This window comes from Thunnus maccoyii, chromosome 7 (assembly GCF_910596095.1).
Source record: "Thunnus maccoyii chromosome 7, fThuMac1.1, whole genome shotgun sequence".
NCBI lineage: Eukaryota > Metazoa > Chordata > Actinopteri > Scombriformes > Scombridae > Thunnus > Thunnus maccoyii.
In genome coordinates this window covers 27677761-27821939 of record NC_056539.1, presented here as the reverse complement: position 1 = coordinate 27821939, position 144179 = coordinate 27677761, and the positions used below count along the sequence as shown (strand labels likewise).

Genomic DNA, 144179 nt, shown 5'->3' with positions numbered 1-144179 from the left:
GAGACAGGATGTCCGGAGGGTTTCCGCTCGAGGAAGAGTGAAGCATCTCCCTGGACATAGCTGCACAAATCTGGCAACAGTTCAGATGACCGGTGGCCGACCTCTTTGCACGCAAGGAGAACACCCAGTGCCCCCTCTGGTCCTCCCTGAGGACCAAACCGGATAACCGACTCCTGTTGGGGGTGGACACGTTAGCCCACCAGGTTCGGCCCCTGGCCTGCTCCACAGGGTTCTAATGCAGCACTTGTCTATGATAGTCATGGCACCAGAGAGTCTGGGTGCCAGGTGGTTCCCAGACTCGGTGTGACTAGTAGTGGTGGGTCCATGGCCAGTACCAGACCTGCCCATGGCTCTGTGTCAGGCAGGGGGCACCATCCTCTCACGTCCACTTCCTGCAGGGGGCCCACAGGCTGAGGCACCCTACTCAAAGCTTTGTTCCTCAATGGGACCTCAAAACGGTTCTGGACAACCTAGCCAGTCCACCTTTTGAGCCACTAGGTCAGGCAGACTTGGAGGTACTGTCATTTAAGAAAGGGGCTCCTCTCAGCCCTGACGTCGACCAAGAGGGCGGGGAACATGTGCATCTTATCTGTGCATCCCTCTTGAATGTATGTATGCGCTCTGCTGTTATGAGGAGCGCACAGTAGTTTTCAGGAAGTCCAAAGTTGGAAGTATTCATCTGCCACGGCAGTTGGACTCAGGGTGGCCCTCTGTCTGTGCAATGGCTTGCTCACTGGATTTGTGATGCGATCCACAGAAGTTATGAGTGAGCCTCAGGGCACACTCCACTAGTGGCATCATGTCCTCTATGGTGCTTTTCAGTGGTGTCTCAGTGGAGGACATCTGCTTGGCTGCCTTCTGGTCTTCCACTTCGACCTTTGTGCAGTCATATCTCAGGGATATGACTGCTGGTTTGGTGTCCCATTCAGTGCTTAGTGCACTGTCTAGGGGAGGTCTAGTGTCCAGCTTGTTCACTGTGTTTCTGCAGTGCGGTGCGAGACCCTGAGGCAGGCAGTGGCTGGTTCCAGGCTAGTGTTGGTCTGGGCACAGCTGGGAGTACATCTCATCCCTAACGGCCTTTGCTACATGGTTGCTATCTCCTGATTGGGCGGTGAGTGCAAAGATCTTTCTCAGGTGCAGAGGTGGAGTCTTGTAGGGTAAACCAATAACCAAGCCCGTCAGTGGGCTCTGCATGTACTCATAAAACTGAGGTTACAACCAGGTAACTACAATTTCAGCATTTGTGAAACATATAAATACTGCAATATATGTAACTTTGAACCCATAGCACATTTGATCTCACTTCTGTGAAATATTTAAATATATTTATGATTCAATTGCTGTTGCTCTTAACACTGTGACTAAAGTCGTCATTTAAAGCTCATGGTAGTACCATGAAAAACCCTCCAGTCACAAACCTGCTGCTCTAAACCTTAGGTTTAAAAATAATTGTTATATTTTGGTTGGAAAATGTTATACTAAGAGATGCATTGAAATTATAATTGAAAATGACTGCTATTTTAGCATCTTTATATTCTGTTTTCACTTTACCACAATGTCTTTATGTCTGGGCTGTGTCTTCTTCGCTATAGTAAAATAATAAGTCATAACAATAAACAGGTTTACACTGTGAACTTTACTTCTGGGTAGAATGTTGGATCAACTGCCGTTGTTTGCATGTTGTTTGTAGAGGGATTTACTGAAGGAATCATACGTTTTAACTTGTTATATTAAGATTTATCAATCTATTAAGCACTTTGAACTGCATTTGCATGAAATTGCACTCTTCAAATAAACTTTCAAATGCAAACTCGAACTTAAGGTGTTCCCCGGTATTCCTGAAAGTAAGTACACACTGATTATTTACACGTGGTTTCCAAAATGGGTTTAAGTAGGGGTTAAGTTTGCATACATTTCCATGACAATACAACTGTCACAATCTGTCCTCTTCCCTGAGTTTTGATCGGTATGATCATTTTGTTGTTTTTGAAGGCTATAAAGCAATAGTAGCAAACTTGATACTTATGAATCCTGAAAACATCAGCTTATCATGACAGATGTTCAAAAATCTCTCCAGCTGTTTTACCTTTGAGCTGCCTGGTCAACCAGTAGAAAATTCTAAGAGGTGTGTTTGTGTGTGTGGGCTGTAGGGCACATTGTGGTGTTGTGGATCTGGGCCTGTTCTACCTGAAGTGCTTTGTCATATGTCTCCAACATTTAAAAACTGTACCCAACTGTAAGAACCAGAAAACTTCACACCAGCCCCAATCAATCCAACATGATCACAGAGTGAAACGATACTAGATGTAATTCTGGAGGAAAGAGGACTCTGGAGGGACACATCACCAATCAATGCACATCACACATTTCATAAAAGTTTAAAGAAGCTTCTCTGAGTGAGTAAATAAAACAGACCCATCACATCTGAGAGCTGTGAAGTCAGTACTGCTGTGCAGGGTCACAGACCTGAAGAGCACTTCAAGTCTCAAAGTGAAATAGACTTAATCAAACCATGTATAAAATGATCATCAAAGCCTATAGAAACGTCTCCACACTCTATAACTGACTTTGAATGAAGAGTGAGGAAATCAGAGTTTTTCCCCCAGAAGGCCATCTAAAGTGTTGAAAATTGTCGTAAACCATCAAGGTCACTGACCTGCAAAACATTTCAAGAACTGAAATCAATTTTAGAGATTTATTGATCAATTCAGAGAAGCCATATAGTCATACAGGGTGGCAGTAAATCAGCACTCATTTCTAACCCACACACACACACAAGCAACACATACAGTATTCACAGTTACCTTTTCATGTGATATGCAATGTTCAGGTCTAGAAACAAGAATCTCTTTGGTAGCCACTCAATAAATCCTTTCCATGAATATAAGAACAGCAATCTGTGTTTGTGTGTAGGTGAAATGTAAGATTTCCATGTGATAAACAGGCCCACCACGGCAGCAAAAAAAAGGATACAACATATAGGATAGGGGAGCATTTAAATCGACTCTTATTTGCCCTCTTGCTGACGTGTGTGCCTCCATGAGCCCCTTTGGCTCCTCAGTCCCTTGTCTTTCCTTCCTCTTCCTCCTCATCCCTTTCATACCTCTCCTCTCCTCTCCTTTTCTTTCCATTCATCTCTTTTCTTCTCCTCTTCTGGTTTCTCCTTTCCTTTCCTTTCCTTTCCTTTCCTTTCCTTTCCTTTCCTTTCCTTTCCTTTCCTTTCCTCAGTCTTCAGTCACCCAACAAGACAAATACATCAAATGATGCCTTTTCATTGTTGCAGATGCAAATTTTGACCAGAATCAGAATGAAATAAACGTCTGTCTTTATACAATGTTACTGCCTTCATAAGTGACTCATTCACACACAATAGAGGAAATGTCTCATTTTATTGAGACACAATGGCTCTTTGGCAGCTTTTGTCCCCTTCCAGCCCCCCTGCCCCCCCTCTTTCCCCTCTTGGGAAAAAAATAAATAAAATAAAGTACATCCCAAAATTTTCAAGAACTCTTTTTTTATTACTAATCGTCATGTGGAGGCGACCCTTTACATGTGCATCATGGGAAATGAGGGAGGTGTCACGAGTAGCAATGCTGTCTTGTTCTCTGTGAGTGAGTGGATAAGTGCTACATGTCAGCGTCATGTTTAAAGACGCGCCGCATGATATCTTTGTCATCAGGGCCGACAGAAATCACGGTTGGAGACGAGCGGCGCGCCCGCTTGTCACAACAAACCCCTGCAAGAGGGGCGCGCAGCGCGATGGAAAGCTGTAATTTAGAATCAAATGAATTATCTATGACTTCAGTAAGTTTGTCAGAGAGACGAAGATGTGACGGCTCGGGACAGAAAATGTTAATGTTGTGTAGTAAATTACTGCAGCTCCAAAAATTATTTCAGCTGTTGAGGAAATGTAACAAGATGGAAAGAAGGCCCTAATTGAATTTGTAAAGTACATGCGGAGATAATAAGCTGGGAAGCAGATGATGTGTTAGCTGTAGCATTTATGAAACCAAAAATGCAGAAAAGTGCACAAAGGCCCTGTCAGATCGAGAAGAGTTAGTATCACAGAGGATTACAATTTCTCACCAGTGCAACCTCCTGAGACTGGGTCAGTTCAGTTCAGTTCACTACTTTACTGTCCCACTGGGGGAAATTCATCTTGCAGCGAAGCACAGATAAACAATGACAATACACACAAACAGTACAACAATAAAATCAATAAAAGACGGGTTTTGTATAGGATAGTACACACACAGCAGTACAACAATAAAAGATAAAGGAAAGATAAAGAAAGATAAAGTGCTGCGGTGCTAAGTGTGAACAAAAAGTGATTAGATGCAAGGCGACAATTACCTTTGGTGCAAGTTAAGCATGTGTATTGCACTAGGGACCATCTATTGCACTTTGCACTGGGAACCCTGTACCTCTGACCTGAAGGGAAAAGATCAAATGCATCAAAGAGAGGATGGTCTTGGCTCCCTAAAATCAATTCTTCCTTCCTTAAGACCTGGCAATAAAAGATGTTTGACCCTAATGGTGAGTTAAGAAATGAAATTTATCTCCAAAATAAACCTGCAAAGACACATTATGTATTTGGCCTGAGATGGTTCCTTTGTTATGAGCAACTTGATACACTTTGGTGTAAAAACATTTATAAACCAAATTTGTGAGAAAGGATTCGTTTTACAGTGTAGTAGCTGGGGAATTTACTGTATGGCTACACATACAGCATGTATCAGTATACTCCATGCAGAGTAAACTGCAGGCAAACATGTCACAATTTTTCATGTCATCTGTGGTGTTTACAGCACACAAGAGACTTTAGTTCTCTGACTTTGGCCTTTAAAGCAGAGCATCCTCCCAGGAAACACAAGTACCCCCACAAAAAAGCAGCAAGCCTGAAGAGAACTGCTGTCTCAGGCCAAACCTGAGGAACAAACATCCCCTGCAATCATTCCATAACCTGTGAGCTTCACAGCTACAGCTATGAACTAGAGGGAAAAGGAGACAATGAGTCAGACATGAAGTTCGATAGTGACCTTACATTGGCAGCTGTGGGATAGCGAGCAGGATAAGGGGGGGAAGTCTGTTGCTAAGGGTTGCAGAAGGTATTGAGACATCACTACACTACTGTGATGTCTCACAGTACTGCAATTTAGGCCTCATTTTTGTAGTTTTGCACGCTATCTCTATTGGTAATGTTAGCATCGTACTGAACAAAGTGATTGCTGAGATCGGGAGACACAACAACATCGCAAAATCTGCCCTCACCACTTCATTTGGACATAAAACCAAAAGTGAAAACACCCACAATGTTTGGAAATTGTTTTTAAACTATGATGAATGGTAACAACCGACAATTGGGGAAATCATTTTACCATTTGCTTTCATTGTGTCTCATAAATAGGTTTGGCTAACCTAAACGTTTGTTTAAGGTTGAAGGTTTGTCACTTTTTTTCCTCCCCATCTGACTTTTTTTTGCACAGTTTTCCAATGTTTTCCAATTCAGGAATTAACTTGGTGAGGAAAGTGTTATTATTACCAATAGCAATGATGGCCAAAACTATAAAAATGGCCAACCCAAAAAATGTAATAAAGCATAATTATCCTTTTAAAAAAAAGTCCAAGTATGGGTCCACCCACAGAGGTTGAAACTTTGTGACTTCATATTAATACACGTTACTGCAGCACGACCACGATTATAGCCAAAATATTTTATTTTTTACATCAGTGTTATTCCTGCTGTTTTCTTATTTATTAGCCTTGTCACCATAACCTACAAAACCACTTACAGTATGATGGTGTTATGCAGCTACTCTGAGGGAAACTAAAGACTCAAAACACATAATCTAACTCAGACACAGTCTTTGGATCTTTCTTGACACATTTTATCTGTCTTTATCTGTGATTTAGACAGTTTTCATGCCTTTTACACAGATTAAGTTCTTTCTTTTCACTGTGTTCTCTCGTTGAGAAGTCATCATTGTTTACATGCCGCTTTGCTGTTTAGCGGAGCTGTTGTCAGCCAAAAGGAAAATGAATGGAAAGGCATTCACCATTTCCTAGAGTGCTGAAAAAAGAACACAAAGGACACTGCTGCTACTCTGTGTTTCTTGCTTTCACTTTCACTCTGGCTCTTTATCAGCATCAAAATAATTACACTGGACAGGCCTGAAATAAATTAACATACTTATACATATATATATATATTATTTGCATTTTGCTGACACTTGAGTGGAAAACAATATTTATTGGACTTTGCCAATTCTTTTTATTTTCTATGTTGAAAATCATTCAATTCATTTCTATTCAGGTTCATGCAGGGCTGTACCTTTTCCCAGCATGTTTAAATGATGTTGAATCCAGATCAGATTCAAGTTTGATTCTTTAAACATTATACTACCTGGATGGTTGAGATGAAACTTTGTAGATATATCCCACAATGTACTAGAAAGAAAGACGGTAGCAAAGGAGGAAATCAGGTGACGTTTCTATGGAGTGACAAAGGTCGGAGTCGATGGATGGGTCAAATCACGATGGGTCCTTAACCTTAACAAAGTACTTATTTTAACCAAAACCAACCAACCACCCTCAAGCAGGTAATTATTGTGCTCAAGCCTAATAAAACCTTAATGATAGTGTTTATAGATTTATCTTTCAACAGTCATTTCTAACAATTTTGGAAGACACAGACAAACCACAGTATGTTGTCCTGCTGATGAGGGCATCAGATTGGAAAATGCTTCTACGTGTTGCTCTGGAGTGCATGGATGGTTTAATTTGGAGGACCTGTTGGTTATTTCTGTGCCATTCATGTGTGTGGGGGAGTCAGCTAGAAATCAGCTCATGTGCTATGGCACAAAAGTGTGAAGGCCTGATGAACTTTTTCAGCCATGCAAAGTAAAAGTCATTTATTGTAATGAATGGAGTAGTGCCATCTCAATACACTGTATCCAGTTGTCTTGGTACATCCATGATCAAAATGTACAGATTTCCGCTTTTGAGTTCAATTCCTGAAATCCCTCCTACTGTGGAATATTAAATGAGACGGAGTCTGTATGTGGATGATTCTTACTAAAAAACAAACATTTAACATTTAGTATTATTTGTAGATATCTGCTTGCAAAATAATAGATGGTAGTAGAAATAGTTCTGTTTTCCTCATGGTGAATATTAACACAGAGAGTAACACACACAACCGTCAGACTATGGTGTTTAGAATAAACCCCCTGCCCCTGTTGTCCACCCTATTCCAAACATCTCAGGTGGAAAATAGAATAAAAATAAAAACTTGTTTCCAATTCAGGGAGAAACTCAAGCTTGAGTGGAGATTGTCTGAAAAAGAGAGAGAGAGAGAGAGAGAGAGAAAGAGGGAAAGAGGGGGGGGGGGGGGGGGGGGGGGGATGGATGGAGAGATGAAGAGAGAGAGATAGAAGGACAAAGAGAGAAAGAAAGAGAAGGAGAGCAAGAGAGATTTGGAGGAGGTTTTAATTGTTTTCCCATGATGCTTTGAGGAGGGCTCGGGGCTCAAAGCGTCGGAGCAGAAAGCTGTTGGAGGGCCTATCGTCCTGGCAACCAAGCCTGACCCTTTAGCACACATGAACATGCACACACACACACACACACACACACACACACACACACACACACACACACACACACACACACACTGAGGTTCATTTAGAGTCTGACATCAGCAGGGTGGAATTTGGAGGGGAGGGAGGAGGTTGGGGGGAAGAGGGGGTTGATTGGGATCAGGAGGCGTTATGCGGTGAGGAGGTGAGGAAGGAGGTGGGACAGGAGGCGATGGGAGATGAGGGGGTGGCAAGGTCTTATGGGAGTCTGACAGAAGTTAGTAAACTCAAAAGGTTGTTAATATATTAATAAAACTCTATAACAGATCAAGTATTGGGTTTGTTATTCCAGTTACTCCCTGAAAGCAGTAATTTCATAAACTACTTGTCATGTTAATTCGGTGTAACAAGAGATCCTTTTCTCACCTTTACAAATTTGTAAAAAAGTTTCCTCTCTCGTGAGTGATTGACACCAAACAGCACTGATGTGTAATGCGCTGTGTCGTGTTGTTAAATTCAAAGTAGTGGGAATCAAAGTAGTGGGAAGTGAATTAAACTGTCTGTCATTTTGTCATTTAAGAAACAGCAGCTCAGCGTAGGAAGACAATGAGTAATTCTGTTCAAAATAAGACAGACTGACAGCGGTAGGATGCAATTTTTGGACAATTCAACTTCAGTCTGATGTTAAGAGGTGATGATATAACAAAGATACCAACTTACTTTTTGATTGGTAATAACTGTTATTAGTGACACTGAAGTAGTAATTTGTTATGTTTCTCATTATTGGGAAAATCAGTATTATTACTGCAACGTATTATCCTGAACCAATGCTAAATATAAAACTGAGCTATAACTACTGATTGTAGCTTGTACAGCAAATTAATAAATAATGTCACAAAACTGAAGGAAATGTGTTATATGGCCAAAAGTATGTGGACACCCCTGCCAACATAATTTTGTAGTATGGGGCTGTTTTTTGTGGTTTGGGTTAAGCTCCTTTGTTCTTATCTTGTCACTCTTCAAGTTATGCGCTTGTGGCTGAACCACCAGTGGTTTGGACCAATCAGTGTCCTAGAACCACTGGCAGCTACGGACGTGGTTCAGGTGTGATGACAGTGAGAAGCGTTATCCCGTGATAGACGGTGATAGACAGATGGTTCATCCAATCACCTGCCAAATGTTTTTTTTTGCCCTTTTCCAAAACAGTTTCCAAGGACAACTTCTCAAATGTTTCTGTGTAACAAACCATCTGGCACATCAGGTTACCTTTGTGCCAATTATGGGAAATATTAATGATACTGCATGCAATGCTACTTTGGACAGTGTGCTGCCAACTTTGTGGCAACAGTTTGGGGAGGGCCTGTTAAAACATGAATGTGCCATTGTGCAATAAGCAAGGTTTTCTAAGATTATTGTAGAGTTTGGTTTCTGAGTCAAACCTCAGAAGGTCAACACTCAGGTTGCCACTTGATAATTTCTCTGTACACACTACCACAACATACATCACTCATGTTTTCTCAATTTATTGTGGAGGAACTTTACTGGCCTGCACAGAGCCCTGACCTCAACCCCCTCCCTCATCTTTTGGATCAAGTGGAGGGCTGACTGTGAGCCAGGCCTTCACCCAAAAACAGTGGCCTACCTCACTAATACTCTTGTAGTTGATGGTAGCAAATCCCTGCAGCTAAAATCTTGTGGAAAAACTTCCCAGAAGAGTGAAGCCTGTTTTAGCAACAGATTAATGCCCATTGTTTTAAAAAGAGATGCTCAACTATCACATATGGGTGTAATGTTCAGGTGTACTTTTGCCACTACTTTACAGCAAATCAACAGGGGAATGTAATAGAGCCATAACTAAATCTGAAATAATCTGACTGAATTGAAAAGTGCAACAATACATTGAAGTGTTGTTCGAACCGCTCCACAGGGTAGGTGTACTTTTATTTGAAAGAGAATAAAAAGGGAAACCATCTGTACTGTATTCATTTGTATACTGTATTATTAAAGGCTTGTATTGGAAAGTACAGTTGTTCTGTAATTTGCTATTTTATGCTTTTTGGAGAACATATGTATCTTTGTTGACTTTTTTTATTTATTAAAAGTAAAGCTTATGTGAATTTATTGTTATTTTATTTTACATGATGGATAACAACACAAAATAACAACTATCAGGGCCGGCCCATGGCATAGGCCACATAGGCGGTCGCCTAAGGTACCAAATGAGGTAGGGGGCGCCAAATGAGTGGTAAGTGGGTTTTTTTTGGAAATACATAGCCTACAAGTTCCCCCTTCTTAACGTTTTTCCCGCCTTTTGCCCCATTAACTTGCATGGATTTTCATCAAATTTGATCTTCCAAAGCCTTACTGTTCAGTCGGTTTTCCCACGACAGCCACCAAACTGCCTTTTTGTCTGGGGGACTGGGGGGGATTTGTCTGGGCTGGAGGTACCGTTGTGGTAAATGATTTTAGTGTGAATTCATATCTGAAGTTCTTGGACTTAAAGTTTCACTTTTTGGGGGGCTCTGATCTATATTTTTTGGGGCTTCAATTTAAAATCTCACCAAGGCCACCAACATAGTCAGAGCTGACAACTATCACCATCATGTATTTGTCATTATTTCACTTTGCTATATAATAGAGTCACATTTAACCGCTGACAACTGAATTTGGCAATTTATCAGCTGGGACGCTTCCATCACACTCGATACAATGCAAATGTTAACAGAGCAGATTTCACTGATTTCAAGTGAACCTCCCCCCACCCCCCTCCGTGGTTGACGTTATACTCAAATGAACACAGAACTTTAGGTGCGGAAGTTAATATCGGTTATGTTTTCACACCTTAATGCTAAGACAAGCCAAAAACAAAACAAACCATGCATGCATTTTGCCTCCCCCCACCCCCCCCACCACTCACCCCTCACCCCTACCCTCTTCTCTCTGTCAGGCTGTTGAGGCATTGGACTCACTCTCTTCCTGTGAGAAGAGAAACTTGTGTTTGTCAGGGATGGAGGGATGGAGGAAGGAGAGAAGGGAGATTTCTTGGCTTCTTTGTTTCCAGGCCTTGATGTGTGACCAGCAGCTCTCCTTCCCTCCTCCTTCCCTCCTTTCTTCCCTTCATCGTTCATACAGCGTACGACTGTGACGGTCCAGCTCCTCTCCTTTTTTTTCTCCTTCCCTTCTTCCACTCTTTCCATTCGTCTAACCTTACTTTACCTCCCTTGCTCCTGCTTTCTCTCCTCTCCTCTCCTCTCCTCTTCTTTCCTCTCCTCTTCATCTTTTTCACCTCCTCCTCCACCTCTCCTCCTCTCTGCCCACCCATACTGTCTCCACAGGGAGCTGCTTCACACTGAGAATGAATCAAAAGGCGAAGGAGAGAAATATCCTTTCAACATGCACGCACACACACACACACACACCAACGCACACACACACACACACCGACACACAAACACACACATAGACCAGAGGACTGTGTGGGAATGAACCAAGGGGCCTCGCTCAAATCCCTGTCTCTAGGCAACCAGCAAGGATATGCTGGGGGAACAGCATTAAAGTTGGAGAAAACTAAGAAACACACACGCGCGCACACACACACACACACTAACACACACATATATAGACAGACACACACACTATCAGGCTCACTCTCTTTCTCTCTCTCGCTGTATTTGTAAAACCAATCAGAAATGTTGAGCAATAAAAAAAAGGAAAGGTGAGTGAGTGATGCATGTTGTGATAGTGTGTGTAGAGAAATGATTAAGTGTCACACTGAGTGTTGACCTTCAAAGGTTTGAGTCAGAACCAATAGTGATGCAGAGGTGAGCAAGAGCGCAAGAATGTGTGTGTCAGAAGTTGTGTGAGTACAGCGCTAAAACCGAATCGCAACAAATAGTCACTTGTGCTTATTTTGGATGTGTGTGTGTGTGCCTGTGTGTGCTCGATTTATGCACAAATGTGTCTGCGTGTGTGTGTGTGTGTGTGTGTGTGTGTCTGTGTGTGTGTGTGTGTGTGTGTGCCACCTCTGCAGCTGGCCCTCCATCAGCAGATTAATAAGCTTTGTTGCCACGCCGACCGGAACCTAGTGACAACCATCCAGACCCGAGGCATTATGGGTAACGGACTGACTGGCCGCAAGCTGGCCCTGTTTTTACAGCTCTGTTTTGTCTCACACCGTGCTTCTCTATGTGTGTGTTTGTGTGTTTGTGTGTGTGTGTGTGTGTGTGTGTGTGTGTGTGTGTGTGTGTGTGAGTGGGTGTGTGTGATGGTTAATTGCTCCTCTCTTGCCACTCTTCTCAATGACATCACTGCGGTCACAGATGTTTTTTTCCCACTTCTAGGACCCCTGGACACACACACATACACACACACACACACAAACACACACACACACACACACACACACACACACACACACACACACACACACACACATACAAGAGCTCAGGAAACACTTCCAGGCTTTTGACTCGCTCTCTCACTCTGTCTCTGTTCCTCTTTGTGTCTCTTTCTTCTTTCCTTCCTCCTTTTAGTCTTTCCTTCAACTCCTTACTTTTTTCTTGTTGTTTGTGCTGCAAAAAAACAGCTAAAAGAGGAAAAAAAGTTATTTTATTTCATATAAAGTTATTTTTATTGCTGTTGCATTGTAGTTTGGTTTAAGGATGTCTTACTTTCCAACAACAGAGCATCATGTGGACTCATTTAATCACCATTGTCTAAAAAAGGTTTTTAAAATAGTTTGCAGTATGTGTGTGTTGTCGCTACGTCGCCAACTGCCTTATGCCAGTTTTCTTTATTCAGCATTACATGACTTAAAGAGGCACTCCACCTGTTTAGTATTACATTAATATATATAGCATTGCATATTTCATGAAATTAGGGGACTCATAATAGACAGATTAAAATAAAAATGGTCAGAATCAAAGCAGCAGAGGCCAAGATATCCCGACTTTTACCTCCCAGTATGAGTCAAGCTCCAAAAATGCTGGATCCTACATTTCCCATAATGCAACTCAGTGTCTTTCATTAGAACCCCTTGCCACTTAAATGTAAACTCTTTTCAAAGCCCACAGGCTCAAGCCCAGACCGTTTTTCTATTATATACATTATATATATATATATATATTATATTCTAGAGCCACAGAAGACAGTAGTCTGTAGTAGTACTGCTCAATTAACCTTAACTTATCAGAATCCACTGTCTTGGAATTGATCAATAGTGTAGTTATAATGGCTTTATATTGTGCCATAAACCTTCCTATTTATGTTTACGCAACAGTGTAGTCAGACTCTGATTTCAGCCACAACCTGAACTCTCTTAAAGTGATGTCTTGTGTCCTTCGTCCTGTACTTTTTCCTTCTACTTGCTCTCAAAAAGCTCCTTTCTTACCTCTAACCTTCACTGCCTCTTCTTTACATTTCCAACTTTTTAGTCATATGTTTTTGTCCTGTACAGGAAAATGTCAACAGACATCTGTGCTTTGCAGCTCTGACCCTTGACCTCCCATACCATCGGTTGTAACGTTAGCGTTCGGGCTATTTCAGGTTATTATGCTGTTTCACCCATTGTAAGTCATTGTTGCTGCTGTGAGCAGTTTCAAGTGAAAGGTTTTAGTGAAAGTCAAGTCAGAGCTGCAGAGTGAAACTTAAGGGTCAAGTCCAAGTCAAAATTCGTACAAGCTGACTCCCATTTGTGACAAATGTAGTGGAAACGTTTTATGAGTCGAATCCTAATACAAAACAGGACTTTCTTGGTCTGAGACAAAACTCCATCTCAGATTGCAGAAATATATTGCCAGTGGAGTGATGTATGCTTAAAAAAGGGTCAGACTAAGATTAAGGTCAGAGCAGAAATGAAGCAGAAAGAGAGTAGAGGGACAGACGAGTGTCCCTCCCTGGAGCTGAGAGACTGGAGAAAGTGTTGTCTTTGTCCCGAACTCCTCTGATCAACTCAACAGACTCAGTGTTCACTCAGTAATTGCCCTCAACCTCCTCGCCGTCTACTCATCTATCTCCCTTTCTTTTTTCTGCCTCTCACTGTCCATTTCTGTCTATCACTCTCTGTCTTTATTTATTTCACTTTTCCCAACATTTCTCTCTTCCTTTCCACTTCTTGCAAATGTTTTTTTTCTCTCTCTGTCACCCTTTGTCGTAAACTCTCACTACACTCTTTCCATAGGCGGTCCTCTTTTGCTCCAGAGTGGCGCCATGAAGTTGCAGTGCCCCCTGGTGGCAGACTGCCATCACAGCAGGGTTTTGACAGAGCATGTCCTACAGCAATAGACGTTCCTTAATTTTTTTTTTCTTTTCTTTTTTTTTAGTAGATGAATAAGCAGTTGTGAACGACCATTATTGAAGCGGTGAGTAGCATAAATATCTGGTCACCTGGGCATCAAATTACTGCAAAAACCAGGATCAGGAGAGCCAGGGGATGTGATGAATTCTCATAAAAGGCAGAGAATAATATAACATTTTATAATTGGATAACTTTACATAAAGCAAAATGTGTTTAGCAGCTTTTATTCACATTTAGATGGTAGTTTTCAGCCCTAATGTTGAGGAAACATCATTCAAAACAAGTTTAAGGAAGGAATAATATCATACAAGGCAGAAAATATAAAATAATGAATAATAGCATGAGGACATGGAAGCATTCTCTAGAGCGCACTCTTATTTTATGCTGAGATCATGAAATTCATATTTTAAGATGACTCCACACCGCTTTCATCTCTGGTCTGCTTGTGAAACCACATTAAAGAAACCACACCAACATAAAATGCCAACTTCTGTCTCGTCACAAGGAGTATTTCTGTCAGATAATTTCCCCTCACTTTTAATTTCTGATGCTTTGCGAGCGGCTCTGAAGTTGAATCAGGCTCTCCTCGGGCGTAATAGAGACATGTGAAACCACTTGCAGAGCGGTTTTTGGCTCAGGTGTGATTTCCACAAACAGGCAAGATGATTGACATTGGCTGCCAGACAAGAGAACATTTCTCAGTCAGCACATTTGTATCATGACTGTAGAATAGAATAGAATAAAATAGAACAGAATAGAACAGAGTAGAACAGAATAGATAGAAGGAGGAAAAGAACGGACAAGTATCAAAGTAAAAGTTGAAAATCACTTGACATTTGGTCTGTGTTAAATTATCCATGACTGAATGCCGCAGACTGTGGGCCTTAGTGAAAGCTACTTTGTCTGACTGAGCTCTGTCTGTCTTAATGAAGCTAAAAGAGTCTTAAACAGCTTAACACAGTCTTCAGGTTTCTACCTGTGTAAGGCAATACAGTGAGTGTAATGATGCACAGAGCAACGCTGTGTGTATGTGTGTGTGTGCACGACAGACAGGGAGAAACTGAGTGTATGTACTGTACCGTACGCATGTGTGTGTGCGGGGAAAGCGGAGACGACATCAGAGTCCATATTAAAGGATAATTACAACTAAACAACAGGAGACTGTTCTCATGAAGAATCCTGAGGGATTATCACTGCTTATTGCTCCTTTACATTGTAAAGCTTTACTGCAAGAGAGTGTGTGTATGTGAGTATGTGTACGTATGTGTGTCCCATTCACTCCAACTAGCCTCAGATGTTCTCTCTATCCCCACCTCATTAGTTTGATTAGAGCGGCTCCATGTTTGTGTTCATGATCTAAAAAGTATCAAGTCTTTAAGAAATATTGCATTGACTTGAATGCACCTTGTGTAACATCATCAACATTAAACAGGCCGTGGGGAGATGGTTAGTAGCCTCTGTCTCACACTAGTACCGCTGCAAACCTGCAGATGAACTTTTCCTACTTTCAACTATACAACAGTGAAACTGCCTTTCAAGTCCTGGCTTCAACACCATTGACCTGGATTTGCATCCGGTCTTACCAATAGTTGACATTGATTTATTTGAACATAAATGTGATATTTTCCTAACCTGAACAAGGCTTTGTAATTATCTAAAATCATTAATTCATTAACCATAGAGACAGCAGATCTGAATATGCATGTGGAGTGTGTGTTTGTTTTTTGAATGCACTATTTTGTTGTTTTGATGTTGCACTACGTCAGATCACGATAACTTCCGGAGCAAACATCAGAATCTTAGGTGCAACCGACCAGAAAAGTGCAAAAAGTGAAGAAAAAAAAAACTGCATTGATATGCAGTCTACAGATTTTTTGAACATTTATCAGGCTTTAGAGGAACCGTTTTTACACACTTTCCCATGGGCTTTAGCATTTAATCACAGTGATTTTGCTGCATACACATCATCAAAAAAAAGGGGCATTCCGCTAATTTTACATATCTAGGTCAATTTATGCCATGGGAAGCACTACTCAGCCTGTGAAAACAGTTGTGTAATGTCTTCTGTGGCTTTGGAGGAGCTTTCTTAAGTGAGAAAATAACCCTGATGATGTCATATTGATGTCATCAGGGTTATCTCAAATTGGGCTGCAATTATAACAGAAAGAAGGGACAGGATATCTCGACTTCTGCTGCTTTGGTTTTGACCATTTTTTGTTTTAATCTGTTTATTGCAACCCAATATATCTTGTGGTCAGATAAATTGATCATTACTCTAAAAATAAATTAAATTTAAAAAAAATGTGGAAAAAAAACTGTTAAAGAAATTAATAATTCGAGGTTCACACTGCCCAAAACAAAAGGTTTTTTCGAATAATGTGTTTATGTAAGAAGCACTTTGCTCCAACTAACACTTTCTGGAATGCATCATTCTAGGTGCACATTAATATTTGATATATTTGTAGTTTAGTTGACCCTCCTGTTTCTTACTTTTGGTTAGCTGTAATGTCAGACTGGGAAGAACTCAAGCTTATACTGCTGCTTCACTCAGTATAAAGTAAGCCACTATATAGACCACTGTGTATATGTGTACCTCTGTGTATATGTGTAGTCAGTCATGTTGATTCGTGTGTTTCATTGCTGGTCTTACCCCCCTGCTGCGTTCTCCAATTGGTGATTATTTTCTTGTCAAGAAGGGATATTTCACTTTGGTTCAGCTTTCATAGATTCTGTTTTCACAGAACAAACATAAACAAGTTTTCCTTTAACAAATAATGTGCTGAATTTTTCTTAAGGAAATAACAAGCAAGCTGGAGAGAAAATCTTTAACGCAGTTATGAATTCACATTTCAATGGTTGGTATGTAAGTGACATCACATGTGGAAAAATGATTGTGCAATTATAAAACAGCATAACAAAGGTCTACACCCTAAACCAAGTCCCATGGTTGTTGAAGTAATTTGGGGTAGGTCAGGCACATACTTACATACAGATTCAGGCCTAAAATATAAACTAATTAAGTTTGGGCCCTGTGCTTTGGGTCTGGTGTGGTGTGAAAAACTTCTTAGTAGCAAAACTGGACCAGGTCAGGCTGAGATTGAAATTCAGGCCAATACAGGAGGGTAAATATGACTGACTGCAATATGTTGGTTTAATGTTACAAACTCATTAATTTAAGTCTGAATCAAATGTGAGTCAAAAAAACAACATGTTTTCTAATGAGCTTGTTGTGGAAATCAAGCATTTTGCAGACAGATCATGGTCAGATCATGGTTCCACACATCCTCCACGCATATCACATTAAAAATCATACAAACATACCGAAACACGGTGAGATTCGCTTTCGAAGCTAATTTTGCGGTCTCAAGGACGTGGAGTAAACACTGCAGGAAAGAATAACACAACAATGCTTTTTCTACTTTTAAGGTCTCCTCACGATATTGGAAAATTAACCCCTGTGTTGAATGAAATCATTCTTTAACCTTAAACACATCCACAGAGACACACTTCTTTTGTCCCATGTTGTCCTTCATTCTGCCATGAAGCTATAGATATCTTGGTTTTGGTGTGTAGACAAAATCAAGTCAATGTTTTTTTTTTTATTATCATACTTTGCTGTGATTTTGGTTTCACATTCGCTCCTTAACACAGTATTTTATCCTTATCTTTGACAGGAAGGGTGTGCGAGTGTTAAAACAGTTCTTACTTTGCATTTTGAAGTCTATTACACACCACTCTCAGTAGACCTAATCTAATAAACTGATCAACATATGAATCCCTGGATTTGATTATTTTTGTCAGTCACTGCAAGGCAATGGCTGCAAATCCAGACAATAACCATTAATCAAACATTTTGTAAGAAAATGTAGTCACCAAACTACCAACTGGATCACTGAGATCTCTAAAACAAAGTTCATCGATCCCTCGATATCACAGCTCTGTGTCTGGGCCCTCCCTGTGAGACAAAGCCAGAGTCCCAGTAGAAAATTAGCGCATTTAGCTGTCATCGCTCAGCTCGCTTTACAATCCTGACCAGCATTCACACAGAGAGCCCTGGCCTCTTTTCTCTCCCTCCATCCATCCATCCCCCCCCCCCCCCCACCCACCCACCTCCACCCCAAACCCCTCGCTTGGTTGCTTGCTTTCTTTCTTTGAGTAGGAAAGGCGATCCCCTGTATAGCTCAGAGATCAAGACAGGAAGGTGTAAACTGCAGATAAATGTGATCAAGTGTCTCTGCTATCACATCGGAGTGGCTGGCTGGCTGGTTGGTTGGCTGGCTGGCTGGCTGGCTTTACCTCCCCCCCTCCCTCCCTCCCTCTACACAAACATGGATTAGCTGCCCCCCTCTTTGTAGATATCAGTGGAAGCAGACAGGTAGAGATGTTCAGACCTTTCAGACCTGCTCTCACTAGTAAAATGACACAGGGCAGACCAGGAACAACTTATCGAGATGGATACAGATATATAAAGAATAAAATGAAACTTAATGCAACATTAAATGTAAAAATAGACTTTTAGAGCACCTCTATCACCATCTAATACGTGGTGTGTGTTTAAAAATCTACTTTAGGAGAAATTAAAAGTAAATGATTTAAAAGTACTTTGAGTAAAATACCAAGTTACATTCTACAAAAAATAAGTGTCGTTATGTTTATGACTTATAAATGCTCAGAGGACCAACTTCAAACTAGATAAAGTTTTCAGGAAGTGACATCATACCTTTTATGTCTCTGCAATACTACTCTACAAGGCACCTATTACTACAAACTCTTTGTCAAGTGAAAGTAAACATACTTATCTTAGAAATACTCAGTAACACCCGATTACACACAAAAATTACAATATCAAGATTAAATGTAATTCATATACTACTAAATAGTTTTCTCCATTACTTTGTGTTGGTAAACATAGAACTTGATCCTATGGGACTCACATCATGAGCATGTATTAAACCAAGACCACAGTCTTTTCCTAACCTTAAGCAAGTCTTGCCTAAATGTAATCATAAAAAGTTTAATGATGCTGTAGTTTCGACCAGCAGATGTTGTGCTTCAAGATCAGAGATTTTGGTGGAAAAACTATTACGTTGTCCCTGATCATTTCACTCATATGTTTACTATCAATATTTTTGCAACTTGCCAAATACATTAATTAATAATATTTCTCTTTTTTGTTGTTTTTAGGAAAACATATTTGCTGTTACAATTTAGTAGTATATGAATATAATTTCTTGGAGACGGTTGCTTGAAAACGACTAAACTCTTTCTTTGTGACATTTTTAGATAATGGTGACCTGCTTTCATTTCGTGTCATGTTGCTCACTGCAGGTCAGCAGTTTCAGGACTTCACAGCCAGGCTGCTGTCATATCTACAACTTTGGAAATTGTTGTTTATTTAGCAGGTACCTAATAGAAATGCTGCACTTTAGACACCTCTGTGCAGTAAAAGAGAAAGAAACATGATTTCTCCTCTGTCGGTCAGAGAGAGAAACATCACACTGGTTGAAAACAAATGTGCATCTAATAATCTTTAGACGTTATTTGCATGATAATGAACGCTAATTACATGAATCTAGGCACAGAGCACAAAGTGCAGTCAAGTCACAATTGAATGCAACCAATTGTCTTTTTTGACAAGTAGCAGAGTTTGAGGGAGGGAAGCCAGTGAGGGATCATGTCCTTGTCGCTGCAATAACTACTGGTTGGTCGTGGTCATGGAAAGACAGTGGGCGGAGCAAAACAAGTTCAATCTTAACACTGAAAATGCTGCTGAAAAGCAAGTTCTCATCCCAGTGTGGACTATGGAAAGTTAGAAAGCCAAACTTTTCCAAACCTGAGGTACCTCAGGAAAATGCTACTTTACTGGCACTGGTTTGCTAAAAATGCCACTTTGTTGTCATCATTTGATACAATGTAGCACCATGAGAGTAGAGCCCTTTGGAAATTAAATAGAAGTATAAGACGTGAGATCAAGATGGAGATTTTACTCACAGTGCAAAATAAAGTAAACATTTTAAGAAATTTAAAATAAAATGTGACTCTTTGACAGTGCAGTGCTTTAATTATGTATCGGCATTGACACCGTACTACTGGAATGAGCTTGAAGGCTTTGAGTTAGAGACATTCATTCCTCTGAGGGACTTTTTTCATAATGTGTGTCATTGTTTTAATCAGTGTGTCTGTGAGTGTGCATGATGATTGTTTGGTGATTGTGATTTGAATGAACCATCTTATTGTGATCCAACCTGTGATTAGGTCTATCTTGCAAAAGAGATCTAAATCTAATAAATAAAACTTAAAAAAACAACACATACTGTACGCTGTTTGATTATTCTGGACCACTATTAGATTAGTTATTAGATTAGATGATTTATTTCATTACTATTTCAAAAATGCACAGAAATGTCTAAACACACACACACACACACACACACATCGACATTCATATACTGTACCCTCGGTACAGGTAAATGTTTTTCTGTGCCTGCCACTGACAATTTGCCCAAAGAAAAGGACAGAACAGGTGAGGAGATACAACAATCACATGCCTTTGTTAACATTAACAAGCTCTACAAGCTTGAACTCACTTCATGCAACAAGTGAATGGTTTGCTGCGTTCTGTCTTTCCATCAATGTGTGAATTGCATTGCCATTAAATAAATGACAAGGTAAAGCTTTGTGGCCAAATAAGCTGTATGAAAGGCCAGGATCGTAAAGAACATATGGACTTTCAGAGGTATGAATATATGTCTGGATAGAAACTGCTCTATTGACACCTCTTTTCTCACTCTTTCCCTTTTTTTTCTCTCTCTCTCTCTCTCTCTCTCTCTCTCTCTCTCTCTCGACAGTTCACGTGTCTGATAAACCATTTATCCCTCCAAGGACGTTTTTCCCATCCGAGCGTCCATCCAGTGAAATTACGCACTCAACACATAATGGAGTCTGTTCCTATCGTCTCAGCACAGAGAGACCCAGAACCCACATCTGCTCCCGAATACCCCAGACAATAAACAATTCACTCCTCATGTCCAAATCTCATTTTTCGGACAAAGTCTTGACAATAAAAAGAAATAAATTACGCCGCTGCTGAAGGGGCCTTAGCCATTCTGGAGACGTAGGGAAAAGTTTTTCTCAGAGTTTTTTCGCGGCAAGCAGATTCCTCTGAGCTAGCCATTATCTCAGGGAGGAAGTTAATTAAAGTGGCCCAGTCTGAATCAATGGGGGAATTTGCTGCCGCGCGACGGACAGACCAACGGACTGACAGGGAAGAGCGGAGTGACGGCCATGACACCACTTCAGAAGAGAAGATTAGCCCAGAGACAAAACTCTCAGCTCTGATCAGCCCTACAGTGCGCCTCTCCTCCTGGATTACTCCTCTCCCACCCCTCCCTCTCCTCCTTTCTTTTTCTATCTCTCCCTTTCTATCCATCCATCCACGCCTCCCCCATCTTCCATCCCCAAAAGAACTCGGGGGGGGGGAAGCGCTTGTCTTCAAAGCTCGTCCCCTCCTTCCATCCCTGTAATTCCTCACATCATTACCAAGTTTCCAAAACTTAATTTTAGCAATTACACATGCAATTAATTAATAAATGTGCTGTCATTACAGCCCCTTGTGTGATCTGAGCCCCATGAATGGGAGGTTGAAATAAAGTGGTCAAATGAACTGGGAGGGCTTCAGAGAGAGACAGAGGGAGGGAGGGAGGGATAGAGGGAATGAGATTGTTATTAAGGGATTGCAGAGTTAATCGGTTGAGGGGCTGCTGCTCTATCAGAGGCAGAAGTCTGCAGGGAGCACGAACGAGAGACAGACTGAGAAAGAGAGGGGACAGACAGAAAGTGAAAGCGAGACAGCAAGAAAAAAGCAGGAGAGGCAGAGAGAGAGAAAGACAGGATGGTGAGGAAGACATAGAGCAGAAGAAACGGGAACAGAAGAGGAAAAGGCGGAAACAAAAGACGATAAGGGTAAAGGAAAGGAGTGGGGCTCTATGGAGCGCGCTCAGTTCAGTCAGCCGGATTATTAATGAGATCAGCAAGTTCTCATGTCACTACAGCAACATGAGCAGTAACGCAGCAGCACACACACACTCACTAAATGTCTCAGTCTTCCAGATGTAGGTTGAGTTTGAGCATAGTTTTATGAAGAAAAAGGTGAGGATTGAGAGACAAGGAAGGAAAGTAAGTAACATCATATTGATCAATTGTGAGGCTAGATTATATTAGCCTTTTCCTTTACCTTATGATGTAGTGTGACCATCAACAAAAAGCAATTTCTGCAGTAGAAAAAAAACAAAAATCAGAGAAGAAGTGCGTACAAATTTATAGAAATGCAAGACTGGGATGCACCTGTGGCTTCGCCCCAAGAAAGTACTTAAAGAAATGCAAAACTGAGGAACTGAAAGAGCCGATTATTTATTCTTTTTCAAAAGTGAAATGTAGTTATCAAAGCTCTAACACACTCCTTATTTATTGATATTAAACTATGACGTCAATTCTGTGCAAGAACAGTTTACTTTGTCGTCGCTGGATCTGAACGTTCAGTATGGAAACAGGTAGAGTGCTGACTCATTTATCACTTCAGTGTGTTAACGAGAATCACACTTGATATGAGGAACAGGATCATGTTACAGACGTACGTGTGTGTGTGTGTGTGTGTGTGTGTGTGTGTGTGTGTGTGTTTGTTTTGCTTGGATATCAGATGTACAGTATAAGAGCAAAGTCCATTAGCCGCTATTCGCCATCTAGCTTCACAGAGCAGAAGCAGTGATGTAGGATTGCATGGTCACATCAGGTGACGCGACCTCTGACCTTTGATGAAGGGTGTGACCAGATTTGCCCAAAGAAAGTTACAAGCAGATCTAAGAAATGAGCCTAAAATAAATACTTTTCTGTGGAAATATACTACTTCCACAAACTTAAAATGGATCTTCTTTATGTTGCATTTCTTAATAATGACCATATTCATTTTGTGACATTTGTATAATTAGTATAAACTATAGAGACCATTGCTAAGGAAGACTGGCAGCCCCCACTCACCATTGTTTATCACCTCCAGAATTGATTCTGCAGAAAATCCGTTCGGTTGTTTTGCAACTATCAGTGATCATTAAAGAAGTGAAAGACATAGTCTTAATTCTTTACAGCAAAGTCAAGAAGAAAAACTTGGACACAAATTTTGCACCAGCATTTGTTTAGTAGTAGTTGCGTAGTTAAAAGAGCAGCAATATTACTGTAACTGACATATTAATGCTCAAAGCCAGCCAGCAAATGTTCCCCTTGATAACACCTTGATGCAGCATCTAAATGTAAATTTAAACATACAGTAGGTGACATAATGATTTTAATTATTGTATGATCATTCTAAAAAGTTCAGAAGACAGAAGTTGTAAAACAATAAACGGTAAGAGCCGTGTAAAGTGTCCGGAGGCTTATTGAAACCTCTCATGTTGGATGAGGAAAGAGGAAAAACAAGATTATAAACAGAAGAGAAACCAAATGACTCTCTGTGTCGCCTCTCGGCTTCTCTAATCTGCTCTGAGTGCAGGCTGCTTGGTCGGGATGAATTAAAGATGAGGGTTAAAACAACACAGCTTCCAGGGTTAAGAGGAGAGGAGAGGAGAGGAGAGGAGAGGAGAGGAGAGGAGAGGAGAGGAGAGGAAGATCTAGTGGTTGTTGATTTTTTGTTTATTATATGTGTCTTTTTCAAGTGTTTGTAAAAGAAAATCTATCATAAATTAGGCCCTAGACTGTCATAAATCCTCACTCTCGGTGACTCTCTGTGTTAACCAGTTTTTATTTCGGATATTCATTTTAACTCGTTGTAATACAGTGTGTCTCTTTGCTTTACTCTGACAAAGTGTGTTTACCTCTGTCAAAACTGCCAGTATGTATGGGTATGGTCCGCACTCTGCCAATTCCATCCCAACACGCCCGCCTGTCAAAACAACAACTCTCCCTCTTTTTTAAAGAGAAAAAGGGTAATTCCATGAATTAAAATGCTTAAATGACAGTCAATCAGGCTTGTAATTCCGTCTGGTATAATTAGAGGCTGGGAAAACTAATTACAGCGGAGAAACCTAACTCTCCTCTCGCTCCCGCTACTCTCGCTACTACAGCAACCCTCATCACCGAGATCAGGTGACAGCTATCAAACTCGTTAGGCTGCCACGCACCACCACACACACACACACACACACACACACACAAACACACACACACACATACATGCACTATGTGGGTGAGCGAGCAGCTAGGCCAAAAAGAGATGGAGATGAGGAGGAGGAAGATGAAGGGATAAAAAAAAAAAAAAATAGCAGTAGGTAATCAAGAAAGAGTGGCGACAACAACAGGTTGTGTTCTTAATCAGCGGCACAGTGAGAGAGAGAGACGGAGCGAGGGAGAGACTTTGAAGATGTACAGGGATGAGGTAAAACAAGTGAAAAAGAGAGAAAGAGAGTAGGACTAGGGATGATAAAGAGAGATGCATAAAGAGAGAGGTAGGGAGAGCATATGCTGAAATGTAAACTACTTTAAATGCACCAGGTTGCTCTCAGCTTGATTACTGCTGGGAAAAGCTGTTTGCAATAAAAAAAATAAAAAAAACTGTTTCTGATTATGCCCACGACATGCTTATAATTTTACCCATCTGAATGACACAGCCAGCTGATAATTAGTTATGGCTATAATTAACTGCTTAAACTGCAGAATAACTTAATTTCACCTAAAGTACTGAAGGACAAAGTCCTGGAGCACCAAACACTGTGTACTATACTGTACAAAGTGTTCCACTGCTACAGTATCAGCTGCCAAGTACAGTAGCATGAAAAATGTACAACGAAATAATGTTGCAGCAAAATTGGCACCGGGTACTGAAGGAGCCCAGTATTCCCAGGAATATATTGGACGATTCCACACCTCATGATTTATGTTCAATGCAAATGTGCAGAGCCAATGCAGGAAGTGGCGTGCCCTTTATGTAGTGAGGCACACAGTGAGGGAGTGGAGGTTGAGGGGTGGTGGATGCATCATTGGAACTTTTAATTAGATATAGCAGACTGGAGTTTGTGTCCCATAAACTCTGCAATTAACGCTTGGTTTTTATTAACTTTAACCAAGTGTTGTTGGTGCATAACCATAACTTAACCATTGTTTATTTACCATAAAAGCCATGATCTTTTCTCTTACCTTAACCATACAGTAGTTACCGTGTGCAGATATCACAGAAAATGCATTTTCAAAACATCAGCATTAGTTTTGCAGAATTGTCCAATATCGACATTCTGTAACCCTAAGAACTAAGTACTGTGAACCAACCAGCATAAAGAGACAATCATGTTTGTGTTTGTCAAACAATGCTTCAGTGTGTGTATGAGAATCTATCCAAGGCGGTACCGATGTCCACTGAAAAATACCCAAAGATCTGATTTTCACGTTGATTTGTCTATACTACACGCCCAAAATTAGTTGTGTTTCCTGCTGAGGAAGTTTACCATAAACTAGGGCCCTTTATGAGCACAGCTCAGAAAAAGGTGGTCAGGGTTGGTGGTGGGTGTGACAACAGGGCGTGACACTTTTCAGTCCTTTTATTTGAGACCAAAGTCCTTAACAAAATCCTTTTATGCTAGTTAAAGAAAAGATTGTAGTTTCAGGTTACATGTCACTAAAGTAAAAGCTCCAAGTTACTCTTATTATTTGCATTGTAATTAACATTTCCTCACCATGTAAATAAAAAACCTAATCCATGCATTATGTTTATGTCAAAACATATTTGCTGTTGCAGATCAGTAGTAATTAAATGTAATTTGACATGGTTGGCAGGGGAGTGAAGGTGGTGGAGAGGTGTGTTCAGCTAGTGTCTGAGTTTCTGAGTTATTTAGGAGATATTCTATTTTTCATTCTTGAGTTTTAATTTAGAGTCGACAACACAATTTGGGGAAATTGGGTAAATAGACAGTTTAACCCTTTAACAGTACTTTCTGATTTAGGCAAATAAGATGAATGAATTTTAATTGCCTTGTGTAGTTTACAGAAAAAGATGTTTACTACACTTCCAGAGATGCTGACATGTCTTTAGCTTCACAGCTGCAGTAAACTGATACCTGCTTCTGGCTGGTCAGTTAGCAGAAGCCTGTTAAGTTAAACACTGTGTAACATTTAGCCCCTTTTACTTCCCTGCAATGACACAGTAATGACCAGGTATCACCGTGAAGACAAACTCATTACACCGAAACCAATTGTCCAAAGCCAGGTTTCTTAAAACCGCGGGTCAGGATCCAAAACGGGGCCCGGGGCCTGATTCTGGCCTGATTCCCTTGTGAACAGAGTAACAGAATACTTTGATGACCTTACAACTTAAGGCTAGGAAACTGTTTTTTCCATCTTGCTATCTGTGTAGTAAAACATTTTGTTTTACTTTGAATTTATTTATTGTGTCAATTTGCGTTTAAATCTAAACCAGGAGAGTAAAACACTTTTTGCTGTGGCATTTACATCCAAATGCTCACACAAATACACACACAAAAATACATAGAGACACATCTGGGGTCCAATATCCAGGCTGACATTATTACCGCTCTGACACATCCTACTCTCTCTGTTGAATCTTGTTTACTCTCTGTTTACCTGTTAACCCTCCATGTGTCATTGCGGTGAGAAACCAGCTAAATGTCACTGTATGCTCCCTCCAAACCATGTTGAGGAGGTGGGTGGGGGACCTGTTTCCAAGGTGACTGGGGTCTCATTTTTCGCCAGCGGCCCATTCCCAACCTGTTACCAAATGAGCCGGAGCAGCACTGCTGAAGCTTCAAAGAGCAGCAGCCTCCGAGCCGCCACGGGGGCCTCTAATGTCAGGAAACCCAATACTGCAGCCAGAGCTGGAAGATTTCAGCTAAAGCTACGCAGACAGATGGACAGACAGACAAGTTTCACTAAGAAAGAAAATAAATAAATTCTCTCCTATTCAAATCTTTCTCTTGTTTCTTTTTTCTATCTTCTATCTAACCGATTTATTCTCATCAACTTCAACTTCAGCTGATGGAAGCGTGCCTAATTCCCATTTTACTTTCTGGGACTTTTCAAAAGTTTGCGTAAAATTCACTTGATAGTTGGATGGAAACATTCGGTAACAAGTCTGTCTCTTTCTCACCCCCCTCCTCATCTACCCTGCATTTCTTGCTGTCTTTCCCCCTCTCTCTCATTTTCCTTCGTGCCTGGAGGTTGCAGAGCTTCAAAGTTTATTTCCCTCCATGTTAACTTCTGGATGGATGCTTGAAATAGAGGGAGGAGAGGAGAGGAGAGAAGGACATGGCACAGAGAAGTAAAAAAAAAAAAAAAAAAAAACAGAGAGGTGCATGTGGGTTATGGTATTCAATACCTGCAACGAGACATCAGTAGATGTGGAGTTTCTCAACCCGGCGTTCAGATTACGAGAGACCTTAATGCAATGTTAGTTCAAGTTTGGTTGAGGCCCCAAAAGGTGAATTCATTTTTATATGTTATTTATTTTTTAAATTAATAATAACATGTCAGTGGGTCATAAGAATGGTTCAATGTCTGGTGTAAAAGATATAAATGCAATCAAACCACCTATGCAACAAGACACAGAAGTCACCGCACTTTATAAGACATACAAAAGGCATGATTTGAATTTCTTTAGTGAGCATTTCTTTCTTTCTGATTTAGTCAGATGAGAACATTTTTCATCAGATTGCATGACAATTAGAGATAGATGTTAACACAACTGAATCTCCATCTACAACTGATGCTAGTATGTCAAGTAAAGCTTTCTGCGATGTAAAGTATAATGCATGTATTTGATTCAGATGTGTGGCAGGGTGTGTTTTAATATCTTGCAGATATATTAAATATATTATTCCAATGATATATCGGTTGCAGGGTGCATGCATTTTGTAATACAATGGGATCTGTTCTCTTGTGCTCAATTATTGTGTTTTTTTTGGTGTCAGATCAGATAGGCTGATCTGAAGTGACCTCATCTATGATCACGTATTGAATCTGCGGTGATGCTCTACATACTGAACATGAATGTGTGTCTTCATCATTGTAAGGCAGCAAAAATGACGCAATGATGCAGGGTATTGTACAGCTGCATGTAGATGTGGGTCTGTGCATCTAAAATAATTTGTCCTGCATTGATAATATGCACTTTTTACGGTTGTTGTGTCTGTTTAATAAAAAAATAAAAAGTGCATTGTATTGTGTGATATATCAGTGATATATATCGAACACTGTCAGGCTCAGGAGGAATCCTCACTTTTTTTGTTTTTATGAGGGATTTGATGCTTTCAACACACCTGTTAATGTAAAAAACTAGTAGTGACTTTCAAGCTGTGCTCCAACTGTAGTAACAGATCCCTGTGATGACGGCATTTTGTGTCAGTAACTCACCAAAATCTAGGGCATAAGATGATATTACAGTACACACACACACACACACACACACACACACACACACTTAACACAGGCTGCATTTCCTCATTCAAGCCCTAACGTTCTGTTGTTCTTAATTAATATGTAATAAATATAGAAACTTATTACATGGACACAATTTGTAAGCATGCACCTGTTTTTTTTTTAAACGCAGCATGGGCTCACATTTTAGTTGTGTGCGTGTGTGTGTGTGTGTTTGTGTGTGTGTTTGTGTGTGACGATCCTTCCCCATCTCCCATATGTGCTGTTTTGGAGAAGTTTACAGTAGGCTTGGTTTTTCCATGGAATTGCTCATGTTTGTGTGTGTAAGTGTGTGTGTGTGTGTGTGTGTGTGTGTGTGTGTCTGAAACAACAGCTGGTAAGTACAGGAAGCTCCTGTTCCACTCTCCCCTTCCCACAGCTCTGTTTCATAACAGATTTCATGTTTTTTGGTCAAAAACTAGATAGGGGCATCAGATTTGATCACATTTGGGAGAGCAGCAAAATTACCTCTACCCCCGCACAGAAAAATGACACACTTCCAGCTTCTATTCATCTCCACTTGTCCCTGTGGAGTTCTTCTTGTTATCTCAAACTGGCCTGGATGCGTCCGTTCATCTGCTCCCTATGTATCCACCTCACTGTCTGTCGATCCATCTATCTGTCTGTCCGTCGAGGCCTGTGCTCTCTCACCAGGGTTTGATTTCAGGCTGAATCGACGCCCTGTAAGACGAGTCGAAGCCAGCGGCTCCGTGGAGGCTCCAGGGAGGGGAGAGAGGGGGCGCGCGGCCAGGTTTCGTCCCAGGGAGGGTGCAGTGTTCTGGGATTAGGAGTGGCCGAGGGGCCCCTGGGCACGATGGAGGGACGGATGGGTGGATCCACTGACTGATGATTTTGTATCCCCTGAGGCAGAGAGACATAGATCACAGCAGGTAGAGAGAGAGAGAGAGCGATCTGGGTAGAGTTAACTATTTCATGCTTAACACACTGTTTACACCTTGACCCAGAACTGGTTGATCTGAGGCACTTTTTCCAGGGTTTTGGCAACAGTAGGTGTCTTTGTTTTAACTGAGAAAAATCCTCATGCTGCAGCATACAATGACACCTTTGACAATAGTGTGCTTCCAACTTTGTGACAAAAGTTTAGGGGAAGCCATTTCCTGTTGCAACGTGACAATGTCCCTGTACGCAAAATGACCAAAAAATTACCAGAAATGGCCGATGTAAATTCAAGTGACACTGGAGATCGCTGTTCACCTCCTGCTTTATACCAAAAGTCAGTAGTGGTTAAACAGTTCCCAACCTTTGGTCATTTTTGTATCTAAACATCATCAATGTGTGACAACGTTTTATTTTTCCAATGCTGATTTGTAACAGTTTGTTAAAGCACCTGACAAAAGATGTCACCATGTCGGAAAACCCTTGTATGTGTTGTTCTGGAGGGCATAAAAAGCCTTTCCGGAGGGCCGGAGCCTGGAGCATATATGTATGAATGCCAATGATTTTGAAATGAGATATTCAACATCATATCTGGGTGTCATGTTCGGGTGTCTACATACTTCTCTCAGGTGTCCACATACTTTTGGCCATGTAGAGTGTGTGCGTTTGGTTATGTAGCAGCTGTTTCCTCTCTCAGGTCCCTATAGGACTGCGTTGCTATGGATACCAGGGATCAATTAGCCTGGCATGTCTTTTAATCCGGGCTAAATCATAACAGCCATAGCTCCGGTTGGATTAACTCAATTACCACTAACTATTATTAAAGGACACTGTCACCACTTATTCTCTCTCTCTCTCTCTCTGTCACTGTCTCTCGTCCTATATAATAAGTGGCACTAACATACCACATAGCCCTTTTAAACACCAAATATAGATTCCTCTTTAAGAAGGCTGTTTCATTAAGAGGAGCGGTGGGAAGTACATTTCGGTGTAATCCTACTTGTAAAATTAACATCAAAGAATTGGCATGAACAGACCGAGAGGAAGAACAACTAAAGTGGGAGAGAAATATTTCCTGTAATTGACAGATGATCAAACAAAGTGGCAGAGCAATAAATTATAATGTTAATCTATGACTTCTGTGTTTTTGATGTTGTTGGCACAAACATGATGTGGTTATGTTTCTGTACTACTGCACTTCCAAGAGATCTATTGTCAGTCACACATTGTGTTCGGTACTGTGTCCTTTTATCTTGGATATTTTGTTGGAGCTGAGCATATAAAACAAAAAGGACACATAAAATTTATGATTTAATGTGAGCACATGAAAGGAGCTGCCAGTGGCTGAGTGTTTAAAAATGCAAATGTAAGATTTAACAAGCTTTCATGATATAACAACATCAGAAAAACATATGATTAACAAAAAATGTATTCATTTGAAAAAGTCTCAGATTACTATAATTACTGATATGAAAGGAATGGGTTTCTTATCGTTTATTATCCATTTACACTTGGCCACTTGATGGGTTTTGGGCAGATACAGATCGGTATTGAATATCAGAAAAATCCTACGTAAATGCAAAAAGAAGCTTTAGACACAGATAAAAAAAAACTTTGGGAGTCAGCTTTTGCAAATTCTGGCCAGAAGTTAAAAACAGAAACATGCATCCAGAGCAGCAGACGTAAGCTTTACTCCTTCCAACAGCAGTATATCAGTAAGTTATGTAGAGTAGACATTTAAAGGTCATAACCCTGTGATATAGCGTGCAATATTGACACTGAAATTATGTATAATATTAATGAGCTGCTTTAGTACTGGCATTCATGTAGAAGGTGTAATGTGTCATGTGAAGTGCAACCACTGAAATATCTGTATGTGTGATATATCAAAGCTAAATGTATTAAAGTGTATCAAATCTTATCTCATATTTTCCTGGAGACATGATATAATGACAAGTGCAACCTCTCCTGAGGTTCATATAAGCTGAGAGATTCTATGCATGTGTTTACTTGTGTTAATGCATAATGTTTAATGACAAGACAAGTATGAAAAAGCTTTTAACCGGGTTTCTCATATGAAATAACACCGGTTTCTCCTCCTAACACTGAGTGACAGTCGCACTTTGTCACTGAGCGAACAGTGGTACTAGCCTAAGGCCTCTGTGTGTATTTGTGTGTGTGTGTGTATGTGTGTATGTGTGTGTGGTGGGGTGGTGGGGTGGGGGGGGCCTGAGAGCGAAGGTTCACCTCAGCTTTGAAGCAGTTTCAGGTATCTGTGTGCCAGGCAGGTAGACAAGCAAACCCTCAGCCTATAGCCCATGGTACCCTACTTATATGTGTGTGTGTGTGTGTGTGTGTGTGTGTGTGTGTGTGTGTGTGTGTCTGGTATTAAATCTCAGGGGAGAACTCTGTCTGATACATGAAGGATGGTCTCCCTCTCTTTACTTTTTTCTACCTTCTACCACTCCATCTATTCTCTCTGTTTTTGTCTTTATGTCTTATATCGCTCTTTGCCCTTTTTCTCACTCTTTCCCTCTTCTCTTGCCAGTAGTCTCACATGTACCATGATTTTATAGACTAGACTACACAGTTGAAAATGCAGGTTTTTTTGCATTAATTACTCATAAACATAAAGCCTCTTTCTACTGTATTATCATTAAATTCACAATACAAACCATTATTTAAAAGATATCTGTAAAACTTTAAACTGTAAAAATAGTGAAAATCCTTTTTTTTCAATAAGAGAAACGGATCATAAATTATTTGTACATTAAAGAAAGTATATAAACATGATTGAAACGTTGATGAATATTTTGCCGCCTCTTTGGACTGGCCCTTTAAAAAAAAAAGAAAGAAAAAGTGCAGGTTCTTCATTTCTCCACTTGGACAAAACACACAGATATCACAAATCATGAGCTAAAAGAAAACTCATTTTTATGAAATCCTTCATGTTCCCTCTTCTGTTACTTTAGGTAAGAAGAATCTGTTTCTTCTCCTTTTGGATTGTTACATTGAGAGCTACTCTCCGTCGTGACAGATTCCTATTTGGCATCACAATAGCTTCAGATTGCTCTGTCTGACCCTACATATAGTATTATTTCTAGTTTTTTTGGTGAGATTGGCCTGTCGGTCATCGTAGCCTATAACGCCAACATCATCAGGTATAAATAAAACATCACTGCATCGACATGCATCAAATTGTTATTGGGAAACGGGTTCAGTCAGTTTGAAAAGTTTAACTTCAAGGTATTTCTTTTCATTGAATTACAACCTTTACATATTGCTGCTAGCTGAGAGGCTGACGTTTTGCCTTGAAAAGAAATCAGTTGTTGTAGTATTTTACTAAAAGGTTTAATTGTGTTTAAATAGATTCAGCCTAAGTTGCTTTTTTTCTTTTTAACTGACAAGTTGTCCAAATCTACCTGCCAGAAACCTGCTGTATTTCAGATCAAATACCCATAAACCTGTTTAATTGTCTTCTACACAAGAGCGTCATAAACTTTAACATGTATTTTATGAATTTGAACATACAGAATGTGTGTTCGTGGCAGATGGCCATGTAATACATGATCAAAGAGCATCACTGTGATAATATTACAGACAGCTATAGCTGACTAATGACGTGATACCTGGATGTTGATGTTCCTGATGACAGGACAGACCGTTACAGCTGAATTATGTAGAAGGGAGTTCTCTGGTGCTGGCCTGACAACTGTCGCCTCCTGCAGCTGTCTGTCTGTCTGTCTGCCTGCCTGTCTCTGATCATATAGATAGAGACAGTCATGCATAACACTAAACACCTGCATAAACTATGAGAAGACAACAAAAATGCGATAGTAACAGTATGACGACAATATTAAAACAAAATGTTTTGCTTGACATCAGTAAAATCAGAACAAATTCTAAGTCATTTCTGCCAGCAGTGACCTCACATTTAATTTAAATATATCTTTAAAAAATGAAAAGATCTTTACCCAATACACACATTTACAATTGATATAAGTGGGAGAGGCTGAATGAAGTTATTACACAGAAAAAGAAAAACTTCATGTTACTGCTATCAGAAAAAAAGCCTCATTTTTTATGAGAATCATGATCACACTATTTTTATGCAGGTCACCATTATCTCAGACTGTGTACATTAATTAAAATACATGTTTGAACAGATTTTGCACTAAATGTTGTAAAAAAGTTGCAAAAAAAATAGTGCAGCTAAATGTAGATTGTTTTCAGAGCAATTTTTTGTTATTTTTGATCGTGTTAACTAACTTATTATCTTGCTTTTCTTATTATTAGTATCATAACCTCTGTAGTTTTTTTCTTTTAGTATATCGTTTAATTTAAAATTTCACACAAACAAACGCGTCTGTTGTTGTTTTTGGCCTTCAGCTATGTCACACTTGCAAGCTGTGAGCAGATAAATGAGACAGGTAACAGGTCGTCCACATCAACACACACACACACACACACACACACACACACATATATACAGCGGCAGACACCCTGAGGCACGTTGGCTAGCGGAGCACAGCAGGACTGGTGTCGGGGGGGGGCTGGAGGGTTGTGATTACTACACCATATGGAGAATGATGGTTAAAGTCAGAACTGAGGTGTATCTCGTGATCTCTTCCTACTCCACCCTTCTTCCTCTTTTTTTTTTTTGTTTTTTTACCTCTAATCCCTCGTCAGTCCTTTCTTCAGCTCTGTTTTTTTACAGACATCTTGACTGCATGACCTATTGGTATCTCTCAGTCTGTAGTTTTGAGACTTCTAATAATGCATTAAAATATAAACAATAGAATAACTTTATTTAATTTTATGCATTAATCAACTAGAAACATCAAATTTAACTGGTATTTGTTATTTTCTAAGTGTAATAAAAGTCCTTACACCCATCGTCAATATCATTTTTATATTATCAGTAAAGTACCACTTTGGGGAGAAAGTCTCATCTTCCTCACTAAGACATTCAGCAGATTATTGGCTCTGGTGCTACAGACTGACATTTCACTCATGTAGCTGCCTTATTGGTAGTTAATCATCATTAATTATACTGTATACCCTGTATATTAAGTACTTCTAAGAACAATAGCTTGAGCACCTATTTATCCGGTGAGCAGTGATTAAAACCATGAATAGTTGCCTGTTACCTCACACTTTCACCGTCTACTGAAACAAGAAAAGTCCCCGGTGACTCAGTTTGGACTATGATTTATTTGCATCATATTTTATACAAGTTGTATCAACAGGCAGAAATACCTCTTTGAACTAGCCTCTAGCATCCATAACTCATTGGGTTGTACCATTTTTCTTGTTCCTGGGGGTTTTGTCTGAACTGTAAACTAAAATTTGGACATTTTAACCAAAAAAAAAAAAAAATTCGAAAAGAATATTTTATGTAGCTTCAGTTGTTTACCACCACAAAGTAAATCAAGGAATAGTAACCATACAAATACTGTGGCTACCCAAAATAATACAATAATATGAGCTAAAAGCTTGCAGAGTTTGGTGTTAATTATCAAGTGGAATCAGCAGTACAAACAAAGTTTTAGAGAGTCATTAAATAAATGTTAATATTAGAAGTATAATTCAAATGGAGCACAGTCTCCCTACTATATTACATCTATAACAAAACAGGTTAATTAAGTGAAATAAAGCAAAGTAAATCTAATAATGTGTTTGACAGATTTCGAAGGATATTTATTATCCAGCAGTTATCACAGTAACATTCGCTACAGGCCTTCTTCCTCTTCCTCTTCTTCTTCTGGTAAGACGGTGACAGCCAAATACATGTTATGGTAGATTCACAGTCTCCTCCCTCCTCCACCCGTATGTACAGTCTGTCATGTTGGTGTGTAATAAACCTCCTCTCTGCGCCTCCATCTCGCTCCTGCCGCTCTGTCAGTGTGTTTGTTGCCATGAATAGGATTTAGTGTCACACACAGAGAGCCAAGGCTTCTTAAAGCGTGTTCTCACACACCCCTGTCCCTCCCTAACCAAGCTGCGTCTGTGTTTGTGTGCGTGTGTGTGTGTCAGGTAGGTTAATGCAGCCCTGTCATCAAAAGCCTTATCACTGTTGGACAGGATACAGCGCTCCACCTCAGTGTCAACTTAACACACAAGCACGCGCACATACACAAACACACACACACACACACACACACTTGAAATGCCATGACTTATTTCTTGGCACCTCATTAAGGTTTCACTGGAAGTTTAAGTCAAAAACACCAACAAACTTTATTTGGTTTCTTGTCAGACATGTCTGTGTGTGTCAGTGCATAAGCGCTAGGATTGCATCAGCTTTGGAAAATTAATGCTCAAAATATTTCTGGAACCATGACTGAGTTCTGATCCTTCTACCTCCAAAACAAGCCTGCCTCTCAACACAGACGAGAGTGTAGTTTGTGATCATCTGCTGTGTTTCTGCACTCAACTGAATTAACAATATGGACTAATTATGTACAGTTTTTCTCTTCTCTTTTTTTGTCTTACTGGAATTATATTCTTAGATGTCATCATAAGTTTATTTGAATTGTGCTGAATAATATCCTCTTGCATCAGGAAGCAGTAAAAACATTTGTTTTTGGGGGGAATAAAAAGATGAGCTTTAATAACATACAATAGCAAATAACTGCCTACACACATCCAGCAGACTAAGAGCAACAGGAGCGTGCCACTAGAGTTGTGTTTTTGTCTGTGATGAATGTAAGTTCAATACTCTCTCTTCTTTGGTTCATTGCCATTTCCTGCCGGGCATGTAGGTAGTGTAATCAGGTTGTTTACTGCAGTACAGGAAACCATAATAATGCAAATAAAAGTGGCTAAATGAGAGTTTTGCCTGATGTTGTGTTATCTTGGAATTATGTTTGTTGTTTTGGTTGATAAAATGATCAGACTGATGAGCTGCATGCTTTTTGGACTTGCACAGAGATCCATATATAATGCATTGTGTTTATGCAGGTTTATAGCTTCGTTTTTCTTCACACATTGCAGTTACATCCTAGTACATCTCATTTATATCAACTGTTCTGCACATTTAGCCTGCAAAATTTCAATTTTTGTTCCGCTGTGCACTCCTGGTATGGTCTTGAATGACAATAAAGTTCACTTTGACTTTGACTAATGAAGTCTCATTATTTCAGAAATCCCCTGTTCATGTTGTGTTGAATACAGTACACGCAACACCAGATCTGCACCATTTTTGCAAAATCATCCTTCATCCGACAAGATGCATTCATGTGTTCAAATTTCAATTTTCATTCCTTTATAGGTTTTCTCTGCCACAGCAAAGAAAAAGCATTTCCTTTTAATACTGCAAGTCCTCCTGTGACTTTAGTTTTCCCCTCTTACCCTCCCACACACCTTTTCCCTTTTGATATGACAGGCCAATGTTTTCATACAGCACCAATCTGTTAACTGTTATCTGGAACATGAGGATTATTGTAGCCACTTATTTTACAAACAAAAAGTACTATCTGTTTTACCCCGTGCCTGCAGGGGTGCCCACTTAACAATATCCAACCTTAATGATAATATTAATGTGTACCAAGACGAGTCAAGCAGAACAATTAGAGTCAAGCAGCCGGAGAGTGTTTGGCAGCTTATCGCAGCACTGCTACAGTCAAAGACAATTGGTATTATCTATAAAACAACTTATTACACAGACTATCAACTAAAAGAGGAGGGGAGTCTGTGCACACAGATATACACAGTAAGACACTGACACAAATGCACACACAGGCTTATCTGTGAGGTCAAACTTATTATTAACCCCAGGGGTCTGAGTATTTAACTTAAACTCCTCCTGACGTACAAAAGATCTTCCTGTAGAATAATAATCACACAGCTACTGTAGAGGGAGCCTGATAGCTTTTTAAAAAGGAGAGAAAACCACATGAAAAAGATAAATAAACCGTGATTGCCTCCTCCTCCTCCTCCTCATCCTCATTCCTCCCTCCACCCACGCTCTCCATACACACACACACACCCTGAGGCTCATGGGTAAAGCCTTGGTATCAGGTGAAACCCGATTTTGGAGTTAGCACCTTTCCTATTGTCAGCAGCCTTTTATGTGTCATATTAGTTACAGAGAGACAAAAGTAGGATCGAACCAGCGGAAACCAGGTACAGAGAGAATGATAGAGAGAGGGAGGAAGAGAGAGAAAGACTGAGAGAAGGAGAGCCAGAGAGAGAGAATGCGGAAGCAGTCGTGTTAATATCAAGTTTTTTTACCATTGAGGTCAGTGGGGCAGGAGCCCCTTGTGGCACACTCACACACACAATGAACATGTCACCTGAAAGGAAGCTCTTGTCACAGGTAAAGCTGCTGTAACGTCTCAAAAACACACAAACGAGAGGAATGAGATACTTAAGAAAGATAAAGATTTACATTTGGATGATACTTAAAAGGTTATTCTGGTTTATTACAACATTGGTCTTATTTTTTTGTAGTCGTAGTCATAATAACATTGTATTCAAGTGAATAGCTGCGATCTCCAAAGAAATTAAAAGAGGCAAATAACACAAGCATCAGATAGGTTTTAAAACAGCCAACTATTTAATTATCTATATAATCTAAACCACTTTATTTGTCAGTAAAACCGAAAGTGAGCACAAACAAAATGTCAACAACAATCCCTCACTGGGACCTCACTGGTTTTACAATAAAGTTGGTCTTTATACTGGTGTTGGTAGAGTTTTGACCTCTTCAGACTATTTTCCTTCTCCGTGCATCTTGGAAGTGGAAGAGGTGGAGGAGAGGAGAGGAGAAGAGAGGAGAGGAGAGGAGAGGAGAGGAGAGGAGAGAGGAGAGTTCCTCCACCCAACCCCAGGGGAGTGAAATGGGAACAGGGCTGACCAGTGGAGGGACACAGGAATAAACAAGAAGAAAGAAGAGGTGAAATAACAAAAATGTTTTTGATAAGAGTTCCCTATCAATGATAGTCTAGTCTTGTTCCTGTCCCACTTTACTACCCTGATGGGACCAAATCAGATTACTGGACAGTGTGTGTATTTACTTGTACTAATCATGTTGTGACATGTGCCTCCCACCTGTGGACAAAACCCCTGGTCTCCCCAAAGTTAACCATTTAGTCTAGGATTAAGACTTTTTTAGAGATTTTGGTCAGAATTAGGGTTGGTTTAGGCATTTGGCTGTAATAATAACCCTCCAAAGAGTGAAAAATTCAATACAACATCCTCCCAAATGACAAAAAACTGTGTGAAACCATCCTATGCAAGTATTCAAGCTCTGTCATCTAAGCTGCAGGGATGCTTTCCAACAAGAATCTGAGTAGCAGACAAAAGCCTTGATTGACTGTTACTCTCTCTAGCTCTCTCTCTCTCTCTTACACAAGGACAGATCCAACAGCTCTAACAGCTAACCTTGGGCCCCCGGTGCTTCAAAGATGCAGATCTTCCATCTCGCTCTGCGGCTTCAGTGAGCATAGACGTGACAGGTACATTCAGCGCCATCCAGCTGCTTTGATAAACACCGGGGGACCTTGATCACTGGCATGTTTCTCTATCTCAGAGATTGAGGCTAAATTAGAAGTAGTGTTTAGCCAATTTAGGGAAGTGTTCTGACTTATAAGCAAAAGGAAAATTATTACAAGTGTGCATCTGTTTGTCCTCAACTTGTCCTGGCTCGGCACCAGACGGTCCTCATCAGCATACGGATGTGCTGGAGGAGTGTATAGTGCACATCTGGTCCTCTGGCTAAACCTGGACTCTTTCCTGGATTGGTCAGTTTTGAGATATTAAGATGATGTTATATTTAGAGATGTTCATTATGTGTGGAGTTTTGGAGGGTTGTGAGGGTGAATTTAAGACTCTAAAATAGTTTGAGTTTGGGACTAGTGACGTGTCCCTATCTTTAACCCAGTGCATGCTGGGATAGGCTCCATGCTGATCATCAGTGGAAATAACATGCCAAACTATATAAAGGAAAACTATTTTATTTATATTTGACAAGCTGCTCCCTGACTTGTGATTTTTATTTCTTGTGTGCATTAGTTTTTTGTTCTGTCTTATTACTGGCTTCCTGGTCATCTGTGGAGCACTTCGAATTGCACTAACCTGTATGAAAAATTTCTATACAAGTAAGTTTGATAGAAATAAGTTTGATTGATTGATAAACTTATTAATTTATATATGGCATCCATTCTCTCATCCAGTGGAAACATGCATGTGGATCAATATTGGGTTACTCACCTGTAGATGATGACAGAAACTTTAAATCAAATTCAAAACCCTGACACTGGCTTACAAAACAGCAACTAAAATGGCTCCTGCCTACCTGAACTCCCTCAATCAGGTCTACACTCCCTCCCTCACTATGCTCTGCCCATGAAAGGCGCCTGGTACCACCACCACCACAACAGGGCCCTAAATCACTTGCTAGACTCTTCTCCTCTGTAGTTCCCCAGTGGTGGAACAAGTTACCAAACTCTGTTCGAGCTGCAGAGTCCCTCTCAATCTTTAAGAAAAGACTAAAGACCCGACTCTTTCACGAACACCTTTGCACTTGATAGACTGTAGGTAGAGAAAAACCATTGCCTTGGTGCACCGCCTGTTGGCATCTACGTCCTATCGGACTCAAACTTAGCTTTATGGCACTTACTCGTGCTGTTGTCTCCTGACTAGATCCCTCAGTCTCAGTTGTACGTCACTTTGGATAAAAGCGCCTGCTAAATGAAAAATGTTGTGTAATGTGATATAATGTTTGGAAAATTTGATCTATAACTAATACACAGACAAATCACATCAAATATACCTGCTTTTCTTATGATAGCTGCTTACAACTTGAACTCCAGGATGACATAATTGTGACCAGTATTTCCTAAAACAGGTTGCAGTCATGTTTCTGTTGGGATCCCTTTTTATTTTAGCTAGAAGGCTTGTATATTTGAATGATCTCACCACTTTGATTTTATATCCAATTTCAGTTCTGAACTGAAAAAAAAAAAGTCTGATGCTGGCATGCTTCCTCTCCCCCATGGTGCTCTCTGGTTTCATGGCAGGTCAGGGTGGCATGAGAATGACCTGGCAGGTAGGGTCAGAGGTTACAGGGTCAGGGCTGGGCTCAGGTACAGGGGTCATGTTACACATAAGAAGACAGGAGAAGGGTCTTGTCATTCACTGTCAACAGATCACAGCACTGAACCATAACCTTCGCCTCTCTTGACAAATCTCTCAGCACTGCATCCTGCACCTCCAAGGAGCAGAGTCAGGCCAGGAAACATGCATGTGGATCAATATTGGGTTACTAACCTGTAGATGATGACAGAAACTTTAAATCAAACTTAAATTTGATTTAATTTTCTTGGTTGAGTCAGTGGTTGAGTTTTTGCAAAGAATTTTTACAACTACTTAAACAAAGCTATTGATGAAGTTAACATTAGTTGCCATATATCTTATGTTTTTTCATATGGTACATTATGACATTATGTCATGTCATGTGTTGTTTTATGTTTAATTACACCCTGTCTTATCATCATATATTGTTTTTATGGGATACATAATGACTCATCATCATGTTATGTCATGTCATGTCTTGTCTTGTGTGATGGTAGACCATGTCTGGTTATGTTATGTTGTTATAATGGGGTGCACTAGGTCATGACGTATATCATGTCATGTCATCATGATACACAATGGTATGTCATGTTTGCCACATCATATCATATCATTTTATGTTGTTATTATTTGTTATCTGCTCATATTTTTTTCCTTTGTGAAATTTTTTTCAAGTAGACATTTTCCCACATCTTAATCTCCATATAATATTAATGATATAATCAGATTAATATCTGCAGCTAGTTTACAAGCTTTGAAGCGTCTCTGTTCTTAATCTCATTCTCTGTCTCCCTCTAGTGCTAACCGGCCCCTGATAGTTTAAAACCTTTATTCTCACACCAACTTCACAAAACAAGTCAGACCACACTTTTTTATGCCAACTTTTACACTTTACTTCAACACTTTAAGATTTCTAACATGTCACTCCGGATGCTGCTACCCAGTTTAATGACTTCACCAGTTCAACTAGCCTAAATTCTTAGAGCATATCCCTATATGAATAAAGCAGTTGGACCCACAGTGCCCAAGCAACAGATTTATCAAATGCTTTTTTTACCAGTTGGCAAGGAGGATGAATCAGATGTTAAGTGTTTCTTGAAAATTTAAGGAAGGTGAAGATGATTCTGACTGTGAGCAGCTTTATTTTTACATTGCAATGTGGGAGATACACACTGTTGCAGCATATCGTGTATCAGCACACAGAAATACACTGTTATAAGTGGACTTGTCAGTATTTTCATTCGACATGTTCAGGAAAACAAGGGACAAACATCTGTTGTTGGTGGTTCCAACATGTCAAAGTGTTTAACCTGAGAACAGCAAACTGTTCCAGCTGTTGTTTCAGTGCACACACACACACACACACACACACACACACACAGATTCATCAGGCTTTGGGATCCAACAGCTTAGCATGAAAGCAAAGGTGAAACTGAATCTGTAAATTGCAGAGCAGGGAAAAGGAAAGAGAGAGAGAGAGAGAGGGCGAGAGGGATAGACAGAGAGCTGTTATCAGAGCAGGGGTATGTGTAACCTCATCCCCCTGCTAGGGTTTCCTGATCGGGTCACATGACTACGGCCTAAGGGTATGATTGGCTGATTGGCTCTTGCAGCCAGGTAATGATGTAAGGTGAGTGTGTGGGAACGGGAGAGGGTGATAAACCTGTATGTGTGTGTGTGTATGTGTGTGTGTGTGCATGCGTGTGTGGGAACAGGGTAGGTTGATAACAGCTTTTCCCACTGCTGCCATATGACCCTCTCACCTGCCAACCCAACACTGGTTATCACCAAATCCTACACAGCAGGAGGTCTGTGTGTTAGTGTGTGTGTGTATCTGTCTGTCTGCAAGTTTGTGTGTCTGCTTATGGAGGGTTTGTGTGTCTTTCTGTGTGTGTATGTGTTCATTGGTACATCTGAGTGTTTGAATAACCTGAGTGAACAGAAAGGAAGTGAGAGATTGAGAAGGAGAGTTTCACAACCAAGAAAGAGAAATAATGTGAATCAGGGTTCAACTAAAAAAATCAACCAAATACACATTAATGCAACTCTGCTACTGTATTTCACCATTAGAAGAGCAGAACAGAGTTATATCCTACCTGCTACAGTTTTTTTTAAAAAATATCACATTTGTATCCAATTGAGTTGTCATGTTTATGTTGTTTTATGACAGAATGAATTAAATCAAACAGCAAATTAGAGTGCCTGATATGAGCTTCAGCTAGAGTACATTTTTGAAAGCAATGTTAACTGTGGATTTTGTCCTCCAGCTGTTATAGTGAAGTTTCTTTAGGGTACAAACTAAAAGTAGGGTACAACTGAAAGTTAAGTTGAATAATTAAGTGAAATAATTTCCTTATTACCAGGTTCTGTTCTGTTTTCATTTTTTATCTTTACTTTGTTGTATTGTGTTTTCATGTGTTACAATTTATTTATCTGTTACATGTACTACCTGATTGTAAAGCACACTGAGACTTCTGTGATTTTACACATTAAATTAACGTACATACTTACTTATCACGATTTGAAACAAGACTAAGATGCTACATCCAAGCTAACAGCACTGTGAGACTGTAGTCCTTTGCTTATAATTCAGAAAACTTAAGCTAAATGCTAACATCAGCATGCTAACATGCTCACTGTGAGAACATTAACATTCTGATGGTTAGCTGGTGTCATTTTTACCATGTTAACCATCTTATTTCAGTGTGTTATGATGCAAATATTTTCTAATTAGAACTAAAACACAAATGCAGATGCCATTAATGTTCATTTTGCAATGCGATTTTTTGCGGCAATGAAAAGTTAAGGGATCACCAGAGTTATCACAATTTATCCTGAGGGGAGCATGAATGTCTTGACCAAATTTCATGGCAATCTATTTTTATAGTTTTTGTGAATTTCACTCAAAAGAGGAAAAGTCATAGGATCAACCAAAGTCGGTATGATTCAGCATCTGGAACCATGAACATCAGAACAAAACTGTGAATGCAGTAGATGTTTAGACATTTCACTGGATAAGTGAAAACTTTGACTTGTTGGTGGTACTAGAGGAAGTCCTCTGGGGACCATGAAAGTTTATATAAAATCTTATGGCAATCCATCCAGTACTTGATGAGATATATTAGTCCGGACAAATGTGGTGGGCTGACAGACAATCCATTGAAATAACCCCAACCTTTCCTTCAGGGTAACATTGAATACCACCCCCACCCTCCTCCCACCATCAACTTCCTTCCGTGGTTTATGCTCCTACCACACACACACACACACACACACACCAACACCAACAACAGCTTTCAGTCACCCCCCACCACCAACATCACCACCGTCCAACCCTGTTCCCATCCTACTTGCCCAAGACCTTAATTGATCTTGGCCTTTGGTGTGTGTGTGTGTGTGTATGTGTCCTTTCTGGACAGAGGGAAAGTGAGACAGGGAGAGAGGGAGTGACAGTCACTGGGAATAGATTTCTGGGAACTGGGAGCCCCCATGAACACCACACTACATTTAACACACACACACACACACACACACACACACACACACGCACATCCCCCCTCGGCCCCTCGCGCTGGAAGAAGCTGGCTGGTTCTCAGACACCTGGTCATTACCATTGCTAATTAGGTACCATTAATCAGGCCTGTGTGTGTGTGTGTGTGTGTGTGTGTGTGTGTGTGTGTGTGTGTGTGTGTGTGTGTACGTGTGCGCAGGTGTGTTTTTATGCATGTGAGCATGTGAGAACTAGACAGAAGAGAAAAAAAGAGGTATTGAAAGACAGAAAGTGATTTCTTGATAGTTTCAAATCATCATTATCATACAGATAAAAACATTTCCTTATCTACTTCTTTTGTATTATTTTCTTCTTCTACTATTTATCCAACTTAAAGTTAATACCTAGCCAAGCCTAGTGAAAAGTTGTGAATGTCAAAATTAGCATATTTACAGCATTTCAAAAAATTTATAGCATAGTCTAAAATAAAAAGAAGACACCATTGGAGACCTTTTCCATTTCCTGTATATATCCAAAAGGGCCTCATACATTGTAGAGTGGTGACTGAGATTTCTGGATTCTGATTGGCTGGCAGGTGTCTATTAACTTTATAGTGACAAACAGTATATCTGGACACTTTTTACAGAAGTGTTCAGTGTTCCAATATTCAGTTTTAGGAGACACTATCAAAATTAATGAGATTTTAGCACCTAATCTAACTAACTAACTTTCAGTAAGAAAGCTAAAACACATTTAAAAATGTATAATAAAAAGGCATTTTGGCATTAGTATAATAGAAATATTTAGACAACCTTTTCCTTAAAGTTTTTTTTCATGCCAAAAAAGGTTTGTATTTTGAAGAAAAGTAGAAAATCCTTTATGTTATATTTTGTTATTTTAGAGCAATTGGTTTTCTGACTTTTTATACAAATATTCATGGACACAAACAAATTTCTAATACCCAAAATATTAAAAAAGTTAACCACACTTATTCTAAGTAGCAGTAAGTGGAAAATTGCAAGCATCCTTGTTCCAATACATCATTTAAGCAATTTATGATGTATTTGATTATTTGTGTATGTTTTAATACCATTTCCTTTAATTCAGCCTAATTATTATTCATATTATTATCTTTAGAAACTGTGGGATCCACAATACAATTTAAAATATAGGGATTTTGGATTTGAGCAGTTTCTAGTGACTGACCCACTAGCTTGTCAGTGGGGTTGAAGAGGTTACACTGCAACACACAGAACCCCTTTCCTGAGCATTTCTCATGACAGACAGATTAACACACAGTGGCCGTTAGTGTGTGTGTGTGTGTGTGTGTGTGTGTGTGTGTGTGTGTATGTGTGTGTGTGTGTGTGTGTTAGTTTGTGTGTGTGTGATGATAATGAGCGAGATGCATCAGTGAGCTGTGTCATCCGAGGGCACTCAGGAGGGGGATGGTTTAAAATGAGCACACACACACCTCCCACTGTATCCAGCACATTCCTCCAGTGTTAGCAGAGGCAGCCCTCCCTTACCCCACACACTCAGACCAAAACAATAAAAATTAAAAAAAAAAAAAAACACTGAGCAGAACAACAAAAAGCTCGCCTGAATCATCTAATTGGAATTTAGTGAAGCAGAGAAATAATATGAGAATCACCTCAGAGATGACTGCTGTTTGGCTGCATTTAACACACTACTGATGATGCTGATTATGATGTTTATTAAACTGTTCTCTCCACTTCCTTTACAGAAGTGACAAGTGCATCCTTAAAAAACAGTACAGTCGTTTAACGCCCACTGTTAATTGTTTTCCCTGTACTCCATAAAATCATTATAGTGGCAATATGTCCTCATTGAAAAAGTTAGCTTAATGTGAGAAACACTGACAACAAGTGAAATCAGTAGATTTGGGTGAACTCAGTATTTACCCTTACATACCATTTGGGTCAAATTCGACCCATTTTTACATTTGAGAGCTCCATTAGCTCCCAACAAATTTAATTGAATGGAGCAAAATATCTAACTGGGGCATTTTTCATCATAAAACAGAACAAGCAGTATATACAATATAAACCACCAGGTGGTTGTGATCTGCATGAATGAGAGTCAATCTAAGACCAATCGGAGAGCAGAGCTGGATTACACTGTCTGACACTTATACTTTATACATCTTTATACAAATAGGGGACAAAATATGCCTCTATGGAAAGTGCAAAAATAAAAAAGTAAAAAAAACATTGAGAAAGATACTCTCCAAGAACATATTAAATCTAATAAATCCTGAAACATGCACTCTTGAATGAGAATAAACATACTTCTCTCTCTTTCACTCAATGTTTCCAGATTTTTATATGCATATCATTTGCACAAAAAGATGTGAGAAAAAATTTCATACACTTTCACAAACAACCACAAAGATAAAGAACAAAGGCTGCTGGCACTGTTTGGCTGCAAGCTGCTATTACAATTTACAATTTACAATTTCATTTAGCAGATGCTTTTATCCAAAGCGACATACATCTGAGAGCTGATACAACACAAGCAGGGATCTAGTCAGGAGAGAACAACACGAGTAAGAGCCATAAAGCTAAGTATGAGTCCGATAGGACGTAGATGCCAACAGGCGGTGCACCGAGACAATGTATAGAGTGCATAAAAGCTTTTATTTCTCTCTTCCTTCAGTCCATCAAGTGCAGAGGTGTTTGCAAAAGAGGTGGGTCTTTAGTTTTTTCTTAAAGATTGAGAGGGACTCTGTAGATTATTACAATTATTACTATTAATACAAAGGTTGCTGTTTACAAGTACAAAATTACTAGACAGGAACCCCCCCACCACCACCACCACCTCTTATACAACACACACACACACACACACAGATGCATGCATGCACACACACAAACACATACACACACACACACTGTGTTTGATGACCCCTGACCAAACCTCTCTTGTAAAGTAGAGGAAATTCCTGATGGGTGTAAACAGTTTTTTTTATTAGATTAACACACATGCACGCTATAAAGAATACTTCACAGACAGTTACTGCTCTGTGTGTGTGTGTGTGTGTGTGTGTGTGCTGTCACCTCGTTAGCAGCTTTGGTTATTACTTCACAGCCCTGCTGTATGGGACTAATGTGACCCCACACACATTTACATACACAGTTTTAGTCTGTGTGTGTGTGTGTGTGTTTGTTTGTGTTGTTAGTGTGTTTCTCAATATTTAATAGTGGCATCTATTATGAGATACTGTGCATTACACAGTACAGCTTTGTTATGTGCAGTGTCTGAATGGATACGTTTGACACAGATTTAAGTTGATTAGGATTTTTTCCTGGATTCCTTGTTTAATTACATCCAATCTGACACATTACAGGTCTATTTATTTATGCATTGGTATGCATTAATTGGTCTGACAAATGAGCTGAATTTATGACATATATTTAAATAGTAAGCATAATCACATGTTTGATTCTGAGTTTCTACTATATTGCATTTAATCTAATGTTTGTCTGTACATCCATTAAAAGCAACATACTTACACATACATATTTGTATAACAAATTGTAGTTGTGTTTTGATAATGTGCAGCTTGCTTTAATCAGAGATTGGATGATAGTTTTACATGGTTTTAACTCACCACGGATGTGTTTTTAGGTTAAGGTAGGTCAGTCATAAACCAATCAGAGGAGAATTAAGACAGACTTGGAGCCAATGGGAGAAGTGCAAATTGGTTTATATACAGAACAACAGGGAGAGGAACAGATCAGTGCTGAACAACAAGATACAAACTACCTCAGACAAAAGATTACATTTACACTGGGGAATGAGACAGAAGGTTATTCATCTGTTCTGGTTATTAATAGTATATTTCAATAGTAGCCTCACGACTGGCAATATTCATTATTGCTAACAGTGTCTGAATGAACTGAATAAATTAGACACTTTGTGTGAGGGCAAAAAAAGGCCAGGTGGAGCTCACAGGAAGTGCAGCCCATTAAGTCATTTATGTGAAACTGTAACCCAGTTAGCGATTCATCCATTGGTGACAAGAAAAAAGCCTATTCATTTTATTCACTCAAAGGTCGGTCAGTTCATTTAGGGAAAAAAAAAGAAATCCCAGGTTATGAAATCTGCATATTCTTTTTCCCTATTACTTCTCCTCCATGTTCCTTTTGTGATGTGAAATTAGTCATAAACTTTTAAACTGGACATATAATAAATGCTCGTTGAAGCACTGAAATAAAGCTCCAAATTAGTTACCTTCCATGTGTTGCAAAATCTGCATTTCTTATAATAATCGTGTTAGTTTTGCCATGTGCCATGTAAGTTTCTCCCTTCCAATTTTCCTCTCGTTCTGCCCTGTAAAGTTCAAGAATAACAGACATGCTGTAAAAATACCCCTTAAAAATGTTTCAGTACTTTTTACACAGAGTCAATTTGTACAGTCTATTTTCCTCCTAACCGCCTGTAGCTCAGTGTTTGAACCGTATTACAGCAGATAAAACCCATTCGGCAGATCCAAGGCATGTGGGAGCCAGATTACCAAATGTTCCACACCATATTAGTCCCATATTCCATTAAAATCACAGCACTTTGGGTTTCATTTCAAAACATACCCAGAAATTAAAGCATTAATTACTGTAATGATGGTAATCTGAGGGAATGTGACACCACGTTAGAGCATGACAGATTTAGAGTATTTCTAAACGGGGCTAATTTAAAAAATGGTTTAATTCTTGCAGAGGTTTGAAGCTGGTAGGAACCCTGGGGGATTGTTTGACATGCTACCATGTTGACTAAATGACACAAGGAGTTCTCCCAACTTCTTTTAAGTGTGGTTCAGTCCAGGAGGGGCGGGCAGGACAGACAGGTCATTGTAGACACAGCTTGATATTTAAAAGGTTTGTTTCTGGTGATGGAAACCAACTGACAACACTGCTGTGAGCAAGTGTGCTGTAGGGGAAGCATGAATGGTGATGATTGTTATAGGCTTTTAGGAAGCATGAAATCAGCAAGGGTTTTCAGATGGGTGTGACAGATTGTGCAGTCTGACAACCTATGACTGGAACAACACTGAATCATGAGAATAACTTTACTGGAACAAACCTGGAACTCACGCGAGACTCACATGCATGCAACACATTGTTTGTTGTGATCCCGATCTGTCTGTGATGCTCATACTGAAGAATAACAGAGCTAGATTAGCCAATGTTTGTTGAGTTTGCTCTTCTATTGTGATGTAGGTGACAAACTGCATTACTCTCTTAAGTTCTAATCTTTCACCTTCTCCAGAAAAACTAATCAATAATTTCAACAGGTGCCCAAAAACAACATTTTTGTGTGAGTTGTTGCAGCTCAAGCTTTTTTTTTGCCAAGATAGACAACAATTTAAGGAGCAAATAGAGTTAATTTAAAGAGTTATCAAAGAGGTGAAAAAAACAACAGTTAGCAAGCTCATTCACTCAGTCGCTAACAGGATAATACGTTTACACAGTTTATTCAAAAGGCATCAACTCCTGTCACATAATTGTTTGAAATCATTCATCTGCAGAGCATTTTATACTAATAACCCCCCTCTATACTGAGGGGGGTTAAATAAAGGTGGATGGTGCAACACAGCTGATAAGCTACGATAGCTTCCTCTTTTTTGGATCTCAAAGATCAGCATTATCAAGACAGCTTTCTATTGGTTAATGCTACAGATTTGTGTTTCACATTTTTAACTTCACATTGAACTAACACTTCGTCCTCCAAGAGCAAATCCATTGAAATAAATTGATTTTGCCATCGTAAATGCTGGTGTGACTGGGCATTTAGACTTTATGTCATTTATAGTGTAATATACTAAAAGACTCTTGTCAAAGCTATCAGCAACAAAAAGGCCTAATAAATGAAATATACTTGAAAAACCTGCCAGAGCTGTTGTCAAGTTAAGAACAGAATAACACAAGTGACAAAAGACAAACAGACCAGTCTCAACCTCACATTTATATCCCAATATTTTCAATTACTTTCTATTTTCTATCACTTCTATTCAGAAGTGTAAAGAAATAAGTGCTGGAGCTGCCTCCCTTCATAGCTGATTCAGTGATGGTCAGGAAAAGCCCCGGAGGGTATGATCTGACTTGACTTGGCGTGGACCCGGTTAGCTTGAAGGCCACATCAGCATGAGCCAGGGATCACACATGTTGGTTAAAAGGATTAATTGGAAAAGGTTCTTCATTTCATTCAGGCCATGTGAACAGTAACATACTGTAAAGCAGCAGAGTCAAGTCTTGGCTCACCCATGTGTCTGTGCGAATGTGTGTGTGTGTGTTGGTGTGTGTGTGTGTGATTCAGAACCAGAAGTAGCACCAATTCGCTAAGTAGTCCAGTTGGAGTGACAGAATGACTAAATGGTCCAAAACGGGCAAACAAAGATCCATATGCCCATGCTGTGCATATGCCAGCTCTCTCTCTCCCTCTCTCTCTCTCAGCGGGCCAAGTCAAATCTTGTTGCTAGGTTTTACATGCTGGCAAAGCTCCAAGCCACTCATGCATTGGAGTGGACTGTTGGACTCTTTCAGACACACACACACACACACACACACACAACCATCATATTTATCATGCAAAGCAAAGTGAAAGCTCCCATTGATAGTAGAGCCAGAGCAGGACAGGAGTAAGACAGGGAGAGAGAGAGAGAGAGAGAGACAGGCAGAGAGAGAGAGAGGGACGGAGACATTTCTCTCCCCTTAACAACCATCATCTTTAATCACCACTTCTAATTTCTACTCCTGTTGGCTGTCACAGGCTCCAGCTCTGACTCGCCATCCACGCTATTAGCATTTTGGAAAATGAAATGAAGTTTTGATGAACTAAACCACTCAGCAGGCTGATATTGGTACAGCACTTTAGAGGAAATAGTGCAGTTCATGTGAGTGTGTGAAGGTCCCACAAGATATCATGATTTAACCCAGTAAATCAACATTAACTGTGTGGCAGTAGAATACTTAGTGTGATTAACAGTTATGAAATCAATGTAAATAAACAAGGTCATATTTGAATAGACTCTCTATATCTTCTATCTTCTGTCTTTTAGCTAATTGTTTTAGCTAAAAATGCCCGTCATTCGTGGTTCATGGTTCATGGTTCATTCATGGATCATTTTGGTTCAGTCTCATCAGCTTTCTTTCAAGATGCAACAGGCGAAACTGCCCAGCAGCAAACAGCTACCAGACAAAGTTGTCAATTAGCTGGTGAAGAAAGGGGAGTATTTAGCAGCTTAAGAACCACATATTTCCCTCTGGAGTCGGTGGAGAGCAACATGCTAAATGCTAATGTTGCTCAATAGGCAAATGTTTGCTGACAGTGTTGTTGTTTTGTTTACAGCTTGTTACGCTGCCCCAAAGTGGCTAAAAATACATTAATACAGGTTTTAGATACTTATCAAAATTATTGCAATTGTGAAATCAATGTAAACTCATGTATTTATTTACAAACAATAAACAACTTACACACAATTATTCTATTTGCACTCCTGTACCATCTGAATTTCACTTGGTCTCTATATATTAAAAGATATCAAAGGCCTTTTATTGATCCCTCTTGTGACTATTTACCCAAGCGACATGGAGATGTGACACATATAGTAGTTATTTCCTCTTTATGCAGAGAACCAACCAGAGTTTAGAGGAACAGAAAAATTTCACATGTAACAAGTTTTGCCAGTTTTTGTCAGTGAAGTGAAAGAATTCCAGTTGTGTCCAATGTAGTTCCACTTGTGTTTGCAATTTCCATAAAATAACCACGAAACAAGGAAGATCACTTTACCAGATAGTTATGGACATTTTTAAAGCAGTAAGTTGAGTTTCTCTGGAAAAGCTCAGTGACATAATCTCACCAGGATCACAGGACTATTCTGTGTCCTATAAGAAAGATGCCATTTTAAAATTCAGCTGTAGACAATCCAAATTTACCTACTGCTCCTGCTAATGTTCAGGTACAGTAGATTGCAATTCTGCACGTATGTTTTCAGAATTTGTTACCCTGCTGCTTGGCTGTTGGCTCCAAACAAACACACTGGTCCCAATAAAACAAACTCACAAAGCGGTGGAACTTCTCCACTGTGAAGGAAGTCTAATCGCTCTGCTGTCAACGTCTAAATATCTATGAGGCACTGATGAAACTGATACTTGAGGGAATGAAGTAACAGGATGGATAATATTGACCAAAACCCCCAACCACCCAACCCAAAAAAGAAAGATCTGTGAATTCCTTTAAGCTCTGAGTCAACCAAAGAGATGGACACATGCACATACAAACCTAGGTGGAATTCAATGGCAAAAATGGTGTATAAGTAAAATCTCTACATCTAACTATAAAAGAGTCTCTGTCTGTCTGTCTGTCTGTCTGTCTGTCCTTCACTTTTCTCAGCAACCATTATTGCTGACGACTCAAAGAAGTGCAGTGTTGAGTGTTAAGTTGTTTGGATGAGCAATGTTAAAGATATCATTCAGGTATATATCATATATCTGAACAAGGTCATTGACAGAAACGTTGTACATATATTAAAATACCTTTATTGAGCAAGTGAAGACAGTGTGCAGGTGTCCTTTCCTCTTTTTAGTATGTGGCTACTCCACCCACCAATGCACCTGTCACAAAGACTACACAGGTGTGCAAAAGATTTTTGATGATCAAAGATATCATTGAAAAAAAAACATTTAGCAGCTCTTGCCCTCTCCAATATGGCAGCTGTAAATACTGGCGTAAATACTGGCACTGCATTTGTTTACTAATAGATCTTGACCTCTCCAATATGGCTGTCGTGCAGACGCATAGCTGCAACATACAGCAGCCAATCAGGTGTTGTTTCTGTATGTATACAGAAACAGCAACATCATAATGTTTTACATGTTATAATACTATGCTATGCTCTCTTTCTCTCTCTGCATTGTCTACCTCTCTACTTCAGCCAGCAGCCAATACTTGATTTTCTTGACAACCGTTCATCCAATTGACTTCACACTTTCCAGGTGTAAATCCGTCCATCCATCCATCCATCCATCCATCCATCCATCCATCCATTTTCCGCCGCTTATCCAGGACTGGGTCATGGTGGCATTAGACTGAGTAAGGAAATGCTGACACATTCTCCCCAGCAACACCCTCCAGCTCCCAAGGCATTCCCAGGCCAGAAGAGATATGTAGTCCCTCTAGCATGTTGTGGGTCTACCTCCAGAGGGAGGCATCCAGGAGGCATCCTAACCTTTCGATGCAAAGTAGCAGCGGCTCTACTCCGAGCTCCCCCCAGATATCCAAGCTTCTCATTCTATCTCGAAGGCTGAGCCTGATACTCTCCGCAGGAAGACTCATTTTGGTCGCCGCAATCTCAATTTTTCAGTCATTACCCCATAGGTGAGGGTTGGAACATAGACCGACTACTAAATTGAGAGCTTTGCCTTCTGGCTCAGCTCTTTCTATCCCACAGCGGTCCAGTACAACGCCTGCATTACTGCTGATGCTGCACCAATCCACCTGTCAACCTCACGCTCCATCTTACCCTCACTAATGAATAAGATCCTGAGATACTTGAACTCCTTCACTTGGGGTAGAGACTCACTCCCAACCCAGAGGGGGCAGTGCACCTTCTTCCAGCAGAGCACCATGGCCTCAGATTTGGAGGTGCTGACTCTCATCCCGGCTGCTTCACATTTGGCTGCAAACCGTCCCAGTGCCTGCTGGAGGTCACGGTGTGCGAGTGTTTCTGTTTTAAGCAGCACAGCTTTTCTAGCCTTTACAGTACTGGTTTACTGGTCCAGGAAGCTCTCAGGTACTCAGCCAATCAATCAAATCTGCGCATTCTGATAAGCATTGCAACTCAAGTTCGTGAGTAAGATAAACACACACAGGGGAGAGATGAGGCGAGAGATTACAGTCAGAGAAATAAGTGAGTCAGAGAAGTAATTTCACATAGCATGCTCTAAAAAGAGAAAAGTAGACAGTGAAAACAGAGCTTTTAATCAAGAATGGACAGACTCTTACATGTTCATTCTTCCCATGGGTAGTTAAAAACCAGTATGTCTCATATGTTCCAAGACCGTGGCAATTGTGAAGTGCCACTACAAGACAAAGCACAAATCTTTTGAGCAAACATACCCACTCGAATCTGAACTACTCACAGCAAATAAACGATCAAAGAGCCCAATATGATCAATCCACTTTAAGATGCACATTTTATCAAAAGCTGTCTGTTATGTATTTTATTTTTAAATGCAGTCCAGATTTTACTTGAAATGAGAAAAGAACATTTACTATAAGAGTACTTACTATATATAACATCCATGTATAATCAAATGTTAGTTTCTTTCATGTGGTTGGTGTATATACTCATTCACACCTCAGATCAACAGTATTAATTGTTCTATGCTTTGAAGCAGCAGCTGGAGGCCAAGCAGTTGGCCCATTCCGAACAGGCACGTTTTGAATGGGCACTGCACTAGTTCATCAAAATGTCTAAAACAGGACAATGACCACCCTCTGACAGCTCCTCACTCTTTGTCTCTGAAAACATGAGAGTAAACATGTTCCTCAGCACAAGTAACAATAGATGAAACAAAATATGCAGCAAACTTTGAAGCATGTTTAAGCTAATATTTACTCAATACGAAAAAGGTGAGGCAGGAAGGTCTCATTGATTCAGGTGCAGAACTGTGTGTGTGTGTGTGTGTGTGTGTGTGTGTGTGTGTGTGTGTATGTGTGTGTGTGTGTGTGTGTGTGTGTGTGTGTATGTTTCCATTTTAGGTTGGGATTAACGTCATTATAGACAGCAGCTGCTTCAGACAAACAGAATACAGAGTGTATTCCAGTGTATGTGCATGTGTGTGTGTGTGTATGTCAGGCCAATGTAAAGAGAGCAGCTACCTACAGGTGTACAGTAACAATTGGCAGGTTTAGGAGTGATGTAACCCCTGGGGTAACATGCATGCATACACACCAACATCCATGTGAGTCCTGTCATGGCAATTTACCTCTTGCACTTCACTTCAATGAGGAAAGAGACAACTCTTGATATAGTATTGTCACACTTTCTTTAATGCTCAGAGCATGTCACACTCACAATTGATACAGACATACGAGCTGCTGTAGAGGAGTGAGCCCTGAACAGTGGGGCGAATGCTTTGTTTCACACCAACCTCTAGGAGTTTTTGTGACTACTCTATGTATGAATCCCGCCAGTTCCTTCAATTCATGCATTAAAAAGAGTTTAAACAGAATAGGAATAGTAATAAACATATGTGGATGATTGGGTCTTAGGTAGTGACCTTATTTAGGATTCTAGTGACCTAAGGGTAGAAGCTCTTCCTGAGCTTTTCAGTGCTAGCCTGGTGTGTCCGGTACCTTTTTCACAGCTGCAGCAGGAAGAAAAGGCATGTGGTTTGGGTTTGGGTGGTTGGGATCCTTAGTGATTCTCTTAACCTTATTCTTGCAGCACCTGGTGTAAATATTCTTTGGCAGGATAAAGCACCGCCTATTGTATGTTCAGCCAAGCAAACCACTCTTTGCAAGGCCTTGTAGTCCTGTTCTGTACTGTTTCCCTACCAGGTAGTGATGTTCCCAATCAAGACACTCTTGATGGTGCAAGAGTAAAAATTCCCAAGTATTTGAGGGGATAACTCAAGCATCTGAGGTGAAACAGTCCCTGCCTGCCTTTTTCTCACTACTGAGTCAGTATGCAGTGACCAGGACAGGCTCTCGGTGATGTGGACACCATGGTGCTTGAAGCTGTCCACCCTCTCCACGACAATCTATTGATATTAAGGGGGCATAGTTCCTTCCCTGCTTCTTCCCAAAGTGCACTATCAGCTCCTTTTGCTTGCTGATGTTCATGAGTAGGTTGTTGTCGTGACACCAGCAGGTCAGGTCCTCTACTTCCTTCAGGTAGGCCTTTTCATTGTTATCTGTGATCAAGCCCACCAAGCTGTGTTGTCAGCAAACTTGATGATATATTAATTGGTTGGGATGGTAGGCAAACTGTAGTGGGTCCAGTGTGATGGGTATGATACTTTATAATTCACCATGTTTCCAGACTGCAGCCCTAAGTTGCAGGTTGCAGTGTGTGTGTTCATGGCATCCTGGATGGCTCTGGTAATCCATGGTTTCTGGTTGTGGAATGATTTAATTGTAGATTGGGTACAGTTGGTTCTGTTGTTTCACAAATTAAATCCACCACAGACTCAGTGAATCCATTGATATCATCGATGACATCCATTGATATCTGTGACATCAACAGTGGTGTCCTGGAACGTGCTCCAGACTGTGTCACGTCATGTAGTGCAGACTTTCAGACTTTCTGATTGGTCTGACCATTTCCTGACCTCTCGCGTTACTGGGGACATGCATCGTAATTTGTTTACATACTTTGACATCAGCAAGATGGCTGCATGGTTGCTCTTCCCGAATGCGGGTAGCGATTCCACTCTGTAGCCATTTATGAATGCCATGTAGCAGTGATCCAGGGTGTTTATTCCCCTTGTTGTGCAGTCAATATATTGACGGAAGTCAAGCATAACCTTCTTAAGTTTAGCCTGATTGACGTCTCCAGCTACACTGAGTGCAGCATCAGGATTACTGGCCTGTGAGCAGTTCAAGTCTTTGCAAAGATCCAGCAGGGCAGCCTCTGTATTCACCTGTGGTGAGATATAGACCGCTGTGATAATGACCCATGTAAATTCCCTTGGTAGAAAGTGCAGTCTGCATTTGATTAACAATAACCCCAGATCAGGTGAGCAGGAGTCCTCTGATCTGCCAGATCGGTATACAGAAAAAGAGTCACCTGGTTGAATGGCACTGTCTGGTATTCCAAGATCTAGCCAAGTTTCAGTGAAACAAAGGACATTATAGTTCCTGATATCCCATCGGAAACTGATGTGGGCAAAGAGGTCATCCAGTTTATTATCCAATGCTTGTACATTGGCTAGAAGGATATTGGATAGTAGGATAAATGTCATGTCTACATAACCAATATGTGTCTGCCAATACTCTGGAGCCTTTACTTACCGGTGGGGTGATGCCCGAACAATTTGCAGTGGAAGGTTTACCTGTAGACAGGGAGTTTGGATATGGAATACATCATGTTGCATTCTTTGCACATGCGTCCAGTCGTCGGTTGCAGTTGGGTGCACATGAGCTACTCTGTAAACATAGGACACACCATGTCTCATTCCTGTAGGGGCAATAACCATAGATTTGTTGGCACTGTACTTTGTCTAAAAATCCTAACTACCTAGGAAACAGATTGGGAAAGTCAGTGAGTGAGGTACTATCACTGGCATTGGGAATTTCATGAATACTTGTGGCCAGGCTAACAATTCCTTAAATAAGAACAGTTTGAGTGGATTATGGGTGAGCAGTTCATAGGAATGATGAAATTTGCCTTAGACTGAACTACTCCTAATCCAGGGTGTGTTGTGAGCCCTGCTAGGCAATTGGTTTTGATAACTGTTAATTTTCTTACTCTGCTCAAGGAAGTTCCTACAGCATGTAACGTGTGTGCAGACACGGCATGAGGTGTTTGGATGATACGATTTGGCAGTGAAGTTAGCATAATGCCACCAGTTGTAGGTTGCGTAGGCTGATGTTGGGGGTGCGTTCACCAGAAGTGTTGGCCTCCTCTGCCTCTGCCACCCGTCCTGTTGGGGAGGTCGTCCGCCTCAGTCTCTGAACCAGTGATCTAGGTTTCCACAAACCTCCTTGTTTCTGCCATGAGGCCCTCTAGACGGTGCATGGCCCCTGGAAGATCTGCTTCATCCTCGCCCTCTGCCCCGTCCCTGTTGTGTTGGGTGGATGACCTCTAACTGGGCCATTTGGAGTCTCTCAGTTAATCTTTCTTTGCTCCAACAGACTCTTGCTGTTGCTGATGTCTGGATTGTTTTCAGCATGGATAGCATGGTCTTGTATTGTGTTTAAGCAACCACTCTCCCATGCAATGCAGTATTTCCATACTTGATGGCTGATTACCTCATTCATGCCATCTAGGAAACAAGTCTTCAGTTGTTGTTTCCAGGTTGTATCCTGTTGTGGGTTATCTGATTTCTGCATGCCACTGTTGTCTGTGAAAACCTTAGTCAGTCAGTAATCAGCAACAGACTCTGATTGTTGTTGTTTGCATGCCTTCATAGCATCCCAGCGCAAGGTCGTTTGGAAAGTGTTTCATAGTCTCTCTCACAATCTATTAACAACTGTTCTGTATTTGGCACCGAGACTCATGTCATAACGATGATCGTCATCGGAGAAGCCTCCCTGAACTCTCCCCCGTTTCAGTTTCAAGTTCTGCCATAACATAGGCCCTGTTCACATTTAAATGCATCTCGGGTGATCCAATCACAAGTGGACAGCAAGAACTGGTGTGAATGCACATAAGACGCATTGAGGACGCAATGAGGTCTGATCACTCAGACCACATTCGGAGGTGGTCTGGGCTACATATGGCCGCATTCTTTTAGCAGTGTGTACACAAATGTGTCCTGGGCCACACTGAAGGACCGCCTTCTCAACTCACGTCCTCTGCTTACGCGTAAGTAGACCAACAGTGTCATACTAAAGTGCAAAACAATAAGAAAAAGCCACAACAACAAGCAAAATGGATTCTCGTGGATGGAGAACACATGAAACATGCTGTCTGATTCCCATTTGGGCTGAAGAGTTTTGATTTTGCCCATGTGCCAAGGTCTTTGCAAACTTTAATTAAACCTTAATTAACTTTAATTTCTGTTAGACTAGGCATGGGAAGTGCATTGCTACCTTCTGCCATTTAAAATCAACAACACATTTGGTCTTTGCAAACGGAAATGATGTACATGTTTATTTGCATATAGAGCAGGGAAGTGAGGTCTAATCACAAGTGGTCACTCAAGATGCATGTGGAGACATGTTTTATTGCCAGGTGGGAACTGACGTACTTAGAACTTGTGATCAGTTCACCCAAGATGCATGTTAATTCCAGGTGTGAACGGGGTCATAGATCTCGAGTGCATGCAGGGTGGGATTATATTGTTCGATGATTTGCCACAGGACAATTACATATTCCTGGCCCTCTTGATTGCATATGTCAGGGAGTTCACTTGCCATAGAGGCCATTTCTTCATATGTCCAAGGGCGGTAGACATACATTATTTCTCCACTGTCTTCTCTGGGGTTGGGGACCTATCATGGGCATTTAAGGATTTCTCCCCTTTCACTCCTCCTGGTGTGTTTGGAGGGGGGGCTTTAGATTGTGATTGTGCCCACTTTCGCTTGCTCTGATAGAGTTTCTGGGGCTGAGTCTGTAGAATATGAAGGAGGTGGTGATGAGGGCGAACTAGCTGAAGACTCTCCCATCAATATCTGGTTCAGCTCACTCCCATCATACGGGCCCGCACGTCTGTCTGGTTGGCTTGCCTCTCGTTGTGGTGGTGACTGGTCTGGAAGCGGACCTGGATGTTGGCATTGACTGATAGCTGGCATTGAGAGGAGGACCAAGTCTTTCTAAAGAGAACTGGGGACATTGATCAGTTACCCCCCCCCCCCCCCCCCCCCAACTTTTCCCCTGATTTTTGTGTTTGAGGCTGTCTTTCTTATTTTCGTCGCTTCATTTTTCTACAGCAAATATGCATTCCAATCCACCCTTGCTTTCTTTTTCCCTTTTTCCCATTCACATTCTTCAAGTCCTTTCTGTAATTTCCCTGTTTGACTCAAACCAAAACTGCCGTTTTCAGGGAACCCACAGTGTTTAATCCACAACTGTAACTGCCTACAAGTCTCTGGTCTATGTTTATCACTCATTATTTTTGCACCTCCTGAGAATTTACGAACTTCTTTACTTTGACCTTAACCCATTTTATCGTGCACTACCAAAGCAATGTCACCTTTTTATTTCAGTTTTGGTTCTTAATCACTGAATCAGATATTCAATTGACATTATTCATTCATTCCTTTGTCGATGGGTCATCACCCCTTTCAGATGTTTTTCGTGGTCTCTACTGTATCCTCATTTAATTTCAGATGCTATGTAATTCAAACCATTGCCCATAATCATCACAGCCAGTCTCTTCTCACCCTGGGAGTCACTTACAAGCCTTCCTCATGAGAATTTGACTTCCTGGGTCTTAGGTGACTAAGGGTCTCAGCTGCGCAGATTTGACCTTTTTGTTAGAATGGTCAAAGGAGTGAATGAGACTGGCATCCCGGATGAGCCCCCAAGTTGTCATGGCAATTTACCTCTTGCACTTCACTTCAATGCGGAAAGAGACAACTCTCGATATAGTATTGTCACACTTTCTTTAATGCTCAGAGCATGGCACACTCACACTCAAAACAGACATACAAGCTGCTGTAGAAGAATGAGCCCCAAACAGTGGGTGAATACTTCTTTATCTGTTCCACACCAACCTCTAAGAGTTGTTGTGACTGCTCTATACATGGACGTCCAAAACACACATGGCAGGATCTGTTTCAGAATAAACAGATGTTCTTTGTTTGTCTCTCACATAGGAACATGCAATTCAGACACAAAAACATGATTTCTATGACTATCACTAAGCATTTTAACCTTTCACGAGTTCACGTAAACATTTATACATATTCATACAATAATTTCCCTCACAGTCCATGTACATAGACACAAAGACTTATTGTAGCAGTACAAGGACAAACACAAGGTAAATGTGAGTGTCAGGAAGAAGCTCTTGATTGTTTTTGTCAGTAGCAGTGCCAACAGAACCAATACTATGTTTGTTTCGGGCAATGAAGTAAGTTCCCTAAAGACACAATATATATAGTGTCATTTTCTGCAGTGTCATTTGTCATAAAGTCAAAACTTGTAGTACATTTGTAGTCATGTTCACCTTCTTAAAGTCCATCAGATCCTTGCATTTTTAAAGATGATATCACCTACATGTGACAGTCAGAAGGTTTAGGATTCATGATGAACCAAACAGTGAGACAAATACCAATGCAGTTTTTGTCATGAATCTGCCCTGCTCACTGCTAATTGCTGAATATGTATCACCATCTAGTGGTTAGAAGGATAACTACCAGAGACATAGAAAATTACAGTTAGCTCTGAACCGAAAATAACTTTATGAAAGAGAATGCATTGATTACAATCAATGCATTAGGAAAATCACATGAAATTAGAGGCTTTTGCAGGGCTTTTGAGAAATTCAGCTGAGCAGCCTGAATCCACAGCATCAATCAAAGCCAAATGCAGTGCTCATTATGCTGTGTTTGGAGTACACAGTCATTTTAAACAACAATATTGTCATAATGTCATAACTGTTTACAAATTGCATAGCTCTTCATAAAAATCTAACTCTTAATGGAGGAAAAAATGAAAAAAAGAAAAAGAACAAACTAAATGATGACTTTCTAATATGCAAAACTAATGTTTTCACTTTTTATACTTCGGTTATTTTGTAAAAATTAGAATTTTTATTGCGTCACTAATTCAGAGATATATTACACACCTGATAATGCAATAAATGACAATGCAATAATTGTTGTTACAGGTACAACACATTACACAGATAATGTGCATAAATCAAATATTATTGAATTATGTAAGAAGTGTAACTTATCATTTGATTAAAAAAAATACTTGTTTCCTATTTGATGTTCCTAAATATGAAAGATGTGGAGAATCCCTGAAATGCTTCCATCATGAATATGTAATTGAGAAACTACAGGAAGTTTTAGCTAAATATGAACAATAATACAACATTAATGTCACAAAAAATACAGTATATAACTTATATACTGAATTTAGAATGGCACTAAACAGTAGTAAAGATGTAGCAAAAATGTTGCACAGAGAACGACACTGACACAAGCACAATATGCCTTTTGATGGCAATAGCACACTAATGGTTACCACTTGACATAAATATACCCTCAAGAGATAAGTAACAAGCATTTTAAGGTGGACATAGAGCAGTGTAATCCAATATAATCTGATGTTGAGACTTCAAATGTCACTTTAAAATGATTATAAAATGTACTTATAGCTCTATGTGCATGTCAAGATTCATTCTAACATCTCTTCATCAGCAATATTCCAGTCAACATATCCTTTCAACAAGACGCACATACATTGAAGTCATCAGTGTCAACAGCTTGAAGATAATATGGTATTTACATAAAGAAATGAGACCACTGAAAGACCTCTCTGAAGCAGGCCTCACACACACTCATGTATAAACAGACACTTCTCAAAAGCCCCTGCTCTGTTCTACTCGCTTTGCTGCTTTGTCTTTGACAACTGTGGGTGTTAAGCGGCATGCTGCCTCTTCAGAGAAAAAGATATAGGGGTAGAGAGAGAAACACAGAGAGAAAAAAGATGGACAGAGGGAGAAGCAGGTAAGACAAATGTTTGGTCTGTGCCTGATAGAGGCTTCAGATAAACATGCTGGTCTGTCTGCCTCCAAACACACACCTGACTCCGTTTGTAACAGAGAGACAAGAGCGGGCAATTGACAGTTTTATATTTCCTTCACTTCCACCTTTCATCTAAATATCTTGCAAGGTCATTCATGTTAATAATATTGTCTAAAGTCTAAGCCAAGCACTTAGTGTGCAGGGACACGTTTGTAAATGGAAGACATAATTGTGATCATAAAATATGTTTTCAGGATATCAGGAGAAATCATGTCCTCAGATTTGAGTAAACAGCTGGTCTTCTTTAGCTCTCTATCCTTGCTGAGGTTCTGTAGGCCTTGCATGCAAACTCAACAACTGGATTTGACCTTAAAGTGTCAATAAGTTTGACCTTGCCATCCAAATATGGCCAGGTTACTTCCCAATGTTACTTTGAAATACTTCTGACACCAACAAACTGGATTTGGGTGCATCTGTTTCAGCTATGTGTCCACAGTTGTTTTCCCCCCTAAAAATCTAGGTGCAAAAATTCTGCACTTGCAAACCTGAGATCTTGTTTTATGTTCATAAAATCATTGCAATGAATGAAGTTCTATATAATATAGAACAGCAGTATCACGATATGTTCTCCTTTAATCCTATGCATTCTCTCTATAAATATCATGCATGCACACAATGTTTTGCTCCCTTTTTGTGCACACACAAACACACACACACACACACAGACGCACACACACAGTAGCAGTAGTAATGGTGGTATCAGGCATTACTTCAGTCAGCGCAGATAAGAGAAGTTGTGAAACGAACTGTGTAAATCTTTCCACTTCAGCTCAAACTCAGTCTCATATCAAAGCTGTGGAGCGATAACGTCTCTCTCGCACACACACACAAAGTTTTAGATAGACTTGGTACTATGTTGGTGGTCTCTCCCCCTCTTGTCTCCCTCTTTCTTAGATTAGCCTACTGACTGACTGGTATGTATGTCTCAATTCCCAGACACTAGAGTCAGACTTTAACAGCACTGAGAGTCGCTGTATCAGGCCGAAAGCACAGAATGCATCGCAGCAACACAGGGGCAACAGTTTTTGGCCAAATCTTTTTTTTTTTTTAATGTTTTCTTAACAGTGACCATCAGCTGTATTTTTATGTTGATATTAGTCACAAACATCTGCTTCCATGACAGTTGCACACATACACATACACACACAAACACATATGTGATATAATCAGAGGTGAAAGAGGTACACAGGAAAATAATCTGTTTTGTTGTGGCTGAAATTCCATACAGTGAAAAGTTACACTGAAACAAAAAAAAAAGATAAATTTATTTTTTTCATGTTTCCACAAGCTATGTAAATAAATATTTTAGTAAGTATACATGACAATAAAAACATACCTTTGATTCTTAAAAAGTGTACAATTTCAGTGGCCCAAAGAATCCAAAAGTACATAAAAAGTGTAATTTACACATCTTTACGCACATCTTAAGTACAACTTTTGCAACAAAATAGTTTCAGTTTCATACAAATTAGCATACTACATATATATATATTGCAGTGTATTACAAATATACTTCTTTATATAGTAGTACTGCATTATTACACAGTGCAGTGTGAGGGCACAGACCCCCCCACACACAATGATCTCGCTTGAAGATCACAATCAATGCTTCTGATGATAAAATAAGTACTTCTGCACAGACAGGATGTATTAACTACTTTTCTACGCACCGTGAATATAGAGGAACAACCCTGTCGAGTTCAGTGTGTGTGTGTGTGTCTGTGTGTGTGTGTGTGTGTGTGTGTGTGTGTGTGTGTGAGGCTTGCAGGTGTGCTGTATGTGTGTGTGTGGGACATTCTCTCCTGGTGCTGGAGCAGAACAAACATGGATTAGAGCCACACCACCATGCAGGTACCAACAACTCCCTGTTCATCTACAGCCACACACACACACACACACACACACACGCACACAAACAGCCAGCTGCTGCGGCTTACATGATGTCAGGGCCATTAAAGTCATGTAGCAGGAGAGGGCAGACAGACAGATGAAAGGCCTGTCATTTAAACAGAGTGAACTATTAGAAGGCTTATAATCGCTGATGGACAGACAGGTTTACTGCCTCAGGCATGGAGGCTTCAAGGTAGAGGGGGTGTTTGATATGCAGTATGAGTCTTCGCGAGGAATACTGTAGCATTGATTTTAGGCTACACCATGACAAAGTATGTATTTTCTTCATTTTTTCAATCGCTATTTAATCATAAAAGCCATACTGTGATAAAGATAGAGACAGAAAATGCTGCAAGTCTCGCTCAACAGGCATGATTGATGATGACTGATGTTGGCTAAGTCCTTTACACAAACACATGCACTCATATACCCACCTGCTGTCTCAGTTAGGATCTGCGCAATCCACCGTGAGTTCAACCAGAGGTTTTCCTGATAACATTCACATAAATATGTACAGTTGTGCATGCACACCTGTGACCTGGCTGGCCATTCTATCATGCACACACAGGTTTTACTCTTAGTTGACACTCGTAACAAGGACAAAAGTGTACCAAAGTTGTTCCAGCAGTTTCTGCAGTCAGAGAGTACATCTGCAGCTCTCCTCATACTGGGAAACATTAAAAAGATCATCACAGTGCTATAGGAAAACTGCTGCATTTTGCTTATAATACTTCTGTAGTTTTTGTAATATTTGGTAATATTCTAAATGTAGGATTTTTTTCTTGTGATGGAGTATTTTTACAGTGTGTTCTTGCTGCTTTTGTTTCAGTAAAAGTTCTGAAAAGTTCTTCCACCACCTGCTAAGCAAAAAATAACTTAGTGCTAAGCTAGCCATCTGCTAAAACAAACCAGTTGTCACTGAACATGTCTGAACTCATAGAGACACACCAGTCCAAACCAGCTGCCGTTCAGGCAGTCATGAGCTGAGAGGAAGAGAGAAAGAGAGAAAGAGAGGATAGGGGCCTGAAAGGCCAAGGTCAGCAGGGGCCAGCATTACTATGGTAACGTCAAACACACACGTACATGCATTCACACAGGCAGACGCATGTTGTTAACCACAGGGTTACTGCAGTTACTTCATACAAACACACAACTCATCAATAAGAGGGTGAATGTGGTCTTTAAACATTTGGCTTTGTCATAGTTAATTATAGACACCTTGTATGTATGTCGGTTCCTTCTAAACCCATCAAACCCCATGCATGTCCTCCAAGTTTAACTGTGTATTTTTGAATTGGAAAAAACTATGCTTTTACTGGCATATCTAAAAAAAAAGATGATGAGTTGAGAGTTCAGTGACCAAAACACCAGAGGGCAAAAAGTACACAGTACAGTTTTCTCACCTTAGACCATAGAAATGACCGGAGCAAATGTCATTCAAAAAACAGCCCAGCAACATAAGTGCCCTTCCCTTTGTCACTGGAAAACTGTTCCTCTGAAAAACCCAAAGGTAGAATATGTGCTCTCAAGCCAAGAAATCAATGTTTTCTTTTTAAGCAACACACTGAACATAATACTGATTTTAAGTATTAATACATGCAGTTATAGGACAGTTAATAGCAAGTTGTTGTTTTTTTTTAACATGTACAAATTAAATCACATCAAGCTCTTAACTTCTGAATGTGTCCAATATAAACATATGAATTAATTCAATTTTCAGTTTTTCTCATTACAACTATTCTATCTGTATCTGTGAGATAAAGGAATGAACTAACTCCATAGGCAAGATTTCATCCATACCCTCCTTAACCAAACCTCTCAAAAAAAAACGTGTATGTTTGTGTGTGTCAGAATGATGAAGGGGCAAGAGTTTGCATTTTCAAGCAGCTGCTTGTCCCGGTTGAAATGAAGCAAATCGGAAAGGCAGAAAATCACAGACAGCCCCTTCCCACACAGACATACCTTCACCATCTTACTCAAGAGGAAACCTGACGTGAGATACAGAACAGTTTAGGTGCTCCGTGGGTGGCTGAACTGCAGCAGCTGCCGCATGGCGGTGTATCTACAGACCGTAATTCCAATGAGTCATTTCTTGTATTCAGTATCTATTTGATGAACAATAAATTGTATCACTGATGAATCTTAAGAACTTGAGAATGAGAGCTGTGATTGAAGAAGCAAAGGTGATGACTAAACTGCTGTAAAATTACCAACATCTTATCAGATATGAACCACTAACATGGGTTGTTTGCAAAAAAAAAAAATGCACCATTAAGATTCTACAGGTTCACCCAAACAATTTCTTTTTTGCTTTTTCAAACACTTGCCAGCATGTAGAGAAAGCTGGACTCACCAATGATGGCTGAAGCTCATCACCACCTCCACCCCAACACACCTCAGGAAGAAAATAGACAAGTGTGCAGTTTAGTCATCTAACGCCACATGGCTTCTAGGTATTGCAACACTGAAAGAAGTAAGGAAGAGGAGATGAGCATAGGTATCTCAAATAAGCTTCACAATGTAGCTTTAATTGCAACATGAACCAACAGACTTAGCAAACCAGAAGGTCATTGGCTAATAATTCTCTGGGTGCCTTTTAACTAAATTGAGACACAACCTTCCCATTTCCTTTTTAAGGCAATACCCCGCCAATGCTATCAATTTTGTAAAGTGTACTTTCGTTGTTGAGTTGAAAGGAAAACTCTTTCCCTCTAATTCACTTCTCCATCTCTCTTCCCCACTTATTAGCCTTCTCTGGTTTCTCATGGTTGAACAGATAAATTTAAGGAAAGACACAGTACTTTTCTTACAGCATTTTAGTTTCAGAGAAAATACTTTGCTGCCTTTCTTCTGTTGCTACCTCTTAGTGAAAGGAAGAACCTTCTGCACTGTATGTGAATTATTTATAAAGATTCAGGTTCAAACACACACACACACACACACACACGTAGACGCACAATTTGTCATCCATGACCGGGTCCAGTGAAGTGGATGAAGAGCTGCCTTTCCACTGTCTCTCCGGGTCACAGACTAAGGAGGTCAGGGTGTTAGGTGAAGAATTAGTAGCTCCCTCGGAAACCCAATACCACCCACCTGGCTACACACACACACACACACACACACACACACACACACGTGCAATTTCATACACACACACACACATATACCTAGAAAACATGCACACAAAATAGTTGAGCTGCAGTGATTCACCCAGTTGTGACCAACTGCCTTCAGGAATCTTAAGTAGCCGATTAGAAGCTAGAGTCTTACACACACACACACACACACACACACACACACACACACACACACATACACACTTTGGCACACATATTGGCACACATGTCTCAGATGCATTTTAGTTTTCAAATGCGATGTCATGCTTTTAATGCCTTATATGTTGCATTTTACAAATTTCATCTCTGTAAATTGCCTCTCATAGTTGTAACACCTCAGTTTGTCCTCAAGAGGGAGACTCACACCGCACATCAGATCTCCAACACCTATTTGAAAACAGACCAATGATTTTACAACGATTGATATTGCTGTGATACAATATCAAGAATGAACTTTTTCTTGAAGGCAGTTAGCACCCATTTTAAAAGTTTATAGTTTAACATATAAAAAGTACAACCACTTCCTCCTGAATTTAAAGGAAGTATTCATTTACTTATTTATTTATTGCAGAGACTAATGGCCACTTGCTATCGATTCCATCATCCAAATTAAAAGCCAATCCATTTATGTTCTATTTCAGTAAGAGGCAGGACGACAGCTCTGCTCTGGTCCTCACAGAGAGAGATAGATAATCACGCTAATGCAACAAGACAGGCACTAATGTACACACATACAAAGTAGTAGCTGAAGCCTGAGCAAGCAACCGTTACACAGACAGACGGAGTCTAGGCAGAGAGGCAGAGAACTTGTCCTAAGCCTATTAGTACTATTAGGGATACTTGGTGGTAATGATTGAAAGCCACTTAGCACGGGTGTATTTACCAAGAGGATCAGCCACGGCATAGTTAAACAGGCCTGATGGATTAACTCAGTCCAATACTGACGCATACACACTGACCAGGAGAGGAGAGTAGAGGAGAGGAGAGATGAGAGTTATACTTTATATTTTTCCTCCAGGACAGCCTCTACTTTCCTCTAATTGCATGCCATCATCTATATTGAAAAAAGCAAACTGATGGACATAATTTTTTAGTGTGTCAAGAACCAAACGCTTGCCTCACATGTGAGCTAGTGGAAGAAGCATGTGGGTTATATTATATTGAAAGCAGAACTAATTAAATTGATTAAAATTGACATGCATAATTTCAAAATCACATCAAAGGACCACAGTTCCTGTGGTGGTTGCACCTGTGTAAGATTCAGCAAAATGATTCAGAGGTAAGGATGTTTTGTCAGTTGTTGCTCCTCTTGTCCCAGAACTAATACAGGTTTGGAAATTTGATTTTGTAGATGCAGGGGCTTTACCAGTAAGTTGATGCATAATAATCATTTTGTTAATGAAAAGTAGGTCAAAATAAGTGCTCTGCAATACATCCATATACTACTATAATATAATACAGTATGAGCCTAGATATCTTAATATATGTGTAGCATAAAAAGTTTTTCCTGGTCTGAAAGGTTGGATTACAGTTAAATTTCATCATTTTCTGAGCTTGCTTGACTTGTTCTAGATAAATGAAATTATCAATGAAGGCCTCTACCTTTAGCTGTAAAAAATATGAATCAATATCATCCTGCCAAAGTCCAAATGGTGCAAAATCTTATATTTTACATGACACATACAAAATTATGTGTCGTCTCATGTGTAGCACACATGCAGTATGAATGATTTATACTTTCAACCCGTTAGCTTGCAGCACTTAATATGACAAGCAATTGTAAGCTCACAGTGTAACTGAAATTAAATTCAATAAAAAGCAGGAAAGGCAGCCAGACATTATCTGGTACCTTGCCATCCATTTCCATGACAGACATCAAGGGCATTATGGATCACTGGCCAGCTCTCTCCTGTCTGAAGCACAAAGATGTGCATTAAGCATACAGCATTTCAATTGTGCACGGCCACAGAACGTGATTAGATTTTTGCTTCATGGAGCCTAAACTAATGAAATGAAATGACTTCTGCTTTAAACAAAACATCACTTCTTCCCTATGCAAACCTTCTTGATTCCCAAGGTAATTAGCCAGAAGGATTTTCTCCTCAGTGCCTAAAAAAGTTTACATTTAACACCGACAACTTGCATCACCTTGGTGACTTTCACATGAAAGGCTTACATACTGTATCCTATCCAGCTGTTGGGTGGGATCTCCCAGATGTTGCTGCTGCGTCGACGTTATGTAAGTCAGTGTAACCTAGAGATTACCCTGACGGTCACATGGGTAGAACCGCTGGGCTCAGGGCTCACATACAAACACAGACAGATAGCGGATTACCCACAGGATTTGCAGAGTAAAGCTGTCTTTTTAAGATGAGTTTCTGACATTTCTGCTTTTACTGGATATACAGAAAAGAAAACCAGAAAAAGTCATGTGACACTGACCATTGTATGTGATATACGAGTGGGACTTGAACCCAAGATGTTGCAAGTACTGTGGCACAGTCAGTTCTTTACTCTGCTGACTCACAGAGTGGCCTAAAGCTCACTTAATCCTGGAGATAAATGCATGTTGGTGGCTTTTGGCTAAGCTTCACTGTATTTTTCCCCTGTTTTTTTGTTGTTGTTTTTTTTTTTTTTTTAAAAAAGGCTGTCATGATGAAGAGACCAGTAGGAGGGTTGTTGCAAAAGAAAGTTGAGACACATAAGCACCTTAAGGAGCAAACATGAGAGTATTGGGCAAAATGCATAAACATGCAAATACATTCATATGTTTCATTTTTTTTCATTTAGGAGGGCAAGAAGAGAGAGAGAGAAAACACTTCACTGCTGGTCAGCTGCAGTTATGCAGCTCCAAATATAGCTACTGGAATACATTGATTACATCGGATCATTATGATTTTCCATTTGCTTCTTGCCATTGATCGGAGCAACTCTTCAGTATTTCCAATCCTATACAGCATATTGAATTAATTTAGCACACAATACCACCAAATGTTCCCAATACTAACATTATCAAAAGTCTAGGCATTTCTCATTTTACTGTGTGGTATCTTGCATTGTCTATACGTTATTGACTGACTGCTATACTGCAGCCGAGTCTCCAAGGAGGGGACAGGAATGGATTCATCACTGGGACAGAGCCGCTAATACTAGGATGACCTCACTTTATGTGAGATGCCTTACAAGAGAAATCCTGGAACAAAAAGGGGACTGAGAGAATTAGAGGGCAGGATAAAAGCCAAACATATGGTGTATCCACCTAAAAGATTTTCTTTTGTGCAACTGCTATGCATGTCTTGTTCTATGTGGCTATGTTTGTAATGATACATTCAAAAAGGAACCACACAATCAATCAAGGAAAATGAGAGGACTTATAAGCAAGGGTCATGAATAAATACGAAAAAGGACTAGTTTTTCCAGCTCATGTCCAGTTAGGACTTGCCCCAGGGGAGCACAAACAAATTCTCTCTGGCTTAAGATGTCTAAAATATACTTGGAGTAAGCAAATCTACTTTAAGTCTCCACTCTGTTGGCTCCATGTCAAAGAGTATTCACTAGTTTAAAAAGTGCCTTGTATGCAGTCTAGATATAACTCAGGGCCCTGCATTATCACTATTTGGTGTATGCTGTATTATAGGCCTAAGTTAGCAATGCAGTCAACTCTGCAATTTAATAGCACCACTGCAATATATTATATTGTGTAAATTCATGGCTATTCAGTGCACTATGAGGAAGAAAAATATACATATTTAAATATTGTTACATATTGTAAGTTTTAATGGTCACTGACTCTGCAGATATACTTAGACATGCCCGGATTAACTTGCCAAGAGGCCCTTTGCAGGATAGATATGAGCTGCTGGGCCTCTATTAGGAATATGCAGTGGTGGAAGAAGTGTTGTGATAGCAATACCATTCTGTATGACTACTTTATTATAAGTACAAGTCTTGCATTCTAAATGTTTACTGAAGTACAGACTTAGCCTGAAAGGATGTTGTACTTTTAAAGTATGAAAAGTAAGTTCATTCAGTCTATGATTGTTAGTTATGTGTACAGTATATTATTTGTCATTTCAGTTAAAGGATAGGTTCACAAATTTTCAAGTCTGTCTTAAAACAACAGTCAGATGCCCATATGAACATAAGTGTAAATGATGGGGACCAAAGTCATTTTGTGCAAAAAATGTATTTAAAAGGCTTCAGCAGTCTGAGTTAGTCATATCAAGTGAATATCTGCCATATTTGCAGTCTTTTTAGCATAAAATCCTGCCTTTGTGAGGTCCTGTTAAGCTGCAGTGGAAGTATAGTAGCCTAACAAAAAGAGGGACTTTGGCATTAAAAAGAGTTCAACTTCAACTAAAAAGACTGTAATGGTGAAAGATATCTACTTGGTTTGACTAATTTGGACAACTGAAGCCCCATATTAGCTTCAGATTAACTTTTACGCATTTAAATTTTTGAGAGAGAAGGACTGTGGATTTTGGCCCAAATCACTTATGTTGTAAGTGCATTATAAGGGATCTTCTAATGGTCAGTATGAACAAGAGGAATGATTACAGCAAGAAAAGCATGTTTCAATGTTCACTTGGACCGTTATTTTAAGATGAACTTTAAAAACAATAATAAATAGTCTAACGCTATCTATCTATCTATCTATCTATCTATCTATCTATCTAATGACCACGGACAGGCAGGCAGGGGGCGTTGACAGGCCGCTAGAGAGCAGCCCATGTCCGTACTGAGCTGTGTGCTGGCAGGGGAAAACCGATCGTGGCAGAGCAGAGATGTAGTGTAGCTCGCTGGGACTTCTTGGCCAGCCGTCTGTCACTTTTACCGTGGATCATTTCTCTGACATTACCGCGGAATGGGAACAGCTGGATTTATTTTTTTGCACAACTACATTGCATGAATGTGTCGCGTAATGCGACCGAGAAGAGCTGCCTTCGGGGGGAAATATTTATGGTTCGGGACGGTTTTGTTAGAGTAGCTAGTTGCTAGCGCTGGCTAGCGACTGTTCTGGCTACTTGGATCGCATTTTGCAAGGATGCTACGGTGGATACGACAGCAGCTGGTAAAATTTCTCGAACTACCTTTCTCATAACGCTAGCCCACATTATCTCACAACAGCAGCCACATAATAAAAGGCTTTCGCTAGACCACGGAAAGGTGTACGAACTTTAACGGGATAACATTCCGCTAGCTAACGTTGGCAATTAGTTAGCTGTTGCCGATGTGTCCAAAACATTGTTGTGTGTGTGTTACTGTGATGACAGCCAGGTGGAGGTTAACGCGTTAGCTACCTTCCCAGCTAACTTATCGTTAATTAACGATATTAAGTAAGTTGATAAATCAACAACAACCCGGGGGTTGAGTTTAAAAATGATTTGTAAGTTGAGATGAAGTTTGTTAGCATTTTAATCACAGCTGAATCGTTTTTTAACTGCAGAAATATAACTGAGTCTTAACTAACGTTAGCTTACTGGCTAACATCGTAACATTAGTTGAACTTGGCAAAGTTAAACTGCAGTTAAGCTGTGCGAACTCCACTTCACCTGACCTAACGGCTACATCCTAACCACCATACTTTACACAGTTGTTGTTTTTTTTATATACAGACTCATTCATGTCAAGAGTTGTCTCAACTCTGCAGCATATAACTTTCACGGTGCCTTTGCATTGGCTCAGTATTGTTTTGATTCACGTCTTATTGAAAATATGTATGTTTTGGCTAAAGTTTTGCGTTAACTGTTTTCGGTTGATTAAATATGCTTTAGAGAGCATCCTGTATTTGCCGTCATCACCTGTTGTTTGTCTACAAACATGGCAGTGTGATGACGCACTGATAGACAGAGGCATCAGTACAGAAAGGTTAAAATGGCAATAATCGTCCAGTGTATCTCAGTTATCTCTCGCAGAAGAGTCTGATTCTGATTTTAACTAGTGTTGCCAAGTGCAGAGAGTGAGTCGACGGTGCATAGCAGAAGCATTGAGTTTTTAACTATCCATGTGATTGCTGAATTGAAGCATGATTTCTTTGTTTCAGTCATGCAGCAGTGACACAACGGTAAAGGCATTTTGTCGTTATTTTTTTATTGTCAAAGTAGAGTTCACAGTTTGGATAAGAACCTGCTCTGACATACAGTAAAATGAAAGAGAGGGTGTGTGAGCATGTGAGCAGGGCCTGCCCATATGAATGAACTAATTCATGCTATGAGATAAGTCAGACATTGGTTAAGTCGTTGATGTCACCACAGCCTGGGAGTTTATGAATTGTATGGTGTTTCTGAACACCCATGGGTTGAGTTAGACTTCGCCTCTTGCTCAGCTTCATATTTGCCAGTTTATACAAAATAGTACTTTCTTTGCTCCTAGAGATTCATTTTGGACCTCACTTTTTCAAAGGGCATCATAGTTTGTGTCAATAAAACGGTAGCTCCTAATTTGAGATAGCTCTCTTAATTAGATCCATCCCATATAGCTGACCTGCCTGGCTAATTAAAAGTGTGATTAAAGTGCCTCTTAATTCAAATGGCCTAATGAAAAAGTTTGTTGGGGGCATTTGTGTGACCTTGGTATCAACTGGCAGGTAACACAGTGCCGCCTATTCACTCGCATACTGCTTATCAGTTCACTTCTGGTGACATTGGTCCGCTTTGAGAAAGAGAAAGGAGGAGGGTAAGGTGGGTGAGCCTCAACTGGCATGTTTAAATTAATAGAGATGGACAGGTGCAGTGTGACAGGCTTTTAATGTCAGTCCTCTTCCATCACCAGTACTGATATCATGCTAGTCATGCGCATTTACATCACAAAAGACTAATCACAGGACATGCTGCAGTACCAACTAGGAAAACCCTTTTACATCTTGTCCTGCAAGTACGACATGGACATTTTTTATGTATGCTCCAGTATTTCTATTGGGAATCACAGACTGCAGTGTATACATTCTTGCTGACAACTCCAAAGTATATCATATGTTTTTATATTGATTTTCTGCCTTCCATGCAGCCATTGGCCCTCGTCCATATGGTATGAAAGTCAGCTCGCATGTTCAGGACATCTGGGACTTGAGATGTGGTTGCTGAAAGGCAGCTGTTTTAATGCAAGAAAATACCAAGTTCATGCTGCCCTTTTCATAATGTTCATGGTATTATTGTCATTATTATTATTGTTTGTGTTTTGAGTTTAATTTCCCGAAGGCATACATAGCAAATGTAAAACTTATCTGCAGTAAAAAATTGATATGGGTGATGTGGGGTTTTGGAAATTGCTTGAATGCACTAAGAGAGAAGAGTTTTCATAGTCATCGCCTGCAACTCTATAACCAAGCAATGATAATGAATATGTAATTTAAAAATAGAGGTTATTAAATGCTTACTTTGATGCATTACTTGTATCTCAAGTAGGATTCAGTCTCTGCAAGCTGACCAGAAACCCACAGCTGCCTGGAGGAAAGCAAATCAGTACAAAATCCTCTGGTACTCTTAGGTAGAGAAGATGTTGTTAATGAATTACCGCTGCTGTAGTACTTAAAGGCATTATGTGTTCATGATGGAAGAAGGGGGAGATAAAGAGTGTTCTGTGAATGAATGGTGTCTGTTATTAATAATGGTATAAATAGTACACATCTCGCCTGTTCAACCAACACGATGTCTTACACTTTTACAGTCTCATTCAGAACATTGCTGCAGCAACCCTACTAATCCACTACAATAAAGTAGTAAAATGTAAATAACCAGCCTATCCCACCCTTAATAAAATAGTTATTTTCCTTATCACCTGTAGCTCTGCTACCGGATATTCATTTTATGACACATGTTGTCAGATATGTATTTGACACGCCTGTGGTCATGTTAGTATTGCTGTTGTCATCAGTTGTACTGCCAAAAACAGCACCCTCAGCATCTGACTAGAGAATAGTTTATTGCTCTCTCTCTCTCTCTCTCCCTCTCTTTGTGTTGCAGTCTTTCTGTCTTTACTGCTTACTCTTTATGCTACCCCTCCATTCCTTCCATCTCTGATTAGTTCATCCCATTTTATTAAATGCCTCTCAGTCTGTAATGCGACTCAGTGGGTTACCTTGGTTGTGATGCATTAGTCTATTGCCAAGCCATTGTTGAAGGCAATGATTCCCCCAAGGTACTGTGGGACTTGTAGGCTTTTTGCAGGGAGTAATTACCTGTCGGCCTACAGATTGATGTGCTAAGAGAGTGTGGGGACAAAATGAAAAGTCTGATTTCAGTGGTGCTGAGTGTTTACAAGAAAGCCACATTGTCAGTAGGACCGAACAATTAATTGAAATTTTATCGAAATCACAATATGACGTCCTGCAATTTTCAAATCGCGGCGCGCGCATGTTAGTGCATGTGAGTCCCTCCGGGTCCTCTGCGTCCATTCCCAAGATGGCGGCCACGTCACAAACTTTCCCAAATTACAGCCAAACAGTGCACTGAAATATGTTTCTGAAAACATTTGAGGCAAGGAAAAGGCAATGCCGTAACAGAATTTCGATCCATATTTGATCAGCACTGCCCCCAACTTTATTGAGTAAACAACACGCACGTTTGTTTTGGTGTGAGATGTTGGTGTTATAGTGCGACATTTAGTGGCAGAATATTGTGTATTGCAACTTTAAGAAAACATCTTTGTTTGGTAAAGATACCTGCCCAAATCACACCATAATCATTTTAAAATGTTTTTCGATGAAAATGAGAATAATGACGTAAAAATGATCATTCCCTCTAATATTGCTAATCATATCGCAGTTGCAATGTTAGTCAAAATAATCACAGGTAGATATTTTTTTCAAAATTGTTCAGCCCTAATTGTCAGTATTATTTATTTTTATTTCCATTGCTATACATGAGAAGAAATATGGCCTGTTATTTTCTTTCAGGTTATGGACGATGTGGACACTCCGACTCTACATTAAAAATTCGTAACATTTCCTGATATTCACTATCAGCCTCTTTGAACAATCTTAATGTTCCATCTTCCGCTCTTTATAGCCATTTCCTGTTTTGTGATTGGTATAAATATAATAAGAGAAATCAAAAATGAAAAATGGCTTCTAGTCGAAGGTTAAGTGGCCTTAATGTGTGCCTCTCTTTCCTGCTTGTCAGCCAAGTATGACATCAGCGATTTGCAGTTTTCTGACTTTTCTGTTCAATCTTTTATTTCCAACAGGTGGTCTCAAATAATTGAATCAGGTTAGGTCCTTGGCTCTTTATCACCGCTGGTCCTTGAACATAATAAGCTGTTCAAGAATATCTGAATGTTAAAAAAGTCATAAATCACGCCTATCACATGAACGCTACGTGTGTGTGTTACCTACCAAGCAAACATTAAAGTCACAGCATGCTTTACTTTTGAGATTGTAATCAAAAGTTGTTTTAATATTTGGACATGTTGGTTGCTGCAGATATGTACACAGTAGGAGATCTGGCTCAGGGGACTGATTTCTGGTCTCCTGTAAGTACAGTATAATGAGTGATGTATTTATCAGTCTTGTGTAAGGTTTAGTGATAAGACGCAAGCATTGGGAATCTCAATCCATCGCCTGTGGGTGTGTGGGTTTTTGTTTTTTTCACAATTTTTAAAGTAATTTATCTCGTTTTTTAAAAACTTTTTTCTCTCCATCCTTTACCCCCCTTCACCAGTAACAAAATAGTTTTACGAGTCGTTTTGTATTTGTCTGGGTATAAGAAGTTATATGCTGCCTGAAGAGGACCACAAACAGTGCCAGTTCATACTATATGGACCATAGCACAGAGACAATAAATGGTCCTTACTTTTTATCTGTTTTAAAAATAAATAGATAAATAAAGAGCCATGGCATAACTCACCCTAATGGAAAGTGACATTTAACACTTCAGATAATCCTGGTGAGATAATGCTGCACAGTTCTATGATTATTTAATGTCTTTCATGGAATTTGATTATTGGTGTTTTTGTGACAGAGAGATTGATGTCAGTTGTACATAGTGTTGTATATATAGTGTTTCTGGATTGTTAAGTGTGTGTAACTATTCAAAGCATTCTTGATTGAACAACAGGACACTGCGTGACATTTACCTTAATCTTATCCCATTAGAGTATTTGCCGGCCTGTGGCAGTTGTCCAGCACTGGGAGTCGGGGGTCATCGGTGACCAGACTGTCTAAACAAATATATTCAAGATGAAGTTTCAAAATAAATACATAAAAAAGTTTATTAATTTAATTCTAGTTCAAAATTATGCTAATTCTTGGTTAGCTCAGTGTTTTAGAGGCTCTACACCTGTATTAAATGGGCTTTTATGCTCAACATAAATGATGCAAACTAAATGCACATGTTTATTTACTGTTCACTGTTCTTGTCAGATAACATCTTTGCTGCCTGGTATCCACGGACTGTTAGCTGGTTGGTAACTGATTGTTGAGAGTCACTGTTCTACTGGATATACTAGTTTTATCCTTCATTAGTAGTTTTCTTGTTGGCTCAACAAGATGGACCAGTAAACGGTTCGGTCTTCACAGTGTGAGCAAGTGTCTCTATACAAACGTAACCACGGATTAGAACTGCAACAATGACTATCACAGACTTTCACAGAAGCTTTGGGTGAGGTTCCTCAATTAATTTCACAAGGCTACAGCTTTGTCACAATAACACTAAGCTGTTTTTGTATGTATTCACTCAGCATTTAAGCAAGCTTAGTCTACTGTGTGCAAAGATATCAATGATTAAGCAATTTAACTGGTAGCTGTTGCTGATTGATGTAGTGAGAGCTAGAATCTCTAAATCCCCCCGACTGTCTGAAAAACTAGGCGGAGAAATGTTCTTCTTCAGCAACCACCATCAAGGTTTGTTGGAGTAATCACATAAAGGTGCATTAAGTAAGATGTTTACAGTCCTTAAGTACAAAATTACCATAATCTATCTGCAGGGATGTAATAGCTCATTGGTCAATGCCAGTGTCTCAACAATTACTTTGCTGGATAGGGGTTTTTTCTGGCTTACAAATTCACTTCTTGTCCGGTCAGTGTCTACAGTTGCTGGTTCATATTGGTTAATTTAAAAGCTTGAATTGCTTAATGTCTGTAACTGCCTCATGGGACCAGTTCAGAAGCCAGTGTTTTAAAACAGTGGTAGCATTGTGCAGGTTCCTGTTTCCTAGAGCTGGTTGTATAGAGCAACACTAAGGTATAAATACAGCACAGTGCTGTACGTGCAAGGGTGTGATTGTGATGCAAGAAATTGCTTTAAAAGAAACACCATTGCATGTATTACGGTAGGACTGCAAGACAGCTTTTATTTGTTCTGAGTACATAGAATCAGGGCATTTAGGCGTTAAAGGTAAACTATGGAGGATTTGTCGGTTGGTGTTTGTGAACACACAGCATTCAAAGTTGGCCCCTCCTCCCCAGGTCAACGAGCATGTGCGCAAGAGACGCAGCAGCGGTGGTTTAGCGAGCTAGAGAGCGAATGAAGAGACCGAGCGGCGCTGGTGAAAACAAAGCTGTGAATCAGATAAATAAAACATTATTTTCTCATCGTTTCATGGCAGTTACCTTCTAAAGCACAAATAAACACGCTCACATCCCCACACAGCCCTGTGGGAAGGTGCCACATTGCCAGATTCTGTGTGAAGGCAGAGCTTCATCTTGTCCGCTCTGCGTGTGTGTAACTCAGCCACACCCTCAGTCAAGCAGACACACGCAGACCTGCAGCTCTTTATACATCCATGACACAGAGACAGAGAGCAGAGCGGAGCAGAGGAGAGAGACGGAGAAAGCGATGGTTGCTGCGCTACGAGTCCCGCCCTCACACACTGCGTGCTGTTATTGGCTGGGGGCTACACACCTGTTGCCCACAGGTTGACGCCCAGAAGCATCCCGAACACAGCAAAATAATAGGAAAATAAGAACATACAGGCAGAGGGCAGAGTCTCTGTAGATAAACACACCACCTTTAAGCATGTTATCCATACTGATACTGTTTGGGTAAAGACATAATTGTTTTTTGTGAGGCTGCACCAAATACTAAATATAGATAGTTGCATATCATGAATTTACAGTGAGAATATCAGAGGTTAGAAGTTGGTCTAGAAATAGTCACTAAAATTAATCTAATGCAAAGAGACAAACGAAAAATGTCCCATGGACAGTTTTTAAAAAGCTTTGAGCAAAGTGAAAGACAAAGGATCAGCTGTAATGGAAAATCCTGAACTTTATATTTTCATTCATAAAAGTGAATCATTGTCTGATTTTATGCCAGATAATGACTAAAAGGGCGCAGTTTGAGCAAAGTTTGACTTAGGTAAAAAAAAAAAAAAAGTATACATGGTGACAAAGTTATATCAGTTTGTAAAAATTGCAATAGGTTAAAAAAATGTCATTATTCAGTCTTAGTGTAGGTGCGGTGTATTTAGGCGGAGAGCGTGAGACGGTGTAACAGAAAGACAGTAATTGCTCCCATGTGTCCTACACAGAGTTGAATCTGTGTGGAGAGTGAGTGACGTGGCCAGGATGCATTCCTCTGTGTTTGTGTATGGGCGTGTGTGTGTGTGTGTGTGTGTGTGTGTGTGTGTCAGACCTACGTCATATAACGTTTGCAAGTGACTGTAAGCACTCGTTTTAACCTTCCTAGTAGAGCAGTTGGGTGGGGTGTGACACACAGAACACTTCCAGAAAAAAAATGTTAGAACTATGAAAGAAATCATAGAGATTTATATGAAAGAAATGTATTTTAACTCATGAAAAGTGCTTCTCTTTGTTTTGGTCTCCAGATGAATGGATGAAAATGACTAACCTTAGCTGATACTATTTACAATATGGCTAATATTAAGCAATGCTTATTACATTTAGAAATGTGGTTTAACCGTGCCGATATAACACCACCTGACTTCCATTTCAGTTTACAACACATGTCAAGTGTTTGCATAAAATTCACAGCTGTCACGGTTCCTCTAAATGTCACATGATTTACGTGGTTAAGGGCAAGAGAGTATGACAAGGCTGGTGACTAAACTGTGATGAACATGATGTTGATGTGTGCCAGATATTCTGATCTATACAGAAGTGTAGATTATTTGTCATACTTTGACCCCTTTTTTTTTTTATTGTAGACGTCTTGCATGTTTTGGAGTAGGGCTTCTGTATTCTTATATCTTGCTTTCATAAACACATATTTAAGCTTTATTCACTAATTGATTGCATTGATTACATGCTTTAACCAGCTACATATCACATCCTGGCCAGTTACTCAGTGGAAACATGCAGGAACATACAGTAATGGTAGTAATTGTAGTAGTAGAGTAAGAACTGTTTACTATGTTCTCCCACATGCACTGTAACTATATGCCTTCATCTGTGTTTTCATGATGTAATACTAGTGTAGTGTCCTGTATTATTTCTCTTTCTGTTTGTCGCTGTTGGACCCCTCAAGTCCCAAACTAGCTTCTACACTCAACAAAATAATGACCCATAGAAAAATGGCTTTACACCCCCAACTATACTGTAACTGAAACCATATTGCCTAGAAGCGCAGAATGTTTCCCCCAGGTGGATTTTAGCGTGGTGTAGAGTGTCAGGGAGTTAGTCGAACTTCTCTCCGACGCCAACTACATAAAATGATTTGGCTTCAGAATATTGTGGTAATGTTACATCCCCTCAGTAGCCAACTCTTCATTTCATTTGATTGCCTATAATTCTGAGAGCTTAATATATGATAATTTCAAATGTGAGTAATCTTTTAGCAAAACGCATTTGTGTTTTTAACTAAATTGAACTCCATATATTTTGAATAGTTTGTTTTATCTTCTGACAGTGACCAGGTGTGTCTGTGTTATGTGTTATTTATGATAATTACGATATGAATATTTCTCCTATTACTATGACTGAATAACTGTGATAGTTGTCTTTATAACTTCACTATGTTGTGCACTTTTCCGTCACACCGCTGTACATTAAAGGAAGTCAAAATCTTTCAGCCAGTTAACCTTTATCAACACTTTATTACTGTGCAGTAGCGCTGCCCCACTTATTGAAATAATTTAGATGAATTAACTCGCACAGAAAAAAAAAAGTGTGATGTCTGCGAGCTATAAGGGATGTTCTAAGAGTTGTTATGTAAGTAACCTGCTGTCTCTCTTTTCCTTTCTTTCCCTTCTTTTCCCCTACTTTTGCCTTTTGTCCCCGTTTTTCTGCCCCACTTTCTCCATCACTCCACATCCTCCCTGTTTCTCATATATCCTCCCTTTCTACAGGGCTTTGACCCCCCACATCAGAGCGAGACCAGGACGATTTATGTAGCAAACCGTTTCCCCCAGCATGGCCACTACGTACCACCACGCTTTGCTGACAACAGAATCATCTCATCCAAGGTACCAAATGATGTTTAACTACTGGAATTGTATCCCCTGATATCTTTTTCATCATGGTGTTTTATCTGCAAGATTTGATGTGAGTCATCCAGATATCACAATTTACTATACTTGATATAAATGTATCACTTATGGAGAGGTGCCAACTATATAAGATGAGATAATAGTTATGTCCTTGTGTCTTAACATTGCAACCATGGCTGAAAAAAAAGTGTATAGAAACTCATTAACTGATTACTGGCACCAGTGTGACTAATTCTACAAAGTTAGTCTGGAGCCGTGTTGCAGCGGGAAAGATATATACGGAAGGTGATGCACGGTCTGTTGATAACAAGATCACCTCAGTCGAAAATCATTTACCTTGGTGAGTGGATTAGCAGGCCGGTTGGTAGATTGATTGCACAAAAGGATGATGTAATCCCAAGAGGCTGCTGTCTGCCACCGGCTGAGGTGACTGTCAATAATTAGGCAGTTGTTGATGAAATGACAGTAGGGTTGAATCACCTGGCTTAGTATTAGATTGATTTCAAGTCATGCTCGTGTTAGAGACAGAACAGCTCATATGAAAACAAGGTTATTCTTGACGGAGCTGTGCGCTAATTTGATGACTTTTACCTTTAATGAGGTAAAAGCAGATTGTTTTAACTCCAGAAAACTGCATCAGTGCAGCCACATTTTTTTTATTTCCATCAGCTTTTCTGTCTAGATCACCCTGCACAGGAAGTGATGAATTGAAATTTAAGAGTGAAAGAAAAAAACACTAGTAAAGAACAGCGAATAAGCAGTTTGTCAAGAGAACGCTGTACTCACCTCTGCAGGGTGAACATTTTCACCATTTATCAGAACAGACTTTTATGTTTCAATCACAATTTACTGATGCCGAGCTACATGCAGTTGTTTTATTCCAAGTTATCATTGTTTGATGTTTGCAAAAACAGCTTAGAGTATTTATTTGTGCCTTATTTTCTTCTGCCATGCAATGATAAGTTTTATATTCTTATATTTTATATGTATTATATTTAATTCATTTAACTTTGTCGGTTTCTCTTTCAGTACACAATTTGGAATTTTGTCCCTAAGAATCTGTTCGAGCAGTTCAGGAGAATAGCCAACTTCTATTTTCTCATTATCTTCCTTGTACAGGTAATAAAAAACACACACACACACACACACACACACACACACACAGGATGCACACATCGCAGGTACATGCCCTCCTCAGTCAGATGGGGACGCGTCAAGCGTGACCTCAGTTCCTCCTGCTCTAGACACAAATATGTGTGTTTCTGTTTGTGCAGGAGTGAGTGACTCATCAACTTCTAGAGACTAGTAGAGCGACAGGTCTGCCTGAGTATTAAAACATTACACCCACACATTAAGAAATACGTGTGTCTTTACAGCCAGCCCTAAGCGTCAGGCCTTCACTACGCATCAGTCAGCCCCGTACCGAAGTAGAATTTGGCTTTCAAATTTTCTGGCGTCTCCTGATTTATTTGGGCCTGTGTAGTGAAGCCAAAGCAATCGACTTGACTCTGTCTAAAAAGGCTATGTTTTCACCCACTCATCTTGTCAGTGAAGCTGAAGTCAGCTTAGTCTCAAATCACTGAGAGAGGGGTCTCTTTTCATCTCGACATTGTGGACATGATGTTTTCCTAAAAGGCCAATTTGACCATTTTTAAAAGATGGATTCTGAGATACCTGCGGTGAACAGCTGTTCCCCCCATCCAATCAAGTAAAGACATTACTCGGTCTCGTTATAGTTTATGGAAATTCTTACTTGAGCCTGGTGGATACAGGATTTTTAAGGCTAATGCGGATTTTGATACATGAGGCTTTGAAAAAATGTGATAATGATACATTGGCTGCTATTCATTTTTTTAACAGAAACACTTAAATTAACAAATACATTCAGAGGTTTTACCAAGATATGTACTGAGCAGGACATCATGCAAATGAAAAACAAAACTCTTAATAGCAACTTCAACAGTAAGCCTCACTGGAGTTATTATTACCATCATTGTCGTTAATTATAATTGGCTGGTAAGCAATGATTCTCCTTTATAGACTGATTATACAGCAGGTATTGAGCTAAATGAATTTTTGACAACAGCCTGTCACCAATGAGTTTTTACAAGTACTTCTTTATTTGTTATCTATGTGATGAAAGCTACAGGAAAGTATTACCCAACCGCTGTTTATATCAAGAGATTGAAGTTGTTTTTTTTTTTAAAAAAAAACACGCTGTCTTAATTGATGCAGTAAACTGATACAGTGACGGAGAGTCAACGCCACCGCAGAAACAAGACGATAAGGGTGGAGTGAGGCTCGAATTCTTACGCAAGAGTTTAATGTTTGTTGTTACTGTTTGTCAAAATGTACAAATATATCTGTAGTGTGTCTGGTTTAACGGTACACAAAGTTTCAGTTCAGATTAAGTGTAAAATATTTGCAAAGCCAATTTAAACAACATGTTTACTGGCTAGGAGGTATATTCTTCCTTTGCCTTTGCTGCATTTTTGTAGCAAATTAACACCACCTGTAGATCTGTACTATCACCTCTCCAATAAAGATTCAAATGTTCCCTCCAAAAAGTTTCCATACAAATGAATGATTCAAGAGTAGAATAGTACTTAAAATGAAAGTGAAACTGAGAGTTTTTGAATGAGGGGGAAAAGCTGAGACATGTCTGGATCAATAAATGCTGTTTGAAGATTTTAACATCCATTTGCATCGTGCATGTGTGTGTGTGTGTGCAAAGTTGTGAACTGAAGTTAGTTCAAGGGAAGTTATAGATGTTTCCTGTTTGACACATCAGCCACTACTTCTCTTTGTTGTCTCTCTGTTGTCTCTCTGGTGTGTATGTGTGTTTGTGTGATCTACCACAGAAACACACCCGTTCTGATCAAGTTGCTCTTAAATGCCCCTTTTTTTTTTTCTCTGCACTTCAGTTTTGCTGACATCCGTGCATCCCCTCCTCTATATTTGTCTTTTCAGTTAATGATAGACACCCCGACATCCCCCGTCACCAGCGGTCTTCCTCTCTTCTTTGTGATCACAGTAACTGCCATAAAACAGGTGAGAACACAAGCACATAACTTCCTCCTCATGGGCACAAAAATGAAATGGGGAACTAAGATACATACAGTGTGACCTGGATAGATGAATTGTTGTCAACTAACTTGCAATATCCAGCTTGTTTTCTCATTGTTCTGGTTTATTTAGTTGAATTCATGCTGGGTAAAAAAACTGGAACCATTCCTGTAAATTTCAACAATCAGTCTTAAGGTTGAACATATGAAAATCAATCATATATTCATCATGATTTATTCTCCAGTTAGTGACATTGACATGACTTTGCATTTACATAAATGTGTGTCTGGAATCACTGGAGAAGCTGTCAATCACTTCAGCTGATCAGCGGTTGGTTACGCCTGCAGTTCATCAGCAATTAGTGCCGATCAATAATGGTATATTTCATTAAAGTTAACCAGCTGTCAGATGTTTTGTTTGATCGGTTATTAATGGAATTGTCTCGCAGGGCTACGAGGATTGGCTGAGACACAAGGCTGACAACGAGGTGAACGGGGCTCCAGTGTTTGTGGTCCGCAGTGGAAGTCTGGTCCAGACAAGATCCAAGAACATCAGGGTAAGACGGCAACAGCCGCACCCTAAAGACATTTCATGATACCTGTTAGTCCAGCTCAAAGGTTTTCTGTCCGATCAAGAGCAGGATAATATCTCATTTCAGTGAAGAAGCGTTATGAACCTTTACCCCATAATATCTAAAAATAGCTTTTCACAGCTCATAGCCACCAGACACAACTAGCTATAGCCTGGCTGTTAAATTCTTAGTGCTGCTGGTTTCTGTAGAACTGGAAGGTATAGAATGATACTGTAAGATAACATATAAAAGCAACATTTCATATTTATAAATTACAAGAAACTGAGACATTTATAGTGTTCAACACTGATGCAATAATATAGATGCTATGTAATGTTCAAATTCTTTGATTTGTTGATTGGTGCTGCAGTTGTTTCACAGACTTTATTGCTTATGTAGTTGTCCCGTTGTGGCAGTTTTGTGATAATTAGGCCGTATTCAGACCAAATCAGGTGATAACGCCAGTCCTCCCGTTCATGTGAAGGGGGGTAATGTGTTTGGGCTGTGGGGGTTTTGGCCTGCAGCGGGACAGTTGATCCAGAGTCAACTTTTGGAGAAACACAACATGTTTGAAGGCTGCAATGGCCAATCAGAGATTAAACTGATCAGAGCTGTGAAACCCTGCCATGAGGGAGAACAAAGACATTACTAGGAGGAGGGGAGGACATTTCTCTTTGTTTGATAACGTTAAAAGTAAAGTTAGACTTTGCTGACAGCTTCCCAACTCATTTAAAAAAAATGAGAGAGAAGAGTGAGTGAGAGAGAGAGAGAGCAGCTGTGGTCGAGTGAGCTAAAGAGTGAAGGAAGAGAGGAAGTGCTGGTGGGGAGAACAAGGGTGATTCAAATCAATAAAACATTATGTTCGGATTGTTTCACAGCGGTTATGTTCTAGAGCACAAACAGCCCCCGCACACTTCCACTCAACCCCGTGGTGGTGCGCCACAACACCTGATTTGGTCTCAATACAGCCTTATAGGTTTGTCTGTCTATCAGATAGCAGTAAAACCTGCATGTTTGTTGCTGCAGCCTGCCCGGTTTAAAATTTGAAGTTAACTGTGATTTAACAATAAATTAAATAATCGATTTGTCAGTGTATTGTTAATGAATCAAGCAAAAATGACAAACATTTGCTTCTCAAATATGAGGATTTGCTCTTTTCCTTTCTTTTATATTATAGTAAATTCAATATTTCGGGGATTTAGAATGATCTGATAAAACAAGCAATTTCACAATTTTTGAAAAAGTGATTACTTGATTAATAAAACAAATAATACACAAATGATTTGATACTGAGAGCTTTTATTGTAGCCCAGGTTTAAAGAATGTTCTTCTGAATCCCCTTGTTGTACAGAAGTGACCAATTTTTGAGCTGTTTGCATCCTTCAGCCCTGCTAGTCCAGTCTCGCTGTTCTCTCTCCTCTTATTAATAAGGTATCTTAGCCGCCTGGATATCTCTGGAACACTGTAACTAGTGTGTCTGCAGCCAACTCAGCACCATTTAAATTTCCTGTGTCTTCAAATATTTAGTCAAACAGTTAACAAACCTCTCAGGCTCGTCAAGCATGCTTGATATCGTTTACCCAGTAACAGCCACGAGACACGTCGTCAACAAGAGTGAACTATTTTATTCAATATAAAGACACATTGCTCAAATTACAAATTACAAATTGCTCAGCATCAGTGGACTTTTAAGAGGTGAATACTGGTAGAGCAAGTCACAGTGTTGAAATAGCAAGCTTGTCACCCACCCTTCCTAGGAAGTGTCGGTGATAAGAAAGCACTGATGGTGTGTTATTAGTCAAATAGAGTGCTTTAGAGTGCGTGAAGAGCTGAAATACAAATGTCAAAAGGATTTTCTTGTAGGCGGGCACATTGTTTAGCTGGGGTACTGTTATATGCATTTAAATGTCTGTTCAATGCAAATACAGGTACAGCATATATCAAGTCTTACTTGCAAGAACATTTGTGAGAACAAGGAAAAAATGCTGAATACATGAAATGTCTAATAGCTTGTTGATATGCAGCCTTTATCTTTCAACCCAATCAAACTGCACAGTGTAAGTATGAATAAGGTCATTTCCTAAACATGAAGTTGACAATCCAGACAAACTTTGTTTCCAGTTTGTCCCTGTACTAAAGGAACATTACAAAAAAACAAAAATGCCAGAATGTTTTTATTGGGAACTGAAAACAATCACATCTTGGTGTAAAATACAATACAATGCAAACCACTTAATTAATCCCACTAGGGGCAGTTTGTTTGGAGCAACTTGTTGTATATTCAACACAATAACATACAAACAAATAAATAATACAATATAAAGCACACGAAAGGAATATAAAAAAACACCAGGGAGCTGTATGTAGAATAAAAAAATCCTTTAAAAACGAGCTGCTCCTGGGCTGCACAGGTAGCGTGATGTCGGTGTAAAAACAGTATTAACCTGCATGTGTGTGTGTTTCCTCATATGTCTGTCCAGGTGGGGGACATTGTACGTGTGGCAAAAGATGAGACGTTCCCGGTCGACCTGGTGTTGCTGTCGTCAGACCGTGCAGATGGCACCTGTCACATCACCACAGCCAGCCTCGATGGGGAGACTAACCTGAAGGTCGGTCTGCGTGCGTGCGTGCGTGTGCGTGCGTGTGTGTGTGTGTGTGTGAGTGTGCTAAGTATGAGTATATGTGGTATGAAAAAATGTGTGTGCTATGAGGCACTGCAACAAGTAGAGATGTGTTTGATAAATGCTAATTTTTTTTTTTCCACTTCAGTCAATTATTCAGTAGCAATTACTAACTAGTGTGTTTCCAATAAGCAGCTTCTTAAACTGATTAAACTAAAGTGATTGTAGCAAATAAATAGTTGCAAGCAAACACAATAATGAATGAATTTTTCCAGTTAGTACATTAACGTTAAATGTTATTATTAATTTGATTGATTGTGATTATGTACATCATGTATCTCACACTTTTCATCACTTTTTCAAAAGAATAGATTTTCCCCTGTTTTTACAAACAATAGATTTGCTGCTGAATTCATGAATGTTAGAAGGTGTTTGACAGAGAAAGAGACTAGAAGACGAGCTGCTACTCCTGGAACATAAGACTAATAAAACTTATCTATGGAAAAAAGCCTCATTGAGACTCATTTATTAGCTGTTAAGTGGAAATAGTTTGCATATATAGAGAATGAGTCATAAATCGGTCAGAAAATAGACTCTTCAGACAGAGCTCTGTGTGTCTGTCACATTACTAACGCCAGCTCCTCTCCTCTCCTCCACACTCCTCCCCCCCTCCCTTCCTGTTTTGCCAGAAGCTAAGTTGCTTAATTGTCTTGCTAACGACATGCTGCTGCTTCTATTACAGTTTATTTATACAGCACGGTGGGTTTTTACTATTGGCCTAGAAATGTGTACGTACAGTCTCTGCACCTGATGTCTTAATAAATCGGTGTCATCTGCAGCTGTTTATATACTGTAGTACTGCAGTAGACATTTGAGCTTTAGATATTGTTACTGTGTACATTTTTCTGTAGGAGTGCCAAATCCAGACTGCCAAAAATATTGTAGCTACAGTATCATTGCTGTGTGTTTAAAAAAAAAAAAAAAAAAAAAAAGAAAAAGGTCAGAAGATTAGAGAGGTAACAATGGTCGTAAACAGAGTCAACTCTGGCATGCATTCAAAGATGTTTCCCTTGATAGTAGTGAAGGCAACGATGATACCCAGTCAAGACAGCTGATGATATCTTGATGCATCTCACCGCTGCATTGTGGTTCTTTTCATAGTGATGCAGATTTTGCACTGTTTGCTCATCTGTGTGTTACACAGAAGAACTTTCAGTAATTTCCCTGCCTGACGTTCTCCTTCCTTCCTATAGCCTGGTTAACGGATGACATGCAACCTCCTGCCTGGCAGAGAAATGGCAGCTGGCTGAACCAGTCGTATTATAAATAGAGAGCCTTTTGTTCTAACTGTAAATCTGTTTACTATAGATTTGTTTAGGGAGAACCCTGTCTTTTTATCTAATTTCTAAACTAAGAGGTGTCTCCCATCGTAAACAACGCCTCCCTTTTTATCTTTTAACTGTATTTGTGTTTTGTGAATGTATGTTTGTAGACCCACTACTCTGTGGCGGAGACATCAGTGTGTCAGTCAGTGTCCCGACTGGAGGCCCTGCAGGCTGTGGTGGAGTGTCAACAACCGGAAGCTGACTTGTACAGGTAATCTGCGCCTGTGTATGTGTGTATATACACCCACAGAGTGAGAGCACAAAAAGTCTTGTGGTTAACATGCCGCATAACAAGGATACTCCCATCTAAACACCATTATTCTGCCCTCATATAGGAATTTTGTTGTGTTTTATTTTTGGTTGTTATTTTTAATAGTATAATTGTCAATACCCCTGAAGAACCCCTGGAACTCTTTGGACCTCACTTTAAAAAAACCCCTGTGACTTATACAAGGTAGAGATATTCTGCTAGAGATGTCTTCTTAAATGGGTGATGGACTAGATCACCTCTTCAACAACCCTTCCTCCTCTGGTTGGTCCCAGCTGGCTACTTCAGGATCGATCAGTGTATTTTTAGATCAGGCAGTTTGTTTCAATGGCAGTTTTCCTCCCATCCCCCCACTCTCATTTTCTGTCTCTTTCTGTTTACACCACCCAGTGCGTTTACATGCACTTAAGTAACAGGGTTACAGTGGGCTTTCTTCAGGAAGCTTATTTCTTAAATGTGAACACGGAACCTTGTTTCCGTAATCGGGGTAGGGGCATTGGGAAACCTGATTACCCCGGGTAGATTTGTCCTGGAGAACGGCGATTTCTTGGCCATGCATATGGGTAACCAGGTTTCTGATTGGCTTTATGCATGTGTGTGACAAAGGCTTCAGACAACAGGGCAGCTGGATGAAAGGAAAGATTATTTCACATAGTGATTCATAGTTGAGATACCTTCGTCCACAGTCTGATAAAAATGGAAACTAACACAAAATAACTTCTGGAATTTTAAACAAGTTGGTCTCCATCTATGTCCTCTGCTCCACCCCCCACTCCCCCCACATCCCCCACAAAAAAACAGCAGCATCTTCTATCACTAATACAGTTAATGTAAGCCAAAGGAAGTAATACATCAGGTTCCACTGCTGAATATTTAACTGTTAAAGTCAGACACATTTGAGCTATGAGGTAACGCTCCGCTCTGCTCTGTCTGTCTACATGTTTTCTTTTCACTGCGCTGTCAGTCAAGTCAGAATAAGGAAAAAAAATAAGAAAGCAATGCTTCCAAAAAAGTTTGAGGGTAGGGGAGAAATGTTATTATTGGTCTGCTGTATGTGTACATGACTTTACAGTAATCAGGTGATTATTACAGCGCATGTAACCTGAGTAACCTGGTTTCTCTGAGTAACTCTTGTTACGTAAGTACACGTAAACGTACTGTATTTACATGCACTTTAAAGGACTCTCCCCATAATCAAACAAAAGTTAAGATTATAGTAATTGTTACTCAGCATCCATGTTTACTATCTCGAGTCTAAATTAGAACAGTAATAGTGTGAATTTGACGGGAGGATGTAAATCACGCCACTCGTGTGTGTCAATGTGCTTTCTGCAGTAATTAGAATTTTTTTAAACATCACGAAAACAAGAAACCTGATTTAAACTTAGAATTAAGATTAATCTGGTTAGATTTCTACTGAAGAAACCTGATTATATACACTCAACTTGGTTTCTAATGAGGTTATTACATGTGTGCATATGCATGACAAAGACTTCAACCTTTAAAGAAGTCAGTTTCCACTGCTGAAAGTAGACTTATTTGTATCTGTTATCTTACTACAGAGTCTGTTCTCTTAGTACTCTAGTTGTCTGAATGCTCCAAAAAAAACCTCCTCAGGCAGATGTATAAAAATATAATACACTTAAAATATGCCACCCTTGGTTAAAAATATGTCAGGGGATCTGTGAGAATTCTGATACTGGCCAGTGTCACACTAAAAATAAAAAATAAAAATAAAAAACAGTTAAAAAAAAAAAAAGTTCAAAAACAGTTTTTTAAAGTATGGCAAGTTGAAATGATGTCCATTAGTGGGATGATGTATTTATTGTGCTCCAAAAGAAAAAGGTGATTTGTTCACTTGTTAAAAGATTATTTACTATATTTACAAGACATCAGAAAACTGGACCTACTTTTACCAGCAGTGTGCTCAGCACCACTTCAACACAGAATGCCCCCCAACTCTGCCTGGAGTCCTTTTATATACAGGGTTGTCTCCTCCCATTGGATCATACCAGCAAACTTAAACAGTTAACACTGTAACCACTGTTATCCAGCACATATAATAAACATATTTACACATGTTCAACACATATATGCCATGTTAAGCATTAATCAAAGAAAATACCATAAACATTTCAGAAAACTCTTAATTAGAACTTCCTCTCACTTGGTTGCCTCACTGTGGCACATAAATAGTGCTTTTAATATATTGCACTAACGTTAAAGTACGGAAAATAATTCAAGAAAATAAATCAATTTCTCCAACTTAAATGTTTGTGACTTTTATTTGCTGATGGGAACAAAAAAGTATAATATATAGCTCAGGATATTGCTGTATGTGAAATATTAAGCGTGTGCACCCACTACACTAGGCTTAGTATACTTCCTGGCTACTCTCACTGTTTCTAGTCACTGCCAACAACAGAGAGTCTGTCACACCAGCTGCAGCAGCCGGGTTATTGAAGTGCGTGTAAAGGGCTTTCTCGGATTTCCTGCCTTTGCCTTATGTCTTCCAGTAGCCCGGTTTTCTGCATGAATGCATAAACCTTGTTGACTGTCTCTATCACTCCAATGCCTCTGATGTTTTACAGGTTTGTGGGTCGGATTACAGTGACTCAGCAAGGAGAGGAGATAGTCAGGTGAGACCAGCTTTACCCAGCCGTAATGGCTAATTGTAAAGCGTTGAACATGGAAGCATGTCATATGTGAATTTAGTTGTTCATGCACTTTGCAAGTTTTTAGCAGAGCATCAAGTGTTTTATCCCTATTTTAAAACATTTTAAAAACTATTTTTAAATCACCAAACACTGATTCTGAAGAGACTAAGGTGTTTTTGACTGTTTTAGTTTGGATCGAACCTTGCAGCAACATCCATCTTTACTATGTATTCATGTTGTGTGTGTTTGCTTTTATGTCAGACCGCTGGGTCCAGAAAACTTGCTTCTGAGAGGAGCCAGGCTGAAAAATACCAAAGAGATTTTCGGTGAGTCAATACAGTCAGACTCAAAAGAAATAGTCCTGCAAACCAAACATCCACAAGAGAGGAAGCATCCAGGGGGTAAATGATTTCTTAGAGAAAGAAAGATGAAAGATAGCTGCTAAAAAGAGTCACATTGCACCTGTGACACAAACAAGCCGAGTTCAATGGATGTTATGGGCTGTACAAGCTACTCATCATCACATCGCTGAGGTCTGAAAACCAAAGATTGAGCAAAGATTGAATTTCATCTGCAGGTTTTATAGCTTACAGGAAATGTCCTGATGTTTGATTAATGTATAGACTGGTATAAGTGGTTGGCGTGTAGATCTACCATGGACACATGGATGGTTTTGTTGTCTAAATTCTCATGACTTCATGCATAAGTTTACCAGTAAGGTAATGTGCTAATCCTCCACAAGCCTCGTGTAATACTTTAACCAGTTGTGCTGTTGCAGGTGTGGCGGTTTACACAGGGATGGAGTCCAAGATGGCCCTCAACTATAAGTGCAAGTCCCAGAAACGCTCTGCAGTAGAGAAGTGAGCATTTTCTGTTGCCAGTGAGAACATGCAAAATATGTTGCTTTTAAGATACGCTTTTAATATACATTCTCTTCTAAAGGTCCATGAACACCTTCCTAATCATCTACCTGGTCATCTTGCTGTTCGAGGCCATCCTCAGCACCATCCTGAAGTATGCCTGGCAGGCTGAGGAAAAATGGGACGAGCCTTTCTACAACCAAAAGACTGAACAAGAGAGAAACAGCAGTCCGGTTAGTCCGCTTCACGTCTAGCCTCCAAAGAATGCATTCTTACTGGTTTGCTTTTGTGTACGTAATGCAGGCTGTCAGTCCTGCAGATAAGATGAGGTGAGATTTTAGCCAACATTCCACTTCTGTCTTTCTTTTTTACCTTTATGCAACATGCACTTCCTTCCACTTTCATATCCTCACCGAAGAATAATGGCCTTTTCCTCTCTACTTCGGATATAAATTAATGGAGAGAGTTAATGAAGATGTAAAGATGAGGTCATGCTTGAATCCATATCCACACACATAGTCCTAGAAGGGTACAGGTAGGGCGCTTTTAGCGTCTCTTTTGTGACAAGGCATTAGAGAGGAAGTGCCTTTTATTGGGCCAGTCTGCCGGCCTATCAACCTACCTGCCAACACTAATCAGTCAGAGAGAACAGCACCCTCTATGTATTGAGACAGAGAGGAAGAAAAATTGGAATTGTACACTAGCTGCTCTTCTCCCTCGAGACAGTGAGAGGAATACCTGCAACAGATAAATGGGTTTATTTTTCGATTTAGAATAACAGGTGCTCCAGAAAAACCCCTCCTGGCATCGCTACAGTGTGTTACTTCGACCAATGATTGCATGTCTCCACATCCCAGCTCATGTCATGCTCCCTCCTGTGTCCTGGTCATCTACCATTTCTTTAATAGTCTGAAAATGTTCTAAATTTAAGGCCTAAAAGTCCAAAAAAGATACCCACTTTAAATTTATACCTTTCATGACAGGTCTTTTGTTCTAGGTTTGTTGTGTTGTATATGCTAATGTCACTAGCTTTATTTCTTGATTGTGTTTATTCAATTTAGCAAAGCTCAATTCTAGGTCAAAATGGTCGTAAATTTGGCTCTTGTAAAAGCTGCGTCTCAGTCTGTGGTCCTCTCTCCCTCTCCTTTCCTGTCACAGAAACTAATTAACTGCTTAATGGGAATGAATTACCCTGTCTACTTGGATTTAAAACAATGTGTGCTTGAAGCATCAGCATTTGGTGCGTGGCTTCGATTTGTATTAGGCAAATGTCTTGACAGGCAACCTTGTCAGTCTTTTTTCCTGTTTTTTTTTTTCCTAAACTATACAGTGTGACCAAAATTTTGTCATTAGTGAAAAAACTGAACGTTTTGATGAAAAGATGGAAAATAAAAACACTTTTTCAAACAAAAATGTCATTTTACAAACATTGGACGTGCCATTTCTTCAAATTCAGGCGCATACAATTGTTGTTTTATCTTCACATTGCTAAGTGCCTTTTTTAATTTCAGAAATGGACAGACACTAAATAACAAAAATAAAGATTTTCAGAATCCATTCTGATGAAAACTGGCCTAATTCATGTAATTCATTTTGGCTTTTGAAAAGTCCATTTTGGAATTGGTGGAAAGTCAGATGAAAATATTTTTACTTTTACATATATTGAGGCGTTACTACTTCTGTGAACTTACTTTTCTTGCCTTGTACCCATCATCATCTCCTCAGTTGTTTTTCTCTTTTCTTTTCCTCACTCTCCATCTGTCTTTTTGTTCTCCCTCCAGCTTTTGCACTGTTCGCATTTGTTACCCTGAAGAAGTTCAAATTGGTTTGTCCTCATCGTATTACCTTCCTCTTGTCCTTCATTCTAATGAAATTCCCTCTGATCTACCTCCCTTCAGATCTTGAAGTTCATCTCAGACTTCTTGGCATTTATGGTCCTCTATAACTTCATCATCCCCATCTCGCTCTACGTTACCGTGGAGATGCAGAAGTTCCTGGGCTCCTTTTTCATTGGCTGGGATTTGGACCTTTACCACGAAGAGAGTGACCAGAAAGCTCAGGTCAACACTTCTGACCTTAATGAGGAGCTGGGGCAGGTATGGAATAGAAGTGCAGCGTACATATTAAACACATAAAATGTTATCATAGTACTACTACTAGTAAAACACAACGTATGTGAGTCTGTGTGTGCTCCTCTTTCCTAGGTGGAGTATGTGTTTACTGATAAGACGGGTACGCTGACGGAAAACGAGATGCAGTTCCGCGAGTGTTCAATTAACGGAATCAAGTACCGTGAAGTTAACGGCAAACTTGTACCAGAGGGACTGACCGACAACTCACCTGATGGTTCTACACCTCACCTGGTAACTGGCATATAAAATAAATATCTAAATGTAAAAATTATGAAAAAATATTTGTACTTGTTACCTTTTTCACCTCTCATTCTTCCCTCTCGTCGCTTCTCCATCCAGACTGGTGAGGAATTGTTATTTCTCAAGGCGGTATCATTGTGTCACACGGTTCAGATCAGCTACGATCAGCCAGACTGCCTGGTCGGAGGAGGAGACCCGTTCTCCCACGCTAACGGTTTCTCCTCCAACCACATGGAATACTACGCCTCTTCACCCGATGAGAAAGCATTGGTAGAGGCAGCAAAGAGGTAACGTTTATGGAATGAATATCAGGTCATATTTAAGACCTGAAAAAAAAAGCTTCAAGAGGTAGAAACTTAGCGTTTGAAAGCTTAAAATCTTATAAAAAAGGTTTTGCAAGATTGAAACTAAGTTTTGAAGGCTTGCATAATGTTTTGATAGGCTGAAAAAGTGAGTTTTCATTCTTCACAACTGCAATTTTGTATTTGTCAGTGTACTCCCGGTGTAATAGTTTGTATTCCAGGTTTGAATCCTCCTAAACGGTGATCTGAAAACTGTTGCGCGTATGTTGGGAAAAAGGTTTGGAAACATTGAAACTTGAGTTTTGAAAGGGCGAATCTTTATTTTGCAACTTTTGCAGATGTACGTTCGCACCGGTATTGCAGGCTGTTCTTTCAGAGCTGAGTTTACAACACCTGCTTTTCAGAGATTTGCCCACACAGTCGCGAGCGTGCGAGTCACGTGATCTCTGGCAGCGTTGTCTCGCAGCTCCGGTTTGAAACTCAGCCTGTGAAACAAAAAAAAGCCAGGATCCTGGAGGCGGTGGCATTACTGTGCTGAATACGGCTCTAATGGGGTTAAGACACTCCTCCAGTTTGAACAGAGGTAGCTAAAGAATCTGATGCTGAAAAGCTGTCTGGTCGAACAAAAAAACATCGGAGAATAAAGGATCCACAAGGCTGTGAAGAAAATTATGAAGAGACGCGGGTGTCTGAGTGTTCAATAGATTGCTCAGGAGCACACCTCTAAAATGTCAGATAGCGTTTGAAAACTTTAAGGATCCGTGGCGCATGAAGAGATCCTGGCTTCATGCACCATGTAGTTTTCAAACCATCAAATTTAATTTCGTCAAGCTCCAAAGGTTTGCACTCATGACCCAGTGCCTCCATGCTCCATTGAGCCACAGATAGTGTAACTGTTGATATAAACTGAAAGGACAGACAGTTGGAACTCTAACTTCAGTAATGGCTGTTTAAATAAAACACAAAGTTAATGTTCAAGCGTCAACGTAAAACTTCAACCATCATTGTACAGTGAGTAGAATAAAGTAGCATATCAGACACCTCTGGTCAGATGACATAAACATGTAGTAGGGATTAGGAAGATGAATAACTGTGTGAAATAAATGAATGATTGAATGGCCTTAGAGAGCACTGTAGCTAAAAGTTAAAACTTTTTTTTATCTTTTAAAGACTCTGTTACCTTCAGAAACTTTTAAACTTCAAATTGGATTCTCACCCGGTATTTTAAAGGTCAAAATTTTTCATTCTCTAAAATCTAACTGTAACAACTGTTTTGTTTTTTTTTTCCCCTCTCAGAATTGGAGTGGCCTTCACATGCTGCAGCGGAGATACCATGGAAATCAAAACATTCGGCAAGTCAGAGAAGTATGTCTCATTCTGTGTATCTCTCCATTCACACAACTATTTTTGACCGCTTCATAAAGTTACTCATGAAGGATCGTAGAAATGTAATAACCAACCGTCAACTTGTGTTTATTAGTTGCACAGATCCATTTAGCATTAACATTTGTCTCTCTGCGCTCTCTCAGGTACAAACTGCTCCATGTGTTAGAATTTGATGCTGATCGCAGGAGGATGAGCGTCATACTACAGAATCCCTCAGGTAGTACTACTTTGAACTGTATTTTTAGCTTTACTGACCAAATAATCATTATGGTCAAACAAAAAAACATGAAAGGCGACTCATAAAAAGTAATTTAATAAGAAATAATCGCAATTAAAACACAATAAAGGTGGTTTGAATCAGATTTTGCATGTATTTCATTTTACCTGTAGCATTTTTCACAAGGTATATTTAATATTTTTGTATATGTTAACATACTAACTGCTTTCTTTTTGCATTTTTGTCTCGACCTTCAAGGGGGCAAAGTGCTGTTCACCAAGGGAGCAGAGTCAGCCATCTTGCCTTTCACTACCAGCGGTGAGATTGAAAAGACGAGACTGCACGTAGACGAGTTCGCCTTGGTGAGAACGTTTTTTTTTTTGTTTGTTTTTACAAAGCTTTTTGAAATGTGTATGTTGCACATGTTTTATTTCGTTAAGAGACACAGAAACTCATAACGCCACACTTGCCTCTTCAGATAATTTATTCACATAAAAATTCCACTTAAACTTTATAGTGAAACCTTCAAATATCTGTCTCTAAAATGCCTTTTGGTCCATATGTTGATAATTGTGTGTTTCTGCGTGCGTAGGCCTGGCATTTGGCAGCATTGTAGTGATTACTTTTGGCTCTGTCACTCTCTGTTTGCATTAGACTGTAAATTCTTCACCAAAACAGCCACGTACACATACACACACATACATACACGCACACACACATCCGGCTCCCACATCATGTTATTGGACGTCAGTACCCAGGAGTCGGTGCTCTGGACTGGGTTGATTTGTGGTCGTCTGCCCCTCAGGCTGGTTCTGTGATTTAAAGCCATGCTTTCATAATTTGTTTTTCTGTTCTTTCTCTCTCTCTGCTTCTGTTCGTCTCCCTTCTCCTCCTCCTCTCGTTCAACCTACATCTTCCCCAACCGACCATCCTCTTGACATCTACCTCACCTTATCACGAAAACTTCCTTTTCTTTTTCCTTCTCTTGTGTTCTTCATTTAATATCTTTATATTCTCACTTGTTTTTTCCTGTTTTTCTCTACCCATCACCCACCCTCCTCATTCCCCGCTGCAGAAAGGTTTGCGGACCCTGGTGGTAGCATGTCGCCACTTCAGCCCAGAGGAGTACATTGATGTGGACAGGCGTCTGAACAGTGCCCGCACCGCGCTGCAGCAGAGAGAGGAGAAACTGCAGGAGGCCTTCAGCTACATAGAGAGAGACCTGCAGCTTTTGGGAGCAACGGGGGTGGAGGACAAGTATGGACACTTAAAAATAAATCGGAGTGTACTATTGTTGTCCTTCCCGAAAACCAGCTGTCATCACATTCATACCTCATCATTGATGCATTAGTCCATAATTTCCAAACAGATTTGCTTTTATTTAACCTCTGTGCTAGCCCCTAATACAGCTGAGTACTGCATGTATGATGTATGTAAATTGATGCATATATATATATATGAACAGGTGGATCCCGAAATACGCTTTCAAAACACGCTTATTCGCTTCCTTGCCCAGAGTTATAATGCTTGTGTCTGTATGCTAAATATGAACGTAATCCAGGTGATTAGCTTAGCGTAGCATAGCATAAACACTGGAAACAGGGAGAAACTGTTAGCCTGGCTCTGTCCAAAAGTATAAAAGATCCACCTAGCATGTAACTTGTGATGTAACATGTTATTTAGTGTGCGTTACATGTGCTCGTAGGCATATTTTCTGTTATGCTGAGCTTTCGTCTGCTCGCTCTAGCTTCATATTCAGCATACAGGCAAGAGATTGATCTTCTCATCTAACTCTCATCAAGAAAGAGTATTGTGAACTATTCCATTAAAGTAAAGTTAGAGGTGAATGATCATCTGTACGCTGCTTCAACTGTCCAATCACAATGCCATCCAACATACAGTATGATATAAAATTATGTATGTTGATTTTTTTTTTTTTTTTTTTACTGCGTTGCCACTGGCAATGAGTAAATAACATATAGTTACTCTTGGGATAGTCAAGTCAAGTCAAAGTCTATTTATATTATGCCCAAGCCCATGGGGTTTAACAATCTGTACCCTTCACATGGTTAGCTTCAACAACAATTTATGTAATTTTATACCAGGTTGACAATTTGCTTTGTATGGTTCCTTTGCATTTTTTTTATGTTCTGTTAATAGAAAATATAGAAATTGGCTTTTTTAAGTCATATACTCCATAAAAAACAGCTGCTTAGAGATACAGAAGTACAGTAAAGCATAGAAAACTGAACTAATATATTAAATGTTGTAAAAGTGTTAAAACTATGCAAATTAAAAATAGTTTGACATAAAAGAAAAACTGGGGCATTACAGAGCACAAGGAAACACGTGGCCAAAAACGGATAAATCGGGATGGGGGGGGGATCTTCAGCAAATGGATAGTCAGTAGGGAGATGGAGACGTCACCTCACAGAGCCTCGCTGGAAATGAATGTTGATATGTGTTTGCATCCGCTCACCATCTGCTCCTCACATAAGCCTCTCGCTTCTCCCACTTCATTTATCTCTCTGTGCTCTCCTTCTCTCTCTCTCTCTCTCTCTCTCTCTCTCTCTCTCTCTCCTCCTCCTCCTCCTCCTCTTCCTCTCTGCTCTGTTTCTGTATCTGGAATGAATTCCTCCTCAGGCACACATGGTCACAATCAGATGATCTCTATTACAGAAGAGAAGACTAAACCATTTCTTCTTTTTGCTTTAGTCTAATAACGTAAATCCGATAGCCGTGATAATATTAATTATATTCAGTGTCTATTAACCTTTTTATAGGAATATTAACTGTGGTCAGACAGAAATTGGATAATTACTGTATTCTCATAAAATCAGTGTTTTTCTGCCATTTTTTTTACCCTCTTCTTCTCAGCAAATGGAAATAGGATGGGCACCCTTAGGAGGCAAAGAAACTCTGACTCAAAGTTCAAACAAAGTTCATTTAAACTCTGCCTTTACTGAATATCTAACCATGAGGCTCTTTTTTTACAAGGTTTATGGGTGAAAAGAAAATTAAACATGAACTAGTTACATCAGTTTTGCAAGTTCCATGCAGGAGCAGTTGTGTATTTCTCTATAGAATTTCTCACTATCATATAAGGTGCAGTTCAAACACTTGGGTATTGAGATATTGCCAGTATAATGTACTGAGTTGGTGCTTTGATTAATGGCTCACTAATGATCTTTTAGGGTTTGACAACATTAAGCCTACAGCAATAAAAAAAAGTCTGAATGCTGATTGGTTGCACCCATAATAAACCTAAATGCAGTTTGACTGTACATAAGAAACAATGAACACCTTGAGCGGAAAGGGTCGTATATTTATTCTGTTTGTCTCTCCCTTGTCTCCTCAGACTCCAAGACAAAGTCCAGGAAACCATTGAAGCTCTGCGGCTGGCAGGAATTAAAGTATGGGTGCTGACGGGGGACAAACATGAGACGGCGGTCAGCGTCAGCCTGTCCTGTGGTCACTTCCACAGAACCATGAACATCCTGGAGCTCCTGCAGCAGCGTTCTGACAATGAGTGTGCCGAGCAACTCCGCAGACTGGCCAGGAGGTGAGTGTGTGTGAGAACTAGTGTGTAACTGTGGGATCTATATGTTTACTTCAACGTTTTTGTTGACAGTCTGGACTTAAACTTGCCTATAATTGGGGGAAAAAAGTAAATATACTGTATTTCAAGAGGGCAGGGCCTGTAGCGTATGTTTCTGTAGAAAAACTTAGTCAATGCTGTAGTTTAATAATCTGGAAGCATGAAAATCAAGAATGGCTTATTGTGAAAAGAGTTTGTCACATAAGCGCCTGCTTTTAACATGCTTTTAAGCACTGTGGACAAAGTTTGATTACTTGTTATATGCTGAATGTAGATTACTCTCATAAAGGCCATTGATAAGCCTTTGCTATAATGACAAAAAGTATGTTTGTGTTACTTTGTGGGATGGTGTTTTGGTGGTTTTGTGGTTTTCCCGCCACAAACTTTGCATTAACTGAGGAACCTGAGAAAGAACGTGTCAGAGTTTTTAACATGCTCTATATTGATGAATCTATAAAATATGAAGAGTCTGTGTCAAATAATAATAAACAAAAAAATCTACTTATAAAGATGGCTGTAGACAGTAATTTATAATAGTTGTCTTCATTACTCTTTTTACCCCTCTCCTCTCTTATTCCTGTTCTTTTCATCTCTCTTTCTCGCCATGTGTTCCTAGGATAAAGGAGGACCATGTCATACAGCATGGGTTGGTTGTGGATGGGGCCAGTTTGTCTTTGGCGTTGAGGGAACATGAGAAGCTTTTTATGGAAGTGTGTAAAAATTGTTCAGCTGTGCTGTGCTGCCGCATGGCCCCACTGCAGAAAGCGAAGGTACCGACCTCCGCAACACACACACCACCCACCCCCCGAACTAATGTTTTTAATTCATGTTAGACTTTTTGGACAGTACTCTCTGCAGTTAACGTCGCCACTCATGTTGCGTTGATGTGATGGAACGTCAGAAAACTGTGTTCTTTCCAGGTGGTGCGTCTTTTAAAAACATCTCCAGAGAAACCCATCACCTTAGCTATCGGGGATGGAGCCAACGATGTCAGTATGATACAAGAAGCCCACGTGGGCATAGGTAAACACTCTCCACACAACCACACAATATGGTCTCAGACTCTATTCCTGCAGTGTTTTTTTCTCCAACATGTGTGTGTGCATATGTCTCCAGGTATCATGGGGAAGGAGGGTCGTCAGGCCGTGAGGAACAGTGACTATGCAATTGCCAGATTTAAGTTCCTGGCTAAACTACTGCTGGTCCACGGTCACTTCTACTACATTCGAATATCTACGCTTGTACAGTACTTTTTCTACAAGGTAAGAATTTGCTATGGGTACGAAATGTTCTTATACTTTATATGCACAAGCTTTAATAATGATAGCTATAATAATTTGTATTCATATAGCATTATTTGAAAATACTGGACCCACTCATCTTAATTTCTTTTTTAGGAATTTAAATGCATTCTTAGGACAGAATGATTTATTAGGAGCTCACAGCTCAGCAGCTTTTCAGTGATATACTATTTTCAGCTTTTGGGTTTTGGAATCACCTTGTCACATATTCATTCATGTAATACATTCTCAATTACAGAAATGGGTTTTTGCATCAGCTGTTAACAAGATTGTGTAGACATGCTTTACACCCCAAATTTCAATAGTCTTCTTTCACTGCAATGTTTTTAATGTTTCTTTCCTTCACTCTTTGTTTTTTGTAGAATGTGTGTTTTATCACGCCCCAGTTTTTATACCAGTTCTTCTGTCTGTTTTCACAACAAGTAAGTTTCACTCTTCGTCTCTTCCACTGTCTCATAGGGGTGGGAATCTTTGGTGTCCGATTCAATTCAGAATTGATTCTCTTTGAATAAATAGAAAAGGAGGCACAATTTTCAATCTCTTGCTCCAGTTTAGTGTGTGCTGCACCATTCAATGCAGTATGAAACATAACTGTCAGTTAAGATAAATGGTCCGCAGCCTTTTTATTTTAAAAAGTTAACTGCAATAATCAGTGAATTAATCCATTTGAAAGCATCTTACGGCCTCCTGCCTGTATGAGAATAACAAACTGAGAGGGAGGCAGGGTGCTCCGCTGTGTTGTTATTAGCGTCATGTCTCCAGCAGCAGAGAGCAGCCTCTCTGTTGCACCGTTAGCTCCGGGGAAGACATCGCTGTCCAAGACGCTGAGCGGGCTCAGGGTGTTTGAGGTGAAACAGACTGAGCACCGAGTTATGTTCTTCACCTCAGAGTTTGTTAAAGTTGTTTAAGTGCTACAGTGTGTGTTCTCGGTCTCGTTTGTTACTGCTGGAGTTCGCTGCTCCGCTCCGCTAACGCTAATGCTAACGTTAGTCTCTGAGTGACGGCATAGAAAGTATTCACAATATACTTCGCATTCGTCTCTTAAAGGTAATTATTTAATCATCAAATTAAAACATGTTTGCAACCGCTGCCTTTTGTTAAGATGAGTTACAAGACAACTCTAGCGTTTGATCGCTGTAGACTGTTCAGGTGTTGCACTGCCCTCGCAGTTCACTTCCGCCTTTTTCGTTCCGTCACATCACGTTATTTACTAACATTTAGAAAATCTATTCTTGACATTTGTGAATTGATGCAGAATCGTCTGCGTTGCATCTAAGAATCGATTGTTCTTCCCCACCCCTACTGTCTCATATGTCATTGTAGCTCTGTTTGTGGTTTTAATGTTGCACAGTGTCTCACTGTTTGGCCATTTTGAAGTTGCTTCATAAACTGTATTCTTAAATGTACACGTTTCTTTCCAAAAGTAATCCTGGGATGAGCCAGTTTGATTTTAATTAAAAGGCTCGAGAAGCAAGAATTTTGTTTTGATTTAGTCATGACTTGTACTTAATGGTAGGAGTTGTTTAGAGTTGCTTTAATATTCAAATGTTGAATCCTCTACTTTGCATTTTAACTCATCATATATTTATGTGAAATAGTGGTTGCTGTTACTCTTTTTTACCCTGCATATTTATATACTTGATCTCTGCCCGTTTTGTTTAACTGAGGTCAGCCAATAAGTAGGTGCTGAGTGAAACTCTGTCTCCGTCCTTCCTAGACTCTGTATGACAGTGTTTATCTGACGCTGTACAACATCTGCTTCACCTCGCTGCCCATCCTGGTGTACAGTCTCTTTGAACAGCTGGTCCATCCACACGTTCTGCAGAATAAACCAGGCCTGTACAGGTAAGATACATGGATTCATGTTGACTGATTATAGGATATTTAAATCATTTGTATGTCTAACTGCCGATAATAAACAACAAAAAAACAGAAATGCCATTTAATTTGGTTTTATGCTATATCTACATGCGCAATTTTGACCTGCTGCTTTACAGCAAATGGCTAATAAGATATTTATGTAACATTTGAAATAAGATCAAGCAGAAAAACAAAGTTTGAGTTTGTTGATATATGCATAATATTTGATCCATAATTCATTAAAACATTTTTTTCGAACTAACTCTGTAAATAACCAACTATTGAGCTACAGTAAAACATGAAGGTGAAAAACAAAAAAACAACATGTTTATATCTCACAGAGACATCAGCAAGAACTCTCTGCTGTCTTTCTGGACGTTCCTGTACTGGACTCTGTTGGGCTTCTGTCACGCCTTTGTCTTCTTCTTCGGATCCTACATACTGATGGGAGAAGACACCACGCTTATGGGCAACGGGCAGGTGTGTGTTAGTGCGATTTACTGTATGTTTATGTTTTCTCTGTTGTAGAATCCCTAGAAATGCTGAAAGGATTTTTTTTCCAGTGTTGAGTGTTATGTAGAAACAAATGCAGGACAGCCATGTGTGTGCGTGTGTTATTATGAGTAACTGTTATTGATGAGGTCGGTTGCCTGCTCGTGTTTCTGCATTCACTCCTTCCCTTTAACTCTCTTTTTGTCTCACCTTCATCCTCTCTTTTTGTTTGCCAACCTTTTATAAAAATCCGTTTGTCTCTTATTACTAATTACTAGCATGAATGTCATTCACTTGTTAACAAGTAAGTTCTAATAATTTTGCCTTTTCTTCTTAAAACTTTGTGTCTCTGATCCTCCATGAAATCTGTTTCCTTCTGTTTCCTCTCCTGCATATCTTTCACTGTCTTTCGCTTTGTCTGAGATTTGGTATTTCAGAAAGAACTTTGCTCTCTCTCTCTCTCTCTCTTTCTCTCTCTCTTTCTCTCTTTCTCATCTTTTTCTTCTATCTTTTGTTGATCACTCTTTTTCCTTCTGCCTTCATGCTGTGCATGTCTTCAGATCTTGCGAGCTAACAGGCAGCTGGTAAGAGTCTGCTCTACAGTCGAACACATGTCTCCGTAGGGGGTTAATGAGAGGACTATCATGATTCCTCTACATGTTTTTCTATTGGCAACAATTCTGTAGAATAATACAATCTTTTACAATTCTGAATGCCACACAGGTTTTGTTTTCCTCTTTCCAAACACCGAAATGAGCTGTGTGTCGGCAGTTATAAAACATTCAGTGGCTCATTGATCCCCAATGTTTCTGGAAAACTATCATTTTTGATTCCATCATTTTCTTTCGATGTTAATTTAGTGTTCAGTTCTCACTTCCATGTCTCCTATTCCTCCTATTGCAGTATTATTAATCTTCTGTTGAAAATTTTAAGAAATGCTGTATTAATTTACTATGTCAAGCACACACAACAGACCTCAGAAAAAGTAAATAGCCATATAGTATATAATAGATTTGTCTCATATGCCATTTTTAAAAGTTAAGAGCATATAATTTGGACCTTCCTGTGCCAACTAACTTGATTTTGAATTGACATATTTACAACTAGTTAGATTAACACGGGTCAGCTCATACTTTCAAAGAAAGTAAATCATAAAATGCAAATAATATTTATTAATACGAAGCAGAGTTTGTAAAGCACTTTGGCACAATGTTGATTTGTGATATAAATGAACTAGAACTTCAATATTGTTCCTTTAACAGACCCAGAATTATCGTCTATTTCCTTTAGTGTCTCAAGTACATCTTATACTCCGCTCGCTGTTAGTTTTCAGTGCTCAGCCTCCAGCAGGGTCCTAAATTGGCTGGCAAGAAAACAACGCCCCCCCACAGCTCTCAACCTATAAGTGGAGCGATTCTCATAGCAAGCGGTGGAGCTACCAGAAGTAGGCTCGCAGTCGGAGGGCAAGGCCTCATTATAGACACCGCCATAATACCGCACAAATTGTTAACTGAGGCCGATGCCTGCTGGAGGTTTTCTCTCCACACTACATCTGTAAACTCCACCATAACTTCCAACTTTTATCCATATCTGTGGTTTGACTTGATTAATGATAATATATTATCCAAGCAAGATAATTTATAGTATCAAAGACAGCAACTTTGGCTGGCACTTTTGGTATCCACTATTCATTGTAGTGAATTGCCAACAAAGTGTCTTAGATTTCTATTTGAATGATTTGCAACCTGTTAGTAACCAAATAGTGCTGAGTCAAAGAGGCAGGGGTAACATCATGATTATCAGTTTATTCTTGACAACAGGAAGAGGAAATTGCAAGTTATATAAACAAGTCAACTACACAATGATCTTACCATATCATTATATTGCTATTGAGTGAGTCCCTGCATGTATAAATAGACACTATTTCACTGTTTTGTTGCCCCAGTGTAATACTGTTGACCGTTTTACTAACACTTGTATATCTGTTTTATAGATGTTTGGGAACTGGACCTTTGGAACGCTGGTCTTTACTGTCATGGTCATCACTGTCACATTAAAGGTAAATTACACCTATATATTATATACTTATATACTGTTGTTGTAATATTAGTGTATGTAGTTTTTCTGTAATAGCAGTAATTTATGGCAAATTGAATTTATGATACCTGCTCACCACAAAACAGCTGCAGTGTTTCCCCTATAATAGTGCAGGCCTGGCGGGCTGCCTGGCCAACAAAAACCCTAAATGCCAAAAATAACGCCAAATATCCATTAAATCGGAAATCAATAGCGTTTTGGAGCCTCTGAGCAGGGCTGTTTCGAAATGCGAATCAACGTCTGTGTTGTTGCCAGAGAAACTGCAGGTTGTGTAGCTAGCTAGGAATAGTAAGTAAGCGAGAGAGCGACTGTCAGAAAAGTGACGGTGAACGTGAGCAGAGCCAAACTTCTCCTCAACCTAGGAGAAACACTGAGCTGAGATCCACATCAGCCAAAGTAAACATGTCACTGCATCGAGCATGTAGCAAACTGAAAACCCAGCTATTTTTGTCAGGTGTCAACCAAATAAAAGGAATATTGGACTTAGATCATCAGATGGCCAGAAACACATTTCGATAGGATGCTCATGTCGCTCTGTCTTTGCTGAAAGTAGGCAGTTGTTTTCAAACTTCTAAACTATAATCCTTTGATAAACTGACCATATGTCAGCATTCTGGTTTTGCAAGTTAGGTTTTTAAAATTTCTGCCCATTTGAAGTCGAGAGCTTTAAGCTGCTTTAAGATGACGGTTACTGTGTGCACCAGCAGAAAGCTGGGTAACACTTTTTGGTTCACAGGGACACACTAGCATCGCTACTGTTGTAATATGAAATACAGTGCGTTGTGAAGTATTAGGATGATGTCAGTGGCCATTAACTGGAGATTACTTGTCACAGGTTGGGGTCATGGTCTTTTTTACAGCACTAAGGTAGATTGCTGTAGTTTATTGATGGCTAACCTGTCCCTGTATCAATGTTTTACACCTAGCTTTTTTTCCTCCCCCTCCACTGTGCGTGCGTGTGTGTGTGTGTGTGTCTGTGTCTGTGTGTTACTGTGTGTGTGTAATGGCAGCTTGCGTTAGAGACTCATTTCTGGACATGGATGAACCATTTTGTGACGTGGGGCTCGATCGCTTTCTACTTCATCTTCTCTCTCTTCTATGGAGGCATCATCTGGTAAGAACAGCGTCTCAGTTCAGTTTCCTTCTCTTTTCTTTCTTTCTTTTTAAACTGAAAGAAAAAGCTTTGCCGTGGTATACTACGGTCCCCTCGCTCAATCTATAGACCGCAGCACAGAGCCTTTTCAACAAATTTAAAATGAGTTCTTTACATTTGTTAAAACATAATCTGAATAGCCATGGAGTAGGATTACATGTAGAATGAACAGCATGAAGGAAGTAGTTGTCTTCAATAACACACTTGCATTAAAAGTTTTAATTAAAACATGCACATTGCTCAATATACAACTATGCTAGTAATCAGTTACTACTTTGATAGAAAATAATAGTAAATAGACTGTATATAATGGGACTTAAGTCTGCCACAAGCTTTTCTGAGCTAATATTTGTCAGCATGGAGTTGCATATGAAATGCCTAAAGAAGAAGACAAACAAATGCATTAAGGATAATAGGACCATTAGACACACACTGTTTTGTCTGGCTCTCTGACAACCTCACTTTAACATACTGTGATAGAGGGATTTGTTGCTCACAGTATTAAAATATTTTTCTCAAGTTAATGTAGTGTTCATTTAAATTTTTAGTAAAGTCTCATTTAAGATTAGCTGCTTGAAAAAAAATTAAACAAACACACATTCTTACACGTACTTTCAATTGAGCGTTGTTAGGCGGATTTACACCAGATTTACCGACATTGTCGCTTGGCAGAGAAATCCCTAAGGCTTCGTTGGCAGTCAGCAGTGATTATCTGGAAGCGTGTTGGATTGATCAGATCAATCTTAACCACTTAACCCAGTCCAGACAACTCACAGACTGGTAGGAGCCATTCTGATAATATTGGACCATATTTAATATTTGTGGTCTGACATCTGCGCAGGTCCTTAAGTTCTGTAGTGTCTGGAGGCAGCGCAATAATTCCAAAAAGTGAAGCCAGTGAGATCTGAATTTACAGTTAAGAGGGCAAAGTGAGCCACCCACCTCCATAAATATTTTGAAAGGCTTCAGCTGCGCCCCCATCCTAAGGCCTCCTACAGTCAGTCCTCACACATGCACTGATTTAACCAAAATGTTACTGTTACTTACAGACAAATCAACTTTTTCCACCAATGAAAAGAAGCATACAAAATTATCTTTCCCATTCACTATCAAATAATTGCTTCCCTTCTCCTAGGCCGTTCCTCCACACCCAGGACATGTACTTCGTCTTCGTGCAGCTGCTGTCAAGCGGCTCGGCCTGGTTCGCCATCATCATCATCGTCATAACTTGCCTGTTTCCCGACATGGTGAAGAAGGTCTTCTACCGACATCTGCAGCCCACCAGCACACAGAAGAGTCAGGTAGGATGGGGCGGAGGGAGACGAGGAGTTAAAAACAAGTGGGAAGTGAGAATGTGGTAAGAAGAAACACTTTAACAGGTTAACTGGGAACCTCTGTAAAGAATCCTGGCCCAGTTGTCACTCTACAGTGGAGGAGGATTAGCTTTTCTATGGTAAATTATACCTGGTTGTAATCCAAATAGGATAGGATTTAAAGCAGTTTTCCCAGCATCTATCTGTCTAACTTCCAGAGGTTTTCCTGCTTTTCACATACCCTGCACCCTGTTCATCTGACTCCAAGGTGCAGCGTACTAACTCTTGGTCACAGCAGTTCTTAAATCACTGTGTAGATGAGAACCTCTTTGTACTATTGTGCTGTCAGCCTGGACATACACTCCACATTAGCTACTCTGCGATTGGCAGATGCCCAAGTAAAAGTATTTCCCATCATAGGTTTTGCTATTTTCTGTAAGGTCTGCAAGTCTCAAAAGTAAAACTCATTCAAACTAATGTATTGTCACCTTGAAGGCCGAGCACACTCCGGTACTTAAACTGTCTTCTGTGTGCAGTGATAGATTTAATATTTATTCCCTACATGTATCACAAAAATGTGGAAATGATGTGTCCAGTAATGTTACAAGAGGCTGGAGGGGGAAAAAAAAAAAAAAGTAAAATGTCAAGGTAACTCAAATTCTAGGCAGGGAGAAGAAACGGTCTGGGATTTCAGATTGTTTAAGGTCATGAGTAACCCACTTCTTCACAGGAACAGCATGGTGTTCACTCACACACACACACAGTGCATGACTTCCTTTTGATCCGACACATATACGCACATAGCCACACACGACGAGCATGATCACCTCTCAGCAGACCCACGCTGTTAGTTTACTGATTTGTCCAGCCGGAGACTGTTTATGTGTAAACTTCCTCCTTTTAAAAGTTAACTGCCTTCAGTCCATTGTGGTGTTTGTTGTTTCTGCTCTAACCTTTATCCCGTTTTGTCTTTGCGTGTGTGTGTCTGTGTGTGTGAAGAAAGGGTTCAGTGTGCTTGATTTCTAACCTGTCTGTGTGTGTGCTCTTCCTCCTATCCTTTGTCTGTATTCTCCCGGTGTAGATGTATTCCAACCGTGTGGCAATAGGTGATGACTTCATCGCTCTGCAGCCTCTGTCCAGAGCCAAGAGCCAGCTGGGCAAAATTAGGTAGAGGAGATAAAAACTGATTCAGCCCTGGGCTTAAAAATACAACTGAAAATCAATTCAAATAACACAAGTCTCCCAGGAGTGCTTCATTGAAAAGCAATATTTCTATACCAGTAGTTTTTGTCATGCATCTGTATATTATTGTGAATAATGAGCCGTCAATGCAGGCTTGTCCTGTTCACCTGCATTGATGCTGCTCTCTCTAAATTCAATTTCACTTCCATTAGTTTTGAAATATCTATTTAGCATGTTTTAACTCAGGCAAACAATGCCTGTTTTTATATCTTTATGATATTTCACCTTTTTCAGGAATTCATAACAAAGTAAGTGGTTCAGTGCAGTCATTAGAGGACTTTATTCATGCTAAAAATAGCAGAGAATATGAAAAAAGGATTTTAATTACCACAACTGGTTTGTATAAAAAAAGTACAACCGGTACATGATGTCCCTCGACAATAAATTGGTGCACTTTTCTTATGGGAATTTCAGACCTATCATTTACTGTGTTGGGTCAAAAATACAAATGCTTTGAAATGTTTATTGTTAGATAAAAGGTTTAAAATTTGCTGAAACCAGTAGATTATTGAGGCTTTTTCCAATCTGGATTAAATACTCTGGACAGCCTCTAAAAAGTAGAAACATTGCTTTATGTAACAAGCGCTCCTGTTTATTAATATTTCATCAATGCTGAAATGTTGTTTCCCAGGTCTGGACTTGATTTAGCCTTACTGAGGCCCGTTTCCAACACTGGCAGTATGCTGACTGCTGAGATGTGCTGTTAGTGTTGGAGCAGGGCTTTTTGTTTGATTTCTGTAACTGCATGCTTAGACAAGCCAATCAGCATTCTCCGTGATTGGGATAGGGAAAAAAATAGAAATGCAGAAGAATGTGACATCAAGCATTTCACCCACTTGCATGTCTCGCACTTTAGTGAGCGGCTGGTGTAAAGAATGTGTTCTGAGACCTCCACCACTCCTACGTGTTACAGCATGATACAGTCATTACTCTCCCACTGCATGAACAAACTGATGAATGAATGAGTGGATGAATGAATCACCTCTGAGTCCCTTTTTACTTCATTTTGATTCCCTCGCGGTCCTGAGTCGTAATTTAAAAAGCACCGTTCTGACTGTGATGTTCTGCATCTGCATCAGTGCTAAAAATCAGAACAACTGGCCAGACCTGCCTGCTTACCATCAGCTAGCAGTCTTGTCATACAACCACAGTCTGGCATGCCACACCCATGAAGTGACACATCAGATAGTCGCATGGTGCAGCCCATCAAACCACCCTCTTTATCTCTAGCATGGTCCATCCTCTTGACGTATACCCAACCGAATACCGTCAAACTGGTTTCACCACTTGAGAACACCTTCCTCATGTGCAAGTCGTCCACTTGCATGGAGAGAACATGACTGATACCCCACTACAGCTGCATGACTCTTAGACTGGTCCGGGCTGCCTTGTACAGCAGCATGATGCTGTCCTTTTAGAAGCATGACAAGACAGCTGTGTTATTATCACAGCTATTTCAGACTAATGAGTCGAAGATCTTGTGCTGTCTTAGCGAATATCAATATAAACATGCTGCAAGGGAAATGCTAACCTTAGCATGAGCTCTCTTCAGTTCAGAACAAATCAAAGCCAAAAGAAAAACACCTTGACTTGGACAGCTTTGTCGAAGACATATTTTGCTTATATGTAACTGTCCAAGATCATGTGAATAACATATACTGTATATTTTCTTGTTATTTGTGTTAGGTTAATTTCTTTACAAGGATAATGTTTTCTGCATTCATACCTTTATCGTTACTGCTACGTATATTGCATACTAATTCTGATAGTTCTTAAGCACTTGCTGGGAAATGTTATCATTATAATCTAAAAAATAATAGCCTGTGTTTTATGTTTATAGTGATTTACATAACACTTAGTTGCCAGTGTGTACACATAGCTGAAACTAATGCAATCTAATACAACAGCCCTCCGATAAATCTTACTGTACCAAAGATTTTAATGCTTAGTTTTTGTTGAAACTGTTTTAGAGGTGTTGATTCAACTTAATGGTCGTTATGGAGGCTGTAGTTTGTGGTGCGGTTGTATTAAATGGCATCATACTGAGAGGGGTTTCTAGTCTACCCTCAACAAAGTACAGCTTCCAGATGACAATAAAGTTGAACACCTGTCTGAAAAAGTTTCAACAAAAAAACCTTTGACGTTTTGAGAACTTTTTTGGATTTTGAAGGTAGGATTTGTTGCAGAGCTTTTGCATTAGTTTTAACTAACTACATAATAAACTGGCAACTGAGTGTATATTCCAAGTTTCCAATAATATGGACAGAACAGGTCCCATCCCACAAACTTGATGAGCAGAAGCAAACTGTAGACTTACTGATCGTCAGTGTTTTGTGCATTACGATAAGAGAGGGAGCAAGGATTATGCAAGAGAGATTATATTTCCTCAGTTGGAGTAATTTGTTTTTTGAAACGGTGGAACTACACAAAGATGCTCTTACCAGGTTCAAAATCGAAGGATGTATTCATATTCATGTGCTGAATAATGCAATTTATTCAGTTGTGTTGAAAAAAATTCCAGTATCTTTCAGTGCCTTTTTTTTGGTAATTAGATTAGAGGGAGGTAATCACAAAAGAACCCAGAGGGCTCTCCTGGGTTTCCCGTTGTTTGCCTACTCTGTCGCTCTGATAGATTCAGCAGCAGGTTAATTGGTTTGGATACTAATAGATTTGCTTTTATCTGTGCTAGAAGGATCATTTTCCCTTGAGACATAATTTTTTCATGCCTGCAGCTTCTTTCTGCTCATTCGTCATTCAGTTTTACAGCTATTTCTGAGCTTCTTGCTAATGTTCAATTGTCTCTGCTTTTGTGAGAAATTAAAGCCCTCACCCAGTGACCTCATCACCCCACTCAGATTTTCTCAAAAGACCTCTTCTCATGAAGTGATTTATTATCTCACAGTCCCAATTAAAATGAGGTTTAGATCTGCAGCAGAGGAATAAGGCCAGAGATGCACATCATTGGTATCTTGTTACAAAAAGCAGGAAGCAACCGTTCTTATATGCATCGTAAGCCAAAATTCACTCAGCTCTGTTGCCTTTTTTCAAAGATAGCTGTTGAGGTCACTTGTGAAGGACTTTAAATATGGGACAAATGTTGATTTGGTCTCAATATACTGTATGTATAAGTGTATTAGAGCACACTGTAGACTGAGGGTCAGACATTTAATTGACTGCCCCCTACAGTGCAGCCTGGACTGACTCACTGACTGACCACTTGCTTACTAACTAACTAATTAATTCACTGGTTGGTAAATAAGCAACAGTGAAAAAACATATCCACCTTAATTTTTAGTTGTTTAGTCTCGTATTGAGTCTTAATATCATAGATCAAATGTAAAATAATACCAATATTAGATGATTTCAAAATAAGGGTACTTCAAATGTCCTTTCTTGAAACAAAGCCTCTCTTCAACAGAAGCACTAGTTTTGAGAAAATTCGTAAAACGAGTAAATACAAGTAATGGTCTCATCCCATCATCAGGATCATTGGCTTGTTTCAACAAAGATTTAAAGGTTGAATATGAGACTAAATGGCTTAGATGGCTATTTTTGCAATGTCACCGGTTAGTTAGCTGGCTTCACTTGTTCCATTGCTATTTGGGTGTCTGACCTACCAACAGTCTACACAGCTGACTGATGAGCTGTTTGACTAGCCAGCAGGGCTCACTGTAAGCATCTTGTGTCCTTCAGATGGAAGAGGGTGAGGGTTCAGTCGGCCCAGAATATGACCCTGTTAAAGCCCAGCGAAGCCCAGGGGAGGACAATTGGCACCTGCTAGCTGCTTATCCTCCCCCCGCTGCCCCCGGCCCAGACCCCTGCTCCCCTAGGTAGTAGCCTACCATTCTTCACTCCCATTGTCCCCCCTGTACTGTCACTGCCCCCCAGCATTATGGCTTTACCTGAGGACCAACCAACCCTACGCACCCCCTAACAGCTGCAGTCGACAGCACACACCATTATATTTGGTTTAAATATCCTGCATCTTCAGTCATGCTCCCATGGCTGTCTGTTACAGCTGCCCCTACACTTTCCTTTTATTTCATGTGTACTATGCTCCCTGTATGTCTGTCCGTCTGTCTGTCTGTCCAACACGAATGACTCATCCTCTCACCCAGTCATGCTCGACCCCTTCCCTCCCTTCCCTCCATGAATAATCTCATCCTTGCCTACCGACCCCGTCCTCCTCTACCCAACCACGGTCGACACTGTCTTTCCCAACCTGGTCTCAGTTCACCCCTCACTATTATTGAACAGATCTGTGTTCAGGGTTGAGAGAAAGAGAGAATGCTGTTGGCATGCCGAGTTCATTGTCTCCGTCGTGTTTTTTTCGTTCAACTGTATGCTCCCACCATACTGGTAATGTTACTCCATATTGAAGCCATGGATGATATATTATTGTCTGCTTGTAAGTATTTGATGCCTTATACTTTTGTGTTTTAAGTATGTTTATTTATTTTTTGTCATACCAAATTATGCAAAGTGTTTGCTTTTGGTTTCTGCTCTACATACAGAGCATTGAGTGCCATATATATATTATAAACCTCGGATTATAATAATACTCTCATGCAGACAGACACCAAAAAGACTTTGCCAAAGACAAAGAGTGTACTAGATAGAAGGACAGCACACATGAACTTTAGCTGAACTCTTTAGCTCCTCTGGTAAATCTACTAGGAGATGATGTGACTTACATTGCTGTCACTGAGGCCTTGGTCAGTTTATGACAAAATCTTCAATACTGGTATCCATTTCTCAGAAAACTGCAGTGTACAACAGAACTGTTAATCACACGATTTGGCCTGGTTTTAGTCTCGGTATCACGTTGCTGTTGCTTCTCTAGAACTAAAACAGTAATGGCTCAAAAATGATTATACTTATACACTGCTGTAGTGGAACAGCCAATTCATTTGATACTAAATCATCTTTCCAATGAGCAGCTTTGGAGAACAATAAGTTAAACATAACTGTCACTGAAAACCAAAGTATCTCCAACTCCGTCCACCATTGCTTCTGATTAACAAGCCGTGTGACTGATTCATCCACACTTAATGACTGATTGCTGCTTCACAGATTGATATGATGGCTCACTGATTAGAGTAAGCTCATCATCTTACTGTTAATGGAAAGCTGACCGTGTTTATCACCCATATGGACATAGATATACTAAGGACACTTGACATTACCATCCATGGCTACAGCTGTGGCTTGGCTGTTTTTACAGTGGTTTGATGCATTTGTGTGTGTTTGGAACAGCCACATTCTCCAACCTCAACTTTGCCCTCAGCTATGAAGAGGTTCGAGTTGTGTTATAGTAACAAGAACAAATTTTTATGCCTGTCTTCAAAAGGAAAAAAGCCATATGTTCTGATAGAGGTAGCACAAAACCATGCATTTGTTACCTAGGGACACCTTACTCTGACAGAATAATTCACATTCAATTTTGTCTTGACTATGGTTTGCTGTTGCCAGCCAAGAAGGAGAAGTTTGGTTTCGTGCCAAGGGTGTCTCCAATTTCTGCTGCAGAGAAATGTAACAAAGGCGACATCACAAGTCAAAGCACTGGAATATATATCCGTCACGCAGTCAGCCACATCAGAGGACCAAACATCAAATTATAAAATATGGAAGTTTAGAACTTGTTTCCTACAAAAGCATATTTTCAGAATACTTTGGCTTGTTGATTCCAGGCCGTAAACAAGCATCCTAGTGTTTATTTGGCTCTTTATATCCTAAAAGGGAGGTTTAAAAACTCTACATAGTCAAAGGGGGATATGTTGCAGTAGACCACAGTTAAATGTTTGATATTGAGACACACCTCCACAAACACAAACTGATGCTGATGTAGACTTATAAGAATGAGTTGGGTCTATCCTAACCTTAATGTTTGTTTTAATTATGTTGCTGTAGAGGAGGAGGGTACAATATACAAACTAGATGAGTGTAACTTCACACTCTGTCTCTGCTTTCTTTTTGTCTCTCTTCACTTTCTCCTTTTCCCCTCTCTCTCTCTCTCTCCCTCACTCTCTCTCTCTCTCTCTCTCTCTCTCTCCCTCCCTTGTTCTCTCTCTCTCTCTCGGGTGCTGACTCAGATCCACTGAGCCACCTGATCCCACCGGTTTCTAGGCAGCAGTTTCATTCAACTTTGTCTACCAAGCCATTGCTGTGCTATGTGTCAAATTCTGATTCGTCATAAAATATATTTTTAGATTTGTTATTTAGACAGTTTTTTTTTTTTTGCACTACTTGTCAATTTCTACATTAATACGGACAAAATTTAACTTCATCTTATAGTATATTAATTTGCTTCATGTTGTCTTGCTTTGTATGTATGCACATTGAAATATTTATTCAGTAATGTTAGAACAGAAGTAAGTTGCATGTCCCAGATCTTTGATTGGATTTCCTGAAACTAGAGAATACTGCATATTTTTTACGCCTCCACACTGACAACAGCCGTGGCGGGAGGTATTATGTTTTCAGATTGTCCATACGTTCGTCCCATTCTCGTCAACGCAATATCTCACTTAGTGGGGATTTCATTACATTTGGCACAAACGTCCACTTGGACTCATGAACTAATGAACAGATTAGAATTTGGTGGTCAAAGGTCAAGGGCACTTTGACCTCACAAAACACGAGATACAAGATACTTAATACCTTTTTATTAAATTCCTTCAAAGTCTTCACAACAAATATTATATGTGTCTGGACAGACATGGACGTAAACTGCAACTTGACTGGTTGGCGGAGGCACATAACTAGTAAAATACGCAAGAAAAGGGAAAAATAGGTTTGTTTGTATTATAACTGATGATTCTGAAGAGCTGGCCTTGGTTCATGGTTAGTTTATGCTTTGGGATGTCAACTGCTTGGATGCTGAGTGATCAAGCACAAATATGACAGTCTGGCCTGACTGAGCGGAGCTTTAGCGGCATCCCTTCCTTCATCTTGCTTTGAAAGAGCACTCTGAAAGCACATTATAATACTATGCATGTTCATCCTGACCCACTGCAGCGAAATGACTACTTGATCCAAGGGTTTATAACATTTGATGAGGATAGAAGGGAAAGTACATTATTGTCAGTAGTCTTGTGCTTTAGAGCCGCTAGAGGAAAAATATCTTAAAGTCTTCTTAGGCACTCAAGGCAGAAGACAGCTTAGTATACTTTCCTGTAAGTGTTGGAAACCTTGAACCAAACCTTGATTACCAAACAAGGCAAAAGACAGATTTACAACCACCCTAAAATATATTGAGCTTGTGTATCTGTTTTCTCATGGAGTTCTTTTTTTACTGGTTTTATAATTTATATATTTATTTGAAACATTTCAGTCCCTTCAATAGCATGTTTTGAATGTTTTCCCTGTACATCATTCTTTCTGTGACAGCATGCAATATGTCATCCTACAGTCACCCTTATCATCCTGTCAGAATGTGACAGCAAACCTGTATTGTGTTGGTAATAATTTCTTCTTTTGCCTTTTTTCCTCTACTTCCTCTTTCATCCTCTTCTACTTTTTTGTCCTACTCATCACTCTTTACTTCACCTCTCTCTCCTGCACTTTCCCTTCGCCTTCCTCCAGTCTCTATCAGCCACCCAGACGCAGGCCCTCAGCTGTATGGAGTCCCTGTGCTGCTACCAACATGGGCAGAGCGGCTGTTCCCGCTTGGCCCACCTCCTGGAGCAAATGACCGGGCAGTGCCGGGCCAGCGCCAACCATTGCCATGCGTCGAGCAACAGGTGGGGAGGACGACAACAACAAATGATTTTGAATCCCGATGAACCCTCTCCACCTCTTGGTTGCAAAAATTTGGGCTGCATGCCTGAAGGTTTCAGCTCATAATGTGGCTACTACTCTACTGTAAGTTTTTCTTGTTCAGATCTATAGCAGCTGTGTGAGAATGGGGTTTCAAGCGGTCATAGGGTGCGGTTTTAGGGTGCGGTTTAACAAGCCTTTGGGACAACAGCCAAAGGAGGAGTTAGAGGCAGAAGATGTGTTGATCAAGCCATCATGGACTGCACTATTATGAGTTTATTATTTCCATCAAAGTCCATGTGGGGAGAGAGTCAAGAGTCTGGACATCTGGATTTAGCCAAACAGAGAAGTGTGCTTCACCTCACGTCCACACTAGTGTACTATCAGAAATATAACAGTACACCTTGTAACCAAAATTATAGAGACCAATGACTGAATAGATTGTGATGGCCATGACCTCCACATAGCATGCTGGCAGCTCCGCCAGGGAGGATTTGGATTCCAGTATTTTTTTATTTAGGCCCTTAGAAAGGAGACCTGCTGTGATCTGCAGGCACCCAACAGGTCTCAATATTACACGATGTAACCTGTCTTGTAGCCCGTGAATTAGGGCGGGTCTGTAATACCGCTTGTGTCTACATCTTAATCATCTATGCTATGATCTCTTGTTCTGTCTGTCTCCTCTATTTCTGTTCAGTACTCCCTAAAATCAGAGATTATTGTCCAAACGGGAGTTAGCCTGATTAGCCAGTTTTCTAGGAAAACTGTCGAATCTGTATTGCACTTTAACAGATGACTCCAATGTCAAGTATATGTCTGTTATGTTGACTTGTTAGCTTTGGGTTGGTTCCTATATTGTACAATAACTCCTCTTGTTCATCGTAGGGGCTTCTCCACTAGAGATGAGGCTAGATAATGGTTAGCTGGTCAGATTGTAAACGATGCACCAAATGTGGACGTTCACTCCTCTTGTATTAAGCTATGACTTGAAGAGCTGTGAAAGCGCTTCAGTGGTGCGAGGTTGTGACAAATGAGCTTTCAAGCTGCACGGAGCATATTGGTGGCCCTAAATGGCAGCGAGAGGTAGCTGACATTTAAGGATTTCAGTGCCCAGAAATAATAAAACATGATGTCAGTTTACTGCACGAAGCGAGCTCTCAGTGCAGATAAGACTTCCTTCCTCTGCTGCAGCTCCACTTAAAAAGGATAAAACAGAAACAACCGGATTTATTCATGAAATATTGTGCAGAGTGCAGCTTTAAGGACGAGTAAGCTGAGTTCACAGTTTGCTGGTCTGCCCAGTCTGCGGTTTCAGTGGTATTGTGTCTTTTTACCTGAATTGATTAATTGACCTGATCAGCCCTTTCTGCTGAGCAATCAATACTCCCAAAACGTCCTGGGACACTCAGTATTGATTAGATTAATGATGAAGATGTAGCATTCTTGTTGTTTGTATGTGAGTCTTTCGCAGTGGACCTTGCACAGAGTCGTGTGGTGTGGGCACGCATGTTTGTTCATTGTGTGTGTGTGTGTGTGTGTGGGTTTGTGAAGGTAATGACGGCATGCAGGTCAAATAAGGGATGCGCTGTTGCTAACACCCCCACACCCCCACCCCCCACCCCCCCTTCCAGCCCCTCTGGACAGCAACCTGCAGACTCTCTGTGGTCAACTAGAGGACTGTGTCGTCACCGTCAGTCAGGCCCTAACGAATATATCGGAGTCTTATGAGTAATCTCATCGTAGAGATGTAAGAGTGTGACGACATGTCTTTGTGACTAATATAGGCCTGCGTGCAAATAATCAACGTCATAGGCATCCTCCGATCATTTTAAACTTTGATTCAGCCAGTAGGGAGCATAAAAGGAGTCCTACGTTTTAATATTCACATTTTTAATTATCCCTCAGACAATAGCGGCTGGGATATGTACCATGAAATAATCTGTTTAAATTTTTTGTCAGGGTCAAATAAAGGAGACTGTTCGGATCGCTTGTTGGTCAAATTACCACTAAATGCATGATTCAATTTAGATGGATTTTCTTCCTGTGGGAATGATCGATTTGTTTTTCTGACATTGGCACCAAGCAACCAATTGGATTCTTCCAACTGAGCGAACGGCAGCCAATTTGTACTCCCAGGAGGATAAACATAAACAATGATGAACATAGGTAAAACGCTCCACTTAATGTGCGCTATATACTGTAAATACACAAAGAACACACACACACAATCAACTAACTAGAATTAGAGCTGAATCTGCAGGTTTAGTTTTCATCCCTCCTCTCCTTTTTCCTCCCCGTCTCCCTCCTCTTCCTCTCCTTTACCTTCTCAGTAGGCAGAAAACTACACAATGAATGAAAGAGTAGTGAGACTCAGCCCACATTTGGCCTTAATGCTAGGATACTGCCATACAGAAGGTTCAATATAGCATGTCTAATGACTGGAGGGTACATATAGCAAGCATATTTACAACTTATATAACACATCAAGTATTTTTATCTGTCATATATTGGAAGCCCAACTGTAGCTGGCTGCTTGACTTGAATGCTGGCCACAGCTGAGTCATGGCTAAGAGCAACAAAGCAAGAACTGACATGGATGTCAAGAGTCAGATGTTTTCCATAATAAAGGAAATAGATACGCCCGTGTGTAGTTGTCACACCTCAGTAGCTGCGTCTCCATTCAAATGTCAAGCAATTTGTTCTCTGACCTTTGAAATGTTAAATAAGAAAATGCAGATCGGGAGAGACGTAAGGAATCTTACATCCACAACTAAAATATAAGTGTGGAAGAAGTTGCACATATTCAAAATTGCACCATCATTATCTCATTACACGGTTTGCATTAAAACCTGTTAAAAACTTTGGATGGAAACTCAGCCACTGTCTTGACATCCCTTTGCTCCTCCTTCTCTTCCTCCAGTCCAGAACAAGGGGACCACACCCTAAATCAGAGAGCCTGCTGGGAAGTGTAGTCTCAGAGGGTCTTTTTTGCTACTTCCTGTATCTATTAGTCTTTTTTCTATTGGATCCTGAAGCCTTATATGTGCTTCTAAGAAGAGGCCAAACTTCGGGGGCATGCTTGTTTTATAACCTGGGGTGTTCCAGGCGGGTGGAGTTCACCTGTCCCACGTTAGTCCTTATCCGCATGTTTAAATTAAAGTCTATAACTCCACCCGTCTTGTCCACTACAGGCTACAGAGCAAGAATGCCCATGACTCTGTCTTGTTGCATGGGGGCTGCTGTTGCCTTTGGTATTTTGTATACGATGTATGTAAACATGTATGTATTTGTGCCCTCTCATACACTCCTCCTCTTGCACTTGTCTTTTTCCGTCCTCTTGCTCTGTGTCCTTGTCTTCCTGTGTCTGAAATCTGCATAATGTTGTTCGACCTTCCAGATGAATTATTCATGTGCTGTTAACGTCCCCCGTAAGCTGCGTCTTGTCAAAAAATCTGCCTGCTCTGTTCTTTTCTTGGGTCCGTGTTCCCACCGGTTTATCCCTAAAGTGTTTCGGTGCTAACGTCCTCTTTTGTTCCGTCGTAACCCGCGGAGCAAAGATGGATTTTAGCAATAAGATGTTTCAGTTCACCCCGGCTCGGGTAGACAGCCGAGCTAGTGATGTAGCACATGATAGCGCCTCCAGTCAAAACACCATTTGAGTCATCAGCCTATTTAAAGTCCCTGGGTGGCCCTGTTCTCCTGTTTACCAGGTCTTAAAACGGTTGTCTTCATCTCAGAGCGCAGCGTTAAACTAAAAGGTCATGAGAATTATTCAGTAGTAGAGCAGCTGACATTTAGAAGTCCAGATATATGTGATTATGGGTGATGGATTGGTGATTGAGACATGTAAAAACTACACATGCATCAGGCTTACCTCGTGCGGTCATGTGAAGATCAGGTGTAGCGGTACTTTGATGTGAGTCGGTGTGGTAGAGGTTGGTGTGTTGTGACCTACCATGATATTTCCATGTAGTGTTTCTTATCAGCCATTTAAACGTTTTGAGTGGTTTAAAAATGGATTGAGTCGTGTACTTGATCTGTCCTAGTAAGACTATTCCAAAGGAGATCCAGCTTGCTGAGCTTATTACAGAAAAGAATTTTAGGTGAGTCCTTATTTTCCAAAGGCTCTGTAATGTCTATACATAGAAATATATATCATATATTTTATACTATATGCATAGTGCATATGTTTAATACTGTGAAAAATACTGTGATACCTATTTTTGTAGTAAAGATAGTAAAAAAGAAGAGGAGAGTATGTTTAAATAGCCATGAAGGGAACTTTAGCGTGTATATTTTACCTGCAGGGAATCACATACGAATCCACGGGCCAGATGCATAAAACTCTGTAGATTCAAGACTAAAACTGTGTGCACACATAAAGCCAGAAATATGCATACACGTTATTATCGTCAGATTTATAAAGCTGTGCGTACGCATGGTTCTGTTTTATAAATCTCAGTCATTGTGGAACTGGTCGCACGTGCACGAGCCTCATTTTCACACCCACAAGTAGCCATAAATGGATGAAGACGCACTCTCAACCAGCTGTTTTCAGCTGTATCAATTCGCCACCTGCTCCACCAGTCTGTACACCTGTTAATGAAACAAACCGTAAAGAAGAAGTGCCGTTTGCACCAGTGAGAAGTGTCATTACGCAGGGCTGTGTAGCTATTTATAGTCCATATCATTCATTCATCACATGGACCTGTAAGCCCTCATCAGCAGTCATATCTCAGAAATTTAATCAATGATTAGTTTGTAGCTCTCATACCTAAACAAACTTTACAAGCTGTGTCACAACTAAGAAGAATAAAGAATATCAACAGAAAAATAAAATGCTGATTTCTATGTAAATAAAAGAATGATAAAATGATTGATCAGTATAACGTTTGCCTCGGATCGGCATTTTACAAATCTGTGTAAACAAAAGAATCACAGAATCAGTGCGGCTGGTTGTCAACCAAAACAAATAATGTTTTATTAAAAGATTCCATCTGTCAGCTGATATTTCATTTCCTCTTCATCACATCAGCCTCAGATCGCTGTAGAGAAACGTGTGTACGTCTGGAGGTCTGGAGGTGTTCACGTTCTCACCACACATCCAGTGTTCATAAATACCAGTTTATGTGCAGGGAATGGCGTATGTATGGGTTTTTTGTGTGTAAGCATCATTTATGCATCTGGCCCCAGGTCATCTTGAGAGCGAATATATATATAAATGAGGCAAGAATGTTGCGGATGTTTGTTTATCATGATTTATTTCTCTTTATGATTATTGTGTTGATTTTCATCCATGGGATTGAGTAGCTCAAGTCTGATCTCACCTCCTCTCTCTCTTCTAAGAACAATCCAGAGACAGATGCAGGTATTTCACATTTTTTTAATAGTTACATGTTTCAAGAAGCTGTTTCACTATTTTTCTCTTAAAGTTAAATAGTGAACAACTTTGGTAGTACAGTGTACTATCCTACTATAAAGGGTTTTACACCCAAAACACCTGATCTGCAAATGTTGTTTAACTCTGATTGGTGTAGGGAATAAGTGACATCACTTTTTTCCCCGCCCTCTTCAATCAGTGAGAAAAGCAAAGACAGAAACAGAAATCTCTTGTGCAAAACAACCAAAAAGTTTTCCGACTTTGGCAGATAAGTGTGATCTTTTAGAAGTTCATTGTTCATAGCAAGAAGCTGATTGAGAAAATTTTAGGGCCTTTTAAATTTCTGAAACTAGCCTGAAAGACCAGGATACAAATGTGATTTAAGGAGGAGAGACTTTTGATACTCAACCACCATCACATTTATTATCAACGCTTCACTTCTCCATTCTTCATTTTTCTCTGCTTCTTCCAGCCTGGTTGTGAAGGTTGTAATCACAAAACCTTGGACAGCAGTGTGTTAGCTTGTGATTGTCTAGCCCCACTATCCCCCCCCCCCCCTCCCTCCCCTCAACCACAGACACTTTATCACAAAAACACCCCCCCTCAGCCTCCTAACCCTCAGTCACTGCTACCTGTTTTCAGGTCTTGGAGCGACACAGAGAACTTCTACTCCAACGATCGTAGCATCCTGACGCTGTCGCCCATCGAGGCCACCCACTGCTGAATCCCAGGGCAACTGACTGTAACACGCACAGAGCCGGGGAAAGCTGCTACTTCCGCTATGAGTCATAATCACAACCCCGAAGCCCCCCACCCCCACCCCCCGCCACCATTTTATAAACCTTCTTTACTTAAAACTCAATGCATTCTCAGCTGGATGCAAAGCTGACTTAAACAGCTGTCGCATCATATGAAACCAAAGGACTCAGGCTCAGTGCTGCGGGTTTGCTTTATCCTTCAGCAATTCGTGTCCCAGAGTGAATAAATTCTTGTCAGAAAAGTCGAGGACATGTAATGAGAGCTGCGACATGAGGAGAAATGAAACGCGTAGTGCGGAGCCAGTTAGCGCGGCATGAAGCAGACATCTGTGGAGCCGCTACTACTGTAGAGAGATCCGGATCTTTCAGCATCAAATGATCAGACGTCTGCTGCAGTTATCTAAGAACATCTTATTCAAGTTCAGTACCTTTTACAAGCGTCTTTAAAGAAGATATTAGACACACACTGTGCTCTGAGATCAGCCCCGGTACATGAACTTGCAGCTATTTTTCATTTTCAGTACAGTTGCCAAACTTATTTTTTCTTGCAACTGGTGTTAAACCGACTGTAGGTCTTTCATATCCGTAGACACCGAATCTGAACGCAGATTCCTGACTGTCTGGTCTTTTTGCTGTAGCTAACGTCAGGAGTCAGTCCCGCTCGAAGTATCGCAGCCCGAGGACTGCCGCCTAACCGAGCTGGTTCCGACACCTGAACACAGGACTGAGTTTGTTTGTAGACACCAGCTACCAAGACTTTCAATGTAGCACCGAGACAGAAGCTCAGCGACATTAAGACTACATCTCAGAGGCTCTCAGCTAAGGCCTTCCATCACGTCGCTTCCATAAAACTACAATCTTTTCTGCTACAGACCTCCTCCAACCCTGCATATCTCTGAGCTGTCAGCCCCGCTGCACCTTCATTTCTCATTCAAGACGGAAAGGGAAAAAAAAGCTCGACCACCCACAGTCCTGTAGCATCCAGAACCCTGCTGCTGATCCAGCACGGCTCTGCAAATGTTTGTTTTTTTTTTCCTCCTTCAGACCTACAGTACTCCCAGAGATACTGTATGTGGAGCTTCATCTCTACCGTGGTACCAAAGACCAAAGGATTCAGACTGGAGATTAAAAGATGTATTTTTGTGCCTGATTGTACAGAAGCTTATATTGTTGTTTAGACTAATTATCATTGTTCGCGCTGCTTTCTCGTCTGACTGTTCAGGCCTCTGTCTCCCCTGGTGTGTCGCTCTGAAAGGAGGCCGGACAGGGTCTGTTTATAAAGCCATACATTTTCAAGAAGTTATATTATTGATAGATTATTGAAGGTACTGTAAATAGAAGCTGTTTGAGCCCGTTGTTACTTTGTGTACCCCTTGAATGCCTTTTTTTCACTCAGCCGAGTCACTAAAAGCATCTCAGCGTTAAAGGCCGCTGATGCTCAGGGAATATTTTGAGGTAATGAAAGCTGAAAAATTGGACCTAATCAGGTTTAATAACATCAATGTGAACAGAAAACCGAGGTAGAATCATCCATCTCAGTTGCCTAAAAATATTTCCTGTCTATCTAATCAGATAATGGTACAATTATTTTATTTCAGTGAGACAAAAATGGCTTTTAATGGCTAGATGCTTTTTGTGAATCACGGCTGATGCATGTCGACCCAGACAGCAGAATGTTTCTATCTTTAGAGATAAATATTATCAGACAAATACGGTTCAGCTTCAAGAGACAAAAAGAAAAGCAGAGAGTTTGCACAAGTCACATATCAAAAAAAATCACTTTTTTTTTTGTTTTTTTGTTTCTCAAATCATTGTCACCATCGAAACCATGTGAACCATGTTTTTGCTGTTACGTTGTTCTTGCCATGTGTGTTTCTATCCACCTGTTGATGAAGTGTGTGTGTGTGTGTGTTGGTGTGTTTCTCTGTATGGCAGCCACGTAGGTTAATAATGGCGGTACAGACAGTACGTAGTTTCGTTGTGAGTTTCTGTTGCCCGCAGGTCAGTTTTCTTCTTTAAATACTTGGTACGCTCCTTCTTCTTCCAAAAAAAAGTCAACAGAGTTGATCTGAGGAAGATTTGTTACGGTTCTTATTTTTTTTGAGTTGTGGGGCATTTAGGAGACTCCAGAAGGTGACTGACAGCTGACAGAAGTTTAGGTAGAAACCCTTTAAGACAACCGTTTTAAACTTGACATCAACCACCACTCCACCGGTACATGCCTCAGCTCACACGGGGAACACAAAGAGTCATAGGATGTTTCTGTTTCTACGGTTACAGTTTGAAGATCTAATCGGTGTCCCTCAGCAGCTTGAAATCAGTCAGTAATATTCCTGTCATGTGTTGATTATTCTTGATGTTTATTTTCAAAATGGTACAGCTGTTTGATGCAAACCTGGGCCTGTTATATCCTCTCTGTTCTCACAGGTGCAACTGATGATGACATTGTCTATTACTGCGGTACTTTTTTTTTTTTCCCCCCCTGCTATAATATGTTATACATTTCTTACATATCAATATATCATTGTGTCCTGTAAATGGCCTGAATGCAGCCATGAGGTTTGATATCCATTTAGCTATTTTTTGTTTGTTTGTTTGAGCTGAAAGAAGGCCTGAAACAAACACGATGTCATTATGTTACAACAACCCAGCAGATAACGATCATATCATCACACTGTTGTTGGAAACCCAAATCATCAGTTGCTCGTAAGCTCCTTACACCGCAGTCACACAGGAATTTGTAACCATTTGACCTCATATCTACTATTAAAATTCCTACTTGGATACACCTGTGATATGTACTTGAATTAAGAAAACTCCATCAGTTTTATATAAGGTACAGTTTAAAGGTCAGTTTAAAGCTTTATAATAAAGTTTGAGAAAGTAACCCTGGTGATGTGACAGATGTCACTTTGACATTAAACCTTTATTATTAATTTAGTTCATGGACTTTGAAAGATAAGGGCATTTAGGCAGTGAAGGTCTTATAAAAGATGCTGTTGAGTTGCATCATGGGAACTGTAGGATCAGCATTGTTGGAGCTTGACTCATACCAGAGACTAAGTCGGGATATCAGGGCGCCTGCTGCTTTAATTTTGAAGTCCCCCAACTTTATGGAAGTGCAATACTAAATCCAGGAGTACCTCTTTAATTCCTTGAAGAAATTGTCAAACTTGATGCAGCAGAAGCTGAAACAGACTGACTGTAAGTCCTTAATATGGGTCAAAAACACTGATCCTACAATTCCCATAATGCAGTTCAGCGCTGTCTTTCGTAAGACCATCCATGCCTGGTTACTCCACAGTACTTTCTGTTAATCATTTTAACACTCGAGCCCAAGCTGATTATGACCCTGATGACATCACTAAGGTTATTGTTTCAAATCTCCTCCAGAGCCTCAAATTACATTATACAGCTATAAAATGAATAACTTGATATTTATGGGATGTTGATACATTTTATGAAACGGCAACAAATAGTTCAAACTGATTGTAAGTATTTTACTTCTTCACTTGTGCTCACAGACCCAAAATGTTTATTGTGACATAAGTAAAGCCTACAAATAGATACTAACAAAATGTATAGACCCAGCCTGTTTATAAAGATAACACAAGTATGAGACAAGTACTAATGACGTGCTAAAAAAAAATCACTCACCGAGTTAAAAATACAACAAAATACCTAGAAAAAAACTAATAAATCATAACGGAGGACAAAGATATCAATGAAAACTTTCACATTTTAGCAATTTTTGTTTCAAAATGTCCTTTTTCCAAAGTCTGTTGTAAGACTTGGTGATGAAAAGACTTTTTTTTAAAAACCTTTGGAATGAAAGTTTAGCTGCAATAAACTCTAATGAGCTAAGTTTAAAAACGTTAAAGGATCGATTCACAATTTCATGATCATATATTGATCATTTTGAACATTTCGGGTCTGTGCTGATAGTGAAAACTAGAAGTACCATCCAGTCAGTTTCAATTCAAAGCAGACAATAAAAAACCACATATATAATACACACATGTAAATGCAGTTCTGTAATTGCACTTTATCCAGACTGTCTATCCAGGTGCAGATATATATTTTTCAGTATCAAATGTAATTGAGGCCCAAGTGGCACGAGAGTTATCTTTTTACTGCTGTTATACAGTATATGCAGAAAACAGATGCTATGTTGTTTTTTTGTTTTGTTTTTTTTCTCCTTTGTGATGTAAATAACCAGGACCTGGTTCTCCAAAAGCATCACGGCACTGACGTCACCTGAACTCCGTTACGAGTGAGCCGTGGGGGGGGTTTGGATACGAGGGGTATTTCTAGAAGCAGGAGATTACTCAGCCAAGTAGTTAAAAAAAAATGACTTAATATTTTATCAACGCAGATGATCATCATGATGTCCACCTGAGGCACTATCCAGGTTTAATGGATTCTTTAAAAAAATCACCTGCATCTGGAAATACAGGTCAAAATATAAATGTGTAAAAATGATATTTGTCCTGAGGTGTGATCCTGAACTGCTCAATTAAAGAAATTGATCATCATTATTTAACATCAATTATAAATAAACTTAACTTTCCTCAAAAAGAAAAAACGTGTAGAAACGGTGACAGATGAAGTCATTGCAGAGATGCTCTTGGAAAGCCGAGCCTCGGTGTGCACGCTCGAATCAAATTAAGGTTTCCTTGATCAAATCAGCTAAAAACAGAACTCTAAATTAAAATGTCAACCAATCAGTTTCCGCAGCAGAATGTCCTGTGACTCAGCATCGGCCGACCCAGACACGAGGCTGCTGCGGGATCATGTCGGTTTGTTGAAATTATTTTCCTCTCGTCGAGTAAATCACCTCACTAGCCGATAAATAACCCGCCGCCATCACTCTTCTGTTGACTGATATCTGTTGCTGTGTCTGTCTGTCCTCCCTCCTCCTGTCTGTAAATCTGTCTTATAGCTGTTTATGAAAATGCAGTTCTATTTACGAAATAAAAGACAATTTTTAAGAAACTGGGTTTTTTTTTTAAAAAGTGAGAGTTCTTTCACGTCACTGCTCTTTAAATGCAATTTCTGGGAAGCAGACAGTAACTGACCAGAACTAAACAAAAACAACTCAGGAGAAATCTCCGGTGGAGTTAATGAGGGAGAAAATAGGCAATTATGACCTAATAGCAGGCAGATAGCAGCAATTAATACAGCAGATCAACTCAGTGTCTCTCAGTCTTACATGACTGTCTGAGGATCACATTATGTAAAGAGTTCAATTAAAGTTTAAAGGTTGACTCGAGGCTGGATGTCAGTTTCTTTTGTTGTTTTTTTACTATTTCAACTCTTAAAATGATTCATTTTAATTAACAACAATTTTGATGCTCAATTCAAGTCACTTGTCAAGTAAAACTGTCAAACGTTCTCTTGTTCCAGCTTCTCACATGTGAGGATTTACTGTTTTTCTCTGTTTTGTAAAAAAAAAAAATTGTATATCTTTGGCTTTTGGACTGTTTGTAAGACAAAAACCTGCAATATGAAGTCGTCACCTTGAGCTCTGGGATATTCTGAATAAATACAGCAGGACTGTCTTCTTTTATCCCGACCAACAGTCCACAACCCGACAATATTCAGTTTACTGTCATAGAGGACTAAAGATAATACACGCAGTAAATCTGCATTAAATAGATGCTGAGTTTTAATTATTTATTGGAATATTTCACAATCTCATGATTATACTTGTATACTTGCTTAGCCTGTATTCATTTATTTCATAATGCCTTGTTTATTTAATAAATAATAAAAAACACTTTGGGTGTGCATACCTGGAAATTGTGATTTTTCAACTATTTTATGACATTTTATTGACAAACTGCTTATTTGATTCATTTATAATAAAAAATGGTTGCAGTCCTGATTACTACTGATTGCTACTAGCCATCTGGTTTGTTGCAGCTCCTTTTTAAACTCATTCAGCTGCCTCTTCGGGTCCCGTGAGGCTGCAAAGACAAAGATTTACCTGCTGAGCTGCGGAGGTTGATTAGATCTTCAGTTAGTAACAGCTCTCCTTATTTCATTTCCATTTACTTTTAGTTGTGCACTGGGAGTTTTCACACACACAACATTAAAAAGGTGCTGCGCAGCCTCACAGGTGTTTTCAGTTATTCTGGCTGATTACACCTCCAAGGTGAAGCAGGTCAGAGCTGTGCTATTACATGACAAAGCTTTCCTGTCCGAACAGCTGCAACAAAACAAAAGTAGGAGGGTGGGGGAGATGTCAATAAAGCTCAGCCTGTATACACACACACACACACACACACACACACATGAAAACAGGTCTCATTGGCCAACAGAAGTAACTAAAAAGTTTAATCTCTCTTTAAAAAAGTGAAATTTAAAAACACAACCCGCCTCCAAACACTTTCAAGTGCATCAAATAAGACATAAAGCTGTTTATACTTTGACAAAAGTTTATTACAGTATCTGACCACTCCAATATCTTCTTATTTTTTTTAAAAAAATCATCTGTTTTTACGTCTACAAAATAAGCCTGGAGATGAACACGTGTTTAAATGATCAGTTTTAGTCTACAAGGCCTCGTAGCACACGGTTAGTAAGAGGACAGTGATCAGCAGAAACAGGTCATGTGTCGAGACCGTGTGAATAAATCACTCGGACTGACTGTGGATTTACACAGAAGCAAACCATCTGTTAAAAGCCCTTCGTGACTGACGTTTAATTCTTGAAGGGTCGTTTGAAATCAGGGCACAAAAACACTGAAAATAGGGACTTTAACTTTGTATAAGAATAATCTGATCTAAAGGTCGTACTGGAGTGTTTTTCTACCTCCATGATTCAAAAGGCCTCTTTTTTTTCTCAGCGCCACATTTAGCTACAGACACGTCATGATTAACACAGGGTTAAACTAGAACCGCTGCTTTAATAAGTGCAAGAACACGTCATGGGGGGGGGGGGGGGGGAGGGAAGAGTTTGGGGTCAGTCTGGAAGGACAGAAGATGTGGACTGTTTTCAGTTTTTAATCAATTAGCAAAAACAGTTCAAATACTAGGAGGTTTCCTGATATATACAAGTAGAGGGAGAGCTTAACTTCACTGAAAATGTAAAAAATCGCCGAGCTTGAAGGCGCCTGTGTTTTACTGGACAGTCACGATAAATTCCTGCAGTTTTTTTTCCCCCCCAGACAGAGCAATAAACAAACCAGTAATGCAATACGTGGGGCTGAGAATTCTCACATAAATACTGAATGAGAGGTTTTTCCCTCCCTCAATTTATCAGTAACTATTCCTATAACCCTCTATGGCATAATTCAGCAAGAACTATGTCTTGTTTATCACTTATCATCCCACCTACTAAGCATCTTCTGCCTCAAATTTGCTGACAAACTTCACTGTGTAAAAAAAAATAGTAGTTCACAGTGTATCCATAGTGTATCCATAAGGACTGAAATGCATAATACTAAACAGAAGAGATACCCAACACCCCTGACAGAAACCAACACAGAGAAGGGAAACAGATTCAATGATAACTGCAAAAACAAAACACACAATAAAGAAAAGCAGAAACAGATAATAGTTGAATCAACATAAAAGGCAGTTGTCTGTTGTGTGAGAGGCAACGTTAGAGATCTTAGTGGAGGAAACACTTTTTTATGACCGTTTCTACGAGAGCTTTTCCAACCCAGTAACATTTCAGGTCACTCTAGCTGTTTCGGACCTTCTTAAAATGCGTTTTGGGTCCCCAGGATGAAAGTATCCGTCTCATCCCTTCCAGACTGAGCCAGACTCAACAGCTGATTCTGGTCCTGACTCACATTTTGAGAAATATGAATCAGGCGCTGGATGCCGACACCACCTATTCAGTCACAGTAACTCGTTCTGGCTCTCTCTCGTACCTGCCGCTGTGATTTGTGGGTTTGATTGTGTGTTAGATTGGGATTACTGGCCGCCGTCCCCGTTAGCCTCCCCTTCTTCTTCTTCCAGTTCCACCAGAGGAGCGTGGCGGTTGGCCTGAGAGCCCTCGCTGAAGAAAACCTTCTTGATAACGCCTGACTTTGGCGCCCGGATCGTGTGCTGCGGAGACGACAAAAACAAGCGATGGATCAACCTCAGTCGCTCAGTGAGTGTAACTACGTTAGAGACGGACTGGCGGTTAAAAGGTCACGATATGTGTGTGTGTGCGGGAGCGCCTCACCTCCATCTTCATGGCGATCATGACCATCAGCGGGTCTCCGACACTGACTTTGTCTCCTGCTTTCACCAGCACCTGAACACACCACAAACACAACAGACTTGATGATCTAGAGTTGTTTCAATAAAAAGTAAATTCAGTCTTTGTGCTTCTCAGGAATAAATATATTCGCTCATAACGTCACTCAAGGATAACGAGTAGCTTAATCATGCCGTTATTATTTCTTTATTAGGCTGCTGTAAAAGTTCTCTGCGGCTCGTTCAAAAGCCTGGCAGCCAGTCTGCTCTTATCACTACTGTTTCAGTCTCATAACGCTGGCTGCCAGGACGTTTTAGATAAACAATAATACACTCAGGAGGTGTCCTCGTAGAATAAAATGAGAGACAAGGTAGAGACGATGTGAAGCAGGGCGGCGTTTCTTTTAACGGGGTCAATTCTTTTGTGTTTATAGCGTTGACGCTTAACTGCCACTGAAAGGTTAAGCTGTGCCCAAATCATTTTTAAAGAAGGGGAAAGGAAGTTAACTGGATATATAGAGGGAAGTAAAAGCATCAGGTATGTATAGTTTGAAGGACGGCTTCACATTAGATGCTCGTATGAAAACTGAAACAGGTTTAACTCGCTGTTCATACTGACTATAAGATCCCTTCTAATGAGCTTTCAGTGGAAGTGATGGGGGACAACAGTTTCGTTCGGTGTAAAAATGTATTTAAAAGTTATCTCAGGTTAGTGTGAGGCTTCAGCAGTCAGAGTAGTCAAATCAAGTACATATTTTCAAAAGTTTTAGTTCAAAATTTTTAGTAAAAACTTTGTGTATCCGTGGTGACGTGTGGAGTGAATGTTACACAAAGCTAAAGAGACTTTGTAACTTTGGAAGATATCTACATGATTTGTCTAAATCAGACTGCTGAGGCCTCATATTAGTTTATGCATTTCTACACAGAAGAGGATTGTGGATTTTGTCCCCCGTCACTTATATTGGAAGCATGTTAAGAACAGATCTGGTCGGTATGAAGAGGAGGAACGATTACAGTGAGCAAAACCTCTTTCAAGGCTCATATGAGCACCTGACTTTTGTTTAAAGACAGACTTTAAAAATTTTGAACCTTGAAGTTAATAAAACTGACAACAGCAGAGCTTTCATTAGTCAAGGTATAAACACAGTAATACACACCTGCTTTGTGTTATGGTTCATAGTGCTGTCTTGCTGAGCCCCAACATACAGTATATAAATGAAGCCTGAAGGTACTTCACAGTGTCTCCAATCATCTGTCGTCAGTTTTAAAGTTGAAACTCTTTTATAACTTAACTCGGCAACTTTTTTATTCTACCTTCTGTGCAGCACTTTGTAATTTACTCTGTCGACTCTTACTTGCAACAATGTCAGTATCTGACATCTGAAAATGATTTATTTTTCTGTAAATGTTGAGTCAACAGCCCTCTAATGTTGTATCTTGAATTCCTGTTTAAACCAGGATATTTCAAATGGTGATTTAATTTCTCTCAACTTAAGACATTTCCTCCAGAAAAATGTGTGACAACTAGTTTGGCCTGATGTTTGAAAAATAAAAAGATCAATTCAAGTCACTGCCAACTTGAATTCATAACGTGGTGAAACCGAACTCACCTTCTCTATGGTTCCAGTCATGGGGGCCACCGCTCCACCCTGAGCCCCGGAGCCGCTCACACCGGCCAGATACTTTGGCACCGGAACAGACACCTCGGCGCTCCCCTCCTGCAGAGAAGACGTAAAGATGTCAAAAACGGAGCCGACGAGTTAATTGAGAGCTGAGGTAAAAGGGTTCAAACGGGCTTTAATTTCCCCTGATGTCAGACGTTGAGTGTTTATCACCGGTTTTAGCAGATGATGGATGCTAAAGACTGGAGATACAGACGGTTTCCGCGGCGACAGGTGAAGTGTCATTATCTTTAAATCAACTGTGTGGATTTACGGCTTTGTACTAAATCCTTTATTTTGCCAAATTAACCTGCAATACTTTGGCTGTAAACAATAAATACAAGACAATAAACCTACGAGAATAATAATAAATCTACATGACAAGCTTTTACAACACTATGAAGTGTTTATCATTTCAATCACACGCCAACAAAATAATAATAAATCACTAATTTCTCCTTCTTGTGACTTTAAACTGCATATAAGTATTAAAACCCCTGTGTGATGATGTCCTTGGCTGAGTGGATGTAGATGAGATGTAGGGAAAACAGATGCGAGGCCTCCGTCATATCTGCATCTAATTTACATTTAGGTCACCCGTGCATGCGGCGTCTTTGTTGTTGACAGTAGGGACGTACCGTGGAGAACAGGTGCACCGTGTTGTCCAGGATCACCAGTTTGGGACGAGACTTCACTCCGTTAACGGAGCAGTGCAGGAACGAAGCTCCGCCCTCAGTCTCCACCTCCCCGGTCACATGGTACGCCTCCTCACCGACCTGAGAGAACAAAAACATTTACTGTGAAGAAAACGGATCTGAACTACAGTCGCACCTCTTATCAATGAGATTACTACTGAAATATGATCAATATTCATACTGTGACTATTACTACTGTTAATACAACTAAATGTCTTTACTATTACTGGATGTCTGGAACTTCACATACTGTTGGAGAGCTTGTCTTTGAATCCATGTATAATAAATTCATCAACAATCATAAGGGATCATTTTTATTTAGATGTTTTTATTATTTCTATTTTGTTTCATATTCAAAACCACAATTTTATGTAAATTATTTTGCACTTTGAGCTGCATTGTACATATGAAAGGTGCTGTACAAATACATTTATTATTATTATATTATTATAATACAAAAATCTCATAAGCTGATATATAAAAACTGATCTTTAAAAGATTTGGGTTCTTCAAAATCAATTTAATGCCTTATCAATAAAATTGTGTAACACAGTACAAAAAGAAAACTCACCTGCATAGTGTAGCTTCCATCTTTGTTGTATGTGACGACCACGTCGACTTCTAAAGACAAAGAAATGTTTTAAAACAGGTTTGTGATTCATAAACGAGGTCTAAAGGAAGCAAACAAGTGGAAACCAGGAAGAAACTTGACGCTGATGTTTCAGCTGAGCGTTATCGTGATCATCAGACTGCCGCAGCAGCAGCAGCAGCAGGACTTATTTTTGGCCTTGCAGTGACAATTTTAATAAGAACATTGAATAATGAATAGGAGTTCATTAACGGACTGTCACAAAGCAGACCGGCCTTAAATTTAATTATTCAAACAGTCATTAAATGAATCAGATCCACTGTTCTGACCTGCTGCTGTTTCAAACTAACACAATATATCACTTCTTCAACTGATTTAACACACGATGGAGCTGTCGTTACGTCTTCCTCTAAAGAATCTGAAACGTCACTCCATGTTTGGAGACTATTAAAATCTCACATGATCCTGTTTACCTGCCAAAACTGGCGGCTCTAAAAGAACAGATTGATTCAAACAGGCTCGACAGAAAACAAATCCATAACAGTTTCGTTAAAGCGAAACATTCAGTAGTTTCTTAAATTTGAGGATTTGCTACTTTTCTTTTTTAAATTATTTAGGTTTTGGACTCTTAGTTGAACAAAACAAGCAATATTAAGATGTCACCTCAGGCTCTGGGAAACTAATGGACATTTTTCTCTCCTTTTTCACATTCTCTGAATAAACGAGCTCAATCTGACATATGATCTAAAGGCTCTGGTTTGAGGCTGACAGCGTCGGTCTGTCAACTTTAACTATTGGTACTTATTGACAAAAAAGTTTCTCAGCTGTTCCAGCACTTCTGATTTGACTTCTCCCTGCAGTGCTGTACACCAGAGGGCAGCAAAGACAGAACAGCATGTTAAACTTACTCTTGTCTCCCAGCTGCAGCTTCATGTTTCTGTTAAACTGTATGTTGTTTCTCCAGCCACTGCTGGAGCCAAACGGGGAGAAGGGATCTGGAAATCACATACACACACACACACGCACTTAGACTGTTCCTTTTTCAGCTCAAATGTGCGCTATAAATCATGTGTCATCATCACACCGGAGATGACCGTCTTCTCTCCTCACCGGTGGAGATCTGTGTGAAGTCCTGTGTGTGTCTCCTCTCCTGCAGCAGCAGGCCCAGGGCTGCCTGGCAGATCGTTGTCCCAGAGGGAGCCTTCGGTGCGGGGAAGAGGTCGGCGTAGTGCTGAGGGATGAAGCTGGTGGTCACGTTTCCTGCCTCGAACTCCGGGTGACCCGAGAGACTCAGCAGAAAGTCTATGTTAGTGTTCAGACCCACGATCTGAGAGCAGCAGCATCAGCAGAGAGGACGGAGAGGATGCAAAGAAAAGTGAACACAAAGAAACATGAATTCTGGGGATTCAAGTGACAATTAACTAATAATTAATAATAAGTTAATTCACTTATTTTGCAAGTATGACATGTAAAGCATCATTTGAGTGTGTCTTACATTGTACTGCCGTAAACAGTAGCGCAGCTTCTTTAAGGCAGCGGATCGGTCCTCTCCCCACACCACGAGCTTGGCGATCATCGGATCATAATGAGCAGACACCTCGTCCCCTGAAAACAAAGAAACAATATAAAATACACTAGAGGTTCAATAATTGATTCATCGATTAGTTGATTAAAAAAAAAATCTGCAACTATTCCTCATTTCATTTTTCAAGCAAAAGTACCAAACATTTGTTGGTTCCAGTTTCTCAGATGTGAGGATTTGCTGCTTTTCTCTGTTTTATATTATTGTAAATGTTAATATCTTTGTGTTTTTGACTGTTGGTCGGACAAAACAAGACATTTAAACGAGTTACCTTTAATTCAGAGAAACTGGGACGAGTGTTTTTCATGACTTTCTGGCATTTCACACACTTCTACACACAGATGTACATACATACTGGCAGCCACAGTGTTCCCAGTGTTGCACTATGATGATTCACTTTCTATTTATCCATCCTTTATAGTTTAAACACTCTTTTTTTCTTGTGATTGGATAATCTTTATATTAAGGTCTGTTTAAATTACTTTATAATTTACTTTTTTTGGATTGGAGAGGACTTGTGTGGGCACATTCGACTTTCTTTTGCCCACGCACCTATTCATGTAGTTTCATTATGGTATTTTATTTTACTGTGATGTCTTGATTGCACAAACAAATCAGATCTCAAGGACAACAGAGACAGAAACACATGAGTGGAGACCAGTCAGAGTTGTAGAAGCATTCTTGCTGTTGTTTCTGCTCCCTGATCTCTTATCCATCAGTCATTGATTTCATGTGGTTTTAGTTGAAGTCTGTCTTGTGTTTTATTTATTTCATCTTGTCAGCCGAAAGGAAAACCATCCATATAGACAGGATCTGTGAGTTGGATCTGGACATCCTACCTTCTCTGACTCCGGTCTCTATGCGTGTGTGTTGGTCCGGGGGAGGGGTGGAGAGATGCAGCAGAGGCCCCGCCCCTGGCAGGAAGTCATTATTTGGATCCTCGGCATAGATACGAGCCTCGAACGAATGTCCGTTCAAGATGATGTCATCCTGGAGCAGAGGCAGGCGCTCCCCTGCTGCCACCTGGAGGAGAGCAGGCCGAGAAGAGATTTTAACTCGTCAGTTTAAAATCCAAACTCGCTGCTGGCAAAAAGATAACTTCTGTTCACTTTCTTTCTCTCTGTATGCCTCCATACCACTACCTCCTGCACGTGGCTTGAACGGTAATAACTAAGAACACCTTTACTCTTCTGCTTTTTCTCCGTCCCTCACCCTGAGCTGCCACTCCACCAGGTCGGTTCCAGTGATCATCTCAGAGACGGGATGCTCCACCTGCAGCCTGGTGTTCATCTCCATGAAGTAGAAGTTATGCTGGGCGTCCATGATAAACTCTACCGTACCTACACAGAAAAAAATTCAAGAGAGAAAATACTGTTTTTTAGTATCTGGGTCTGGGGCATAGGGGTGAGGTATGTAGGTAGGTGTGTGTTTATGCCTCACCTGCTCCTACATAGTTAACAGCTTTAGCTGCTCTGACTGCTGCTTCTCCAAGTTTCCTCCGAACTTCAGGACTAATGCCAGGCTGAAAAACACAAACATTAAGAGACACAGTGAAAACAATGAAAAACAAACACATTCAAGTGATTAAAGCCCTAATAGTCCAGTTTCACAGTGTGCATCCACATTCTTATGTAACATTTATATTGTAATGCTAATCGGTAGACAGAGAAGATTTCTAACTTTCTCATGTCTCTTTACTAAGAGCTTTTTTTTTCTAAATGTACATTTTGGGGTTTGAGAGAAGCAGTTAAGATGCATATATTAGTTTTCCCAGCTGCCTGTTTGGACTCAATCACACTGGGAGACATGTTTGATAATAAAGGCTGCAAATCTTTTTAAGACACTGTTTTCTAACTTTCTACTTTGAAAAAGTTGGATTAACTTTATTATTATCCTAGAGGGAAACTGGTTTGCAGTGTGGGCACAAAACTTAATATACACAATAAAAACATAAACAATAATAAGAAAAAACAATCAGCAGGCAGTCTGAGACACAGTCCACACCTGGCGTACATCATTAATAAACAGCACACAGAACTAGACAGCACTGTCCTGCAGCACTTATGATGTACAAAGATTCTACTACTAATGTTTGGACCACAAAGACACAAAGCAGCACAGAAATAAACACAATACTTTCTACTATACAGCATTAACTATAGCACTGCTGTGAGTACGTGATCTGAGTGTATACATGAAGTCAGGCACCATTTAGCTAGTTGTTTCAACTGTGAGTATTTTTCATAATGGCAAATGGCCAACTATGTCACAAAAATACAAACAGGCAACTCTAATGAAATTCTTTCAGACATACACATGGACACACTCACCCCTGGTGCTTCCTCTATGATCTTCTGATGTCTCCTTTGGACGCTGCAGTCTCTCTCAAACAGATAGACAGCGTTACCGTGAGTGTCCCCGAACACCTGAACCTCCACGTGTCTGCAGCGGCGTGGAGACAGAGAAAGAAATAAAAGAACAAAGTTATCTTTTTTATGTCACAAAGATAACGAGTTGGCGGACTGATTGGTAATATCTGAGTGAACGAGTGTTACCTGGGATCCTCTACAAACTTCTCAACCAGCATGACGTCATCGTTGAAGGATTTTCTGGCCTCTCGTCTCGCCGACTCCAACTGCTCTATGAAGTCTGAGTCTGACCGTGCAATACGCATCCCCTAAACACACACAAACAACACACACACACACACACACACACACACACAATGTTGTTTTGTATTCGCTGAAGTTACTTTGTTAAAGTTATTTAGGCTTTTCCACGTCGTCTCACCTTCCCTCCTCCTCCGCGGACCGCCTTGATCATCACAGGGTAGCCGATCTTGGCAGCCTCTGCTTGCAGCCTCTCATCTGATTGGTCCTCTCCATGGTAACCACCAATGATTGGCACCCCGGCAGCTGACATGATGTGTTTGGAAGTGCTGGAAAAAGAAGGCAAAACAATAAATCAATTGCCAAATATGATATATTTCACAGTGGATGAAGCTGATTTCATGATTTTCATATAAACTCAAGTGTGTGTGTGTGTGTGTGTGTGTGTGTGTGTGTGTGTTACCTCTTAATGCCCATGTCTCGGATGGCAGAGGAAGGTGGTCCAACGAAGATGATGCCTTCCTGTTTACACGCCTCTGCAAACTCTGTGTTTTCTGACAGGAATCCATAGCCAGGGTGGACCGCCTACACACACACACACACACACACACACACACACACACACAAGATTACTAAAACATTAGGTGTAACAATGTCAAAATCCCCTGTCAACACTGTCTAGGAAGAATGGCTCGACATGATGTTGATGATAACGAAACATGACGTAAAGAATTCTCCTTTTAGCAGGATTAATAGCAGATGACAATATAACTTCTTTCCTAAAAGCTTTCAACATCAAGTACTGATGATTACTTACATGTGATCCAGACTTCTTGGCCACCTCCAAAACTTTCTCCATGGAGAGGTAACTCTGCTGGGAGGGTGGAGGCCCGATGTGATAGGCTTCATCTGCCTACAAAACAACCAAAGCAAAACAGACTATTTACAACTGAATGTACAGAAACTGTAGAAAAAGCAAAGTTCAAAAGTTTGATTACCAAAACAACAAAAACACAGAGCTACACAGCATCTCACCATGGCCACGTGCATGGAGTGTCTGTCTGCATCACTGTACACAGCCACAGAGCGGACGCCCATCTTCTTGGCGGAGCGCATCACACGACAGGCGATCTCTCCTCGATTGGCTATCAGCACCTTCTCTATCCTCCCCACCCCTGGACAGGAAACAGCATACACAATGTCTTTTATTTTAATGTTCTTTAAATGAAAACTTAAGATTAAGTCTGGTACTATGTTGTAGTAAACTGTAGCTACATACAATATTACCATCGACATTTTTCAAGCATTACTCTCCCAAATTAAGTTGTACTTCCTTAGATGCAAAAGAAGCATACTGAACATAAATAAAGACAGATATTTAAAGAAAGATCATATTTAAGTCACCCGCAGTCTATAATGAAGCTGTTATTTAAAGCATTGACAGTGTTGTTCCACTATTATGTCTTACATGAGCCCACATTTTTCACATGTAACAGAAACTTTAGTAACTAATTTAAATTACAGTTTACTCATAATTCAGTTGGTAAACATACACTGAGTAAACGATAACATGATGTAAAGTACTGCGCAAATGTTTTAGGCACTTTAGATGTTTAGATTCTTATCCATCACGCAACACCTTCACAGAGGCATCTGATTGGTCCAAAATTTATTCTGCTGCATGACAACGACCCCAAACATACAGCCAGAGTCATAAAGAAATGTCGTCAGCTACAAGCAGAACAAGGAGTCCTGTGTGCAGGTGTACAGAGGATTACTGGTGCTGTTTTACTGAACTTTGTATGAAGTTAATTGATAAATAAAAACTATTAATGGCATCATTTTTGAAAGTATCCTCCCTTTACTTTTAGAGCTTAAAACTTTTGCATAATACAATTCTGCTGCAAGTCTCATAGATGATAATAATATTGAATTATTACCCAAACCCTAAGCCAAACACTAACAAACTGTTTCATTTCATTTAGAGTTTTGCATATAACGCAGCAATTTGTGTTATGATAATATGGCGAGAAACAATTTCATAACTCACCTCCTGAAATAAGCCTCACGCTTTTTTTGGTCCATGACAGTTTTCTGAGGAGAGGAGAGAAATGTGAACAACTTGCAGACAATTCATTTCTACATGTGAAGGGCAGAGCAGATGCTGATGAACCGACTGTATTGGCAGCAGGGTTAAAGGAAAAGTTCACAATTTGAAAGTCTGTCTTAAAACAACAGTCAGGTGTCCATATAAATGCTGAAGGAGGTTTTCCTTGCTGTAATCATTCCTCTTGTTCATACTGGATATTAAAAGATCCCCTTCAAATGCACTTTCAGTGTAAGTGATGGAGGCCAATTTGTCATTTTGTGCAAAAAATGCATTTAAAAGTTTATCTGAAGCTTATATGAGGCTTCAGCAGTGTGAGTTAGTCATATCAAGTGGATATCTGACACATTTACAGTCTTTTTAGCATAAAATTCCCTCTTTGTGTCTTCTTGGACAGTATTTCCCTGTTGAGCTGCGGTGGAAGTATAGTAACAAAAAGAGAGACTTTGGCACTAAAAAGACTAATGTTGAAAGATATCTACTTGATTTGACTCATTTGGACAGCTGATATTCATATTAGCTTCAGACACTGGCAACCACATTCCCCGGTTCACCTGAGGACAAAAAAATACAGCAAAAAGGCCCTCTAACGTGCCCCCACAGTAAAGCAAACATGATAAAATGCCTTCTAAGGTGCCAGCACAGAGGAAAAAACATCTGTCTTAGCAATGGGTAAAACAGGATACGGCCCTATAGAGTGCCTCTGTATGTGACAATCTGGAATGAAGTGCCCTCATGGGTGCCCTGTCAGTGGAGAAAAGTGTGATAGTGCCCTGTAATGAACCCCCACAAGCGAGAACACATGATGTGCCCTATAAGTTGTCCTTGTATTGTGGAGAGGTTCTGTATGGGTGCCCTTCTAGTAGGAGAAAAATAAAATTTAAAAAAAAAAGGAAAAAGTGCCATTTAGGGTGCCCTAAAGTCTATCATACTGAGGTGCAGAATTGGGTGCCTTTTCAATGGAAAAAAAACAAAAAAAACAATTAAGTGCCTCTAGGGTGCCCCCAAGTGTGAGAAAACATGATGCCATGATGAGTACCCTTTTAATGAACAAAAAACAGTGTCCTATAGGGTGCATTGTATGGGAGAAAAACACAATGAAGTGAAGAGTATATTCTGAATCACCCTATGAAATGTTAATCTTAATTAGGGATGTAGCATGTATGCTAACATGCATCGCTGTTCTCTGCCCACTGAGTGTATCAGGTGCCCTTCATATTTTTTCTGCCCCTTCCCTCAGACAGTCTGAGTCCGCCACTGTCTCCAGATAAACTTTTAAACACATTTTTGCACAGAAGGAGCATTATGAATGCAAGTGCATAATGAAGGGATCTTCTAATAGTTAGTATGAACAGGAGGAATGATTACAGCAAGAAAAAACCCTTTTCAATATTCATTTGAGCTCCTGACTGTTGTTTTAAGACAGACTTGGAAAACTGTGAACCTATCCTTTAATTTCTGAAACCATGTTTACAAACACTATGAAGGAATATCCAGCCTAAGTGACTGAATTAATTCATTTTACCAAACTGGTTAGCACAGGTGTGTATAAAACATTAGCCACGTTAGCTGTCAGTCTGCTACCTTTATTTAACCTTGCTCAGTTATTATCTGATCCAGCCGTTCGAAAAAAAATGATAAAACATTTCATCTACACGTTAATGTTGAGTGGAAAAATACCGTGACTTTGTTCAAGTCAGCAATCATGAGCACCGGCAGATCATTTACAATCTTCGCTCAGACTTAAAATAACGTTAACATTGGTCGGCTTGCAAACTTGATAGCTGGTTAAGCTAACAGACGCTAAGTAGCGAAGTGGTGAAAGATAAGGTCGGCGGGGGGGCCAGCGTGTGTCATACATGATCAATGCAGTCATGTAACACTTTCATGTACTCACTGTGTAAATATCCTCAAACCCTGCAGAGTTGGGAAACTCAGGATAACAGCAGCCATAGCTACCAGCTGCTGCAGCTAGCTGACTGCTAACTGATTGACTGACCTGCTGAGGAGGAAAAAAAAAGCGAAGTGGTAATTTTCTAAACAGCTCATATAAACTTTATTTCTTCGTCAACTGAAGCAAACAACTAAACGTACAAAAACGACATATTTAGGCACCTAAAAAACACATTTGCACTTATAAACTCTACCACACACTAATAGATATATATGTATATAAATCTCGATGTACTAGTTTTGACCTTTACAAGGACTCGTAGGGTCGACAACCAATAAGAGAAAGCGATATGGAGGTGGGGGAGGAAGCTGCAGTTACTGCGCATGACCAGCAGAGGGAAGCGTTTCTCTGTTAAACAGGTGGTGAATTACAGAAATGAGACTGAAAAATATACACTAAACAACTATACCGGCTTCATTATATAATATTTCTGAATTATGTTTTAACTTTGCAATTAAAAAAGTACCGATATTTGGTAATGAGTAGAGGAATCT

The 144179-nt window shown here is 40.0% G+C and overlaps 2 protein-coding genes across 2 annotated transcripts; one reads left to right on the top strand and one right to left on the bottom strand.

The window, feature by feature from the left end:
- Window positions 1-71988: 71988 nt before the first annotated feature.
- On the top strand, window positions 71989-128617 carry atp11b (ATPase phospholipid transporting 11B (putative)). The gene is made up of 30 exons (XM_042415959.1): window positions 71989-72325; window positions 81496-81612; window positions 82666-82755; window positions 84607-84687; window positions 85151-85258; window positions 87754-87882; window positions 89387-89490; window positions 92139-92186; window positions 92466-92530; window positions 92983-93064; window positions 93147-93297; window positions 94963-95160; window positions 95269-95427; window positions 95536-95723; window positions 97035-97103; window positions 97268-97341; window positions 97600-97703; window positions 98417-98598; window positions 100700-100903; window positions 101556-101709; window positions 101860-101962; window positions 102056-102201; window positions 102603-102662; window positions 103958-104085; window positions 104442-104580; window positions 106586-106651; window positions 107700-107803; window positions 108978-109143; window positions 117982-118139; window positions 124178-128617. The coding sequence occupies exons 1-30, from the start codon at window positions 72299-72301 to the stop codon at window positions 124257-124259; spliced, it is 3486 nt and encodes a 1161-aa protein (XP_042271893.1). The 5' UTR covers window positions 71989-72298; the 3' UTR covers window positions 124260-128617.
- A 2098-nt stretch (window positions 128618-130715) lies between these two features.
- On the bottom strand, window positions 130716-143910 carry mccc1 (methylcrotonyl-CoA carboxylase subunit). The gene is made up of 19 exons (XM_042417673.1): window positions 143629-143910; window positions 141675-141718; window positions 140660-140799; window positions 140442-140537; window positions 140088-140209; window positions 139806-139953; window positions 139571-139692; window positions 139346-139457; window positions 138456-138537; window positions 138228-138355; window positions 137855-138038; window positions 136929-137038; window positions 136544-136760; window positions 136342-136428; window positions 135416-135465; window positions 134788-134925; window positions 134099-134206; window positions 132475-132546; window positions 130716-132353 (listed from the first exon to the last, which is right to left on the bottom strand). The coding sequence occupies exons 1-19, from the start codon at window positions 143682-143684 to the stop codon at window positions 132219-132221; spliced, it is 2151 nt and encodes a 716-aa protein (XP_042273607.1). The 5' UTR covers window positions 143685-143910; the 3' UTR covers window positions 130716-132218.
- Window positions 143911-144179: the final 269 nt, after the last annotated feature.

Bases quoted from the DNA above. Each gene is read 5' to 3' on its own strand.
- mccc1 (XM_042417673.1), bottom strand. From the start codon at position 143,684: ATGGCTGCTGTTATCCTGAGTTTCCCAACTCTGCAGGGTTTGAGGATA. The intron at 139,693-139,805 runs GTGAGACGACGT...GTGTGTGTTTAG, and splicing joins TCCGCGGAGGAGGAGGGAAG to GGGATGCGTATTGCACGGTC. The intron at 132,354-132,474 runs GTGAGGCGCTCC...TCGTCTCCGCAG, and splicing joins TGATCGCCATGAAGATGGAG to CACACGATCCGGGCGCCAAA.
- atp11b (XM_042415959.1), top strand. From the start codon at position 72,299: ATGCTACGGTGGATACGACAGCAGCTG. The intron at 82,756-84,606 runs GTAATAAAAAAC...TTGTCTTTTCAG, and splicing joins TCATTATCTTCCTTGTACAG to TTAATGATAGACACCCCGAC. The intron at 101,963-102,055 runs GTAAACACTCTC...ATATGTCTCCAG, and splicing joins AGAAGCCCACGTGGGCATAG to GTATCATGGGGAAGGAGGGT.